The sequence below is a fragment of the Neodiprion fabricii genome, chromosome 5, assembly GCF_021155785.1.
Source record: "Neodiprion fabricii isolate iyNeoFabr1 chromosome 5, iyNeoFabr1.1, whole genome shotgun sequence".
Classification (NCBI taxonomy): domain Eukaryota; kingdom Metazoa; phylum Arthropoda; class Insecta; order Hymenoptera; family Diprionidae; genus Neodiprion; species Neodiprion fabricii.
In genome coordinates, this window is record NC_060243.1 from 16,021,683 (window position 1) to 16,123,816 (window position 102,134).

Here is a 102,134-nt window from a genome sequence, read left to right on the forward strand (position 1 = left end):
TACACAAAATTCTCAAGTGTTCAGTTGATCTCATGTTCTGTCAACGATCAAACCGATCATTCTGTACTGTTAGTAGTACAAAAGAATTGAAGTTTCACGGGACTGTTTTGCAGTAAAGTTCACTACTTCGTCGCTATCAGGAATCATGATACCCCGTTTCAATCCATGATTCCCGAGACTATTTTAAATAGAGTAATTTCTGGTTTTGCCCGTAACTTCGTGCTGGTGTATAAATGTGGAGTGCTATTGGATCAGGTGTCAACATTGTTGAAAATTGTTCTTCGCTCACAACTTTGCTGCGATAATGTGTTCTGCTCGTATAAGCCATTCACCGTCATCCAAAACATATTTCACTCTACGTTGACTTGGTTCATTTCCGACGTTATCGCCCCTGATCCATTGAATTGAATCCACCCATAAATCAGAATCGTAAGTCAGTGATAATTAATAATAAAAATATCAATAATAAAATATGAATTAATCATGATCACAAAAATGCAGGCGAACAGAGGGTATTTCGACAATTAGCAAAAAAAGCTTGTCAATGCGCAAACGCTTCGAGTAAATTCATTCAATTGACCTGTGTTAAATTCCATTATGTATCAAAAACTCATCAATTTTATTCGCCCGTAATTGGTTATAAGTACACATTGTTAATATTAAATCTCATCGGTAGGCAAAAATCATTTTTACTCAACAAAATAGCTATTGGTACTCACAGCATGTATGATTTCAGTAGAATGTGGATTGTGTGTAGCCGATCGTGATGTTTGCCATCATGGCATCGCACATCTCGGGAAATATTTCAATTGTAAGAGTTTTTGAAATAATCAAAACTGCCATTTTTAACTTTTCTTCTGTGTTGGGAACATCAATCGACAATATATCGACATATTTGCATTCACATCATGTGCTGTAAAGCTATGTAAGCCCTCATCCTGAAACCATACTCCGTTTTTTCGTACCTCACCAAAGGTAAACATGAGCCGTTTGCATTCGCGGCACATTAAACCACTTAAAACTTTATAATACCCAAAATACTGGAAAAATATCTTCTTGTTTCTTGAGGTCTTAACTATAAGTCACATTCATAATAATATCGAATAATCAATTTTACAACTATTTTGAATGTACAGCTAGATAGTATAAAAAAAGTAAATTTTTTTACTTCCAACCAAGTTGAGAACTTCCATTTCAGCACGAAAATACGTCTTTCAAAATTTTAGCTCTCAATCTTGACATTAAGAGGTTGCGCATCGCACTTTTCCATTTTTCATAAGGATTACATGGGAGAAAATTGTTTGTGGCTCATTCTGATTTTCATCACTAGCTAACGATGCGCCGTACAAAAAATTCATAGACATATTTTTGTACAGAATGGAACATAAGAAACTTGGAAAAATATCATCTTCCGCCTGGATTCCACGACACGCTTGTCGTCCACCCGCATAAGTGGTGGAATTTTGCGAATTTTACCAGTATATCTGAGTCTCGATTCTTACGGTAAAAGATCTATTACAACTATCCGCCAGAGTTTGAATTTATTCACTGAGTAAACGTATAACATGGAAAAAACAGCTTCACGATGGTCTTCCAATCATTCAGAACACCAACAATCGTCTTTAAGGCAGGTAGAGATGCAGCGTTCTAACCTCGTCGCTCATGTGCCGCATGCCCAACGCAGTTTCACAGTCCTGGACGACCGTCGTTGTATCTTATAGGTGAAACACTATTCTTTTCGTGTTTGTTATTATGAAAAAAAGCATCGCAATTAATTTCATCCTTGATAATACAAATTTTTTTAGATTTTTTTACGCCTGCTTATATGGGTGAAAGACGAGTTCAGTCGTGAAATTCAGGCGGAAAACGATATTTTGTGAAATTCTTATATTCCAATCAATGTGTAAGAACACTTGCGCTTATGCGTCTATGAATTTTTTTTGTTGATTTTTAATCGTCAATGAAGCTCTCCCGTAAGCCCTCGTCACGGTGGTGCGTTGGAGAATGTTCATATTACTATTATACGTTACACGGATGATTCATTAAATAAATTGATGTTGCCAAAATGACCCGGCTATCATTGACTCCCAGGCCATAAAAAAAATTGACAGCTTCTGAAGATTTGAAATTTGGAGTAGGAGTTTTCTTGTATAACGCACTCACTTTCTCAAGCCTGTAGCACAATTTAGACCATTGTGTCTATCTTTCTAGATAGCGTCTGAAAAGAGAAGAAAGGGCTAAGTTCCTGTGATGGTGACGTCGGTGGCGGTGACGAGTAATGTTTATAGTGTGGAGAGAGGTACATAAAAAATAATCTCCATCACTCACCTGCAATCCACACAAGTGAAATCAATAACTGCAAAAACAACGCTTCATTTGCGCTGGGATGACGTTCGTTGGTGACGATGCTGAAATCAAAGTACAAGACACAAAAATTGTAACGAATTCACGCGACACGAGCACTTTCACGCACTGAAAATCCTGGTTCCTGTTTCATCCACCTGCTACGTTGATTCGTAAAGTTCGTGTCTCAATCACACTCTTGTGGGTGGACTGTGAAGCATTTGATTTGTAGGGGCAGTGTATCAAGAGTCGTTGACTGAAGAGTGATTTCGACGCCTCTAGAAACCCTGTAACTTGTTCCGTCCAAGCGTGACACGGATTTTTCTAGTTTTTTGGTGGTTTCCACCCCTCGGGGGTGGAGCACTTAATTCGAGCGGGTGGTTTTCCGGGAGCCTTTAATTCTGGAGTCATTTTGACGTGCGTACGAACTCTGTAAGTTGTTGCGTCCGAGAGTCGAACCGATTTTTCGAGTTTTTTGGTGGTTTCCACCCCCGGGGGTGGAGCACTTAATTCGAGCGGGTGGTTTTCCGGGAGCCTTTAATTAGCCTTTAATTATGACCCTCACACTTTTTCGAAATTTGACCTCGTTCCCGTTTTTTTTCAAGTCTGGTTTATATCGAGCTGGCACCGCCACAGGTTTTTTTTAAAAAACACCGAGCAATTAATTTAAAGATGAGCAATTCCAAGAGCCTTTAATTAGCCTTTAATTATGACCCTAACACTTTTCCGAAATTTCACCTGTTTTCCGTTTTTTTTCGGTGTGGCGGTTTCAGGTTTATGTCAAGCTGGCACCGCCACAGGTTTCTTTTAAAAAACGCGGAGCATTTAATTCGAAAATAGAGCATTTAATTAGCCTCTAATTAGCCCTTAATTATTCCATAGGAAATTTTTCGATTCTCGAATGTGGCGGTTCCAGCTTGATATGGCTGCATCTCTATGTGTTTGGCTGTGTGATCTAGCCAGAAATATCTTTCATGATCCAGTCGATGTGTATCGTACTTGTCTATTTCGGGTAGAGTGGTGTCATATATCAGGTGTGTGCATTTTCTGTGATATGTGTATAGTTGGACGGGAGTTTCTTGTTTGCTGCATGTTTTTTCCAGTGCATTAGTATTGGTACGTTATTATGGTCTTGTATAATTCCGTCTCTGTCGTGTAATATGAAGGCCTGTGGTTGTATGTAGCCGGTGGATGCTGTAATGGCTGTGATTATTGGGTCGGGGCGGCTGAATGCATTTATTATTTCGTTATCTGAGTGTGTTATGTTGGCAAAGTAATCTCGTGTCAGTTTTAGTATGAAATTGTCGATTCTTGTGATTTCTGCTTCTTTATATATAATTTGGTTTTCAACTCTGTGTTGATAGAGGGATTCAGGGGATCTGTGTATAAATAGTGCTGTTCGAAGGCAGTTTCTCTCAAAAAGTCTTAGCTTTTCGGATTGGGCGGCTCCTAAATTCCATAGAACTGGGGCCGCATATGTCAGGATGGGGCGAATAAGGACCTGATAGACGATTATTTTTGTTTTCGGTGTTATGTGTTTATTGTGTAATAATCTGCCAAGCGAATGATATCTTGCCTTGGCTTTTTGGATTTGTACCTTTTGATGTTTAGTGCCTCTCATCAGATTGTCAATGTTAACATCTGAGTATTTGACAAGGTTTTTGGTTGGGATTTGTACGGGATCTCTGGTTTCCGGGTTGTGTGTGGTTATAACGAATTCGTGTATTTTTTATTTATTTGTTTTTGAAAGATAGTTACATACCCTTCTGAAGAGTATGGACTCGCATTTCGCTGGGTTGAATCTTAGGTTCCATATGGCATAGAGGTTATTAACTTTATTAACTAATGTTTGTAATTTTTCCTGTATTTCGGAGATTTTTTCACCTGCAGCGTATATAATAAGATCGTCGGCGTAGAATGTGTGCTATTGTTATTGTTGAGTTGGAAGGAGTTCAGAATATCGGGTGTGTATATGTTGAAAAGTAACGGGGAGGTGACAGTGCCTTGTTGTAGTCCGTTTGTTATGTTGAAGAATTTAGTTGAGGTGTTTTTCCCATTCCAGATATTGAATTTTCTGTCATGTACCATGTCCCATATTACATTTCGTAAATGTAGTGGGAATTCTCTTTTTAGCAGTTTATATGCGAGTCCTACTGGCCAGACGAAGTCGAATGCTTTTTCAAGATCAATTAGGGTTGCACCGACTAATTTTCCTGTGGGGAGGTATGAGTTTACATCTGAGAATAGTTTGTTGATTGCGTGAGTTGTAGAGTGGTTGTTTCGGAATCCGAACTGCTTGGTTGGTATGATATTTTGGTCTGCACAGTGTTGTAAGATAGGTTTCAGTATGGTTATTGCAAAGACTTTGCTAACTGCTGGTGTGAGGCTAATCGGTCGGTAGCTCGCTGGGTCGTGTGGGTTTTTTTGTTTTTTTAGTATTAAATAGATTTTTGATGTTTTCCAGGCTGTGGGGAAGTATTGATAGTTTAATGCGTTGTTGAAGATGACTGTGAAGTCTTTAACTATTTTTGTTGGTATGTGTTTTAGTACGATAGGGGGTATGTTGTCCGGACCAGAGGAGGATTTGTTTGGGAGTTTTTTTTGTATTTTTTGTACTTGTGTAGTATTGGTGAAGTAATCTTGGTTTTGCATCGGGCAGTGGGCCTTGTTGGTGGCGCTGAACGTAGTCAGGGTTTGCGAAATGTGTCTGTATGTTTCGAATTCTGTTTTAAATTCGTTGATTTTTGCGTCTATTAGTCGTGTATTATTATTAAGGTATCTTGGAGAATTTATTGTTTCATAGTGCGCTCCGAGCACGTTAAGTACATCCTGTGGGTTGGCTATTATGTGTTTGTTGTTGTCTGTAGGTACATTGTTTAAATTGATGTCGGCTCTTTGTATAATGTTATTATTAGTATGTATGCGCATTGGTTGAATTATGTTGGGTATCTTTGGGCGGAAAATGTTGTTTATAATTGGGAAGAATTTGTCTGGGTTCCGATGGTCTATGTTTTTGTATATTTTTGTCCAGTGTTTTTCTATGCTAATTCTGAATTGCTCTTGTAAGAGTTGTTTTGTGTTTTTGAATAGTGATTTGAGTGTTCTCGTTAGGGGGGATATTCCTTGGAGGTTAGTGCGATTGTTTTTCTGTAGGGCTGTGAGGAGTTTTCCTTTATGTTTTTGGAGTTTCCTGATGTTTCGGTTTAAGTAGATGTTTGTGTTGTTGATTGGTTTGTATCTTGGGACGTGTGTGATGATTGCGTCGTTTATGTGTTTTGTGATGTTATCAATGTAATGTTCTACCTCTGCTATTGTTAGGTTGTTATTGTCGGGTGGGGATATTGCGTAAGAGTTGTTTAGTTCGTTTCGGAATTTGGTCCAATCGGTATTTTTAAAGAGGAATTTGTGGGGCATTTGCGCAGCCTCTTTTGACGTTATGGGAGTGTCGAGTTCTATTCGCATTAATAGTGCTTTGTGGTCACTGTCGTATTGTAGGGTTTGTAGTTTTTGGTTGACCAGGTTGTCGAATTTGATTGAGCTGTCGGATATACAGAGGTCTATGGTGGTTTGGGCGGGTATGAAGGTATATGTTGTGGGGGCGATGATTTTTGTTCTGAGAAATAGTGAGTTGTCGGTCACCCAGTTGCGGAGGTATCTGCCTCTAACGATGGTTATCCGGTCTCCATAGTCTGTGTGTCTGGCATTAAGATCTCCTGCTATTATATATTTGTTTTTGTGATTGTGAAGTTTTAGCAGTCTGAAAATGTCGTTGAGCTCTCTGATAAAGATTTCTTTGGTATTGCAGATATTGGTTGCATATACTAATGATGAATAGCTCTATGCTATATTTAATATTATCGTTATTTTTTGTATTGAGTTTAATAATCGTGTATTCTATTATCGTGTTGTTTATGGGAGTGGGATAATATATGCGGGTTATGTCGAGTGTTTTTTTGTATATGATGGCTGTACCTCCTCCTTTCCGCTGTGGTGGTTTGTCATTCCTGATAATATTATATTCGGGGAACAATATTCTGTGTGTGTGGTTAAGGTTAGTTTCGGAGATAAGTGCTATGTCAATATTATTGTTCGTAATAAAATTATGTAAATTATACCTTCCTTGATGTGCTCTGATAGATTGCACGTTAATAGCAGTAATTGTTAGGTGTTTCGTGTTTTGATTTGGTGTGTTTGGTGTCTGGTCGGGTGTAGCGTTGGGTGTTGGGCATGTATCCATTGTTGTCTGTTGCTATTCGATGCCTAGATGTTCGTATAGGTTGTTAATTCTGTGACTATTGAAGTCAATTTTTGAGCTGAAGTTGCTGATGGCGATCGTCATTGCTGTGATAATATCCGTTTGTGCTGTTTGTTTCTGGTTAGTTGTATTATTGGCTCGGATTATCTTGATAATGAATTTGTAGTACGGACATCCTTTATAGCTGGATGGGTGTCCTGTGCTGCTGCAGTTTGCACAGCGTAGTTTTTGTTTGTCAGTTTCGGTTGTAATAGTGCATTCTCCGGGTGCATGGTTATCGCTGCGTTTTACGCATCTGTATGGCATGTGGCAGTTTATGTTGGCGTGTCCCAGGCGCTGGCAGTTCTGTATTGATGTATTGCACTTCGCTTGAGGTGTTCCGACCGGATTTTCTGATGCGCTGGGAATTTAATATTTTTAATGTGCGTGAGTTCGCTGTCGTGTGTCAGATGTACGATATATATTTTTCTTTGTTGGTTTCCATTGTTTGTTTTGAGTTGTGTGACTCTGTAGATTTTTGTGTTCGGTAGATTTAATTCTTTCAGTTCCTCTAGTATATCGTCTTTGTTGTAGTCTCCGGCTATTCCTTTGAGTACGATGGATTTGGTCTTAGCGACTTTGGTGTGTACGTAAAGTATTCGACCTTTGCGGCTTTTAGAGCTGTTGTTACTTGCGTGTGCGTGTTGATTGTGTCAGTTTGGACGGTTGCGTCGTTGGTATCTGTGGCTCTGATGAAGAACTTTTCTTTTTGGAGATTGGCTTTAATGAGTAGCGAGATTGTCTCTCGGATACTTCTTATATTCATTAATTCGATGGGGGGAGCTTTTGAGTTAGCTTGTGTTTGGGTGAGCTGCTGGCTTGTCGTTTTTTTTGTGTTGTCTGGGGTTTCGTGTCGATTGTGATTGGCGATTTCCATGTGTTCATTATCGAGCAGTGACTCGTAGCTTTGGTTAAAGGTATCAGTGTTTCGTTATGATTCGTGTGTTGTTTTTTACTTGTATTTTTGGGCGTTGTTCATCCGCTGTATTGTGGGTGCGACTCTGCATTCTCGGCGTTATCGACGCTTGGGTCACGACTGCGTGATAGTTGGATGTTGGGTTGGTGGCTGGTGATTCCAACGCGTCTTTTGTTCCCATATTCTCGGATGAATGTTTTGTATTCTTTGTTCATAGCTTGTATGGATATTTTTGGGGTTGATTTTCACTGCACTTTGTTCACTTTGTTATCTGTTTCCGGTTCAGATTTTCTTTTTTATGACGACATTTTTAGTTTATGCGTCGAGGTTTCCCACGCAGTGGGGCCTCTATGGTTTATTTCGTGTCTATTTATTATTTTTGTTTTTGCCTTGTTGAGAGGATGATAGTTGATAGTTTATTATCTGATTTGTGTACGATTTGTTGTGGTTAATGGGTATGAGTTGATAGTTTATGCGATTTATGTGCTGTATACGACCGAGCGTCCGTGCGTTCCGAACGCCGAGGTGATACTCCCTACCTACTACGCCAAACTACTTTATGAGAATCTATGACTTTATTTGATTCATAATACAATGTACGGTCCATACGGGCATGACGGGTACAGTTACTGAAAACTGATCAATAAGATTATTCCATTTATCAAGTGAATTCAGCAGAATGTTGAGTAAATTCCAAGTACCGTAAATGAAATTTACAAATACATATACCTGATACATTTACTGCACAATGAAGTAAATTCAAAATATCCTTTTGCGTATTTCCAACTAAGTTAAGCAAAATGACAAAATTATAATGCACATTTATTGAGAATTCTTAGTAATTCACTTTATAACATGAAATTTCTAATTCAACTATACTTTTGTGTTGTAAATGTGTCGTAGATTTTCCAATATTTTCAACAGTGTATGTATAGTTGTTGAAACTATGTTGGTATGATTTTGTCAGAATAATTACTTTATTAGCGTTAACCATATTTAAGTCGAGTCAAACTATGTATGGTGCATTCAACTGTGCCAAAAGTTGCGTGAATCATGTCGGGTGATCCAAATTCTTATCCATAAATAGTTGATTATAAATTAGTTGATTGAGCTATACCCTGTACTGTCGAAGACTATAGAACGAAGCTCACGGCACGATACCAAAATAATACTGATGAAAATCTATACATGGTGAACATTATAACAAAAAATATAGTTAATTGTACAATTATTATAGTCCTTTTGACGTTCTTGGATTAACTAGAAGTGTGTGGTAAAATTAACATTGTGTTTATAGTGCGCCAAACGATAATTTGAGCAAATTCTACTATAAAAATTATCTTCACGACTATAATATTTTGACTGTACAGATTTTTAACTATACGAGCAAATTTTTCTCTCAGTGTACCCTTAAAGGATTACATACAAAAAGGTTCTTATTCTAAACTACTACCTTTGACTGTCTACCCTGAAACTCTCATAAAGGATTTCGCAGTAATGTCGAAGTTATAGCGTTTTGTAACCGACCGGATGAGTAGCGACAAGGGCATCAAAAGAAGGAAGAATGAGGTTGACACAGCATAAAATGGATCGAATGGAAGCGTCGACATCTCAAGAAGATCCGTCATTTTGCCCAGGAATCGACGATTTCACATAAGTTTGAAATAAACCAGTTATTTCATTGTCAGTGTAAACCTTACTGAAAACTTCAAACGCGTTTTTCTCGAGCCAGTCTATCCCAAATTGGTACCAGAAATATCTCTGCAACTACTGGACCTGTTAAAATCTAGTTTTGCACAGTTATGTTTCACACAATAATCTAATACTTTTCGAGCCGTTTTTTTGATACCTGGCCTAGTTGATTTTATTATCATAATAAGTACTGAACAATTTTTTTATTGCCAAAAAAAATTATTTTTTTCGAAATATAGCTATGGGAATCTCTTCGTGAAGAATTAAACTTTCTAGATCCGGAAGCTCAGATCGAAAAAAAAAAATTTCAAAAAATTAGAAGCAAGAATGTGACGAGGTGGGTACCCGGGTAACCGGGTGCGCACGCAAGGGTTAACATTTTTGAACCAAATTTTCGTACCGTATAAATAAAATGTCATGTTTTAGAAAATACATAATGGTGGCTCAATAAAATTGAGTTTCATAAACGAAAAAATTTCTCAAACATAATTCTAGTGTTTGCCGTCCCCAATTGTACGTAACCCCTTAAGAGAGTGCCCTGATCGATCTCGACGTGGGCGTATGTATCTTGAAATATCGAAGTCCACGTATCTCAACCGCGAAAAAGGGCTTATCAGCCCCATTCTATACGCAATATTGAGCGAGATACGTCAATGCATTTTCAGCTGACGCAGAAATAAAGAAATGGCATTGATTCTACAAGATCGGAATAGTAGAAACGGAATTTTCAACTAAATATCTTTATTAAAGAGGTTGATATTTTTCCACAATCACACGGTGGTTCTTAATTTATAATTATTGTTACCCCCCTCCCGCTTGTGAATAATAAATTACTACGTGCGATCAAATATCAGGTGTGGTATTTTTATCTCAATTTACCTTGAATTTCAAGAAAATATCAATCGATTGCGTTGCTGTCACAGGCAAAGTTGTTTAGCAAGTTTCTGAAAGAAATAACCTACCATGTACGCATGTGTACCCAACGTCCCTAGATGAACTTAATCTGTAATTTGATTGGCTATAGGTTTATCAGCCACAACCAGTCCCCAAACACACATGTTTCAAATCATTCACCGTATTTTTTGAAAGAAAGAAAATAAACTTGCACGTGTTTGCATAGTTTTTATTCTGCATGGTATTTTAGCCTGAGAGCATCTTCCGTTGCTGTGAGCATTGTATCGACTGATCAATTGAGCAGGTTCTCAGACGGAGGGAGGTGATGTAGAATTTAAAGACTTCCATCGGATCAGAAGAAAATTGTGTTCGAAGGGAAATCTGTTTAAAGATCCACAATTCCCGGCAGTATCTGCTTCTTTATTTCCCAAATGAAATCCTACAGATCGTTTTATGTCCAAGAACATGAAATGGGTACAGCCAAAGATAAGGAATTATCTCGATCGATTCATAAAACAGACTGTTCACTGTGGAACAATGTAACTGTTCTTCTGTCACAATGAAATATCGAACAATTTAGGCTGCCCGTGGCACGAATAATATGAGGTGATTCGAATGCATTTGGAAATCGACACAATTTGTACAATTAACGGTGATTTCAATATTTATACTGACCGTAAGGAAACTGCTGAGGAACCGAAATTTTTCGCGGATAGAGTCTCTCGATTCGATATTGAGCAACAAGGGTTCTGCAATTGCTGGCTAATCGCGGCAATATCTGGTCAGGAACGTGTCTCTTCATACTTCTGTTATTTGTATCACCAAAAGAGACCAAAATGTTAGATTGTAAATTTTGGAGAACCGGCTCAATTTTATCAAAAATTAGTATTCTGTAATTTTTTTGGATCGCTGATACTAAATCATAGGCCAACATTTTGAATTCTAAACTGGTAGATGAATGACGAATTGACTATTTCAAAATTGCTACGGATTGCACAAAAGTCATACCCAATGTGTTTTTTTTGCGGTTGCTAGTTTTGATTTTATGTACAAACTCTTTCATTCCGAAATGGTGGACCAATTTTTTCTCAACTACCTCAAAATTGATATTCTCGAATTTTCCCAGTTGCTGTACGTTGCTTATTTCATTTTTGAATTTGAAGTTCCAGAATTCAATATGGCAGGTTTGAAACAGTAGGCAATCTATTTTTGAATTGGTGCGAACTCTATGAAAATTAATATTTGAGGGTTTGTGGGGTCTTTTATTAGTATCCATACTTTCCCTCACCAGCGAGGTAACTAAATAAAGAAATATGATCACGACGAATGGAACCAAATTTCAAAGTCATTTTCCGCATAATTCGTTATAAATTGGAACACGATTCTATGAAGCTCGGTTCCTGCAAAAGAAAACTGGAGTGGATGAAAAATGTTGCTAAAATTATTATTTTAAATCGTATCGGAAATAAAATAGTGCTTTCATCCCACAAGTGGTCATCGAATAATTTAATGTAATTATAAGCGATGAAGACTATACTCAATTCACCGAGAGAACGACACAGTGTCGCGCAGATTCGCGCGAAGTGAGAATCGCTAGGCATAGCGGAGCTCGCAACTCAGTATCGTACCTCTAAAATCGTACATTTGTGCCCTGCACCAAACGTCCGCGCTTTTTGAAAGGACTAACAGGTGAAATAATATAAACATCGCGGTCTCATTACATCTCGAATAATTTTATTCTATTTCCTGGTCTATATTTTCTGACATTGGATATATTAATCAACCAGAGTAAATACGCCATAATTAAAATTTAACAAGTCCGAACTCACTTGCAATTTCACAACAATTAATGCTAGACGGTTTAAAAGCAACCATTAGGTTTAAAATGACCCGTCAGGTTTAAAATTGACCATTAGGTTTGAGTATCTGGGTATACCTGGGTACCCTTGTCGGCTAGTGCCGGTTCTGGCCAACTGTGAGATCCGTTTGGTTACCTGGAGTGGGTAATGTGGGCGGCGTATTGGGCGGGATCTGACCAAACTTGACGCGTTTGGCTTCGTAAGCTTGTCGTTCTCTCAACGAACGGAGCATAGGATTAAAAAACGGACAAGTGCGAATAGTACAAGCGCCCTGAGGGTTCCGCACAAACTTAATTATTTATTTTTTATGCAATATAATTATAAATCAATTATTTTCGGACTTTTCTCTTTACGTATGCTGTGAGACCTTGCTTCGATACAAGTATTATGATTCGTGGTCAACGGGAAGTATGCTATAGATTTTGATTTTATCAAAAGATGTGACATAAATGGCCGTATCTTCTGATTGCGTTGCTGAGAAGCTTGAATTTTTTACACTTCCAAGGGATCGTAGACTGATATTAATTTCAACTTGATACCTCTACCAGTTCCTAAGAAAAAGGGTCTCGACGAACGGATGAACGGACAACAAAGCGATCCTACGAGGATTCCGTTTTCACCTTTTGAAGTGCGGAACCTTAAAAATAATTACAGACCAAGATTATTTCATTTTGTCACAACGAATTCCAAGTAAGTCGTTGGTGCAATAGAATAAGAGTCATCAAGCTATTCTTCCGTTTCTTTTTCAGGTGTGGCAGTGTAAAATTGCAAGTTACGCGATCTCCTCGTCAATACTTCGATGCATGCTGTGCAGAGTAGCAACAAAACGAACAGAGCAGCGGAAACGAGGTAAACTGGTGATGGATATATCGGAGGTAAATAATGGGAAAATATCAACGCGAATAACGGCGCTCCGCCCATTGGAGACAACGTTTCCAGAAGCCCCGTCAGCGACAGCACGGTACCTGAAAATCATTAAACGAGTCATCAGCTTAAACGTCGAGCCGGATTCACCAAAGAGACAAAAGAATTTACCAATATCATCGAGAGGCACTGATTTCGATAAAATGGATCGCATAACTGCTGGGACAATTGCGGAAAACATTCCGATTGACGTTGAGAGATACATGTGCCAACCTTTCAATACGAGAGCTTTCCCGAGTGCACAACTCAATCCTGACAAGAGGCCTAGAGTGGCCAACATTGTGTCCGAAGCGCCTGGAATTCGAATGACATCGGTTGATACGAGACGGTGGAAAATGAATTTTATATTCTGGCGTGTGGTGTAAATGTCACCTAAACTAGTTCCGAATAGAGATGCTCCACTCAAGGCAATGACGGTCAGCAAGAGACCAATACCAGCAGCGTAAGAGTATTGTGCAGCATCCCAATCTAGTCGCGCTTTTGCGAATAGAACTCCAATGCTCGTATCTCCTACCTGAAGCATCGAGCTAAAAGTGTAAACGAATATCGCAAGCCAGGCTACAAGCCGATGAAAACCGTCCCGTTTAACTACAATACTGGTAACAAGCTTCTTCAGGAGGGAGACGTCGAAGAGTCCACGTAAATGTGACTCCTGTGGAAAAATAATATTTTTGTCATATCGTCATTCAAAGTTCACAATGAATATGTTGTTGGTGCTTTTCAAGGTGTAATTTTATGGAAAGGTTTATTGGAAGTTCCGTCAAACATCGAATGAGCTGAATAAACATTCCTCGAGTCAGTCGAAGTACGAAATGTAGTCGAATAATTTTCGAAGTATTAAGTGTAGGCAATTCTATTTGTTGATTTGAAACTAATCAAATTTCCATTTCCTTCCGAAATGAGATAACGGAGCCACTGTCCAAGACTGCGAGACCGTACAAGACTAACGTGTAAAACATTTAGTGAACCTACCTTGATCGCAGACTTGACCGATTCAGGAATAGCAAAGTAAATTACAAGTGTCGACAATGCACTGCAAATCGCGCCTATGCTAAACACAGTTGTGTAGCCACAGTTTGTCGATATGATAGGCCCCCCAAATAAACCCAAGACCACTCCACTTAATATCGCGGTTTGCATCCAAGCCATTACCGCCGTTCTTTGTTCTTCTTCCGTTGAATCGGTTGCGTAACACATTGCACCCATTACTACCGTGATCGTTCCTCCGGTAATGAATCCCGGGATCGAGGGAATTATCAAGTACCAAGGATTTATATCCCAACTGCACATCAATGAGAGCATCGTTAACATCACCGTAAAACCTGAATTAAACATGTGATTCTACATACGATATCGTTGCATTTTTACGAAAATCAATTGACCGTGTGAATTCCAAGAAAATCAATCCAGAGGCTAACGTCTCGTCAGTTAATGTGTGTAGACCAGATTTCAAAAGATTTTAGTGCACGACGTCAGGGATTTCGTGTTATTTTCAAATATTCCAAAGATGTCAGAGGTTTCAGAAATCTCAAATTACGTTGCAGGATTTCATGGTGTTTCAAAATATTCCATACGACTTCAATGAATTTCAAAGGTCTTTGAAATATTTCATCCGCTTCCATAGGGTTTCAAGGATTTTATGTGATTTTACAAAATTTTCATAGATGGTATACAATGTTAAAGGATTACTCAAGATTCCTTAACATTTCATATCATTTCACAAGATTTCAATAGATTTTAATTGGTTTCAACAGATTTTATAGGATTTTGCGACTGTCGTGTAATTTTTGAGTCTGCATGATTTCAATGGATTTCACAAGATTTTATAAGATTCCATAGGATTTCAAATGATTTCGCCACGATGTCACAACATTTCAGAGTAAGATTTGAAAGGGTTACATAAGTTTTCAAAGAATTCTTAAGGCTTTCATAGTATTTCAGGGGTTCAAGGGTATCACGTGACTTCAAAGATATGAAAGATTTCTAATTATTTTATAAGATTCGAAGAGTGGTCAACTCTTGGAATTACCAATACATCATCGGATGTCATTGTGATTGGAAAGGCTTTTTTTGCCCGCGAAATTAATGTACATAGATCAACGTGATCGGCTGTTTCATACCAAATTTAATTCTTTAGTATCATAATATTATGCTGATCACTACCTGAAACGTCGAATCATCGAGCTTACTCAATACTGGTAGAAAAATACAACAACTCACCGATGGTTCCTCCCAATAAGACAGGTCTTCGTCCACCTTTGTCGCTCCAAGGACCGAGAAATAACGAAACCACGGTTGAGAGTAAGCTTTCGATCATAGCCTTTGCCATTACAATCATACTCGCATACTTTTCAGTTTCAGCTTCAAAATGCAATTCGTTTGCCGTGCTATCATTTTTCCCGTGAATATTGCACTTCGAAGTGTCATCTGTTCCTATCAGAATTTGGCACGTACGGTGCACAATCAGCTCCGTGAACATGAGACCTGTGAATAAACTACTATTCTTCAGTTTGATTTGCATCGTTGGTATTATGTGAAGCGGCCAAGCGGTTCTGGTCGATTTCAACAATATCACTGTATTTCAATGATTCGATACGGCGAAATTTCATTCTTAATTTTTTCGTAACTTTAGTACATACGTAACGATTATTGTACGAGTATTATTCTGAAGTGTACGAATCAAAGCGTTTCATTAAGAATAGACAATGACATGAATCAAAAGAAATTTTCAAAATACCATCCAGTCTAAAAACTTTAGAATATGCCTCAGAATGACACGAAAAAATAAAAACAATACATTTATTGGGTCTCCACATGATTACAGGACGCAAAATTAATCTTTTTTATACAAAGAAAACACAAATGCCATATTTTTTCGAGCTACAGGAAGTATGATAAAAGTGACAACATTTATCTTCGTGTTTCTCGTAAATTACAAAAAATTGTAAAATTTGCATAGCTCAGTGTCCACTTTTATATAGGTATGCAAATTTTATGTAGGCAAAATGTAAACCCACAAAAATTTGGATAAACCCATGTATTGTACATTGTATATTTTCAACACACAGAAAAATATTTAGTTTCAAGCTTTGACATCAATATAAAACCCATAGACGTTTTGTCGGAGCGACCAAACAATCGAATCGAACTACATTTTTGTACGAAACGAAAATATCTGATTGTAATTTATTCGATAAGCATTTTTTCGCAGTGTATATACACATAATTATATACTAGCTAATGATTTGCATGAAAAATATTTTTTAATGTTTGCCACAAAAGTTTGGCACACAAATATCTGATCATAATAACTCTGGATAATTATTTTTTTATAACAAATACAAACCTGTGGAAGTTTGCGCGTAGGTTAGGAGAACTATTGAACAGCCCAAAATAAAGAAGCGTATCGTTTTGTTCTCACTTGGTTCCCTAATTTCCTTAATTGTGATCATCTCGTGAAATTTTTCACAGTCCCGTCTTCAACCATCAGTTAATTGCAAGCAAACTGTTATTTATTATAAATAAACAATAAGTAATCGTAAAAGTGTTGTTCTTGTTATTACACCCTCTTTAGAAAAAAAACGCTTCAAGTTAATCTCTACTTGTCAGACTTGCTCCGTGTTGCGATGGACATTCGAATGGTGAAAACGAGTTAGACGCTTGTGTATGTACTTAACTTCGATGCATATGGAAATATTGTATACGTATTGACTGCGGAATATTCATAGAGCGTTGTTTGTTCAGGTAAAATAAACGGCTATAGACTGGCCATGAGCCAACCCTCGAACTTCCCGTGCTCACACTGCAGATTCGAAGTTTAGAGAGAAAAAAAAAGAACAATATCCAAATCGAATTTCGAACCACAAATTCAGATTTATGATTAACGCTTTTAAAGTCCTCGGATACCGGGTTACATGAAAATATGACGATGTTTTTTATTTTGAACCACTAGAACGGAGCCATCATTACAAATTTTGGAAGTCTGACCTTGGATTCGTTATCAGTGACCTGAAAAACCTTCGCATATTAATTTCCACGAAAATTCAAACATATGTAGATTGTTTTCCACAATATTGGAATTGCCATTTTGGATTTTGCAAATCTGACCTCAGATTCTCGATCAGCGACTCTGTATCCTTACGGTACCAATATTCATTCGAATACGTTCATTCATTCTCGAGATATCATCACTGTTATCTTATTTTTTGTAAATCTGTTATTTAAATGATTCAAAAAGTATTTGAAACTAAAATAACTGCAATTCGATAACTCGTTCTCGAGATATCGTCGGACAAAAAAATTGATCATACACGTGCATGCATACGTACATATAAGTTTATGCTATGTAGATGCTTTTAGAATGTTCCAAGAACACTAACAGAACCAAAAGTTTTAACTGCAAATATTTTTACAGCATTGAGAAAATATTTTTCTAAACATTTAAAAAATATTTATAGTACTGTGGAAAATTGTCTCGATACGTATGAATATTAAGAGAAAAAATACTATTATAAATATATTTGATAAGTTGAGGAAATATTTTAGAAAGTACGAAAATTTGCAATGCATAATGATTTGTATAAATATTTTTTAAAATCTTGCATGTGATGTGGGTTTTAGAATTAATTAATGTTTAGAATACGCAGCTGCAACATTTCTTGTTACTTTTCCTTCCTTTACTCAAAAACATTCAATCTTACTGATAATGCACATATTTATAATAGTGGATCTTAAATATTGTTTAACAAATTTTGAAGGATTTACAACAAGGAGGCAACGGTCTTTTTGCCAAGCGTATTTGCAAAATTCGTCTTCAAAATGAGCCACCTTTGTAGGGATGTATTCAAAGAAAATTTATAAATAAAAATCAGAAAAAAAACGGGGGGGAGCAATAGGAAGCGTGATTACTATGCCCGAAGCCAGCCTCGCCCGGCGGAGGGTTATAAAAGAGCCTGTAGCACTCCTACCTTACCGACCGAGCAAATTCACGATTTTCCGTCCTATATTGAATAAACAAAGAAACGGAATGGGTTCAAATTTCGACGGTGCGTTGCTCTTTCGTAGAGGAATTTAAGTAAGTTACTCGTATCCCGAAAATCATTTAAAAAAATGTCAGGTTCTTTGATGTATGTTACTATTCCCACATTTCCCGCGTTTCAGAGGCCAAAAAGTGCATAGCTCAGATACTTTCCGCCATTTCGAAAAGAAAAAGGAACAAAGTGAGCCAACGTGACATTCTTTTCATGCACTCTTGAGGTCGCAGAAACGAAAACTAAAAAATCTCGGCGACTTGGATCACGAATACTACGGGGTACTGGTCCTGGAACGCCGAAAATCACGAACCGCAGGATCTGGACAGACCTGGATTCGTCGAACTTCGCGGCGTAAGGTCTAGACGCTGGAGACCACGAAGCGTCGGTGGTCGTAAACAGTTAACTTCATGCGTCTTTACAAGATTTTTTTATAGATATAAAGAGATTAGGTGTTGAACTTAGGCAAATCGTAGCTTTTTTTATAGTCGGTGTCAGTTCCGTACGAATCTTAACGTGTCAGTGAAAAATAAAAAACAAAGCTAAGTTACGAGATCCAAGGAACCAACAATTTTTACAAACTTCTTTGCATTACGGAATCGCCGCGAAGAAAACTCAAGACGACCGTGGATTCAAAATTTTATCGAAAGATTCGCAAAGTCACATGGACAATTACACAACGAAGCTGTTGCCGAGTATTAAATCAAGGGATAATTGATTTTTAATATATTTATGACTGACCAACGTTTTACATCATCACTGGAGACAATTTTATATCCCGGTATGAATTCCGGCGTATTTTATCTTAATTTATTTGCGAATGTATGGAATGAATGTGTAATTTTTATTTATATTTTTTTTATTTATATTTTATACTTTTACTTATATTTTATTTATTTTTCATTCACGTTTTATTTATATGTTACTTATATTTCATTTATATTTGATTTATATTTAAATTTTCCCATTTATAGTCAATGTCATGTTTATTATCGTACTCGTAATTTTTTTTTTTTTTAAGCCTGTCCATTGATTTCATATTTTTTCTTTTATGTTGACAATAGACTCAAATTCTTCACTGTCCCCTTATTGCCAAGTTTTTGACCTCCCACATTAATCAGAATATAGGCAAAAACAAAAACAAAAACAATTATTTAGAAGACTGTGAAGAAATAAAAAAAAAAAAAAAATGCAATAAGTAAATATTCGTTACAGTATAAACGTGTTAAAAATTTTTTAAGAATCACATTCACTAACTGTATAATTCCAACATGAACAATTACAGTTTTCAACATCACGAAGGATCCAATCCTCGATTGTTATTATATCCGATAGTTATAATCGCCAAAAAATAGCTTATCGTACTTTTTCGTAGATTACAATCGTTTTTTTTACACAATTGTAGAATGGTTTGCATTTACGCGACCATTTTTTTTGTATTGAGTGTTGAAATGGGTATAATTTGTTGTAGAACCTCGTAGAATTTCTGGTTTAGAGAAATAACAGATGCTAATTTTTTTATCAGACTTACTTACTTGATACAAGGTTTTTTTTCTGACCACCAGGTACTGGTCTCCTGACCATGTCCCTAATACACTCTTCTATTTAACAAATTCTTTCTTCTTTATTCTGGGATTGAGAGTCGTAACCGAAGCTCTTCGCACTTTTCTCTTATTTTGGTCACTTTGCAGGGTCCCTGCGCTTATCTCTTCATCAATTTTCCTTAGTCAAATCCGAGTTATAGAATATCCAGCGTATAAGTGGGCTGGGTCTTGCAGACCTTACACACAGTAGTGATTCATTGTTTCATTTTGATAAAAAATGGTATAACAAGGAGTTACAGGTTTTGTGGTACACAAGTGCTCAATTTACGGGTACCTAATCATAAAAAACACGATCTACAAAGTTTATAAGATTGTTAACAAATTTTCGGTTCGGATTTTCAATTAGCTCAAAGATATATAATTCATTCTGTTCGAGTAGCGCAAACGCTAGAAATACTCTAGCTATCATAAAGTGAGCTCTCGATTAGAGCATGGACCAGACCGTTTGGTTCCGCGCATGAGTAGAAATAAGATTTGTTATGTAGTTTGAAGATCTGGGAGTCTATTACAATCGTGCAGTTGACATTGTTGAGGAGATTTATCTGTGCCAGTACCTGGTACTGCCTCTTTGGGAGTTTTAATTTCACGTACTGCTGAACTCCCCGTTGTAAATTCAGTTAAGGATAAATAATACTCAGTGTGCTACGTTTGAGACAGCCTTCGTCGCCTATCCTGTGTAAATAATTTGCGTAAGCATCATAAAGAGATTCCTTATTCTGAAGTAGTAATGTCGAAGAGAGACTGTCCCATATGCAGGCCTTGCCGATTGTCTTAAATAATGTTCCCTTAATCTGGAGGGCCCAGTTCCACTTCGGTAATGATTTTGTTCTTTCTGAGTCATGGGGAAGCAATGATGTTTGTTTTTATATTTTCTAGGCAGAACTTTGGTTATGTATAATACGCTCAGGCGTGTTACTTAGAGTCTTTAACCTTTTGACGGAGTACAAATTCACCTGCCTTAACAGAAACACCATGTAATAAACAGCTTAAGTACTAAGGAATGTCAAACAATGTAAGCTTGGAATATTTTAATTTTATACAATAGTTTATTAAGAATATTTAATAGAGGCATTTTTGTACATTAATGTAAGTGAAAATTCTATATGTAAAATCGGTTATTTATTTAAATTCAAGTAACCTGATGATGGCAGGCGGGGTCCTGCCGAAACGTCGAAATAAAGGCACAATCCATTGTGAATTGCATCTTTTCATCCTTGACTGTTTCACCCAACAAAAATTGAATCATAACAGCATACGGCAAGCGGTTTTCCCAGACATTTTCAAGCAAGCGGGTTTGGGCTGACCATGAGTCAGCTTTTGAAGTGTCTTTTTTCAAACTTTTTTCAAGCTAAAATAATAATAATATCAATGTTACTAACACAGTTGTCGGCGTTTGATGTTTCTGTTCAAACAATGACGTCGAGGCCTAAATTAAGTTCAGCTACGAGGTCTTATAGTTCATCGACATGCTTTTTGGACTCCTGATGTGAAGGTGCTGCAGATCGAAGTTAATGATTGTGGTTCCGTTGTTCCTCGAAGTTCATATGTCCTTGTGGACATGCGCTTCTAGTTACGTGTATCATAGATCAAAATGTTAGTTCCACTCTTCCATGAGCTCTTTGTGGAGGTTCTTATTACTGCGTTCGGCGTTCTTAGATTTTATTATTATGTTTCGTTGTAAGTTTTGGGTTTTAGTGAAGCTTTTATGCTATCGCTTCATCTTTCTGCAGTTCCTTTTATTGCTCGTACGTGAATTTGATCCTTTTTGATTCATACAAAATTGATACTTTTTTCTATTGCAAATTTGCTTGTCTCATGGAGTACTCTTTTTTTCGGTGTTGTACGGATCTGATTATTTGATTCAGGTATCATTATTCCAGTTATTCCATAAAATTTCTACATAGTAATCTTTGGGAGTCGGGGAGCGTTCGTTGCAGAGTTGACAAGATTGAAAAGCTTTGAAAGCATATAAACGGTGGTTTTCGTAGATCCAAAATTTTGAAAGTGCTGGAAGAAGATAAACAATATGCGCCACGGAGAAAGTAAGAACTGTGGAAAGATTTTCTGCATATCTGGCGACAGTGCCGGCGCTAGCCCACGGCTGGTCCCGGGCGAGCCTTGAAAATCGGGCCCCTTATCAGAAATTTTTGGACCACTGAAGTCTTAAAGTGGGACTTTGCGAGATTTTTTGTTCGCAAAAGATGCTATAATATCGCTGAAATTCAACTCGTTGCAAATTCCATGCTCAATTGACATCGCAGCTAAACCATTCAGTCGATCTTGGCACATAGTGGATCGCAGGTAAGTTTTGATGAGCTTTAGCTTTGAGAAGGTCCTTTCACCCGACGCGGAGGTTACTAGTAATGTTAAGAAAATTCTTAAGGTCACAGTGAAATTTGGATATATCTCATCCAGACCTTTATCAATAATGTGCGATATCATAACGAGTGCACTCAAGTCGGTCATTCCAGCGGCTACGAAGTAAGCTTTTAAAGATTCCAGTTCTTCGGCAAGCTCCCAACCATCAATGTCACTGTTCTCGTCTTCACCAGTCAGATAATTTTCTAAAGCCTTGGACTTAGTCAAAATTTGGGTTCTGTCCAATCTCATAAAATTATCCGAGTTTCGGATGATACTAAATGGTTCACAAACGTTTTGGGTCATTTCGAAACGTTCGCGTAGGCTTGATATCGCTATATCGCATAATTTGTTGAAAAATTCAATTTCTAACCTTTTCATCGGATCGCTAGGTCGTTCGTCGTGCTGAGACTCATAATCAAAGAATCGTCTTGTTCGTGGGGTACGTGATTCGGTTAAAGTTTGTGAAATATCTAACTTCTCAGCCATTTTTTTAGCGGTGGCTATGCAAGTTTCGAAACCGGATTCTCGAAAGGTTTGTAATTGAAGAAGAGCACCATCAATCATGTTCATCGCAGTATGCAAATCAACTTTCGGACATTGTAAAGCTTTACTGATTCTGTTGATCACTTGCAGTACATCATACCATACTACCAATCCAATCAGAAAAGACAATGACTCAATTTCGAAACATAGGCCTCTCAGTTCCGATCTCAGCTTTGCATCTTAACCTTGCGACATTCGACAAAGTTCCTGCAACGCATCTCTGATTTCTGCTATTTGGAACCTCACAGCTTTTACAGCATTTATTTTCCCTTCCCAGCGAGTTTCAGGCAATGATTTCACACTGATATTAACGTGCTCCTTTAATATTTGCCACCTCTGGGTTGAAGCAGCGAAGACTGCGAATAGCCTTTGAAGAACACCAAAGAATAGTTCAGCTGTGACGGACGAATGTCCGGCATCTGAAACTACTAGGTTGAGGTTGTGACAACTGCAGGAAACAAAAAACGCTCTTTTATTATCCTTCAAAATTCTGGCCTGAACACCACTATTTTTACCTTTCATATTACTGCCATTGTCATACCCTTGACCCCGACAGTTATTCAATTCAAGATTGTTTGATTTCAAGATATCTAACAACGTTTCATACAATCCCTTACCAGTTGTATCGTCTACAACAACGAAGCCAATGAAATGCTCGCAAATTTCCACGGTGTTTTTAGACACAGTGACAAATCGAACAACGGCAGTCATTTGTTCTTCATGACTAATATCGGAGGTGCAGTCTAAAATTATGGAGTAATATTTCGCGGCTACCGCTCGCCTGCTAATTTCTTTGAAAATTGCATTACCCAGGATGTCAATGAATTCGTTCTGAGTTTCCTTTCCCAAGTAGTGAACGCGCTGGAGGTCCCCACTTTGAACTCGACGTACATGTTCGCTTAAAATAGGATCGAATTTCGCCATCAGTTCAACTTGGCTCAAGAAATTACCGTTATTCGGCTCGTATAATCGATCGACAGTACCTCGAAATGCCATATTCCGCTTAGCTAAATGCTTAATTATTTCAACGATTCTTTCAAGTACTTGTTTCCAATAGGTTTCCTCTCTTTGGATTAAATTTTGATTCTCATCATCGATGGTTTTTCTACAATCTAAACGGACTTTGAGTTCTTTCCAGTCTGTCATGCATTCAATGTGCATTTTGGATTTTTCATGCGAGCTCAAACTGTCTTGCAAGTGCCGCCAGGATCTAAATCCGGTCGATTGCAATTGGGTTGGAATGTTGCGGAGGCCAAACAATTTGCAGCAAAAACAATAAACGGAATCCTTAGTCTCTTAATAAATTAACCAGGATCTCTCCATTTTTTCGCCATTCTTCAGGGTTCGATAACAATTTTCTATGGTGAAGCGCCGGCGATCTGTATCAAAAGGAAAAATTGTATTCCGATCTATTTTTGTAGGCCCTAGCTTTACCAATGCTACGCGTGAACTGTCGCTGATGTTATTCGGCCACTTAGCAGGATCTTGCCAATCAATATTTGATACTGTAGAATCTTTTTCTATAACTTTTTCTGCCAAGTTGTTTCTATCTGTAGCTATCGTCATATCTCCGGTATTCACTGACTGAGCGTCCAAATTTCCATCAGAATCTACGGCGTCCTTGGAAGGTGGACAAGCGGGGTCTAAATCATCCGTGGTTTGGCTACATTCACCACCCTCATTATCAGACCTCAACCGCTTAACATTGCCTTGAAAAAAAAACAGCACTTTTTTTGTCCGCTTCACATCGAGCTTTTTTTAATTTCCGCTTTTAGGACCCTGATAAGTCTTTGGGCTTGTTCATAATGACTATCGACTATGACTTGTGCAATCCAACAATTACAAAAATAAATTCAGAAAAATTCAATCAAATCGTAATTTATGCAATGTAAGTCAAGTTGAACGCGGTTAATTAATGTTAAGTAATATGAATATCCGTAGAAATGCCTATAATAAAGATTGTGCCCTAAACGTGATCGGCCGCTGCCTGACCGGAACGTCGGCAGCTTCTGAATAAATGTTTCGTCGATATCCGAGAGTTTGCAAATTACTAGTAATTTCAAAAGAGCATCGAGAATAAAAAATAAGAAACAACAATAGGTAGCGAGAAAATTTTCAAGAAATGTTCACGTTGTTGAAAGAGTTCCTATGGAATATGCGAATACAGTGGTTCAGCTAGACAGAGCGTAGCAGTGAATCCACAGTCCATACAAATTACAAGCAGCGTGGTCTGATAGTAGTCTCTGGGCACGCCGCGCCGCACGACGTAGCTTGACGTTTGAGCTATAAACTGGCGCATGCGCTGCAGCCGAACAAATTGTGGTGGGGGCCGTCGGTCCAGCCAACACCCCGCGCGGTCCGTGCTCGCCGGTAACCTAGTACAGCAGCGTGAGCCGTACAATGTTTCTACAAGGGCCCAATCGTTCAACCTCATTTTATAATTTTTTTTCATATTTTTTTTCTTACACCTATCATCTCGATGTTCACACACAGGATAATGTATTATCGCAGTTAACCTTATTCCGAAAAAAATTCTTATTTTCTTCAGTCTTTGGGCCCCCTCGGGAACAGGGCCCCGGGCGGTTGCCCGGTTAGCTCATACCTAGCGCCGGCGCTGTCTGGCGATCAGAGACGGTTTTCGATCGCGAAACAAATTTCAGCAAGACTATCACAAACGACAAAGAACGATTCGAATTCAAATCTTTGCTCATCTAAGTGGTAAAGATTGCGACCGTGATGAGTAAATGAGTGCCAATAGGAATTCACCACATTGACTTTGATCATAATTGTCACGAGAGCACCCAAACGATCCCGCTGAAATGGGGTGTGCAGTTGTGTTATCATGTGGTATAGGATTGAATGAAATACAAGTTCACTGTACACAAGTCCAGTGTAGACACAAGTTCGTTGTAGAATATCTCTGGATCTAAATTTGGTTAAACAAATCTCAAGATCCAGTAACGATGATTTACGTCTTAGGCTAGTTTTTGTTCATCGCACACATCGATTTTAAACAAATAAAAATGTGCAAGTCGGCGAAGAATCTCTCATAATATTTCCTTTTCTCCATGTCTGTCTTTTTACAACTACCGTTTTTTACAGCTAACTTTTGAGTGTCCAGGCCTCGCCTCGCTAGCCGAGGGCCAAGGGTTTGATCGCGCCGGGAATTTCCCTACATGTGGCATTTATGGTACGACGTGACTCTTGGCCTCGACTCAGGGGCGAGTCTGCACTTTTTCACATCATTACCCAGCTTTCGCCACGCTCTTGGCGCATACGCATCTACTAACTAGCTTCGCTTTGTCCCTGCCTTCGCATTTCTAGTAGACCATCCAATTTTTGTAAACCGATTTTTCTCATAATAAACAGTTTGTCAATACCATATCACTATCGATCATAATCTCCGGCGTCATCTGTTTACTAACCTCCCGACAGCACCATACAAAATAGTCAAGAATCCTCGAATTCGACTTTTTTCGCACATACTCGTGGTATGGGAGATATGTGACAATTCCCGATCAATTCATTTGAGCTTTATAAACTTTAATTTACGTAAAACTTGAATGACCTTGACCAATAACAGCAAGATATTGATGAATAAGTAAGTAACTTTCCAAGTGCAATCAGTCACTCGCCGTAAGGATCTCAGAGCAACTTTGATTTGGCTAAATTTCTGGGGAATGATTTTATTCGGAAGACTTGTTTCCACGGGAGTTTTTTTGTATTTGTTTTGTGAAATATTGTCAAAAACGTAAAAAAAAAATGATGTTCTTCGGCAGTCTGCTTATCACTTTAATAACTTGAAAACAAGGATCATTTCAAATATTAATTCATGTTGATAGAACGACAATGGCATATCTTCTGAACAAAATAATCCCCAAGGAAGTACAATCAGACCAAGGGTGCTCCGGAATCCCTATCACGTAAATGAATGATTTTGCTTGAAAACAGCTTCCATTATTTACCAATGCCTTGCTGTTGCTTGACTTTAAATGTTTACAAAATTATTGGCTATGAAGCTCAAAAGAATCGTCAATAAGCTTACGTTTCCACGAATCGCGAGGTCTCTGAGTATGGTGAAACAGAAGCCAAAATATGGTGACTTTGAATTCTACGAATTATTGAAAATCAAGCCTTATCTGAATAATCAGTGTCTTTGACAGTTGGTTCCAGCCGTACCCATTTTCCTTCGAACATCTTCTCTTCAAGGTCTTTTTTATCGGCGCCGAGGACAGGCAAGTAGCAAATTTGGACATCAGTGAAATGATGATGAACCTTTGCGAAAGGTATGAAAAACTCCCCGTCATCGTCCGCCTTAAAATCGAGTGCTCTTCTCATATCGTCATCAATTTTCCACACTTCATCCCCGTCGAATAATATTGATTAACAGAACCGTTCACTCACTCCGCTGACGATTGCCCACAGAATTACAGCTGCGAGGTATTTCAATCGTACAATGGAAATTCGTTAAGACTCGAGTGTTAACTAAAGAATTCGTAATGGCACTCGTACCACTTCAACAACTCTAATTTACTATCTTCTATATTACGTCACTGCAGAAGATTTGCTACATCAGCGGTCGTGATCACATGTTAAATACTTGTTGAAAAGTGCAGTCAAGCAAAATAATCTTCAATTACGAATGCAATACTTACAGGCTTTAAACCAATTGAACTAGGTATTTTTTGTCATTGCGATTAACTTTCTGCAAGTTGGTAATTACGAGCAGATATATACTTACTTATCTGAATAAAGTCCAGTCCATTCACGGCAGCCCCATGGGTTTCTCAGCCGCAGCAATTCTTGCTCCCCGTAATTGACGGCTTGAGTAATACTATAGCTATAATCGTCGACTATAACTCGACGTTTCATTGGTTCCGTTTTCTTGAACTGGAAAAACCGTTACATGTCAGGTGTCTGGTAACAGCTGATCTCTTCTTATTATCGAGAAAGGTCAAATGACAAAAAGATCAAGTTCTCGTACATCGTGTATGATAAATATTCTTCACAAGATCGCAGCTGAAACCTTTCATGTGCCGAATTTACTTTGAAGGCTGATGCAACAACCGAAGATCGAATCAAACGGAATGACTCAGCTTCGTGACTTCAGACTCGGCATTTCGTTTTTGAGCATATTGAATAGTATCAAACGAAACTCGTTCGGAATCAAATATTGGGTAATAAAACGCTAGCCCTCCAGTAAAATCTTCCAAAACTTCCCCAGGATCACCACCATCTATGGCCTTCCATGATCCGTAAAGTTTTACGTAAGCTTTCTCAACCAAGGGGGCCCAGAATTCATTACTTTCCGGCGATAGTGCAAGTATCAAATGTGATGCTGAATCCGTTGGGAGACGACCGTCAATCACGACATCGACCCACTTTCCAAACTGCCAAAATCTGAGATCAAGCAAATTGAATTTCTACATCCCTGATTGTAATCTCAGATACCTTTCGACTTTTTTAACTTTCCGCTTTGTTTTGCTTTTCAAGAGGGTAAGAGGGAAAGGCATTTTTCCTAATCTGTTGTAAGATCTCCTATTTCGAACCGCTGTAAACACGAGTATCAGTGATCCCCTCATTTTGGGAGGGATCACGGTTGACACCCATTTTGGAAATGGAGTGGGGAAGCCAGCGCCCCACTCCAAACTCAAAATCGAGATCCAGTGGTGGAGAAGTTAACCCGATCTCGCTCTCTTAACCCCGGGACGTCAATTCAACCGGTTGAAGGCAAATACTCCAGCGAGGCCCTGGAGGACTGACAGCCCCAAAACGAGACGATCATCGACTCGGCGGACTCCCGTCATCGCTAGAAACCTCCGGTCCCGGGGAGAAAGCCACCGAGGGACCGACCATTAATACGATAAGTCAAATCCACTTCAAAAATAGCTTGAATTGTTAACGCATAGGTGACGTCTCGTCAAAGTTGAGAAAAATCGACCGCCAATTCTTTACAATCTGTTTTGAGATGATACGAATGGATGGAATGTGTGTGTATGTGTGTCTGTGTGGTATTTATTGTTAATAAATGAGAAATTTCCGAAAGTAAAATTCTACAAATTGGTATTTATTGTTAATAAATAAAGAGAAAGAAAGTAAAGTCTTACACTGTCATGCGATCAAATTTAACCTGTTCATTTTCTAAAGCTCTGATCTGATCAACATCATAAAAACAGTCAAGAGAATTAGATTTACAACGTTTTATCGAATTTATTGTTTCCATGAAAAATATTTCCAATACAATGCAAGATGATGACGGACACGGTGAAACTTTATTCGACTTTAAATAATAAAAAGTCTTTGGGAGATTAACCTGCGCAAAAAAAAAACTTTCTACAGTTTTTATACTGAATAGAGTTTTGACCAAAAATATTTTTAAATAACTATATTTAGTTAGTGTCTAACGTTTGTCGATTTAGCATGGAACGCCGAACGTCCCGTACAGAAGGATCTGAAGTGAAATATTCCAGCATACTTCGCCTCCTCGAAGCCTTGATCCTGCGGTACAACTTGATACAATAATCTCGGGTGCATTGCAAGACTGCACAAACTAGCGACTGCCCAACAATCGTAGAGATGATTTTGCTGAACATCGAATCGTGGAAGTCCTTCGACAAAGAATTGCGGATCGGCAGCTAATTCCTGAAAACAGCAGTGTTTCAAAAATCTGTGTTTCAAGTGTCTAGAGCGAAATGAACTTTGAAAATATTGTTCATTTATCTTACACGTCAAAGAATTATGTCAAAACTGGTGTGATCGACAAAAAAAAAATTATGTGTATATAGTATCAGAATTATTTCTCACCCCTGGATGTTTCCATACGATGTCCATGAAATATTTCTTCTGATCATCCGGAATTCCGTTCTGAAATATGGAAGAGATATGCACTGGGAATGTTGGATCTTCGAACAAATATTTCGTATCATCCGCGTCAATTTTCTTGACCAAACATTCTCCTCTGAGTTGGTAAAAATCCCGATTGAATTTATTCCGATCGGCTGATGTACTTGACCGAGGTAAAAAGCAAGCTGTCAGTCTAGGTTTTACTATTACTAACAAGGAAACTACCTGAGGTGTCCCCCTCCGATTTCTACCATTTGAGGATATGTTATTCTTCATCAAAATCTAAGCGACACGTATTTTTTTCTTATCGGCGGAAAAACTGTTTAAAGGGGTGAAATCAGCCCCCGAAAGTTGGGCATCCTAAGTGGTTGTTTCATAGTTTCGCATACTTCCAGTTGAGATATTTGAATGAAACCAATTCGAGAATAATTCCTACGACGAATAATGAAAAATCTATTTTGGCCGATTACGACGGGGTTGAATAGTCGAAAATTATAGGGGTGGAAAGTTAAAAGAATTTTATAACTGAAAAACTATTTTTCGGATTTTAATGAAATTAATTGCAATAGAAAAAAGTAGGGCATACGTGTTTTTGCGTTTTTTGAAATAACGTCACTTAGGGGGTGAACTACCCTTATACACGTGCAGCCGAATTCACATTAGAATCGCACTATTTTGCTTCAATTCGTCTTATTTAACATTACAAAGCTTTTTCTAAGCAACAATTTAGGAGCTTCTTCGTTTCAATAAATTTCGGTTGTATTTATATCAAAAACCACTCCCACAAATTGCCGAACGGTTTCTGGCATAGTTTTTTTTACCATCGTGAAATCTTTCGGAGACCGGCATTTCAGTAGTTTGTGAGGTTACTGGAATCGATTGCGAGCTTACAATTTTGGAATCAATACGGCTAATGCTGTAAACATTTAGGACTTCGATTATTATTTTTTTCCAAAATATTGAAAGACATTGGAAAGTTAACATAGAATGGCTTGTGACGCTCAATTCGAAACCACTTTGATCTGAATTATACACATTCGATAAATTTACACCTTGTACAAATTGTTCAGCTTATTTTCTCAAACTCTCGGCATTTTCAATCGTTTTTTTGGTGATGAATTTATTAATTTTCCTCGACACAATACGATGAGCAATTTCGAATGAAGTCACCCAATGTTTAGATGCTTTAAACCGAAAGTCTTCATGGCCTATTTCTTTTTGGGCTTGTAGTCCCCACATGTGCTGTATGAGGTGGCTAATGCGAGGGGTAGTTTAGGGTCCCGAGTGTCAGCAATACGGGTTAGTCACACCAGGGTATCTTTGCAACCATGCGCGACGTCTGCAGTTTAACCTTTCCTAGTCAGAAACTTTATTTCAAAGAACAATAAATAAGTCTTCAGATTTATCGATGACTTGCCACAAATTACCTTTTTCTACTTTGGAGATTAATGTTGATTTAAAAACCTTGTCGCAGTACGCTCTCTACCAATAAAAAACATTTTTATCAAGCTTCAACAATCCAACTCACAATCATCCGCTTTTCTAATCTTCTTCAGAACCTAGATTCAAAATTCGACGACCTGACTGGATGGATCTCACGTAATCGCTGCATGGATGGAGCGAGATTATTTGGTCCGCTAGACTTTGACGCGGAAATACCCTGAAAATGCTAAGAATTTCAACGACTGTCAATAACGAATTGAGCATTTTCGTCTGTACGCGGCATAAAGTTATAGCTCCGCAGCAATGCGTCAAATTATCACAAGTTTTATACCGTCCCGAATTGAAAATAATATCCTTCACTGATTTCGGCTCGCCACAACGAATTCGGGAATTTGAAATTCGACAACTCCGGAACCTAAGATTTTGGGACAGTACGAGTGGAATGTAAGAAATCTGGTCAACTGTTTTGGATTCGAAAATCTCGTCTGAAAAATCAAAACCAGCAACCACATAAACTTTCGAATATAAATTATCATTCGATCCGCCGTTCTGACTTTTAATATTTTGACTCCCGATTTCGGTGCAGTGACCTCAAAAATCTTGGGCTTTGAAATCATCCGCGACACAATCTGCTCGATTCGAAAAAAATTTCCGTCCGCTGTTGAGGTCCACCATTTGGAATTGTATAGTCTGTACTTGAGACCTGGCATCGTCGAGTCCAAAGACCTCATAGTTGAATTTAAGCCTGACTCAAACGCATGTTCCTAAAACTGTAATTCTGCTACTAGTTGATAACCAGCACTGTGTTTTTAAGTCAGGCTCCCACATCGTGTGAATGCACCCGATATCGAAGGATATAGCAGAAATATTCGAAGGCGACTCGCACTTGTTGCCAACAGGCTACAAATTGTGGTATATATCCAAGTTTGTAGCCTTTCATAAAATATCAATCAGCAAAGTGATTTTGTTGTCATTGTATCTTAAAAGTAACTACAGAATCGGACAAATAACATGATTGACACAGTCATGATTTGCTTGTTGTTGCCGACGACGTTATGAATATATAGCGAATGCTCAGAATCGAATTCATCCATCGAAGTGAAATGTCAGTTTCTGCAAATAAAATGTTTCTGGTTGAGCAATGAGCAAGATTAGGAATCTTAAGTCGGTTCCTTCTAAGAAATTAGTCGAGTTCAGAATTTTATAAATTACCACGAAATTACAACTTCTGTCACCGTAGGTAATCGCTAATTGACGCATCTTACTTCATTTGAGTAGTATAACAAGGCCGGTTCTACACGCAGATTCCGGTTACCGACACTTACCGACCGAGCTGCTCCGCGCAGACCACCGAGCCGCTCCGCGCAGCTCAGACTCAAACCCTTTTCCGCTCCGCGCAGCCCAGACGCAAACCCTTTTCCGCGATGACGTCACAGTCTGCCGTACCGGCTTGAGGTCAAAACCGTGCAACCTTACCGACAGTTGTATCGATCGAGGGTCAAAATCGTGCTGTTTTACCGACAATCTTACCGACCGAAGGTCTGTAGTGCTCGCCTGCCAACGGCAGAAGGCGCAGCGGGGGCGAGAACTTTTTTATCGTCCCACATTCTTTTCCCACGATAGGACTGCTGATGTGTAACATTAACCACTCCGAATTCCTTTCCCACGGTAGGACTGCTGATGTGTAACATCAACCACCTCACATTCCTTTCCCACGTTATCAGCCACGCGACATTCCAAAATTAATAGTTCGAAGAATTGTTTTTTATCCACTCGGATATCGCTGACGTGTAACATCAACCACCTCACATTCCTTTCCCACGTTATCAACCACGTGACATTCCAAAATTAATGGTTCCGAGAATTGTTTTTCACTTACTCGGATGTCGGTTTGATATACAAAGTCGACCGATAGTCGCGGTACATTCAAAGCCATGGATCTGCGGTATTCGAAGTATACTTCGAGGTCCGAAAGCTTTTTCAAGGGCAGAAGTGTCTCCAGGCGAGCGACTTCGTTCAATTTTGAAAAGTCCATGATCGTTACTATCGAGTTGTATGTGCTCAAAATCTCTTGTGAGTTGATTGAGGCCAGATCTGATTTTCAGCAGATGTTTTACTTCTCCAATATTCTTGAGGAGCAGTTCTAGTCCTTTCTTCAATTCACGTTGTTGTTCCAGAGCACTTCTCATTTGCAAGAAGAACAGCTTCAGACTGGCGATGAAGTTTTCACTTTTCGCTTATATAACGTTCCCCCACAACATAATTTGAAATTTGGTGGAGGGTAAGGAATGTCACGTGGCTGATATCAAATACGTATGTTTGTGTATGCGCGCGCACCTTTTAGCATTCCAAGAGCGATAGTAACCCAACATCGCAGATCCATGGCTTTGAATGTACCGCGACTATCGGTCGACTTTGGATATCAAACCGACATCCGAGTAAGTGAAAAACAATTCTCGGAACCATTACTTTTGGAATGTCACGTGGTTGATAACGTGGGAAAGGAATGTGAGGTGGTTGGTGTTACACATCAGCGATATCCGAGTGGATAAAAAACAATTCTTCGAACTATTAATTTTGGAATGTCGCGTGGTTGATAACGTGGGAAAGGAATGTGAGGTGGTTGATGTTACACATCAGTAATCCTACCGTGGGAAAGGAATTCGGAATGGTTAATGTTACACATCAGCAGTCCTATCGTGGGAAAAGAATGCGGGACGATAAAAAAGTTCTCACCCCCGCTGCGCCATCTACCGTTGGCAGGCGAGCACTACAGACCTTCAGTCGGTAAGATTGTCGGTAAAACAGCACGATTTTGACCCTCGATCGATACAACTGTCGGTAAGGTTGCACGGTTTTGACCTCAAGCCGGTACGGCAGACTGTGACGTCATCGCGGAAAAGGGTTTGCATCTGGGCTGCGCGGAACGGAAAAGGGTTTGAGTCTGAGCTGCGCGGAGCGGCTGGGTGGGCTGCGCGGAGCGGCTCGGTCAGTAAGTGTCGGTAACCGGAATCTGCGTGTAGAACCGGCCTTGCTATACTACTACTATTATGCGTAGCTATATATCGTTGAAACATCAATGAGGTAACAACGCACCCATTTATCTGAGTTGCAAGTTCGTTTCTAGGTGTAACTAATTTTGACGACTCGTGTTACAATTCTTAATCCAAAACTCATCTATCGGAATGATTTAACATGCAACTTCAGGAAAGATATGCCCATTCATTTTTCGTCTGCTTTTGATTATTTCTCATCTTTCCAATTTTGTGAATGTTCAATTATTCTCACAGATTATGAAGAAACCTGAAGGCTTGTACGGTGATCATGTCTACTGTATTACGCAAGTCTGTAAGAACGAGGGGAAACATATGCACGCGCAAGGAATGGGAAGGCCATTTTTGCAATGGGTTAGTATTTGAGTCTGTATTTCTATTTATTTCAAACTTTTCACGGTTCAGAAAATAACAGTGCCAATCCCTGAACTTATCGATTTGTGTTCAATAGAAAGACCCATCAATTTCGGGGTGAAGAATTCGATTTGCATGGTTTCGATTTTCAAACGAAATGCAATAAGTCAGATGGAAATTGAACCAATTTTTCGACGGTGATCCTGTGCGGAAAGCCGATAGTAAGATGGCAAAGGCGCCGAACTTCGAGGCTGACGAAAACAGCGATTTTGGATGCCCTACGAACTGATATCGGCCTAATTAACTTTAAATTTGCGACTCGGCCAATATAGGCACAAAAGAATTCGAAATCAGTACTTTTGAAGAAGAATGGAAGTACAAGACTGCTGCGCCAAGTCACTTGAGTACTACCTTATGAAATTGATTATTTTTCTTTCGTAAACTATTATATTTTGCGTATTATATAAGAACGTATGAAGAAAATTTCAATTCGTTTCTGTAAATTTTCCCACATTTCAATCTGTTTTTGGCTCTTTAGTCTAGACAAGTCTATGATTCCGTGCCCAGTTCTCAGTAATAACTTTGTTCTGTTTCCAGGAACCTTGTGGTTAATCGTCACAGTATCGCATAACGTCGGAAAATTCGGAGCAAGTGAATGGAAAATCCACGATAATCGTTTACTTACTGCAAAAAATCCAAGAAATAAGAAGGAAGGAGACCGAGCTCCAAGCTGGCTAGTCATCAAAACCTCCGTTGATTTTGGTGTCCTTCTTCGTAGTGCAATATTCTGCCACTCACAATGCTGATGTACTATATAAGGTCCGCTAACGCCAAAAGAGTGGAGGTTTGTGTACCTGTCATTCAAATCACTCGTCTGATTCAAATATTGAGTGTCATTACGTTTTTTTGATTTTGAACCTGAAATTCCAGTAAGATGTATGTAAAATATATACATACATACAGTATACAAAAATTATGCCAACCTCATATATGTATAGAAGCATTTGTAAGGATGTACTATGCACAAGGTGTATATATAGAAAATACATAGAACAATGCGAACCTGTCATCATTCACTCTATTGCCGTTAGTCCACCATACATCGTACATCAGCATTGCGAGTGGCAGAAATTCGTCTCACTATAAAGAGGACCCCGAAATTAACTTAGGTTTTGCGGTACGGAGCTCGGTCTCCTTCATTCTTACTTTCTGGAAAAATCGAAGGACGAAACGACTAAAAATCTGAGAATCGGATTCGAAATTTATCGCGTACGGCTAGAACTTCGGTAATACAGATGTATTTTCTTGACTATACAACTATCAAGAAATTAACAGCATTTAATTTTTTTAAACAGTTGGACGATCTGTATGGTGATTTATATGGGGATTTAGTGCTCTTTAGTTACTAATTTTTTCCCCAAATTTTGATTTGTTTGCTCCAGTAGTTTCGCCGAAATTGAGGGCGATGACAAATTTAAAAAAAGTTGCCAAAGCCAGGCCAACGGATGACGGAATATTAACAAGAAAACGACGAGAATTTGCTGCTAATTAGTTGCTGGAACAATACACTCATTTCGAAATAAATTAATCAACCCCTGGTCCGGAAACTACCCCCAAATTGTCACTGTAATGCCCAAAACTCACCCCCATGCCAACGACGTTGCACAGAAATGACAGAACGCGCGATCTTGAAAATTTGCTCAAAATTTATAAAAAATCCGTGAGTTAGTTGCTCTTGATATACTGCATCTCCGACGTTTTTGAAGAAGAATTTATAATATAATGTAAAATCACGACAAGTATATGGTTCAAGTAGCATGCTGATCTGTAAAATTAGAATTTTATGCTCGTATGTTCATAGTGCTCCTGTCAATTTTTGGAACTACTGTTACTCATCACACGGGTGCAGGTAAAAAATCAGAATGATCAGAATTCCGAACATAACTATATCGAAAACTCACAACCACGAATGAACAAAGTGGTGAATCTTCATTAAGCGAAAAATAATGGAAATAGAATATAAAAGTATCGAAATTTGAAGTTGTAGAATTTAGAATTGTTGAAAATTCTGAAAGGCCGTTAGCAGAATGAGGTTAATGCGATTGCTCACAAACATAAATAAATAACCTTCAGATGGATTATAATGTAGAATTTTCACCCATTCGAATTCTTACATGCGAAGGATCAAGAATAAGAACGGTTAGAACTCCGAGTAGTAATCTCGGCTCTCACAGAAGGCTCAGAATATCGAATTGCAGTATATCAGAATCGTCAGAATGAAGAATCGCAATGTATCAGAAGAATCAATGACTCATATCATATTAGAAGCCAAGAAATATAAATTTATAAGTCAGCAAATAAAAACGGGCACATCGTTGGTCATACTCTCAAGGCCTAACCTAATAGCTTTAACAACTCAAAGTTGTCTATTTGCATTGCATTTTTTCTTCTTTATTAAGTACCGAGTAAAGAATTTGTTTGATTCTGTATGTAAAACATTTTACAAGTCAAACAGATTAGTTTGATAGACTCAGAGTGTGAAATTCTGGTGGTAAGCCATTTATCCTACAGTTACTTTCGGAATACTGATCTTTCGGAATTGTACGATTCTGAATAATGACCCTTCTACATTCTGGATATCTGTTTTCCGCCGTTTCTGGACGATGAAGTTCTAACTTTTATTTTTATAATATTTGGACATTTGAGAATATGACACTTTCTACAAATTCATTCTCTAGAATATTGACTCTATACATTGTTAAATTCTGCATCTCTGAATTCTAGGATTAACGTTCTCTGAAGTAAGTGGGTTCGGATAATAGAGCCCTCTACTAAATACATTTTAGATAAACTGCATCTTTTTATTGGGCCCCATTCCGGAGTTAAAATTTCTGATAGTATCTGTTCTCTCATATTATGTGTTATTCGAGTTTATTAAATTCGGAATTCTGGTTATTTTGATTTGCGGTTTTTCTGATTTCTTACCCCCACCCCTCGTGTGCTCATCACACGAGCTCGGTTGCTTACACTATCAGGTTTAATTGTTTATAACGAATTTATTAGAAAAAGAAAGAAATTGTATCCAGAAATATTTTCAACCTGTTTATACCAACGACGTGAATTTGAAAAACTATTGCGTATGATCGATTTTTCTCAAGATTCTAACACGTCTTAATTCTGAAATTCTCGAATTGAGGAAATATATGAGTTTTATCCACATTTGCAGTTATGAAAATCGTGGTGTTTACCGAAATATAAAAAACAGTCAGCAGCAACAGCTTGTTACATAATATAATATTATGGTTTCATGACGATTAAACGGACCAATTATGGCCGTAGCGATTAACTTGTTTATACTGCGTGGTAGATATTTACTTCCGTGTTTTAAACTTGTGGTTTCCTATCGGCATTGACGTAATGGTAGATTACTGATTTATACACGGAGAAGTAGAAAACTGCAGGAAAAGAGGGAGACATCGAGGTTTTTCGTGAAAAATACCAATGCCAACTATATTTTGAAGAATCACCAAACCCCCTGAACATCGAATTTTTCAAAGAAAATGATTCTATATCTGGATGCGGTGCGAATAAGATGAACCATGAAGTTCAGCGCAAATTCGAACTAGTTCCCGGAGTTTACTATACAATTCCCTGTGTCTATTGGGACAGTCTCTCGAATAAGGGATCCTAATTCGTCGCCATTTCTAACAAAGCAGGGGAAAATAACGGGAAAATGACGGGAAAATATCAACGCTAATAGCGGCGCTCCACCCATTGGACTCAAACGTTTCCAGAAGCCCCGTCAGCGACAGCACAATATCTGAAAATCATTAATCGTATGATCAGCTTTAACGTCGAACCTGATTCACCAAAGAGACAAAAAATTTATCACACAAATCTGGAAAGCATTCCGATTGACGTTAAGACATACGTGTGCCAACGTTTCGATACGAAAACTTTCGCGAAGGTACAACTCAAGCCTGACACGAGGCCTAGAGTGGCCAACATTGTATTTAAAGTACCTCGAATTTCAATGACATCGGTTGATGCCAGATGTTGGAAAATAACTCTTATATTCTGGTGTGAGGAATGATCGTTCACCTAAACGAGTTCCGGATAGAAATGCTTCGCTCCAGGCAGTGATGCTCAGCAGGAGACTATTCCCAGTAGCGTAAGTGTATTGTTAAGCACCCCAGTCCGGTCGCGATTCTGCAAATAGAAGTCCTATGCTCATATCTCCCCCCTAGAACATTACGCACAAAGCGGAAATGAAGATCACAAGCCAGTCTACAGACTGATGAAAACCGTCCCGTTTAACTACAATTCACGTTATCAGCGAGGAACTGTTTTCATTATTTAATTAGATGTGTATAGTTGATAATAATAATGTTATTTTATTGGTTCTCATAAATTGCAATTGCACTGTACACGATATTTAATTCTAATAAATGTGAGCACCGTTTTCTCGGATGATAAAATTCATTACTATGTATGTAAATTACCTGTGTACACGAAACTTTTTGAATAAATTACTTGTAACAACATAAGCCACATGTTTTTTGATGAGCCGTGAATAATGAATAACAGTTCAAAAAATTAAATACATTATTATTCATTGAAATTGGATGTATCATTCGAGTTTGGAATCAAAAAAATGTGATCGATAATGTCATTCATTTCAGATTATTGATTACTCAACTACCCCGATCAAAATCCACGGTTTGCGATCGTTTTTTCATGCCAAGTGGATAGCGTTCCAGTAAAATCCGCTAGAACTCGATTTTATTATTGATTTTCAACACCTGTTGCGCAATTTTTTCGTTGTGACACTTTGAATGAGCTTTTCACCTCATCCATACACGGACATATTAAAAGAGCAAATTTTACTCAAAACTGCAGGAAAACAGCGACACATCGCGTTTTTTGGTAAAATATCCTTCGTGAAATGCAGAATTTACCCTCGAAAAAGTGAAAACCAATGTATGTACAGTAAAATATGCTACATTTATGCAACAAAATATAGTTGGCATTGGTATTTTTCACCAAAAACCTCGATGTGTCCCTTTTTTCCTGCAGTTTTCTTTTCTCCGTATATAAATCAGTAATCGACCGTTGCGTCAATGTCGATAGGAAACCAGAAGTTTAAAATACAGAAGTATATATCTACCACGGATAGGAAAAAAAGCTAATTTTACTCAAAACTGCAGGAAAACAGGGACACATCGCGTTTTTTGGTAAAATATCCTTCGTGAAATGCAGAATTCACCCTCGAAACAGTGAAAACCAATGTATGTACAGTAAAATATGCTACATTTATGCAACAAAATATAGTTGGCATTGGTATTTTTCACCAACAACCTCGATGTGTCCCTTTTTTCCTGCAGTTTTCTTTTCTCCGTATATAAATCAGTAATCGACCGTTGCGTCAATGTCGATAGGAAACCAGAAGTTTAAAACACAGAAGTATATATCTACCACGTAGTATAAACAAGTTAATCGGTACTGCCATAATTGGTCCGTTTAATCGTCATGAAACCATAAGATATATTATGTAACAAGCTCTTGCTGCTGACTGTTTTTTATATTTCGGTAAACACCACGATTTTCGTAATTGCAAATTTGGATAAAACTCATATACTTCGTCAATTCGAGAATTTCAGAATCAAGACGTGTTGGAATCTTGAGAAAAATCGATCGTACGCAATAGTTTTTCAAATTCGCGTCGTTGGTACAAACAGGTTGAACATTTTCTAGCGAATCGCTCACACGAACTACGTAATTCGAACATGACCAATTACAATTTTCAACTTCACGGAGCATCTAATCCGAAGAATTCTAAAAATACCTTACACATATTCACTTTTACCCGATGACTGTGATGAGAACTTGGGGAAACAGGTTAAGGGGTTGAAAATTGGATGATAGTCGAGTTGTTTTGGATTGTTATTAAACTGATATTTACATTCGCCAAAAATCAGAATTTTTTGTAAATTATCGTCGTTTTTCGTAGGTCATCGTCGTTTTTTACAGATAACTGTAGAATAGCTCGCATTAACGCAATAATGTTTCTTATGTCAAATGTTGAAATGCATATACATAGTTTGTTGCCGAATATCATAGAATTCGTGGCTTGGAAAAATAATAAGTGCTAGTTGTTTCGTAAGACTCATCTTTGAGACTAGGTTTCTGGTCTCCTGACCTGATACACTGTTCCATTTAATAAATTTTTTCTTCTTCATGCTGGCTTCGAGAATTGTATTCGGAGCTCTTCACACTTTTCATGTCACTCTCAGGTACCTGGCTTGATTGACATTCCTGATTTTATTAAGCCCGATTTTCATTGATACTGAATTTGACCTGAACGGTGTTTTCTCATAGTTATAGAGCAGGAGCTTCGTTTTGGGAGACGATGTATGAAGAGATTCCTCACTCAGTTTTTTTTTTTTTTTTTCAATATGATGTAGATATTTTAATGTTATCTGCAAATATGATTGGTTTGCATTGCTGGACGAGTTTCTTTGTAAATCTATCATACATAACATATTGTAACGTGTGCGATTCTCGAGCAGAGCTTTTATAGCTCGCCTGAAAATTCGTGTGTTATGATGAGTGCTTTACCGCTAATAATAAGCTGGAAAGGTCAATTGACAATTAAACTGTGGCCTTCTTTTTATTAGGTGACAGTACCTAAGGACTGATTTTGTCGATCCGAATCACTCTATTCTAAATAGTTATTTCGTTTTTACAGACTCGGGTTCATCAAGCCGGAGTTGTTGAAAATTCGGGTCTCTGGATCAGAGCTGCATCATGCGAGTCTAGGGATTATCTTCACGGTCCCGGGCTGCAATTTGTGAGACTCGGATTCTGATTCCAGATCTTCTAGTCGAAGACGCGGGTGTCTTATGCCAGCGTTTCTTCTAACATGTAGTTGTATTCCCGAATTGTTGGGAACAGAGGTACGTCCCTCATTCGATTTTGTAATCGGATTTCCAGTAGTTATTCCAAAGCAAAAATTACCGTCAGACCAAGGGTTTTTGAGGCGTGGCTGTCTGTCAGATTTGGGATGCCCGAAATCGTTCACGGGCTCGGGTATGTAGCCAGAGCCGTTTCCTCTCAAAGTTTTATCGATCTGTAGCCATCCTGATTGAAAAAACGATAGCCAAATAAAGGAACAGAATCTCAGACTTTTTTAATTGTAAGTTTTAACGATCAAAGGTATCGACTTAACAAAAATAAAATAAATCCAAGATTCGATATAAGCCAGATGAAAATGACTAACATAAAATTTTACAAAGCGATAAATAACGAAACTAAAAATCTGCAAGTATTCTTTGGTACTACTCCTAGGTTTAATTACTTGAGCGCTGTGCGGAAGTTTTTCACATTTGACTCTAACCTGTTAAATTTTGCGTTTTGCCGAAATTTAAGCTATCACCCTGAAATGCGAGATTTTGAAGAGGCGCTATGCCATGTTACAAATAAAATCTAACACAATGACTTTACATTAGAGAGTAGTCAGTCAGTCTGGGTTGACCTCGGGGTTGACCGAACGTAAGGATCTCGTTTCGCGTGGTTCTCGGTCCGGATTATCGGTCCGACCCTTTACTTAGAGAATCGGTCCACGCGGACCCGAACTAGGACAAAAGCTTCACGTTGGGCGGAGTGAAGTAAGCAGGCGATGGTGGCGCCAATCGCCAATACCCTCCACTCACCAAGCCCCAAGTCCTCCACACCAGCTAGCTTTATCCCGCCCGATTGAAGATTTTATAGATTAGACATTTTTTACTTGTCTTATTGCAATTTGCAATATTGCAAAGCAAATTAGTTTTACAGTTTTTCGACGAATATTAAAATATTAAAACAAGCACCCGGAGAAGACAAGAAAGAATAAAGAATGGTTGGAAGGTAAGTAAAGTATTTCAAGCCCGTTCCAACCTATAAAGGACATATCATAACCTCTACTCGCGGCTATTGTCTTTTCATTGATCTACGAAGTAAGTAAAGTTTCGATCGTTTTTATTTAATTATAAGAAGAAACCCCATGTTTTATTATCCGTGCTAATTTTTTCATGAAATTTCAGCTGGTGGCGTCGTGTATGTGAATATACGTGTCACTACCCCTCCAAGAAAAATTGATGGAGATAAGAGTATCGACGAAGCATTCATGGATGCTTCTTTAGGCGAGTCGGAAATTAATACTAGCACAAGGTTTATTTATCATTTCCAACGATTGCATTGATTAATTCAGTTTTACAGTCACGGATAACGAGGATTCAGAAATTCAACATCAAATAACAAAAAGCGATCATTCAAGAACAAAGCAATTATTCAAGAACATAAAGGTATGTGTGGGTAATGTGACGCCATTTTGATTGCTCATTTCTGTTGCTATTGTCTATTTATCATGAATATGTTTATGTCAAGTCAAATAAGTTAATGTGGACGTATTAAAGATTAATTATTTTCATTTTCCTCCAGACAGTCATGGCTTCCAAAAAAACGGAATGGAGAGGTATGTAGTCATTTTGAGGATACGTAATTGCATAAAAGAGCTAAATGTGGACATTGCTCTGAAGTTTTGTCATACACTGCAGGCTCCATAGGTAATTTTTTGCGACATGTAAAATGAAAGTACCCTCACGTCATTATTGCCACACCGCAATTAAATTCTTTCGCCATTGATATTGACAAATCTTCACTGCCTGTCATCCTTGTCGTCAATCAACCCAGGAAACTCTCAAGTGGCAATGACAAAATCAATAACAAATTACTTCCAAAGTAACAAACCCGTTTCTTCTATGCGATCAAAGCAACTGGATCAACAATTGGTTAAAATAATTGCTGAAGAATATCAGCCTTTGAGTTCAGTTGAAGATGCGGAGTTTAAAAAGTTTGTCAGTATGTTATGTCCGGGATATTTATTGCCAACACGGAAAACCTTGTCTACTTCGTTGATTCCAATATATCATAAACTAGTCAAAAAAAAAAGTCAAAGAATTAATACCACTTTCAAAGTTTTTGTGGTGTTACTGCACACTTTATGAATGAAAATTCGCAGCTACAATCTATATTTTTAGGCAGTATAGCTTTCGATCAACGACAATAAATGCGTCATGGTAGATGTTTTGCTCATACTTTCAAGGCAGTTCAATCTGGTTTGAAATAAATTAATGAAATACTTGGAAAAGTCGAAACTATTGTTGAATATTTTAAGACAAGTTCACATGCGGCTGCAGTTTTGAAAAAAAATCAAGAAACTCTTGAATTACAGAGCTTAAAGCTAAAACAATACTGTATAACGAGATGGAACTCTACGTATCTAACTACTCTCACTATAGAAGAACCATCTCATAATACCATAACTCATTACAAATGGAATGTGATAAATCAAAGTATTGTAGTATTGAAAATTTTTCAAAATGCAACAGAAATAATGAGCTCTTAGAAGAAACTGACTATTTTACAGATAATTGTATTCGTAGAATAAACGTTGAGACATTTGAAGCAATTCATAGTCGATGTCGAAGGAATTTATTCGCCTGAAACTGAATCTTTGAGCAACACCATAAAACATCAATTAGAAACGAGTCTTAGAGATATGGAAAGCAATGATTTGTTTGTACAAGCAGCTTTTCGGGACCCAAGAATAAAAATCGATTGTTTTTTAAATGCAAAACGAATCGAAGCTATTACGACGGGAATGAAAAGTCTTTGTTCTAAGATCACATTAGATGTCAGTCATGATGAAAATAAGCCAGAAAGCAATTCTGGTGACAAACGTCAAAAATTAACTTCTGAGGCCATAAATACAATTTGGAAGAGATTTCTAGTATTATAATCGAAGTTGATCGATATTTAAACGAATCATTACTACAACGAGTAGGAGATCCTTTTCAATGGTGGGAGAAAAGAAAATTTACATACCCCCGGTTGTACAAATGTATGAAAAACGTTGATGCATTCCCGCAACATATCTGTCCCTGCAAGAGCTTATTTTCTAAAATGGGTCAGATTTTTACGGAGCGCAGAAGTTGCCTAAAACCAAATAAAATGTCTGAGATAATATTTTTGAACCTGAATATCAATTTACTCAATTAAAATTGATATTACTATATACATATATATATTAATGGTTCTATGTATGTAACAAGCTGAAGTGAAATTCATTCAATCGTTAATTATTATCGATTCACTCAATTAAAATGTAATATTACCAAGTATTAATGGTTCTATGTTCTACGTATGTTGTAATATAGAATGTAATTTATTCAATTGTCAATAAATAATTGCCTGATAACTTTTTATTTATTCTTCCGAAGTTTATTTGATTTATGACTCGAAACCCATAATCCGGATACGTATCCGCTAAAAAGCCGGACCGACTCATCTCTATTAGAGGGCAGGTTACAGACGAGGGTGCCTTTTTATCGCTGGTGTCTTCGTGACTCGTCGGTTCCGATCGGCTCTCATCGTAACGCGACCCCTCATGACGCGCTCAGATGAACGCGCGAGTGTGCCGGTCAGCTGGTCGTTACAATATATATATATCAAGCTGCACTTTGGAGGGAATTTTTTTTATACCTAAAAGAAGGTTTTGAGACAATAGGACTTGAGAGATAAAAAAAATGTTTTTTTTGAACCACCCTAATATATGTATATATATGGTCCAAAAAAAACATTTTTTTTTTCTCAAGTCCTATTGTCTCAAAACCTTCTTTTAGGTATAAAAAAAATTCCCTCCAAAGTGCAGCTTGATATCTCAATTCTCCACCGAGCTCAATGAACTTTTATTTTCCCATTCAAATAACACGTACAAACATTTTTTTTTCGTTTTTGTCCGGTAAATTTTTTTAATAACATCCATTCGTTATAAAGTCTCACAATTTTTGAAATTGCATTACATGGTTTAATTACTGGTATACCAGTAACACTCCAAATGTCATTAACCTCATCCAATACATTCCGCGCGCTTTCACGAACAGCTTGCTTGAGGAAATTCAAATTATAAAAAAAAACACTTAATACTTGTCTCTGAGATGGCAATTTTCGTTTGTTTAATGCACTGCATTGAAAGCCTACTAAATATACATATTGATTTTTAGATCCGCTTGACATGTTGTCAGTGTTATGATTACAAATGTCATGATCAATAACATTGTTAACATGTTATGCAGAAATCAACCACTAGATGGTGGGATAAGGTAAAGCAAATGATATTACCGACAGAAAATACATAGTAGTGATTTTTGATATTCAAATTTGAACTTCATTACGAAATAAAGAAAAAAGTATCCAAGTTGTAATAGGAAAAATTATTCATAATTATATGACGAAATATTAAATTATTCAAATATTGTGAACAGTCTAAAGTTTGATAAATTTTAGAATAAATACATGCAGTTACCAACAAAATTTTCAAAAATTTGAAAATTATTTCAAATTTATAAAAATTAAATAAATTATCTATATTAAATAAGGCCAATATCTCTAAGTATTGTTACTTGTAAGTATTTGAAGCTTGGTAACTTTTTACCCGTTAGGATTACGAAAAAACTATATCAGGACTTTTTTGTAGAAAATTAAATTTCCTACAAGAATCATTGAAGAAAAATTAAAAAAAAATTTTTTTACGTGTTATTTAAATGGGAAAATAAAAATTCATTGAGCTCAGTGGAGAATTGAGATATCAAGCTGCTCTTTGGGGAGAATTTTTTTTATACCTAAAAGAAGGTTTTGAGATGATAGGAAAAAAAATTTTTTTTTTTGGACCACTCTAATATTATATTGAACAATAAAGGACTAAGGATTGATCTTTGTGGGAGTCCCTTACTTGTATTCCTTAACCGTATTTGTCTTCCATCCGAGAGGCCATGAATCATCTTATTTTTTAACGATCCGTCAAGAAACCTCACCAAAACTGGAGAAATCTAATATTTTTTGAAATCGCTCCAAGTTTATCCAGATCGAAATCATGATCGATCCCTTCTATGTCCACAAAGACTACTTTTTTCTTGCGGCTTTGGATCCTGCAATGTCCAACTCTAACCGCAGATTCATTAGACTATTGTAGCAGGATTTCCCCCTCTGAAAGCTATTGAAATTTGGAGGAAGTAGATTCCTGAGATAAGCCCCTTGCTCTGCGGCACAATTCGAAAAGGAATAGTGCTGTACAGAACTACTCGTCAAAATAAAACCAATCAAAATGAAGCGAAGCGAGCGAAACGCCAATTACAATGATACAAAAGAGATTAGGTGCTAAGCACAGTGCTAAGTGTACAAAGCATACATAATATAATTAATTACCCCTTTCGTGGGATTGATACTCAATATACATAAGTATACACCCACGCACACACACATGATAAGAGAGCAAAGGTAGACAGGCAACGCTGCGTGTCGTTAAAAAGCTTTGCTTCAATACTTCGTTCGGTTCAGAGATCGTTTCGCCTAGATCTACCTGCGAAGTGTAATTCGAATACGGCAAGAGCCCGTGTTAATATATTTAAATACTTACTTAAGAGATACATCGATCCACTACAAAGTGCTGAATAAAGTGCGAATGAATCTGAGTTTTTCTATCAGTTTGTTACGTTCGGCTTACCACCTCTCGTCTATTTTTCGGACTCGCTAACTCCCCCACAGTTCTTATAATAATATCATGGTCTCTGTCCTTTCCTCTTAACTCTACCTAGCCTCACGCTACTCACTATTGCTCTTACTCAGCTAATTGCATTCCCTTCCTTCTGCATTCTCACACCTTTCCTGCACCCGAACGTTCTGTCTCTAAAGATACTTCTATTCAAACTCTCAACAATGTCACATCAAGACTTCTTATACATCATTCGCACAGCACACTTCATTCCTACCGCTATCTCAACGTCTTCGCAATAAACATATAATTGATATATTAAATATACTCAAGGTTATTCGACCATCCTCCTAACTTCCGGTTGTCCTGGTACGTAAAAGCGAAGCCGAACCTGTTTATTCCTACCGCTCGGGAGTAAACCCCTTTCACGGACGTAACAAGTTGATTCGAAATCATTTAAGGTGAATACTTTTCTGGAACTGGTTTACAGTGGCTGACCGTTGAAAGCTAACATGTCAAGCAGTGATTAGTGGATCGACTTCAATGGCAGTCTTAACTGATTCTGGAATAGCGAAGTAAGGACGACGCACAGCGAATCGCGCCTACGCTGAATAGCGTCGTGCACCCACAGTCAGTGAAAAATGATAAGCCCCTCCGAATATGCCGGAGACCATTTCGCCGAAAAATGAGGCCTGAATCCAACCGATTGGCATCATTTGACTCACACGAAGCAATTATTGATTGATCAAATCGAATATTATTTCAAGCAACAAAATGGTAATGAATTTTCTTCAACAACGTTGGTTTATGCTAATATTTTCATTTTGTTTTTTAATCATACTTAATTATCATTTGTAGTTGAATAAGTTTAGGGTCAGTCTGACCCCAGTGTGGCAACAGTGTGGTTTCCAGTGTGATGTGGAAGCTAAGAGCCAAGTTTCAATCATGCTTTTATTATGTATCAACAAACACGTATTTAACAGTAGTATGTGATTTGCATCTTTTTTGTTAAAGAATGAGAACAGATTTGTAATGGGCTTTGTGAAAGGTTTTAGCACCGGAGATGCTTTTTGGGGGAATATTCTTTCCGTCTATTCATTTGCATTATAAAATATGTCACGCAACTGACGGATTGTTTACGAAATTTAACTGTATACCGCATTACCACATTACGTTACTATCGACTGAGATGCAAGCGATCGACACGCATTCTCTTGTGCTATCCACGTAAGATTCTTGGAGCCGTGCTCGGATCTATTTTCAGCCTAATACGGCATATATATACAGTTGAAGCGTATATCATATATCTAGTCTTACGAAGATCGAAAATTCTTGATCGAATTAACTGACGATTTCGTCGATGTTGGAACTCTTACAACTGGTATACTCGCATTTCGGCACTCCGTGCATAGATCGTACTGATACACGTCTCAAATGAAAGCTCTAAAAATATATGACCGTATGAAATTGTCGAATATCGAATTTCATCGTGAGAGGGGAGCAATATGAGATAATATATTCGCCAAGTAGGCTTTGAGGATTCTGTTCGCGGTATAAGATAGTGCGGCAGGAAAGGCATCGAAGTCATTTTCGCTAACTTATTCTTACGTTCACTCGGTCACGTACTTTTAATGCAGATGGTTCAGACGATGCAGGCGCTCATGTTTGTCGTCTTCACTTGAATCTATATGGAAATATCGGAGTTTGATTGACCGTGATTTATTTCCGAAATGTATTTTTCTCAGGTAAGAAAAGGCGATCATAAGAAAGTTTTTATAACTACGTATCAAATGTATCGGCTGTTCGTGGTTTGGGCATATTTTTAGATTAGATCGTACATCCTGAACAAAACTCAGCTAAATAAAAATCTGTGGGACAATTGGATAACCAAGAAGAAAAAAAAGTTTCGAGTTCAACTCGAATTCCGATCGAACCTAATGAAATTTTTTCGCTTGCTCTAAGCAAATTATTTTATATAGGATCATATATTGAATAAAATTTTTACATTTCAAACGAATTGAGGAGAGTTTCTTTCTGAGTGTATATATACCTACAGCGTTGTTTAACAAGATAATGACTATTCTGATTCACAGATGTCGATAAGATCAGTCGTAGAGAAATTTATCCAGTCAAGAAGAAAGGTAGTTTGCAATGCAATGTCAATATACAGTCAATTATCGGGCGGCAACGCGTATCCTCAACTCAACCATTACAATCAACGAGAAAATTGTTAGAACGTGTTGTTTCACATTATGCGAATATTTGAATGTGGCGATATGCTACAATCGCGAAATAAGAATGTAAGAATTCTGATACACACAATTAAATTCACCCTAATTGCCGCACTCATAATTCGGTTACTTTATCGAAATACCGCAAAGTGTAAAGTGCGTGATTTGCTATTTCTTATCGAATCGACAGCGGAAAAACAAGGACGACGATATCAGCCTGTAAACATGTTAACATTAGTAACAACGAAATTAATTACCGCATAATCATCTGGAATAATGACAATGTGACGTGTGTTGCAAAAACGAGAGAAAGCTGATACGCAAACCACAATTAATTCTTATTCGTGGTCTTATCGATTCCCCTGCCTCCCTCGAGATTTGGTGTTTAATTGTTTTTCCGACATGCTGTGCAATCAGTCCTGTTTCCGCTTACAAACTCTTTATAAGCCTTTGGTCTACTCGAAGTTTCTACAGTTCTGTACCTCAGTTTGCCAAATTAAATTCAAATCACTTTCTAAGTCTGGAAATATGAGCACCAAGGATCTCTCTGCGGAAGTTTCGAAGGTATGATCGAAAGTTCAATTATCATCGTTTTACGACGGTATTGCACGATGTTATAATCAGCGGAGTCAATTGTTTGCCATTATCTTGTCTAACAGCTGGTAGTATGTGATGCCATCTAAATGAAAGATTCCTTCACACGATTATATACATAAGAAATTGGGATAATTACACCGTGTGACACCACATCGGTACCCATGAAACGGATGACTATAATATAATAGATTGATATTAGTTATCTTATGTTTCTATCACGTCTGTGACGATATTATGAGTTCAAAAGGGCCCACAAAATTTTGCTAAGCACAGCCATCTCGACTTAGGCGTCAGGCGGGAGAAACGGCTTAGCATTTGAAAGAGTCTACGGGAAGACACCCAACCAAACGGTTTATAATTCCCCGTAGTGATTGTTTAATCATTGTTATGTCACGAACGCCGCATATACACATATATAACTATATAATTATGTACTCATATCATTACTTATTCATATTTGCTTTTAAAGTAGACGAGGAAGCATAATCTTGATTTCACTATTAAATTCATGATATAACTTTCTTATATTTCTGTTCGTGGCACGACCAAAGCGCAGCGACGCAGTCGACCGCTGCAACGTCAGCGTTCCCGCGCCCGCCAGATCCCGGGTGTAATCAACACCGGGATGAGGCGAGCGCGAGATCACGCGCTTCGAGGATGGGCGTCGCGAGGCGAGCCTTTGTCTTAAATTCTAAAGTCAGCAAAAACCTTGCTCGCTGTCCGACGCTCCAAGGGGTGTCGGACGAGCGAGCGAAGGCAGTCCCGTTAGAGACAGCTTAAAAACCATATCTCCGGAATCCGGCTCGTTCAAAGCTGTCGTGTGTAGAGTCATCGGTCTGAGAGTCACCGATGATTAGAGGGAACCCTCTAATTTTACACGCGGTCACCGAAAGCCCCTCGTGTCGCGCCGTTAGTGTTTTGAAATTAGTTAATAAGTGTTGAACCTCGAGCCACGAACTCTTTAGAGCCGTGTAGTGATAAGTGTAGCCGTAATTGTGTGAGAGAGCGAGTATTCGGATTTGTAATCACCGAAGAGTGAGTAGGGAATGAATGAAAACATTAGGTTAAGAACATTTTTGTAAGCTTCCTCATCACCTATTTTCTCTTGCAATTTCCTTGCTATCAATTTCATTAAAAATTTGGTTCCATCATAAACATTTCTTAAAACATAAATATTAAATCCCCCAACCCTATTCCCCAGGATCGCCCTGTAGAGGACGATCACCACGTATCCACGAAAAAAATAAATATAAACCTCTACGGTTATCTCAGAGAGTGAAGTCAGTCGCGTGCGAGACTACTCCGCACGTGACAGACTAAACTGGTGTCAGAAGTGGAATACTAGGTGATTTTTCCTTTGGAAATTGGAATTGGAATTATAATTTTTGGAATTTTTACTCATGTGCCATAACGAGGGAGTCGAACCATAGGTAACGGAACCATTTATCCTTGTCGATCTCCCTTCCCCCGGACTTGTCAAAAATGCCTGACCACGCTTCGGCCAGTGTGGCCGCCGATGTGACGGCCGAATTGATCGCCAGCGTCACGAAGGTGGTCGAAAATCTAAACATACAACATAATTTCGCAAATATTCCCGAGTTCGACGGTAAAAATATGCCGTTGAGAGACTTTTTGAAAGATATTCAAAACGCGTCCACGTTCGTGCCGGCCGCAGCAGAAGCACGATACATAAGAGCAATAATATCGCGATTACGCGGCGACGCGCTAAACTGCGTTTATGGCGAGAGAGTTGAAACTGTGGCCGGGTTGGTGAAATTGTTAGAGAATCGTCTCGCCCGCGGAAAAACTTACGGGTATTACGCGGAGGCACTATCGACGATTAGAATGAAGCGCGATCAATCCGTTGGGCAATTTTACGACAAAGTACGAATTTTGCTTGGCGAGGGAAGAAGCGCGTTCAGATGTCATTTTGGCGTCGATCCGCCAGAGTTAAAACGGGACCCGCTACATTACATCGCGTTGAGTTCATTCACAAACGGTTTGCCTTTCCACATCGGAACCGAGGTAGATTTGCGGGAGCCAGAAACTCTCGAAGCAGCCTTTAAAATCGCTGAAAAACTCGCGCTTCGAGACAGCCGACGGAAAGCTAATGAATCGAGTCAGGGTGAGTCGGCGCGTGTTCTTAACGCTCGCTATGACTCTCGACCTCCGTCGCCGACGGCTTGGGAAAATAGACAATCGTCTACGTATCGAAGCCAGTCGCCACAACCGGCTCGCGGAATTTTAAAACCCGCGCGAACGCCTGATAACCGCGAGGGTGGCCAAGGAATGTCATATTCTCGACCGGCAACGGCTTGCGGATATAAATATTGTTGTAATGAAAATAGAGGTTGCCCGTGCTGCCCGTTAAAGCGTCGGTCTTCGCCGGGGCGCTCCCCGCAATAGTCCAGACGAATAAGCTATAAAATCGACTGACTTCTATTCTGGAATAACGTAGGTTAGCCGATTTTTTTATAGGTTCATTAGAGACGGACGAATATATTTTCACCTATGCCCCAAAAAATTAGGTCCGGATTTGTCCGTAACGATTGTTTAAGCTTTTGAGACCCCACATTTTGTTAAATAACGTTTTTGTTATGGGTCATACACGAAAACTGTTCAAACAAAAGTTGTTCGTCTCATCATTCTCGATAAAAAAAAGTTGTCGTGAGATCAATTTCCGCTATTTGTTTAGTTGGAAAATGAAAAATGCCGCGGAAAAAAAAATTTACATTTCTTGTAATAAATTGATGAATAAACAACGCGTGGCTTTGAAACTCGTGGTACAGGTAATATGAAGTGTCTTCAAAATTATCGTGCAAGGCTTTTTTGGCTGTGTTACACAGTTGAGCGACAATCCGCGACAAGCCAAAATCCGTATATCGTCTGCCCTTTCTTATGTGATTGGCCCACGGGTTGCCATAAAATCATGGAGTCAGTTCGTTACTAGTACTTTCCATAAATGAAAAAAAAAATTCTTATACTCGAAAATCACAATTTTTGGGCGACTTGAAATGTATTGCTTTTAAACAAATAGAGATATCTCCGAGAATATTCATATTATTGTAAATATTATGATGCATTGTACTTGCCCTTTATTTTACGAGTAATTTAAAAAAAAAAACATGAATATCTTGATTAGAACCGGAGACAACGGTGTTTAAGTGTTATTTTGTTTATTGTTGTTGTAATTAATATTGAGGGGGAAAAAAATATCAGCTATCTCTCAACACCCCAAGGCATCACCGTTAATTTTTTCAGATATTTAGGTGCGTTGTATCTAGTAAAAAAAAATTGCTCAACGTTCGTCGAGCGGCGTTGGTCGAAGGAATGAAGCCGGGCAACGTGATGGGGGGGTCGAAGCTTCGCGCGCCCGGCTGTTCTCACCGCTTAATTAACAACTCAATAACTCCGTTAATAATTATCGCACATTTTTTTTTCAAACTGTGCTATTTTTTTCTCAACGATTCGAATCTGTAATTAGATTTTTAATATTTATAATATTTTTTTTTCTTTCGGATTTTAGCCATATTCTTAGGAAATATTACTATAAATAACTTCAGATATATAATATCTGTGAATTTTAAGATAAAATGAATTTAAAAAAAAACTCAATTACGGTGGTGTGAGTATGTATATATACATATATACATATGTAATGGAAGAGCGAGAGAGAGATTCCAAGCGTTATAACGGGTTTTTTTGAAATTTGAAATATGTATTTTCCTCACATGTATATATATATATTTCTATACATTAGACTCGTCCAAAATTAACAAACAAAATTAAAAATACGTTGGGTGATGGTAGAAAAAATGAAACAGATTCAAGCGACAATTATATTTAATGTTACTATACATAAAATAATGGTGAACATGTGACCATAAATATCCATACATATTTTTTCTGCTCGAAATCGTGTATACATATTATTTTATATGATAAAATTATTTATTACATTATTATGTTATATTAACCCGTTATAACGCTTGGAATCTCTCGCTCTTCCATTATATGTGTATATATGTATGTATACATACTCACACCACCGTAATTAAGTTTTTTTTAATTTCATTTTATATTAAAATTCACAGATATTATATATCTAAAGTTATTTATAGCAATATTTCCTAACAATATGACTAAAATCCAAAAGAAAAAAAAATATTATAAATATTAAAAATCTAATCACAGATTCGAATTGTTGAGAAAAAAATAGCACAGTAATAAAAAAGAAATGTACGATAATTGCGATGATTTGTTAATTGAGCAGTGAGAACAGCCGGGCGCTCCAAGCCTCGAACCCCCCACCACGTCGCCCAGCTTCATTCCTTCATATTTCCTTCCTTCCTTCCATTCCTTCGTGTATGACCCATAACAAAGACGTTATTTAACAAAATGTGGGGTCTCAAAAGTTTAAACAATCGTTACGGACAAACCCGGACCTAACTTTTTGGGTCATAGGTGAAAATATGTTCGTCCGTCTCTAATGAACCTATAAAAAAATTGGCTAACCTACGTTAATCCAGAATAGAACTTAATTTTATTCTCCTGGACTACAAAGGGAGCCTTTAAACTGCCCTGGGGCTCGCCCGGCGGAATCCCCTGCGGACCCGACGGGAGCAAGCGAGTCGAGTCGACCCCGAGAACACCAACAATCACATATCCAAGGGACTTGAGAATCTCAAATCGCCCTTCAACGAGCGGCTGCGAAGTCGTTTCGTATTTCACGCTCGGGAGATTATACAGACGTATTGCCGCACACGAACTTTCTTGATTGTTTGGACAGACTCTTCGGTAGGTCCAACATAGTCACAACGGTATGTTATGGTACAATTCGACGGCTACCGATTGAGCAACACTCGCAAATATTCGAAGAATTTCATGCGAGTCTTGTCGGAGGCCATCGAGGGGTAACCAAGACTTATCGGAATATCCGAGAACGTTTTTATTGGCCTTCGCTAAGAAACGAAGTGCAAAATTTTATTCGTCGTTGCAAAGGCTGTCAGGACCGTAAATTGGTTCGAGCAAAGACGCGCGAGCCGATGCTCATTACTGATATGCCGGCGGACGTCTTTGACAAAGTATCGCTTGATACGGTGGGTCAGTTACTTACAACGCCTCATGGCAATAAACACATACTTACAATGCAAGACCACCTATCGAAGTATTGTTTAGCAGAACCGATACCCGATTTAAAAGCGACCACGATCGCCGAAGCTATGGCAAGGCGACTAATCGCGTAATTTGGGGCTCCCCGTGCGATCCCTTACTGATCGCGGAGCAGCTTTTACCGGTAATCTATTACACGAAACATCCAAAATCTTTCATATAAAACAAGTAACGACTTCCGGCTATCGACCGCAGATGAACGGAGCGCTCGAACGGAGTCACATACTGTTAGTGGAATATATAAAACGGTATGCAGACACGTACGATGATTGGGATCGCCTGTTGCCTTACGCGGAATTATCATACAACCAGGGTTGGGCAGCAGAAATTACTTTCGTCATTTCATTACCCGTAAATTACAATTACTGTGAATAACTGTAATATTTAGTAACTAATTACAATTGCGGGAAATAATTATAAATTTTGATTCACCAATTACAGTTAGTATAAACAATTGTAATTTTATGATTATAAATTACAATTACTCGAAATAATTGTAATTTTTTTGCTGTCAATTAAAATTACTTGAAAAAATTGTAATTTTTTTGCTACTAATTACAATTACTTGGAACAATTGTAATTTTTCTGTTATCCATTACAATTAATGGAAATAATTATGTTTTTTTTTCAAATTTCAATTGTTTTTCATAATTTAATTAAACAAATTACCTTCGGAAACGTAATGTCGAATTCTCAATATAATTTCTCCAAAAATATCGGGAACTTCATGGAGCTTACATATTCACATTGACTGGTCAAGCAAATTATTTAAACAAATTAATTTTTCAAAGTAATGTGAAATCCTTGATCAGCTACCCAAAAAACTTTGGTAACCATAGCCCATTCACATATTGACTGTAAAAGACTCGTTCCGATCACACCATTTGAATACTCCAAAAACGGAGTAAATTTATTTGTCTATTTGTTATTATTTCACAGGAATAACGTTAGAGAAAAAAATTCAATTGGACCACATCGTGTGGTTTACAATTACTCAAAAGAATTTTAATAATGTCTGATTTAATTACAATCACTGAGGATAATTGAAATGATTTCTGATTAAATTCCAATCACTGAAAGTAATTTTGATAAACTTTGATTAAATTCAAATTACTCAATGTAATTTTAATGAAATCCAATTCAATTACAATTACTGGAAATAATTTCGATGGACTCTGAGTCAATTACAATTATCAAAAGTAATTTCACTGAACTCCGATTCAATTATTATTACTGAAAATAATTTTAATGGAATTCGATGTCATTAAAAATTATCCTTAGTGATTTGTAATTGTTAATTTTTTATTACAATTTTGCCCAACACTGCATACAACACTAGCCTGCACGAGGCAACGAATTTTACCCCCTACGAAATCGTGTACGGGAGGCTGCCTCGGCTCCCGAGTCAGTTACCCGTGGACGATAAATTATCGACGTATAATTTATGTACCATCGAGTTAATAAAACGTCTCTCTGAGATACGCGAAATGACCGGTGAAAATGAGAATCACGCGAAAGAAACAACAAAAAAATATTATGACAAGAAAGTCCGTCCTTTCCTAGGTAAAGCGAACGACCTTGCCTATGTCATTAAGGAACCTCGTAGGGTAAGTTCGACTCCCAATATCATGGCCCCTATAAAATTGCCCAGGTAACTGACCATAGAAATGTAATTTTGGAACCAGAAAATGGGAAAGGATGAGGAAGCATGCCGATAAAGTAAAACTGGCGGTGGTATAATTCGCTAGCCAGTTTACTGTATTTGTGTAATATATATATATTGTGATATACAGCCGAGCTACGCGGCAATTACCGTTAAGCAAAAGCGAATATGTGTATGAGTGTGCGCATGCATGGGTATATATATATATATATATATATAAATTATGTGTGTCTCTGCATGTGTTCAAAGAATGTGTGCGGTAATAGGATTAAGAGGCTTCTAGAAGACGAGTGCGGGAGTGTGACTCATCAACACCGACACGAACAATGCTGTGCGTTGGGTGCTTCTGGCTTCCATGGCTCTGGCCGACGAAGAACTCGACAACACCAAGGCATATCACGTAACACCGATATAGGACCAGCCCGGGATTTACTATGAGCGGGTGGCCCCCCTCTGTCTGCAACACGTGGACTGGAGGGTCACCGTGTTTGGGGATTTGGAAACTTTCGTTAAGGACCTCTGCTCCGGCCCTCTCTGCTGGTTCAACTTGATAAGCGATGACCGGCCGAGGCACGCCGCCCTGTGCCAGAAAAGGTACGAAGAAGTGGTGAAGAACGCGGAAGAAGCATAACCATCTGCGGGAGAGGAAGAAGGAGCGCCAGGGTCAGCATCACCGCCAAAATCAGCTGAGGCGGCGGTCCCAGCCGCCCCACCAAAATTGATGGAAGCGCCCCTGCCTGCGACGATGACACCCGCGGGAATGACACTCGCGGGGGAAAAGCTGAGACGCGGGGTCTGCCCGACCTGAGGGAAGAAGCCGAGCGGCCAACATTGGGAGGAGTGCTACCTCGAGCGCTTCCTCTCACACCGGAGGCCGGGGGGCAGTAATTGCACCCTCTGTGGCCTGAGCGTGGGCAGCCGACTGGGTCTCCACGCGGGTCACTGCGTGGAAGCTTTCTGTTGTCTCCTCGAAATGAAGGAAGCCCCCGGCCATCCCAGCCGCTCTGCTATCCATCCGTGAGGCCGGACCGACGACGTTCCGACGCCGTCCGGCGGTTCCCGGCAAGGAGAAGGGTGTCCAGACGAGTAGGGACACCAAGGAGAAGGGGGTGCAGACTGACCCCATAATTATTCAGGAAGGTGAAGAAGCTCCCTTCTTAATCAACTTTCGGAGGCTGAGCAAGGCCATGGTCCCCGCGGTTCGATCACGAATCATGGGGCGCTGGATCTTGCTCCAGCGAGAAATGGAGATGCTCCTCGGAACCAAGGACGAGGAACCAGCGGAGGCCGAGGGGAACCTCATTAGATGGGAAGAGCCGTCCGGCGAATCTCCGCCCGCAACATCTCACTCTGCGGTGAACCTTGCAGATGTCCTGCAAGGTGAACCGGAGGTCGAGGGAGACCTGATTCGGTGGGAAGTATCGCCAGGCGGGACTCCACCTGCGACCCCCTGGAAGACGAACCTGCGGAGGAAAGAGACCCCAGGGATGCAGCGTCCAACTAGGAGCGAAGGAGGGTGACGATGCCGTTAGCGAGATGCGAGGCCAACCAAGCGACGAGCCAACGGTGCAGTGACAAGTGAAAGTGAAGTGGAAGGAAATGTGTCGCACAAGTATGGGTATGAGAATATAAAGAGCGCATGTGCGATGTATGAAACCTGTAATTATCAAATAATCAAAAAACATGCGGTCAGGGGTGAGCCGTCGTCCCTCCAGTGCCGGTGTTACCGTCGGCCCGGCGCACCGAGTCGATGAGAGCATCGACACCTAAGGGGGGAGGGATGTCACGAACGCCGCATATACACATATATAACTATATCATTATGTACTCATATCATTACTTATTCATATTTGCTTTTAAAGTAGACGAGGAAGCATAATCTTGATTTCACTATTAAATTCATGATATAACTTTCTTATATTTCTGTTCGTGGCACGACCAAAGCGCAGCGCTGCAGTTGACCGCTGCAAAGTCAGCGTTCCCGCGCCCGCCAGATCCCGGGTGTAACCAACACCGGGATGAGGCGAGCGCGAGATCACGCGCTTCGAGGATGGGCGTCGCGAGGCGAGCCTTTGCCTTAATTTCTAAAGTCAGCAAAAACTTTGCTCGCTGGCGACGCTCCAAGGGGTGTCGGACGAGCGAGCGAAGGCAGTCCCGTTAGAGACAGCTTAAAAACCATATTCCCGAAACCCGGCTCTTTCAAAGCTGTCGTGTGTAGAGTCATCAGTCTTAGAGTCACCAACGATTAGAGGAAACCCTCTAATTTTACACGCGGTCACCGAAAGCCCCTCGTGTCGCGCCGTTAGTGTTTTGAAGTTAGTTAATAAGTGTTGAACCTCGAGCCACGAACTCTTTAGAGCCGTGTAGTGCTAAGTGTAGTGGTAATTGTGTGAGAGAGCGAGTATTCGGATTTGTAATCACCAAAGAGTGAGTAGCGAATGAATGAAAACATTAGGTTAAGAACATTTTTGTAAGCTTCCTCGTCACCTATTTTCTCTTGCTATTCTCTTGCTATCAATTTCATTAAAAATTTGGTTCCATCATAAACATTTCTTAAAACATAAATATTAAATCCCCCAACCCTATTCACAAGGATCGCCCTGTAGAGGACGATCACCACGTATCCACGAAAAAAAAAAATATAAACCTCTACGGTTATCTCAGAGGGTGAAGTCAGTCGCGTGCGAAACCGCTCCGCACGTGACAGTTAACACAAATTGAAATTAAATTAACACATTGACATCGCCAGTAAATATCCGTACGCATCCTAACGTGTGAGTCAAGAATAAAAAACAAAACCAAGTCACGAGATCCAAGAAATCATCAATTTTTACAAACTTCTTCGCATGACGGAATCGCCGCGAAGAAAACTTAAGAAGACCGTGGATTCCAAATTTTATCGAAAGATTCTCAAAATCACGTGACAATTACACGACGGAGCTGCTGCCTAGTATAAAGCAAAGGGATGAGTGATTTTCAATTTATTCATAACTTATCAACTTTTTTCATTATCATCATAAACAATTTTATATCCCAGTGTGTGTTAATTCCGGCGTATTTTATTTTAACTTATCTGTGAATGTTTGAATGAATGTGTAATTTCAATTATTTTGACGATGGACAGGATTTAAAGAGTTTTTATATGTTATTTATATTTTATTTATATTCCCTTTACATTTTATTTATATTTTATTTATATTCCCTTTACATTTTATTTATATTTTAGTTATATTCCATTTACATTTTATTTATATGTTATTTATATTTCATTTATATTTCATTTATTCAATTGATAGTCGAAGTCGTATTTATTATCGTTCTCGTCATTTTTTTTTGTAAACCTGTCCATTTATTTCATTCATTTTTTTTATTTTACCAACGACTCAAATTCTTACCCATCCCCTTATTTACATTTGTTTTTGACCTCCCAGACTAATTTCAATATATGCAAAAACAACAACAAGAAACAATTATTTACACGTCTTGTTTTTGAGGCACCTTCAAATAATGTTTTTAACGATCCGCATTTTACGCACACAGTAAAACCCCGATTAACCGGGCTGCTCGGGATCCGGGAATTGCATCTCATATTCGACAATCGCTAGTCGATCGATCGGAAATGTTTTATAATTCAGATTAACCGTGATTTCACTTGTCCGTGGATTCTTCGGTCCTAAGCAGCTCGGTTATTCAGGGTTCTACTGTATACGTAAAATGAGGGTCGTTAAAAAAATTATTTGCAGGTACCTTAAAAACAAGACGTGATAGAAACATAAGATAACTAATTGCGATCTATTAAAGTTGTAATGAATTTTGTTTATTGATTATAAGTCAAATATAAAAGAAAGGGAAACAAATAGACAATTGCGAGAAATAGTTGTTGACGATCAAAGAGAGAATTATGCATTTATTTGGGTCATTTTGGTTTAATAAGTCAATTATAATTTAATAGTACATAATTCCAAATTTATAGTCCCTGCACGTCGCAACCCAACAAACTTGGTTTGATAGTTTAAAAAATATAAGTGGACGACAGAGGTGCATAAGTTAAAAGATATAAGAGACAATAGTCGAGTAAGAATAAAACAAAATAGTAACAATAACATAAAAGCGGACGGTAAAAGGGTATACATATAGATAAAATCGAGCGGAACAACTATTCGAAGAATTTGAAGGGAGAGTGTTTGATGAGTCGTGTTTATAATTTTAGAATGGTGTGCTTTCTTTATTGTTTCATTTCGTCGTTATTTATTTCATTTGTTACCTGATCAGGATTTGGGTTAATTTCACACACTTTATTATTTACTGACACCTCCATACACAACTCTCTCCTTCTAAAGTCTTAGGCCTACTAATTTGCTGATCCGCTGATCCGCTGATCCGTCCGAATTTCGGTTCTTACTATCGTCTATGCAAATATATACATCGTCACACAGATATCTGTTTTACAGATATCGATATCGTGTCACATGGTGTATAATTTCAATTATTAGTAGCCGTACCTAAAAACTAGTACGTGTTAGAAAAAAATACGTATATGTTCTTCTTAAACGTTATATGAATGAATAAACAAAAAATTTTTAAGAGGGTACTCAATATTAGTTTTTTATGTCACGTAGTGTTATCCGTCTCAATTCTACGCACCAGATAATTGATTTTACTATGCAAGATCGACTGTTTCTTGTGTATTTCAAGTACAACCATCAATTTATTTTCGAATTAAAACGATACTTTATCTACGTTTCGAAAACGAAATTTTCAACCAAATATCTTTATTGAAAAGTTTGAAATTTTTGCACGACAATTTGATGGTTCATAATTTTTGTCCCCCCCCGCCGCCATTAGTGAATTAAGGTAATTCGTACGATAAAATCAGATTGGCAAAAAAATGGACGAGATTTTACAAGCACGAATCAAATATCAGGTGTGATATTTTTACCTCAATTTCTCTCGAATTTCAGGAAAATATATATATAATAGGAAGAAGTTTCTGGAAGGCAATTTGAACACTTCCCTTGTATACCAAACGTCCCTAGATAAAATTAATCTGTAATTCAATTCGTTACCGATTTACTAGGCATAATGATTTCCCAAAACGCACATGTTTCAAATTAATCGCCGTATTTTTCGTAAGAGAGAAAATAGCATACTCACAAGTATTTGCATAATTTTCGATGTTTTTAATGTGCGTGGTATTTTAGTCCGAGAGCATCTTTCGTTACTGTAACGTGAGCGTTGCATCGACTGACAAATTGACCATATTGTTCTCAGATCGAGGATGGTGATGGGAAAGTTCAAGACTTCTATCAAATCAGAAGAGAATTGTGTTCGAAGGGAAAACTGTTTGAAGATCCACAATTCCCGGCAGTATCTGCGTCTTTATTTCCCAAAGGGATTCCTAAGGAGCGTTTTATGTTAAATTACTTGAAATGGGTACGGCCAAAGGTAAGGAATAATCTCGATCGATTGATAAAACGGACTGTTTACTGTGGACCATGTCACTGTTTTTCTATCGTAATGAAATATCGAACATCTCAGGCTGTCCGCGGTATGGATAAGGAGAGATGATTCGGAGTGATTTTCAAATCGAAACAATTTATTCAATTAAAATTAATGTAATTATTTCTACTGACTGTAAGGAAATCACCGCTGAACCGAAATTTTTCGTGGATGGAGTCTCTCGATTCGATATTGAGCAACAAAGATTCGGCAATTGTTGGCTAATCGCAGCAATATCTCGTCTAGCGATGGATCCAAACCTGTTGTTCCAAGTCGTACCTCAGGATCAGAATTTCAACGAAAACTACGCCGGAATATTCCATTTCAGGTACGTGCGCATCGATGTCAGTTACGATACAAGATCTCAAGGATAATTATCATTTGAGAAATTAATCATTCGACCTTTATTCCACGAGTTTCTTGAAATTCCTGCACCGTTTGAACCTGTTGCGCAGATTTTGGCGGTATGGAAAATGGGTCGAAGTCGTGGTTGATGACCGTCTCCCTTGTTATGGGACTGCTCGTTCAAGTGAAAGAACTGAATTCTGGAGCGCTCTGCTTGTCAAAGCGTACGCCAAGTTTTACGGTTCCTGGGAGGCCACAGAAGACGGCCAGTCAACCGAAGCCTGGCAGGATTTTACCGGTGGTCTGACTTCGATTTACGATTTGGACGTTGCACAGTCAATACCTTTTGAAGTTTTACTGGAAGCTTGGGAGAAAAAATTGCTCATGGGATGCGGTACTCCTAAGGTACGGAATCAGCAGACAAAAAACCCTTAAATCCGACTTCGAGCAACAAATGTTTCTTCGAAATGGTGTCATGTCAAAATACCCCCAACTAAATATCCCCTTACGAAATGTCCATGTAATAAATATCCCACTGGAGTATTTGGTATCGGTACACACGGATAGACAAGAAAAATAAATATTTATTGCCCCCACAATATGATATGGAAATAATGATCAATAATCATTATATCTTACTATCTCACGAAAAAAATAAACACGAGCTCACGCTACTGTCCTGGGATAACTGTTATGCAGCCATTGGAAATCACCTCAAAATTGAATAGCGTTCGCCTTTCAATGTTTCTCCTTTACTTTCATAAAATTATTTTTAATGAAAGACCATTCCGTCAGAATGATTTAACATGCAATTTTAAGAAAGATATTTTCACTCATATTTCGTCTGGTTTCGATTATTTCTCTTCTTTTCAACTTTGTGAATGTTTCATTATTCTCACAGATGAAGAAACTTGACGGCTTGTATGGTGATCATGCCTACTGTATTACGGAAGTCCGTAAGTACAAGGGGAAAAATATGGTGAGACTGAGGAATCCATGGGGTATGATGGAATGGCAAGGCCAATTTGGCGATGCGTGAGTATTTAAGTCTGTATTTCTATTTTTTACACTTTTCACAGTTCAGAAAATAACAGCACCGATCCCTAAAATTGCCGTTTTGTGTTTAGCAGACAATTTTATTTATATATAAGCAGACAGACTCAATAATTTTATTCTGAAGCATTTCATTTTCATGGTTTCGATTTTCAAATGAGATGAGAATAAGTCGGTTCGAAAGAGGGCCAATTTTTTTACAGAGATCCTCTGTGGAAAACCGATAGTAAGATGGCAGAGGCGCTGAATTTCAAGCCTGACGCAGATGGCGAATTTTGGATGCCCTACGAACTGGTTTCGGATTATTTTACTGAACTTGAAATTTGTGAACCGCTCGATACAAGCACAAGAAAATTGGAAGTCACTACTTTCGAAGGAGAATGGCAGTACACTACTACTGTGTCCAAAGGTCACTTGAGTACGTATCTTTGGAAATTGATTATCTTTATTACGCAATCTGTAATATTTTGCGTATTGTGTAAGGATGTATAAAGAAAATTTCATTTGGTTTCTGTACATTTTCCCACATCTCGGTCTGGTTTTTGGCTCTTTGGTCTCAATGAGTCTATGATTCCATTCCCAATTCTCTGGAATAGCTTTGCACTATTTCTAGGAACCTTGTGTCAAAATGCTCAATATCGCATAACGTTGGGAAATTCGGAACAAGTAAACGGAAAGTGCACGATAATCGTGGCATTACTGCAGAAAAATCGAAGGTCGAAACGACTAAAAAATTTGAAAATTGGATTTGAAATTTATCAAGTACGTCCGGATTTTCAAGAATACAAACATATTTTTTTTTTTTTTTTAATGTCTGTCAAGAAATTATCACCATGCAATTTTTTTGAACAGCTGGACAATCCTGAAAAATCACCAAACCCCCTAGACATCGATTTCTTCAAAAAAAATGAGTCCGTATCTGGATCCGGTGCGGTTGGGGAGCAACGGGAAGTTCAACGCAAATTTGAACTAGTTCCCGGAGTTTACTGTGTAATTCCTTGTGTCTATCGGGACAGTCACTCGAATAAGGGATCCGAATTCGTGGCCATTTCTGACGAAGCAGAAGAATTCTTGCTCAGAGTCTTCTTTGGGAATTCAAATAACTTGATGTAAATGGCGTAATTTGTGGTAATTCGTGATTGCCGCCGACAGAGAAGAGTAATAATTTTACAGCGACTAACGGAATTCTAAGAAATCATATCTTATTCGGCAAAAACTACCTCACAGCATCCTATCAATCTTAATTGTAACGGGACAACCATGAACCATTTATAACCACAATCTAATAGTTTACTTATTTACAACACGCTTGAATTCTGTAATTATGAATTCAAGTGAAGATTACGAGCATACGTTTCCACGTAGCGTGATTACAGAAACAATTGTCACAGTTGCCATCAGAATAGAACAGCGCCTCCAACTTTAAATGTCTACACCACATCCAAAGCAACTCATGGTTTTCGTCAGCCGACGTTTGCATGGAGTTACCTCGTTTAAGTAGCCAGTTATTCTTGACGAACAATGACAGCGAAAATATGTATTATTTTCTAACCTCTCTTTAGTCGTAAATAAACATGTGTATTTTATTTCTGATCTGTTGGTGTAAAGAACGTTTCTCTTCATACTTGTGTTATTTTTTTTTTTTTTTTAAGAGAATTTTTAACACGCGTTTGGGATGGAAATCTAAATGAGTAAAAGTGAAACGTCACGAAAGTACAATTGCTCCTCATTGTCTGGGCAGCGTGGATTGTTACCAATTTACGTTTTGTCGAGGTGACCAAAAAATGGAATCCAACTATACTTTTGTAAGAATCGAAAATATCTTGTTGTTATTTATCCGATAACCATTTTCTCGCAGTGCATTCGAACTAGGGTAGTTCTTATTTTGGTCATGTCGGAATTTCTTCGCGCTCATTTCCCAAAAGTACTCAACATATACATATAGAAAAAAATTGGCCGCAACCCCGAATTCGTCCGATAACTCCAACACGTCCCGCCAAGCAGTCGAATCTTGAATACGGAAAAATGCATTCATTTGATATTTTGTGGGAAATTTAATGCTATACAATTTTCGCAAATCTAATATTTATCACGTTATCAGCGAAAAACTGCTTTCATTTGCTGGTTATATATAATTAATAATGATAATTTCATTTTATTGGTTCGCATAATCGCACTAATCACGGTAATTAATTCTAATAAATGTGAGCGCCATTTTCTCGGATGACATCATTCATAACTATGTATGTAAATCACCTGTGTATACGAAGCTTTTTGAATAAATTACTTGTAACAACATAAGCCATATGTTTGTTGATAAGCCGTGAATCATGAATAACAGTTCAAAGAATGAAACACATTATTATTCATTGAAATTGGATGTATCAGTCGAATTTGGAATCAAAAAAATGTGCTCGATAATGTGACTCATCTCAGATTATTAATTACTCAACTATCCCGATCAAAATTCACGGTTTTCGATCGTTTTCATGCCAAGTGAATAGTGTTATGGTAAAATGCGCTGAACTCTATTTCGTTATTGATTTTCAACACCTGTTTTTCAATTTTTTCGTTGTGATACGTCTTTGAATGGGCTTTCCACCTCATACGTAAACAGAGAGAATGATAGAGCAAATTTTAAAAAAATGTACCTAATTCTACGTTAAGAAACAAAATTTTTGAGCCATAATAGAAGATGGGCTTTCAATAACTTCTAGTGAAAATAATTCATAAACAAATTTTTTTTTTGGTAATTTTGATTTATTTTTCGAAAAAAAATTAGTGTTCTAATTTTTTTTTAGTTATTTTGATTTATTTTCCGAAAAAAAAATTAGTTTTTAAATTATTTTCACTAGAAGGTATTGAAAGCCCATCTTCTATTATGGCTCAAAATTTTGTTTCTTAACGTAGAATTTGGTACATTTTTTGGATAAAACCAAAAGTGTCCCATTGAACGAAAATTTAATTTTTCGATTAAAAATGGCCAAAGAAGCATCAAGACATTTTTTTTTTTCAATTTTTGTATTTTTTTCAGAAGAAGAATCAAAAAATACTTAAAAATTTTTGTATTTAATTAGGTTAAACAAATTTTTTTCACTAGAGGTTATTGAAAGCTCATCTTCTATTATGGCTCAAAAATGTTGTTTTTTGACGTAGAATTTGGTAAATTTTTTGGATAAAATCAAAAGTGTCCCATTGAACAAAAATCCAATTTTTTGATTAAAAATGGCCAAAAAAGCATCAAGAAATTTTTTTTTTTCAATTTTCGTACTTTTTTTCAGAATGAGCATCAAAAAATACTTAAAAATTTTTGTATTTAATTAGGTTACTTCAATTGTTGTTAGAAACATGAATTTTTTTCGTTAATTTATTCAAAAATCGACAACTCCGGAATAAGAAGAGATAAGGAGCTAAAAATTTAGCTGAGGACTTCTTTCTATATGTATAATAACATACTAAAAAATCATAAAAATCTAAGAGGGTCACCGTCGCAACGTCTTTGAATTGACATGGAATGAGCCATATAGTTTGTTGCCGAGTATCGTAAAATTCATGGCTTGAAAAAATAATAAATGCTAGTTGTTTCGTAAGACTCATCTTTGAGACTAGGTTTCTGGTCTCCTGACCTGATACACTGTTCCATTTAATAAATTTTTTCTTCTTTATGCTGGCTTCGAGAATTGTATTCGGAGCTCTTCACACTTTTTCCTTATCTTGGTCACTTTGCAGGGTCTTCGCACTTATCTCCCCATCAATTTTCCTTGCAATAAGACAGCCTTTTCGTTAGCCTCTTTCGCTAATTAATCCGTCCTTTCATCTCTTTCTATACCTTAATGGGCTGGTTCCCAAAGTATTGTGATATCCGTTCGATTCTTAGCTTCTCGTGAATCATATTTGTGACTCCTGCTGGATGAGATTCTACTCATCCTGCTGTGTCATCAGTCCTTACTTAAGTTCCTTGCCACGCTCATCGAATCCGTACATGTCATGGTATTCCTTGGGATCGCATTGGCCCTTGAAAGCTTAACTGGTTGATAAATTCCCTGAATGCAGTAAATATTGTACTTTCGGGATTTGAGACCAGTTCCTTTGATAATTGAGGAAAATCTTCCGAAAACATTCCGAACTCGCATCCTAATTGCTTAGACCGCACTGAGCCATCCGAATACGAAGTATGACTTCATGATCCGGGTACACTTTATTTATAATTGTTTTGAAATGTCGTGCATTCTCCTTGGGAGGCTTGAAACTATGTCCTGTATTGAACTCGATATTTTGATTATTAAATAGTGCCTGGTAATCCAGTTGACAAGTGGCTAAACCGTCTTCCTTCTCCATCCCCTCCGTTATCAATTTGATTTCCTGCCATGAGTCTTGTATCCATAAAGCTAGTGCTTGCTCTCTTGGAACGTGTCTTTGATTTTTGTTAGCTTGAATTTTTTTTTCCCTTCTAAATGTGGTTATACTTTAGAGCTAGATTCTCTATAAGAAACCCTAAGGTAAGTTCTTTAAATCTATCTCAGACTGTTATAAGGACGCTGAAGTGCAGTAGAGTATTTATCGGCGTAAGTAAGGACTAAGTAGTCCCTTACTTGTATTCCCAACCACTATTTGCCTTTCCTCCGCAAAGCTATGAATCATTTTATTTTTTAACAATCCGTGAATAAGCCTCGAAAACTGGAGAAATTTTAAGTCTTATTAAAAACTCTATAAGCTTATCCAAGTTGACATCATAATAACCCCCTTCTTTCTGTATAAAGATGACTCCTGCCTTGAGGCTTTGGATCTCTGCAATATCCAACTCTAACCGCGGATCCATTACACCATCACAGATCGACTCTCCCCTCCGAAGGCCACTGAAATTTGGGTGAAGTAGGTTCCTGGTCTCTACCCACCAAATTTACCTATGGCCAATCTTGCGCGAATCCTGGAGCATTTCCCAGGTCGTGCTCATACCTACGTCGTTTCTTGATAGGAATATTTCCGGGCGCTCCTTCGTTCCAGTTCTGAGTGTATTCTCGTAGCTTCACCTGTATCAAGTATTCTAAGATTTAGATTTAATATGATATCGGGAATGCAATCGCCCCCCCCCTGGTGTTCCTGCGATTGCTACCCGACAGCAAATGGCGTGCGTTCAAATTTCCGAAAATGATGGTATTTTTTGGTCCTTCTACTTCTTGAAAGAAGTTTCTGAGTGCTTCTTTTGCGATTTTTAACTGTGTTTGTAATATTTAATATTTAATCATTGCTCCTAATACTTCGACACCTGGCGGTGTATTGCGTAGAGTAATCTCATTAAACACGAAATTCTCAAGAATAAACATCAACAATCCTTCTCCATTACCCATCTCTCTGTCTTTTCTGATATAGTAAATGTATTTGAAGTACAGTCTGTACTTGGAGAAACTTTTTGACCTATTTTTAGACAATCATACAACATTACATTCATTTAGCAAGCTATGTAAGTCTAGATATTTCGACGAGACTCCATTTATATTCCAACTAACGATTTCCATTGTTGATTGAGTTGTTTTTTCTTTTAATCTGCCTTAAATCTATTCGAAAACTCCAGAGAACCTTCTGTAACTTTCATCCCCTTCCTTATCTTTTATGTTTGTGGCCTTTCTAATCCTAACCGGCATCCTCTGAGTTTCTTCCATTTCTGGAGGAGATCGAGCATTCTGCTTAGCTATTCGCCTCTTTATTCTCTTTTTTTTAATTCTTCTTTTTCCCTTCACGAATCTATAGTGGCCACGATAGTTTAGCTGGGATTCTTCTATATTAGGATTCTTGAATTCGGGATATGGTGAATTTGTGCGTGCTGCTTTTTAAGACCTTATTTAGAGCTAATGCCTTATTGTTGCTTGGGACTCTTACCCCTTCAGATTTTTCACTGTATTTAACCGCGAGTCTTTGTTTAATGCGCCCCAGAATCTCCTAGCTTACTTTAACCATGTTTCTACTAATAACTTCTTCCTCGAACGTGGATTCCAACTCTAGGAAGGGATGGTTGTCGCTTTCTCTCAGGGCGTGTCGACGAGGAACGTTAGATGAGGTGAACCTTGTTTCCTCTGGTTGCTATTCCTTGTCTGAATTCAATCTGATCACGCCGTCCCGGTCCTCTCCTTCCTTATCTGCTGAGTCCCAGACTTCCAAGTCTGAAATATTTATTCCATGTATTTTGGTAAATGTTTCTTGACTCCAAACTTCAACTTCTTTGAAACTGAAACCTATTGTCTCCGTAAGCTTGGCTATTTCTATCGTATTTGTAAATAATACAGACGGAGTCAGAAGCTGTATGGTTTTGGGTGCAATTCGCACATTTGATCTTCTTCGTGCATTCGTCCTCTTCGTGGATTTTCCCAAATCTATTACACCTTGTTATATGGCTGTAATTGGCAACTATATGTCCGAATCTTTGGCAGTTGAAACATCTTTTGGTCTTAGGAAGAAATTCTGGTACTATCCTGACATTGTTGTAGATCTTAGTCGCATCCGGAAGTGTTGAACGGGTAAACATTTTGGCCGTACCAGTATTTTTTAACTCAAAACCCTGTTCCGATTCTTCAGACTCTACCTTTCTTCTCATTAGTTCTATTTTTTCAATAGTACTTTTTGACTCAACATCAAGCCCCTCCCAAACGACCTTCGCATGAAAGTCTACCGGAATCTGATGCATAATCCTTACATTATAAATCGCCAACGTTTGAAATTACGGCTACTCAATTTGTTCCTATCTGGTTGATGCTCGGACCTCTACAATGTTATTTGCTTCTACCGCAGTATCGAACTGTATCGCAAATTTTTCTTGACCTGCCTTATTCATTCCTTTTATTACGCCATTATTATCCTGCAGCTACTTCTGAAGGTGCAATGGAGGAAAATTGCCCAGGTTTTTTTAACGAGTCCTTGTAATAATCGTGAACCACGAAAGGAGGATTTCCAGAATCATCGTCTCTGTTGATTGTTTGCTTTCTAGTATGTATTGAACTTCAAGTGGTGGTTTGGAGTCCCCATCCTTTGTTAGCCTAGAGTTCATGAATTCTTCTGATTTTCCGAACTGTACCTAGGAATTTCCTGACTCACTTCGGCCAAGTATAGTGCCCTCACTACTATTCTGGACAGAATTTCTCTATATAATTCTGAACTAACCCGATTATATTCTGAATGTCCTTTCGGGAGATATTGAAACAACATCAATCCCTGCTTAGGATTTTTGGCCTTTATTTAAAAACTGTCTGCCCTGCCAAGTGATCTGTTATGTCTGCCTCTTTTTTTGTTCCCTCTGTCTGTAGACATTGTTCCCTGCTCCCCCAGTTTTGCCTATATCTCTCTAAACGATTTGCTTCGAACGGCTTGTGCCTAACAGTGACTTTATTACTACTTATTGCCTTGGAGGTAACTAAACCGAATTGTTGTTAATCCCAACAAAAAGAAATTTAGTAGGACTATGGAAAAATCTTACTGTTGGCTGCTCGGTGTATAAATCGACTATTAAGATCTTACTGTGATAGACATCGGTAATCGGCTTGTGCCTATGTTCATTGCACACTTGTCTTTACCTTAATTCTCTTTGTTTTTACCTGTCATGTACGCGTACAACTTTACTCTAACCTCTTCATCGTTAGACCACGACTTCTCATCTCTCCTTGCTCTTCGCCCCACTTTTCACTGTTGAGCTCTATGTTGGCTACCTGACAGCCCAGCCTCGTGCTTCTGCGATTTTGCCAGTGTAATTTCCTTACACGAATGGAGCCTCTTGTTACGTGGGGGTGCGTATGCAGTGCGGGTATTAGTTAATGATTATACATGATCAAAGATGCTCCCACGCAACGACAATGGATAAAATTAAAACTAAGAAAGACTTACCTCTCGATAAGCCGGTAATGTGGATACAAAGTTTAACCTTATACTAGGGATCGTTGTTGGTCTCTACGTAACTTTCGCCAGGAGGGGTGATACTCGCCAGTTTAGGGCAATACGATATTTTAATATTATTTATGGTGGTAGTTTTCGCTCCGGCATTGAAAAGACACTTCGAAGAACACTTCACATGTTGAGGGTCTTAGTTATATTACGATTTTGAAAAAGGTACGCCGAGGCGATTCGCCGGACGTAACACTCTTTTTTTTTCGAATTTTATATTTTACCCACAGAGAACTTCTTTGACTTCTCTAGAAGTTAGATTGATAAATTGAGTAACAATTAGATTTCATGCTACACTTTATTATTTATTATTTACATGATCAACGTAACTCTCGTTCAAATGATGTCTCCGCCATATTAGATCTTTGGGACAAGGTGAGTTCCGAAATACACGACAGGTTCTCTAACCCGTCTAAATTATATTCAGAAGATCAGTCTTGAAATGTGGTGTCGAATGTGGTCCCAAATTTTGCCACGTATTTAACTTGCCTTCAATAAGTTTTCTTTGTGGGGGCGGTGCGACATCTAGTGGTGGTTCAATAAAATTATTTCACACTTTTTCGTAGATATTCTTAAACTTGTCGATCTAATTCGAATTCTAAAATTGTCAATCAACTCAATTTTTCATAGAAATTAATACTTTTTTATGAGAATTCATGGAGAAAAAAAATCATCTTGTCTGGATCCAAAAATGTAATCATCTTTCGATAAAAATTGTAGATTTTTATAATTCTTCGTAAAACTCATAATTTTCTATGCAGAATATTATCATTTTCGACTACTTTTCATAATGTTTTACAGTTATTGACGATTTCTTATGATTTTCGAACAATTCTTACAAGTTTTAACGAACTGCAATTTACGTTTGGCGTGAAAATTATTTTCATCTTAGCGATTGCGATTTTCTTTTACAATGATTATACGTTTAATCTCCAGTCCCTTTTCCGGTCTGGTGTTACTTATAATCTTGTGATAAGCTTTGCAGTTCCGCAGCCTCGCTGAATTTCTTCGCAGAGTCCATCCCGGAGTCGAGAATTAGAGTAGAGGAACAGAAAGCTCAATAAAATACATTAAAGAGGTTGGTGAGTAGTGAAACGATACTTTATAGCTTATTTTATTGGGACATAATTGCATGTTGGAAATTTATGTCATTCACATTATTCTAAACGACAATGATTTTCCCGAAAATTTAGAAAAAACGAATACGAAAATTAGAAATTAGAGTTTATAGTTAGATGTTCACTTTTCATTTCAAATCACGTTGAATTGTTAAAAATCTAATAGATTCATTCAATTTCATGTCAGCAAATAAGTATTTCACTGGATATCTTGAGATTTTGACGAATTTTTAAGAATGTGGAATAATTTCAAAATATTTCTTACTAGTTCAGGAATTTCATAATATTTTCTTAAGGTACGATATTTACAAAAAAAAATAAAGTGGAAATTGTGAGTAAGTGACTATAGATATCGACTGTACATTTCAAACAATTTTAAAATTATTAAAAATCAAATAGAATCGTTCGATTTCATTCTAAAATGGTTTGTTTTATTGAGAAGATAACCATTTTTTAAAATTTTGATTGAGGTACTTTTTTTATCTTAGCATTATCAGTAAATATTCAATTTTCCAAGATTGCATGCATATTGACTTTAGTTTTTGAAAAATCCAACTAATTTAAATATACCTATGGCAGTAAAAAAAAACATGAAAGCCATTTCGTATGAAATATCAATTTATTACAGCTATTATTTATTATTGTATTATTTGTCTTTCTGGAATTTTAAGAAAAATTATCGTAGCTCAGGAATATTAATAAATTTGATAAAATCTCAATGTTCGGCCATCTCGCTATTAAATTGTTAAAAAGGTATCAAAACTCAACTCAATAAATGAAATTCCACCTCACCTTAATTTTTCATCAACTTGATGTTCGCTCGGTGTCAAATCTTGAAGCTTCACCTGAAGATTACACAAGGTCACAAAAAAAGTGTTTGAACTTGCCATGCGAAACATGTTTTCTTACGAACTTGTTATCGCTCAATCCGAATCTGAAATCAGAATGGGGGTCTTCCGGGCCAATTTTAAATAAATGGCTGTTGAAAGTGAGCAAATTCCGAAATTCAGATGTAGACATCTAATCTATAATTTAAATTTAAATTCCCCAGATTCGAATTCAGCAACCCCAAAAACGTATAGTTATGGTGATTGTCCCTGCTTTAACAGTTATTTCTCGATTTGACCTTGACATGACCTTGATTTTGACCTAATAGTGTCAAACCGACCCTAGATTCGGATCCAGCGATCCCAAGAACGTCTAGTTATACAAATGATTGTAATTTCGAAGACTCATACGACTGTGTTTCACTATCTTCTTACTTTCAACAGCCATTTACTGACAATCGGCCAGAAAGACCGCCCATTCTGACTTCAGATTCGGATTCAGCGATAAAAAATACGTAAGAAAACCTGTTTTTTTTTTTGTGGGCCTGTGTATTATTCGGGATGTGCCGAATACCATCAATATCTGGGCGGGTAATCGGACAGCAGTAATCTGCTGTATGACAAAATTACTTTATCTGTAGAGGTCGAAGCAATAAAAAAAAAGGAATAGTTGAACGACGGGAAATGAAATTCTCTAGTTTTATCAGTATGATTAGAACGAATGTTTAATGTACAAAGTTTACAATTTTCATATGTTTCATAATAAACAGTATCATTTCTGCATTTTGTGACGACAAACGGTTTTTCTGTTTTCTGTATAAATTCTTCCTGTCGCACCGAAGAGTCTTTCCGAATTTACAGAGAATGGCAACGCGTCGCGCGGGACGAAGCACAGCCAATAGGATGGCTGAGTATGAATTTTTGCTGCTGGATATACAATATTGTTTTATCTAGAAGATTTGCGATCTGGCACATTCCTCATTATTATTATTAATAAGTTGCAACAATCGTACTTGTGAAGCTTAATTTAAACTAGAAGATACAATCTGTATATTTGTGAATGCACTGCAAATAAGGTTAGAAAATCTGTTAGACAATTGGTTTCAAATTTTTGGTATTTACTTGTAGAGAAATTTTGTCTGATCTTCAATGTCTAAATATTTATGTATATGTATAGTATATTATGTATATGTTAGTTTCATGATGTACCCCGTAGGGATCCCTAATTGTAGGCAAATCAAGGTACAAGTCCACGCTGAGCAGCTGCAGGGCTCTTTTGTTAACACGCGGCTGATGTCGCTACACAGATACTCGGAGCTGCTCAGAGTCGATATGTATCCTGATTTGCCTATAATTATGGGCCCCTATGGGGCGCATCGCGGAAATAACCTGGTATTGATTCTTTCATATCTCACACAATTTACCTGGATATGCCAGAAAGTCACCACCAAATTTTTCGCCACTGGTTACGTAAAATTCTTTTTCTCACAGATCTTTGTACACTTTGTATCAAACAACTTCTGTGGGTGTAGAAGGATGCTTCCACTTTGAGTTTTTTACTTCTACATCAGCTGTCCAAGGACAAGCTGCCAGCAAAAAATGAAATATAAAACAAGTAAACACCTATCGATATCAAAAAAGATGTAAATCATGTTAAAACTTACATTCCAGCTACATCAAAATCATAGCGAGACAGTTTAATATGACACTGATATTTATCATTATTACCAGTATGAGTTTGAACCAACCATTTTGTTCGAGTTTTGGTAGTTTAGCCATTTCCTCATTCAACAAAACATCGCGATCGATGGTAATTTTCATCATAGAAGCATGAGCATCAACATCGACTTCCTGCTTATATAATTTTTTTTTACTTGTAATAACACCTAGATTTTTTTCTTCTTTCCCTCAATTATTTTATTCAGCACTAATATCACCTGAATAGGTTTTAAATTTGGAAAAAATCAATAATTCATATTAGAAAAGGAGAAATTGCTAGTTTTTACTGACACTCAATGGTCAAATGTTCACTGATTGACCTGCTTCCTCTCTCATCTCTCAAGCAAACTTCCTGCTCTTTGTACAATTTAACTCTATGTTCTTGAAAAATTTTCTTGAAAGATTCGCTGGGCTGCTTACGAATCGACGGGTAGTCAACCAGACGTGCAATATTTTTCTTTACCATCAAGACAACTTCTTCTGGCATGAAAAGTAGCGGCAAACCGAGTAAAACTTCTTACCGAAGCAATTTTGGAAGGCAGCCAATCAGCTCCCCTATTATTCTAACCTCAGTCCTACACTTGAGCCAATCTAGATTCAATGATTATTCATTCTATTACATCGCCAAATGTATAAATAGGAAATTAAGATTCAGTAGAAAAGCTTGATTTTCTAAAGTTTTCAGAATTTCAGAATAATAGATTCTATAGCAAATCGAAAAACAAGTAGAGAAGGAACGAAAAGTATATAATTATCTTCTCTCTTTCACATTTCCGCATATTCACCAAGTGGAAAAGTTCTGATTAGTTGAATAATGATTCTAATTGATCAAAGTATTGTCATATATGTGAATAGCAAACAGTGTTTCAGCATGACAAATCGTTAAAATGAAATTCCGTATTTTGCAGCTTTCAAAAACTTTTAAGAAAAAGTTTTAAACAAACCCAAAGTTGCAAAATGACAAATTTTTTTAAAAAATGCATTGTTATATCATGAATTGTGAATTCATAGAATTTTCGGCTTCCATCAGCAGTTTTATCAGAGTAATTTCAATAAAACCTGACTGTAAAAATTTATTCAATTTCTTTATACAAATTACAACAATTGGAAAGAACAATTCAACTATAAATTGAATGTCTAATACCCCTTAACACCGCATAAGAGAATATTTATCCTATCCGAACCAATCTCCTATTTCAAACAGTTTCCAAACAATTAAATCAACTCTGGGGTGTCTCAAAGAAAGATCCTGTCTGTGAGAAAAAGCGTCAAAAATATATGAGGTTGAAGTCAGTAATGTCACCCTACCGAACATACAAACAAAAATCACTGATCAATAATTTTACAATGACTTTGAAGGTGTCGAGTTTGTACAATGTAAGATATCTTTTGGCTTTATTATGGTTCAATGAATTTTAAACGATCCTAATATTGCGAGATGACAATCTTTCTGATAAACGCATCGTTACGTTAATCTTACAAACTTCAAACTGATAAGAAAATTTTCATTGCTTCAATTTACATGACCTGTGACAGCAACGGAATACGCACCAATGCATCCCGATAGTCATAATTACATCAGTGAGCTCGAAAGCAATAATCGATATTTGGCGCACAGGTTGAGTGATAATGAATAAAGTTGTAGACACAAGTTGTATCAATATTTTTATCCCAGAGCAAAAACTTACCTTCCGCACTCCATACATAAGCACGTTCATTTGACCAAGCCAAATCAATGAGCTCCGACATAACTTAACCTCAATATAATCACGGATATTCCGGCTTATAAACTCAACCCAACTCATTCGACTCGCAAGCAACTTATAGGCGTGACTCAAAAATATACTTCAGTCAACGTGCCAAAGCATCAGGCCCAAGGATTCAAAAAGTGACAGCGCCGTTTCTACCAATCAGATAACAGTTTAGGCACTTGTCACAGCCTATGCTTCTTCACTGGTCACGGAGGATAAATGTGTGAACGAACCCCTAGAGCGCGCCGTCCCGCGCTAATAGAAAGAGAGAATCACATATAGGTATATATATGGGGCATTCCAGGTCAATTCGACAAGGGTCTGACCCTCACCCTATCCAATCTTTGTCTTAATGACCGGAGGTGTTTCGTTAGCCTAAAATAACATTTCCAAATTTTTCTCAGATTTTTACCCACCCCCCTGACGCCCTCCCGACCCCTTAAGGGATGATATTTTCGAAAACTGTTAATCAGACATTTTTGAAAATTATGAAAAAAATTACATAAATTCTGTAGCCAAAAAGAAAAACATCCCAACCAAAATCGAAGTGGGCAGGTAAAACGGTAATTTTTTATCAATTTTTTTTTAGTAATTTTGATTTTTTTCGCATTTTTCAGGATTTAATTTTTCAGGAAGTAATATTTATATTACTCTTATATAAGTAATATAAATAAGTATATATATATTAGGGTGCTTTTTTTTTAGACTATTTTTTTTTTTTCGGTCCCATCGTGAAATTTTGTTGGAAGTACAACAAAAAAAATTCCCTGAAAGATTGAGCCCTTAATATTAATATTAAGTGCTCGCCCAAGGCATGTAAAGATTTCCCGATTAAAATACACGTAAACTTCAATTTTTTTCTTCAAAACATCTACAGTTCAGAGGCATTCTATGGTGTAGTCTAGGACGTCAGTAGGTTTTCTTCGGAATGAAATGCTCTACAAAAGTGCTCATTGCGGTGAAGTCGTAACTCACACCGGCGAAGTCGTACGGGCCACCCAAGCCCAATTTTTTTATGAAATTCTTGTCTTTTTGCCCGTATCTCGTGAATAACAAGAGCTACAAAAAAAAAAATATTCAACAAATTTGTAGGAAATTTAATTTCCTACAAAAAAATTTAAGAAAACCAAATTGCCAACATCGATATTTATTGAGATATTGGGCTTTTAAGGTGAGGAAGTATGGAATTTTCATGAATTATTGAGTTCAATTGTCGAATTATTGATTGTCGAATATTTTTTTGTTTTGTAGCTCTTGTAATTGTAATGACAAGAATTGTAATTGTAATGACAAGAGCTACAAAACAAAAAAATATTCGACAATCAATAATTCGACAATTTGACTCAATAATTCATGAAAATTCCATACTTCCTCACCTTAAAAGCCCAATATCTCAATAAATATCGATGTTAGCAATTTGGTTTTCTGGAACTTTTTTGTAGGAAATTAGATTTCCTACAAATTTGTTGAATATTTTTTTTGTAGCTCTTGTTATTTACGAGATACGGGCAAAACGACAAGAATTTCATGAAAAAATTGGGTTTGGGTGGCCCATACGACTTCGCCGGTGTGAGTTACGACTTCACCGCAATGAGCACTTTTGTAGAGCATTTCATTCCGAAGAAAACCTACTGACGTCCTAGACTACACCATAGAATGCCTCTGAACTGTAGATGTTTTAAAGAAAAAAATTGAAGTTTACGTGTATTTTAAGCGGGAAATCTTTACATGCCTTGGGCGAGCACTTAATATTAATATTAAGGGCTCAATCTTTCAGGGAATTTTTTTTGTTGTACTTCCAACAAAATTTCACGATGGGACCGAAAAAAAAAAATAGTCCAAAAAAAAAAGCACCCTAATATATATATACTTATTTATATTACTTATATAAGAGTAATATAAATATTACTTCCTGAAAAATTAAATCCTGAAAAATGCGAAAAAAATCAAAATTACTAAAAAAAAAATTGATAAAAAATTACCGTTTTACCTGCCCACTTCGATTTTGGTTGGGATGTTTTTCTTTTTGGCTACAGAATTTATGTAATTTTTTTCATAATTTTCAAAAATGTCCGATTAACCGTTTTCGAAAATATCTATCCCTTAAGGGGTCGGGGGGACGGCAGGGGGTTGGTAAAAATCTGAGAAAAATGTGGAGATATTATTTTAGGCTAGCGAAACACCTCCGGTCATTAAGATTCAGATTGGAGAGGGTGAGGGTCAGACCCTTGTCAAATTGACCTGGAATGCCCCATATACAGATATGATATAGTCTACACATATAGCACAAATAGCACGGACAGAGAGGGAAACTTAAATGAGATATCGGCAAATTTTAAGATGTCCGTTGAATGTTTGTAAAATAGACAATGATTATACTCAAAATTACGTGGAAGTCGTATATTTCTTCTTTCTAACTTGGTAAATTGACACAAAGTTAACATAGTTGTTATTCAAAAAGCCCGCGCTCCTAATTGTCAACGGAAAACCTGAAGTTGCTCGCTCTTGAATTTAAATCTCAGAAGGATGAGTATTTCGCATGTTTACATACATGCGTTGGGCACCTTATCTGATATAGAAGAATGATTGTGTGTTGCTAGAACGAACGGACAAGATGGTATTATTGTTTTTGCCTGATTACTTGTCACAAATGTTGAAGAATTAACAAAAATTACGCAGTGCCTTTATTTAGAAGACTGTATGAATACATGTACACGTTGCAGCAAATCGCCACGGAGTAAAGGTAAATGTTGAAAAAATTTTAAACCATCGACGCCGATATTTTATGTGCAACATATTCCCGGCTTGCAACGGCATTCGGCGCGTATGTAGACTTAGTTTTTACCAGTTTTTAGACATAATTTCACTTGTTTTTTCGGGAAAAGAAATAATAGATTTACGTATCTATGAGTAATGGATAATTTATTTGCATTTAGAATGGACCGTAGAGAGAAATAATTTCGACGAAATTGGAACTACACAAGTTAAGGTATCAGCAATTCGAGAAAAAGTTTAGCAACTAGAACTTTGAATATGGTTAAACTCTAGTATTTCTCATGTGATTCCTATGCTTTCGGGTTTATTTTCTCACGATAGAAATCTCCAGAGATTTCCGGAAAAGTATTTCACAAACGGTTGTCCTCAGTGTAGATGCAAATAGATTTGTGTGAATACAGTACAAGTGTTTGTCAACAATCACATGTGCGTGTTACAACCGTGCTATGATTAAAAATTTCGGAATGTTGTTGAAAAAATTTGTGGAGATCTAGTCAGCGGTCAAAAGAATCCCAAACTAATTAAAATCTGATCAAAATATCAAGAGTTGAACCATTTTGAACTCTGCTCTTGATATTGAATTTTGGTCAAATTCATTTTTATCGCGTAGAAAATATGCTGTTTCAGTTGTACACACTATCATTTGCATAAATAACATGACTATACGTTTTTTAACCGGTTCTTCCTCCTACCTAAAATTTTGATTCGATGGGTACAACCCATTCATGTAACGATGCATGTTAAGGAAAGATCATTACGTCGCATCTTGAAGAATCTCTGAAATTTAATAAACTATAATAAACAAAACACTCATATTTTAAAAAGTTGACTCTTTCAAAGTCATTCGAAAATTGCACAGTAATGATATTTTCCCTAATGTTTTGTTACGTTAACGTTACTAACTTCAGCTTCATCTCATATTGTGAACTCATTTTTGTTTGGTCTTTAGAACAAATGGCACAGTTCTCATTTGACCGATTAATTATAGTTGAAGGACATTATTTTCGTCAGTTATAATTCTCACATCAGCTTTACAAAATCATGTAATCAATCAAACCTTTGATGAATTATTCTGTGATTCTAAGACTTGAGATCAGGGTAAAACACGAATCACAATGTATCGATACTAATGAATAAACTATCTATCTCGAGAATACTGTAATTTTTTATTATTCCTGATCCAGATTAAGATGGCAGACTTCGATCCAGACAACTGTGTCAAATTATTCAAATTCAATGACAGCCGAACCTCAGATTCAACAGACCCCAAGAGTGTCGTCATCATTCCTATCAGGGATCAAAATATTTTGCAAACGACTGTCGACGTGGATAGCAGAGATTGTGAAGTTAAAACAGACAGCTGTGCTTTTCCCGAAGATTGTGTCAACATTTTGCTTAAGTTCCGAATGCAGTTGGAAGAATTGTTCAACGATTGCGGTGATACTATGAGCACAGCTGCAGTTCTATGGAAAGATATTTCATGTCGGGTTCGCGACAGGGGTTTCCCAGTTACGGACCAACAATGCTTGGCCATATGGAATACTCTTTACTCAGAGTACATAAACCTTACTCAAATTGACGATGAAAACGAGCTATCGAAATCAGCGTTCTTCGCCATATTTGAAGATTTCTATAAACTCAGGTCGAAGTACGTGGATTCAAAAATACTGCAAGATGTGACTGAGTACTCGAGCATGAGATCCAATTCTAGTCCAACTTCTAGTAATACTGTTGCCCCAGCGGAGAATAATTCCGACAATGAGGCAGCGGTAAAAGTTAAGACTGGAAAGACAAGCCTTGAATTTGGAGAAGATTTATCAGTTACAACTAGTGAGGATGATCCTAATCACCAAATGTTGACCGAGTCGATGAATGTAGCTGAGAAAATTCTGGACAAAAACATCAAAGATTCAGAGACACAGAGGAAAAAAGCAAAACCTGATGAGAGACGATCCAAAGCTCATAGTAATGTGAGAAAACGGAAGTTGAGTTCGCAAAATCCATCGTGGAGGTATGGTGACAATTCGAATCACATGAGAAGTGAAGCTAACGAAGCTAAGGCTGAAAACACAGACTCAGATGTTGGAAGTACATTCATATCGTCTTTGCATGAAAAGAATAATTGCAAGAAGGCCAAAATCTCAACCGAAGACGAGAGTTTATGTAGTAATCAAGCAACTTTGCGCTATCCCTGGAACGTTGATTCGACACAGTGTTTGGTCGACCTGAGATTGCTCATCGAAAGTGACAAACAGAAAAAACAGATTATACTACGAGTGTACAGAGGCATATACAAGTTTATCAGCCAGAAGATGTTTCTGCATGGTTACCAAGTATCGGCGATACAATGTAGACGAAGATGGGGCCACGTGATGAGTCAGTACAGCGAAGAAGCAAAAACCGCACTAAAAAAGATCTCCGATAATCAAAAGCTCGACACGGTGGGCAGATACTTTTGGCAAATGGATAGAGTTTTGAAAAAATCAGGGATCGATAAATTGAAAAGAAGGCCTGATGAAGCGGCGGAATTTTTCTGGAACGATGAATCGGTCAGAACTCTGATCGGCATAAGAATTCCTATGGAAGACGCCTTTGCCATGTTCAAGAGATACGTTATCTTGTGGCAATACGTCGCATCACAGATGCAGAAGAACAATTTTTCACCGACTTACAGCGAGTGCTCGGTCAAATGGATGGAACTCCGCGAATGCTATGAAATTTATCTCTTGTCTATAAGCCGCGGATACATTAAAAAAGACGAAGTCGATTGGGACTATTTTCAAGACATGCACAGCGGATTCGAAAGGAACACTCGGAGCATCAAAACGATAATAAACTACCCGACGATGAACGACAGTACGGAAAATCAGCAGTCAATGCCGAATGAATTCAAAGAGAAACTCGTTGATAATTCAACTTCTTCTAGACTGCATGACTGTCCGGCTAAAATTGAAACTGACAATGGTTTTCAAGAGTTCGAAGCTGCAGAGGATGATCGAAAAATTATAGGCAGGAACGAAACTATCTGCATTGAAGACATGGCATCGTCAAAACAAGAAAGAGAAGGAAGTCAAGATTTGTCTGTAATTTTTGTTGCGAATAAAATTCCGGAACATGAATTGCATGTTCAACAGTTATCGGGAAAAATTTTCTCGTTACTTCGGGAAATTCCATAATATTTTCTTAAGATACAATGGTTTCCAGTAGTTTTAAAAATAAAAAAATTTAAATTGTAAACAAGAGTCTATAAATATCGACTGTTCATTTCAAAATGTTTAAAAATCCAATAGGTTCGTTCAATATCATTCCAATATAGTATATTTTACTGAGACGATGCCTATTTCTCTAAATTTTGATTAAGGCACTTTTTTTATGTTACCATTATCGTTAAATGTTCGATTTTCCAAAATTGCATGAATATTGACTTTAATTTTAAAAAAAACGAGTTAATTTAAATATACCTATGGCAGCAAAAAATAATGTGAAAGCCATTTCGTATGAAAAATCGAAGTATCTAAGCTCCTGTTTACAATTTTATTATTTGTCTTTCTGGAATTTGAAGCAAATCATGGTAGCTCGAGAATATTAATAAATTTTATAAAATCTCAATGTTCGGCAATTTCAATCCTTAATTGATGGCAAGCTATCGAAACTGAACACAACAAATGAAATTCTTCCTCAACTTAATTTTTCATCAACTTGATGTTTGCTCTGTGTCGAATCCCGAAGTTTATCGAAAAGATTATTATTCGAGATGTGCCGAATACCATCAATATCTGGGCGGATAATCGGACAGCAGTAATCTGCTGTACGACGAAATTACTCTATCTGTAGAGGTCGAAGCAATAAAAAAATGAAATAGTTGAACGACGGGAAATGAAATTCCCTAGTTTTATCAGTATGACTAGAATGAATGTTTAATGTACAAAGTTTACAATTTTCATATTTTTTATAATAAACAGTATCATTTCTGCATTTTGTGACGACAAACGGTTTTTCTGTTTTCTGTATAAATTCTTCCTTCTTCCTGGAGAATGAATCATGCCCCTAATCTCAGAATTGGGTTTGAACTATATCAGGTATACCATTTCCAATTGACATAAGAGGATTCGAAGATTCAGACAGTGAAGAAACCTATGTAAGAAAATGAATCGCTTTTTGATAATTTTGGCTAGGTGGAATACGCTGATCAATCATCTGCGCCACTGGGCATAGATTTGTTTAAAAGAAACAAACCGGTACCTGGATCCGGATCAGAACCACGATTGCGCGAAATCTACTGCTCGTTCATATTGGAACCCAGAGTTTACTGGATCATTCCAAGTATCTACACCATAATTGACGGGGAAGAAACACTCATTTGCCACGAAGAAAAGTTCTTACTCGAAATAAAGTTCAAGGATTATCATTAAGACGACAATTCAAATGACTGGCGATGCAGTCGACGTCAGAGAATGACAGTCACTGTCACATAATTTATATAGGAATCGAACACGCATTTTGTCAAGGACCCAAAACAAGGTAGCTGCAAAGGGTAGGCATTAATGAATATTACTGTACATGCCAAAAATGAGGTACCATGTTTGAAGACAATGACTCCCATTCTCTGACGTCAGCTGCATCGCCAATCATTGTCACATAATTGAATGATAATATAATATTATAATGAATATTACTGTATATTACTGAACTCGGCTTGCATTTAGGCAATTTAGTGTACGCTCTACCAATCGACATTTGTTACAAGGTCACCGATTAGAGATCTTGATGCGGAGATGGCCAATCAATCGTGAACAGTCGACGAGCAAATCTCAATCGGTAAAATGCATTCTCATTATCAGTTGACAAAATGCAGGCGGATCACAGCAAGATGTATCCTAAATTGCATAAATGTGGGTGCATTAAAAAGGGAGAATTTTGCGAATCTAACGTTTCTGATGACTTAAAAGAATGGAAATCAAACTTAATTTACACATTATTCTCATTAGAATCGATTAATACATTAAGGCATTGTTTTTGACGTTAACGTCAACTATTTCGCTCGGTAACATGTTTTGTGGTTCCCACGGTATCTCACTTTACTTTCCATTTGAACTTCCACATCAGCACTGAATATTCTTATAATAATTTAGCGAAATTTTTTTACACTGTACACAGCGATGAGGTAAAATACATCTAACATGCTAAATTGATTCATAAATTGTTACAAATAAGGCTTATAAATAAAATGCAGTAAAAAAAATGATCACAATTTGTCTTGAATGGGTGATTTTATATTATTTCAACTTAGATCCAAATTTATATATACACAAAATCTAAGACGGTTCGTTTTAGAGTATGCACGATTCTGACCATTGGAATGATTGATATTTAACATTATCACCGTTTTCCGATAGGGTAGCAAACACTTGAGTCTTTCGTACATGACATCCAACTCGGCAATGAGCTATCAATTCTGAAATCGGTATCTCCTCTGTTCGATCCCTGCATGTTATTATCATTTGTGAATGGAACATTATAGGATCACCTGAGAATAAAAATACCGATCAAGCAACATATATCACATTTTACTATAAGCAGACAACGAAATTTTTGTTGAATCTAGCAAATAGATTTAGCTGTAAAGAAATCGTTTGTCCCAAACTTCTGAATCCCAGAAAAATTTCAATGTCAACGTTAATAACATTATCGTAACGACACATTGGGGAAAAATCACTATTTTCCTATTTGTACAATAATTTTAAAGAAACTAAGATTACAAAATATGAGTATATCTCGTTTTAATACGGCATACTGAATTTCAAACAGTTCCAAAATCACGCAGTTACTGCAACGTTATTAACTTCAAGGTGATGTAAAATTACTTTGATGAATCAGTTAAGATCTAGTTGAAAGATTAATAATCAGTATTTGTTGTAAATATATTAGGAAATGTTCCAAATAATATTACCACCTTTGGTTACAAACTGGCAAATACTGGAACTAGGTATAGTACATTGTTTAACGAGCGAGAAAACGACCGTTTTCTTCGAGGTGGTTTCAAATTTCTGGTATTTACTTGTACAGAAATTTTATCTGGTCTTCAATGTCTAAATATTTATGTATATGGGGCATTCCAGCTGAATTCGACCCGGTTTGGACCTCATGGATTCGGATTCAGTTCTCAATTTTTTTCAAAATTCTATTAGCCCACAAAAAGACTCTCAATTTTTTCAGATTTTTAAAATCAAACCATTTCGAGTTATGATTTTTTGTTCAAATCACCTTTTTTCAAAAATGACATTTTTCAAGAGGACGTAATGCAAAAACGTGAGGTCTGACAATAAAATTTCATGAAAATGAAATACTCATTTTCGACCCAAAGTTTCATAAAAAAAATGTTGAATAAATCTACAACCTCCCCAAAGGTGATTTTTTTCTTCCTAAAATAAAAAAATTGATTTTTCGTCAAGTACGTCACAATTAATTTAGTTCGATTTTTTTTCACGAAAAGGTGCATTTATTACAAACATTTTAATACCAGGATCAAGATACCTGGACTTTTCGTTAAAAAGTTACAACGATTTCAATTCAAGAAAATCATTGAAATCCGAGATTCGACAATATGTACATCGCAAAATACCGAATAACTTGTCTCGGATAACGTAGTAAAAGTTACTCATTTATTTTTTTTTTTTTAGAATACAACATGTTTCGTATTCTACGGAGGTGGAGTACGTTTTCACGGTCACTGCCCCATCTGCGCCTGGGATTACACAGTGTTGTTTTTGTATGCTTTTCAGGGGCCATCAAAGTTTGGTGGTTATAAGTGACTGCATGCATCACAATGCAATAGCGGTATATGTGTACTTAAAGATCATATTTCATATTTTATTTTACTGATGGCACCCCGCAGCAATTTAATAATTTTAAGAATATCGTAAATCTCTACTATCACGAGGCAGGTTTCGGGATTCTTGCAGAGTGGCATTTCTTTGCCACAGCGCACGGCAAAGGGCCTTGCGACGGTCTAGGCGGCACTTAAACGACTCGCGGCGCGAGTTTGCAGCTTCCGCCGGAGCAACAAATTATCACTCCCGAAGGATTGTTTATGTGGGCCTCACAAGAAGCTAATTTTCCTGATATTTCCATTAAATACGTAACCACTACTGATTACGACTCTTCGAGAGACTTCTTGACCGAAAGATTTGCGAATACGAAGCCCCTGAAAAGCATACAAAAACAACACTGTGTAATCCCAGGCGCAGATGGGGTAGTGACCGTGAAAACGTACTCCACCTCCGTAGAATACGAAACATGTATTCTAAAAAAAAAAATAACTGAGTAACTTTTACTACTTTATCCGAGACAAGTTATTCGGTATTTTGCGATGTACATATTGTCGAATCTCGGATTTCAATGATTTTCTTCAATTGAAACCGTTTTAACTTTTTAATGAAAAGTCCAGGCATCTTGATCCTGGTTTTAAAATGTTTGTTATAAATGCACCTTTTCATGAAAAAAAATCGAGCCAAATTAATTGTGACGTACTTGACGAAAAATCAATTTTTTTATTTTAGGAAGAAAAAAATCACCTTTGGGGAGGTTGTAGATTTTTTCAACATTTTTTTTATGAAACTTTGGGTCGAAAATGAGTATTTCATTTCTATGAAATTTTATTGTCAGACCTCACGTTTTTGCGTTACGTCCTCTTGAAAAATGTCATTTTTGAAAAAAGGTGATTTGAACAAAAAATCATAACTCGAAATGGTTTGATTTTAAAAATCTGAAAAAATTGAGGTTCTTTTTGTGTGCTAATAGAATTTCGAAAAAAATTGAGAACTGAATCCGAATCCATGAGGTCCAAACCGGGTCGAGTTCAGCTGAAATGCCCCATATGTGATAGTGTTTGAAAAAAAAAAATTTTGACCTAAAAAACCTAAAAAATAACCTCTTAAAATTTGAGCCATGTAGCTTATGCGTAAGAACTGGCGCAATTGATTTTTCCTGTTTTTTTTCACTTTTTCCTAAAAATCTCCCAAAATATATCATATATATGACAAAAAGTCCGAGATTTTTTTTATGAAATTCAATTTACCGTCAAAAAAGTCTCTTGCATAAAATGCAAAATTACAACTTCAAATATTGACTTCTTTTCCAAAACAATTTTTTTTTTTTTTTTAATCTTCTTCAGATCTCTTATATTAATTTTCAATTCTCAATAAAAAAAGAAATTTCATATCGAATCCCAAATTATGTTGATCGACTCTGAATTGACAAAAAAAAAATTGTTTTGGAAAAGAAAAGTCAATATTTGAAGATGTAATTTTGCATTTTGTAAATATCTTGATAAATACGCAATATATGAAAAAATCACAAGAGACTTTTTTCATGGTAAATTGATTTTCATAAAAAAGATCTCAGACTTGTTGTCATATATATTATATTTTGGGACATTATTAGGAAAAAGTGAAAAAAAAAAACGAAAAATCAATTGCGCCAGTTCTTACACATAAGCTATGTGGCTCAAATTTGAAGAGGTTATTTTTTAGGTCCCAAACAAGCATTTTGTCGGGTAGCGTTAAGAAAAATCCAAATTTTTTTTTTTCAAAAACTCTAATATGTATAGTATATTATGTATATGTTAGTTCCATGATGTACACTGTGGAGATCCCCAATTGTAGGTAAATCAAGGTACAAGTCCACGCTGAGCAGCTGCAGGGCTCTTTTGTTAACACGCGGCTGATGTCGCTACACAGATACTCGGAGCTGCTCAGAGTCGATATGTATCCCGATTTGTCTATAATTATGGATCCCTATGGGGCGCATCGCGGAAATAACCTGGTATAGATTCTTTCATATCTCACACAATTTACCTGGATATGCCAGAAAGTCACCACCAAATTTTTCGCCACTGGTTATGTAAAATTCTTTTTCCCACAGGTCTTTGTACACTTTGTATCGAACAACTTCTTCGGGTGTAGAAGGATGCTTCCACTCCGAATTTTTTACTTCTACATCAGCTGTCCAAGGATAAGCTACCAGCAAAAAATGAAACATAAAACAAGTAAACACCTATCGTTATCAAAACAGATGTGAATCATGTTAAAAGTTGCATTCCAGCTACATCAAAAACATAGCGAGACAGATTAATATTACACTGATATTACTATCATTACCAGTGTGAGTTTGAACCAAGGCATCACTCTGTTCGAGTTTTGGTAGTTTAGCCATTTCCTCATTCAACAAAACATCGCGATCGATGTTAATTTTCATCATCGCAGCATGAGTATCAACATCGACTTCCTGTTTACGTAATTTTTTTTTACTTGTACTAACACCAAGAGTTTTTCTCTTCTTTCCCTCAATTATTTTATCCATCATCAACGTCACCTGAATAGATTTTAAATTTGAAAAAAAATCAATAATTCATATTAGAAAATGAAAAATTGCGAGTCTTTACTGACACTCAATGGTCAAATGTACACTGATTGACTACCTGCTTCCTTCTCTCATCTCTCAAGCAAACTTCCTGCTCTTTGTACAATTTATCTCTATGTTCTTGAAAAATTTTCTTGAAAGATTCGCTGGGTTGCTTGCGAATCCACGGATAGTCAACCAGACGTGCAATATTTTTCTCTATCATCAAGGAAACTTCTTCTGGCATCAAAAGTAGCGGCAAACCGAGTAAAACTTCTTGTCGAGGCAATTTTGGAAGGCAGCCAATCAGCTCCCCTATTATTCTATGCTCAGTCCTCAACTTTAACCAATCTAGATTCAATGATTAGTCATTATATTACATCGCCAAATGGATAAATAGGAATTTAAGATTCAGCAGAAAAGCTTGATTTTCTAAAGTTTTCAGAAGTTCAGAATAATAGATTCTATGGCTACTACCGTAAATAGAAAAAACAAGTAAAGAAGGAACGAAAAGTATTTAATTATCTTCTCCCTTTCACATTTCCGCATTTTCACCAAGTTGAAAAATTCTGATTGGTTGAATAATGATTCTGATTGATCACAGGATTGTTATACGTGTCAATAGCAGTGTTTCAGCATGACAAATCGTTGAAATGAAATTCCGTATTTTGCAACTTTCACAAACTTTTAAGAAAAAATTTTAAACAAACCCAAAGTTGCAAAATAACAATTTTTTTATAAAAATGCATTGTTATATCATGAATTGCGAATTCATGGAATTTTCAGCTTCCATCAGTAGTTTTATCAGAGTAATTTCAATAAAACCTGACTGTAAAAATTTATTCAATTTCTTTATACAAATCACAACAATTGTCTCAGAACAATTCAAATATAAATTGAATGCTCAAATACCCCTTAACACCGCATAAGAGAACATTTATTAAACTAATTCAGATGTGTAATCCAAAAAGAAAATGAAAAATGATCAGCTCTCAAGATGCTATTTGGATATGATTTCTTACAGAGAGTTATGTTTACGTTTGTACATTAAAAGTTGGAAAACATAAATTTTTTAAAACTTTTAAGACTGCAACAATCGCATACCGATGTATATATTGTTCTTTTTTTTTATTCGTGAATTGTAATGTACGATTGTTTCCAAACAATAAGATCAACTCTGGGGTGTCTCAAAGAAAGATCCTGTCTGTGAGACGAAGCGTCAAAAATATATAAGATTGAAGTTAGTAATGTCACCCTACCGAAACATTCAAACAAAAATCATTAATCAATAATTTTACAACGACTTTGAAGGTGTCGAGTTTGTACAATGTAAGATATCTTTTGTCTATATTATGGATCTATGAATTTTAAACGATCCTAATATTGTGAAATGACAATCTTTCTGGTAAGCGCATCGTTACGTTAACCCTACAAACTTCAAACTCATAAGAAAATTTTAATTGCTTCAATTTACATGACCTGTGACAGCAACGGATTACGCACCAATGCATCCCGATAGTCATAATTACGTCAGTGAACTCGAAAGCTATAATCGATCTTTGGCGCATAGGATGAGTGATAATGAATAAAGTTGTCGACACAAGTTTTATCAATATTTTTATCCCATAGCAAAAACTTACCTTCCGCACTCCATACGTAAGCACATTCATTTGACCAAGCCAAATCAATGAGCTCCGACATAACTTAACCTCAATGTGATCACAGATATTCCCGCGTATAAACACAGCCCAACTCACTCGACTCGCAAGCAACTTACAGGTAAAACCACGGTCTCACATAGAGGTCTTGCAACGAACGTGGTGGGGGGTGGTCAGTTCACGTCCGAAACAAAAGTACAACTTATGGCCACAGGAGCAGCGCTACGAGTTATTCATAAGCTTATTATTATTATTTGGTGGAACCCTAACCAATCTCTTTGATACTCATGACAGATAACCTTACGTGTAATGTCACTCAGCCCCCTGACACAAGCTGCTAAAAGTGGTTCGCAAAATGTCCCTCGATTCTACCGCCAATCTCCACCACTACTGGCGCTAGTAGTTGTCTGGCGAGCTTGCGTGCGGTCAGTGAGGGCAGCGAGCGTATCAGAAGTCTACTAGCGCCACGTAGAGGAACTAAAAAACGGAGACAAAACGCGTACAATTTTTTAGTATACGAGCACTGGTGAGTGTCAGGGGGCTAATGTCACTCATATGCCTATGAATAACTGACAGCGCTGCGTAGTGGCCAGTAGTGGCAAAAAAAATTTGGACAATAACGCGGCTACCCTAGCCACTCAAATTTCAGTTCGCTGCAAGACCTGTACCTATATATGGGGCATTCCATGCCAAATCACTGAGGTTTCGGCCCGACCCCCTTCGATTTCGCTGAAAATTTTTTATCATTTTCTACCCTACCAAAGACATTTTTCTGAATTTTTTCAGATTTTTTTAACCAACCCAAAAAAATCACGAATTTTTGGAAAAAACCGCTTTTTTTTTTTAAATGCTAGAACTTTTTCAAAAATTGACCGTTTGGGACCTTTTTTTTAAAAAAATTTTGTTTTCAAATGCAGTTTTCAGAAAAAAATATAAAAAAGTTTGCAGATGTCAGGATCTATGAAATATTTCAATATTTAAAAAAAAAACGTTTTTTTCTCGAAGTCCGAAACCTTTGATTCTCAATTTTTTTGTCTCAAAACAAACTTCAACTAAGACAGTATTTAACCCCCCTATTTATATTTTGTGCCGACTTTTCGTTCTATTTTTTTTTTTTGATTGAAGAAAAAAAAATTCTAAAATTAGGTTATTTTACATAACTTTGCGTTAAAATTTTTCGGGATTGTTTTTAAAATCTTAGAAATTGAAAAAAATTGTACAAAAACAATCGTTTAGTGTATCTGCGCAAGTATTGAATTATTTTTAACAGCTTAAAATATTTTATTAACGTATAGTGTTATTAATTTTTCTCTATCTATTCAGTTTTGTTTTCCCCGCGTGATGATGAGTAAAATTTCAAATTTTCAAATAAGAAATTTTTTACCAACTGCTCATATCGCCAATAAACAATTCACCACCGATAATGAAGGTAACTTCTAATTTTTTCTTAATCATTTTAAGGCTATGTTTTCTGAACGATGTCAGTGTTTTTCTTGCAACTCGTTGACAAATTCGTTCTCTAATGTGTATCAAGTATTAATAAGCTAATTGTCATTCAATAAAAATTATTTTAAGTTAATTTCTTGATTATCAATAATTCAAATGCCGAAATTTTTTAATCGTTGCTGTAATCCAATGAATTGTGATAAACATAGTAAGACAAAATCTCTACAAAGTCTGCCTGAGTATTTGGCTATTCATTTCCATCTATCAACTGATGACCGCGTATGCAGTTCATGTCATAAGGAATTACTAAAGCAAATTTACAAAATTTCAATCGAAAAAAAAAATAGAAAGAAAAGTCGGCACAAAATCTAAATAGAGGGGTTCAATACTGTCTTAGTTGAAGTTTTTTTTGAGACAAAAAAATTGAGAATCAATTGTTTCGGACTTCGAAAAAAAAAACGTTTTTTTTTTAAATATTGAAATATTTCATAGATTCTGACATCTGCAAACTTTTTTGTATTTTTTTCTGAAAACTGCATTTAAAAACAAAATTTAAAAAAAAAAAGGTCCCAAACGGTCAATTTTTGAAAAAGTTCTAGCATTTTAAAAAAAAAAGAGCGGTTTTTTCCAAAAATTCGTATTTTTTTTGGGTTGGGTAAAAAAATCTGAAAAAATTCACGAAAATGTCTTTGGTAGGGTAGAAAATGATAAAAAATTTTCAGCGAAATCGAAGGGGGTCGGGCCGAAACCTCGGTGATTTGGCATGGGATGCCCCATATACAGAGATATAATATAGTCTATAGATATATCACGAATAGCACGGCAGACAGCGAAACTTAAATGAGATATCGGCAAATTTTGAGGTGTCCGTTAATTGTTTGTAAAATTAACAATGATTATATTCAAAATTACGTGGAAGTAGTATATTTCTTCTTTCTAACTTGGTAAATTTTTACGAAGTTAAAATAATTGTTATTCAAGAAGCCCGCGCTCCTAATTGTCAACGGAAAACCTGAAGTTGCTCGCTCTTGAATTTAAATCTCAGAAAGATGAGTATTTCGCATGTTTACATACATGTATTGGGCATCTTATATGGTACAGAAGAATGATTGTGTGTTGCTAGAACGAACCGACAAGATGGTATTATTGTTTTGCCTGATTACTTGTCACCGATGTTGAAGAATTAACAAAAATTACGCAGTGTCTTTATTTAGAAGACTGTATGAATACATGTACACGTTGCAGCAAATCGCCACAGAGTAAAGGTAAATGTTGAAAAAATTTTAAACCATCGACGCCGATATTTTATGTGCAACATATTCCCGGCTTGCAATGGCATTCGGCGCGTATGTAGACTTAGTTTTTACCAGTTTTTAGACATAATTTCACTTGTTTTTTCGGGAAAAGAAATAATAGATTTACGTATCTACGAGTAATGGATAATTTATCCGCATTTAGAATGGACCGTAGAGAGAAATAATTTCGACCAAATTGGAACTACTCAAGCTAAGATATCAGCAATTCGAGAAAAAGTTTAACAACTAGAACCTTGAATATGATTAAACTCTAGTATTTCTCATCCGATTCCTATACTTTCGGGTTTATTTTCTTCACCGTAGAGATCTCCAGAGATTTCCGGAAAAGTATTTCACAAACGATTATCCTCAGTGTAAATGCAAATAGATTTGTGTGAACTGTATTCACATGTGAAGTGTTTGTCAACAATCACATGTGCATGTTATAACCGTCCTATGATGTAAAATTTCGGAATGTTTTTGAAAAAATTTGTGGAGATCTAGTCAGCGGTCAAAAGAATCCCAAAAACAATAAAACCTGATCAAAATCGCAAGAGTTCAGTCATTTTGAACTTACTAATTTTACAATCGTTTTTCAAATCGTTGATATCTCTGCTCGTGATATTGAATTTTGGTCAAATTCATTTCCATCACGTAGAAAAGATGCTGTTTCAGCTATATACAATATCATTTGCATAAATAACATAACTAGACGTTTTTTAACCGGTTCTTCCTCCCACCTAAAATTTTGATCCGATCGGTACAACTCATTCATGTAACGATGTATGTTAACGAAAGATTATTACGTTGCACCTTAGGGAATGTCTGAAATTTAGTAAACCATAATAAACAAAACATACACACATTTTAAAGAGTTGACTCTTTCAAAGTCATTTTAAAATTGCACAGTAATGATATTTTCCCTGATGTTTTGTTATATTAGCGTTACTAACTTCAGCCTCATCTCATATTGTGAACCCGTTTTTGTTAAGTCTTTAGAAGAATTGACATATTTCTTACTTCATCCATTAACTGTAGTTGAAGGAGAATATTGTTGTCAGTTATAATTCTCACACGAGTGTTCCAAAATCATGTAATCTATCAAACCTTTGAAATAATGAGTGATCTTTTAAGATTAGGTTGAAACGCTTATTACAATGTATCGACACTAGTGAATAAACTGTCAGTCTCGAAAATACAATAATTTTTTATTATTCCTCTCCTGATCTAGATCAAGATGGCAGACTTCGATCCAGACAACTGTGTCAAATTATTCAAACTCGATGACAGCCAAACCTCAGATTCAACAGACCCAGAGAGTGTCGTCATCATTCCTCTCAGGGATCAGAATATTTTTTCAACAAGTGTCGACGCGCATAGCAGAGATTGTGAAGTTAAAACAGACAGCTGCGCTTTTCCCGAAGATTGTGTCAGTATTTTACTCAAGTTCCGAATGGAATTAGAAGAATTATTCAACGATTGTGGCGATATTTTGGGCATAGCCGCTGTTCTATGGGAAGATATTTCATGCCGACTTTTCGACAGGGGTTTCCCGGTTACGGGCAAACAATGCTCGGCCAAATGGGATGCTCTTTACTCAGAGTATGTAAACCTTACTCAAATCGACGATGAAAACGAGCTGTCGAAATCAGCGTTCTTCGCCACATTTGAGGATTTCTATAAACTTAGGTCCAAATACGTGGATTCAAAAATATTGGAAGATGTGACTGAGTACTTGAGCACGAGATCCAATTCTAGTCCAACTTCTAGTAATACTGTTACCCCAGCAAAGAATAATTCTGATAACGAGGCAGCGGTGAAAGTTAAGACTAAAAAGACAAGTCTTGAATTTGAAGAAGATTTTTCAGTTACGAGTTGTGAGGATGATCCTAATTACCAAATGTTGACCGAGTCGATCGATGTAGCTGAGAAAATTCTGGATAAAAACATCAAAGACTCAGAGATACAAAGGAAAATGGCAAAACCTGATGAGAGACCATCCAAAGCTCACAGTAATGTGAGGAAACGGAAGTTGAGTTCGGAAGATTCATCATGGAGGTATGGTGACAATTTGAACCACATGAGTAGCGAAGCTAACGAAGCTAAGGCTGAAAACACAGACTCAGATGTTGGAAGTACATTCATATCGTCTTTGCATGAAAAGAATAATTGCAAGAAGGCCAAAATCCCAACCGGAGACGAGTGTTTATGTAGTAATCAAGCGACTTTGCGCTATCCCTGGAACATTGATTCGACACAGTGTTTGGTCGACCTGAGATTGCTCATCGAAAGTGACAAGCAGAAAAAACAGAGTATACTAAAACTCTACAGAGGCATAAACAAGTTTATCAGCCAGAAGATGTTTCGGCATGGATACCAAGTCTCGGGCACAGATTGTAAACGAAAATGGGACCAGTTGATGAGACAGTACAGCAAAGAAGCAAAAACCGCATTAAAAAAGATCTTAGATAATCAAAAGCTCGACACGGTGGGCGAATACTTTTGGCAAATGGATAGAGTTTTGAAAAAATCAGGGCTCGATAAATCGAAAAAAAGGCCTGATGAAGCGGCGGAATTTTTCTGGAACGATGAATCGGTCAGAACTCTGATCGGCATAAGAATTCCTATGGAAGATGCCTTTGCCATGTTCAAGAGATACGTTATCTTGTGGCAATACGTCGCATCACAGATGCAGAAGTACAACTTTTCACCGACTTACAGCGAGTGTTCACTCAAATGGATGGAACTCTGCGAATGCTACGAAATTTGTCTGAAGTCTATAAGCGGCGGATATGTTAAAAAAGACAAAGTCGATTGGGACTATTTTGAAGACATGCACAACGGATTCGAAATGAACACTCAGAGTACCAAAACGATAATAAAATACCCGATGATGAACGTCAGTGTGGAAAATCAGAAATCGACGCCGAATGAATTCAAAGAGAAACTCGTCGATAATTTAACTCCTTCTAGACTGCATGACAGTCCAGCTAAAATTGAAACTGACAGTGGTTTTCAAGAGTTGGAAGGTGCAGAGGATGGTCGAGAAATTATAGGCAGGAACGAAACTATATGCACAGAAAACACAACATTGTCAAAACAGGAAAGAGAAGGAGATCAAGATTTGTCTGTAATTTGTGTTGCGGGTAAAATTCCGGAACATGAGTTTCAGCTATATACGACAGTTATCAAGGAGAACTTGAAAAGACAAGAAATCCCAACAGAAATTCAAGAGACGGAATTTTTGAGCCCGTTCAGTGAGCACGAAAAGCAATTTGAGAACAATTGGAGAGCCTCTACAGCCCCAGATTCCAGGACACAGAAGATGCTTACTGGTTTTGCCGCTGAGAGGTCGAAATCGTGTAACGAATGCACAAGTCTTGTCGACGGAGAAGAGAGAATAATGCTGTGGTCAAAAGAGGCCACATTGTCGCTGCTGAAGTTGAAGCTCGACAAGGCAATGCAATTCCATTGTCTGCCCATCGATGACCTAATTTTGTGGAAGGATATCGCCTTTGCGATGCAGAGACGCGGTTACAATTTTTGTTATGAAGCTTGTGCGTCTCACTGGGGTCACTTGAAGGCCGTTTACAATAAGGATCGTCAGAAGATTGGCCACATGATCTGCTCAGAGGACGGAGAATTGACTAAACCGAACAAATCGGAGAACGTTTGTGACCACAGAACGAGGATTAAATTCGTGTGGAATGAAGAGATGACTAAAATGCTGGTCAAACTACGATTCTCTAAAGAAATTAGAGTTCTGAGAAAATATGGCAAGCTGATCGCCGACGAGATGAATGCTGCTGGTTATCAAGTCACGCCGGCGGAGTGCAGTAGGAAATTTGCCAGCCTGTGTCACACGTACAAGAAATTACTGCGTCGAAAAGAGTCTGGAGAAATTGTCAAGTGGCAGCATTTCCAGCTGATGGATAAGTACTTCAACACTTCAGGAGGTTCGAATTCTGAAACAAAAAACAGAGATTCGTCATTTTTGTGGACGCCTGACAGCGTTGAAAGGCTGATCAAACTCAAAGCGTTGATCAAGGATTCTGCTCAACAATCGATCGACGATCGATCGCTGCCGATTTGGAGAAAATTAGCGGAAACAATGAAGGTGGAAGGATTCAAGGTGACACAGAAAGAATGCGCTGAGCAATGGAACTTCTTGACCAAAATCTACTGGAAAATCAAGAAAGGAATCGAGAATGATAGCCACCTGGTCGTCGGCGAATATTTCAAACTGATGGACAGATACATGAACAAACTTGATGCGGCAAATGGCGAAAGATATTTTGGGAGCAACGAAATTAACGATGACATAGAACAGCCTGTCGACTTCAGTATTGCAAAGAAGAAAGAGATACGGGATGAAGAATGTGAACACATTGAGATGATAAACGTCGACAGAGAAATTTTGAAGGATGAGAGGGAAACTTGTTTTGAAGTAGAGCGGGTCTCTCCAAATTCACAACCTATCGATCAATCAGCTGTGATGAATTTAAGCCTGACATCAATCGTTTCGCCATCTTTGAACTGCGATTCAAGTTCTTCTTTGGATAAAAGTGACAGTTTGGCTGGAAAAGATGGGTCGGGAAATTCCGGCATTGATTCTTTTCACGTCGCCAGCAATTGCAAGGAGAGAGAATATACGCTGGACTCTAAGATATCCAAGGAATGTGAACAACTAGCGTACCCCGAATGTCTGGCGGCAAAAATTCAGAATCCTTGTGCTTACGAAAGTGGAAATTCTTTACACAATGAAAATTCTGTTATTCAGGGGACTTCAGTAAACCTCAGCTGCCTTGAAAGAAGCAGGAAAAATCTTTCTTACTGCGTACAAAATATGACGGAAAACAATTCGAACAGAGAAAACGCGGAGGTGGAAATTTTGTGCAACCAAGAAGTGTGTAGCAAAATACTTCATGCCACAAAACCTTGGAACAATCAGCCAAAACCTTCTATAGTATTGGATGAGCTGTGCTTTTCAGCTTCTTTTGAAAAGAATTTTATACCTATGGAAAACGAGTGTGTTGGTTCGATCGAAAATAATAAAGGGGTACAGGACGAAGTAATTAAAAAATCGAGCGATGCTGATGCAGAGATATTGCACAATAGTTTTAGAAAGATGTTGCCGATAAAAAGATCACACACCGATCAGGTGGATGAGACTGATTCGTTACCGACTAAGAAATTCATCTTCAGTCACTCCGATATGTAGTCTGAAAACAAAGGACTGAGTAATATTTAAGTTTTGGGCCAAAGAAAACAGTGGGTGAAATCTAAGTACAAGGTATTGATCATAACGGAAATACTGAACCGATTTTAATCAGATCAGCAAATTGTTCGTTTGACGATCGATTCTGTGTCACAATAACAAAAAAAAGAAAGGAAAAAGTGAGTTCTTCTCACTTCTGCATTGATTTAAAATCTTTTGGAAATAAGAACTGATTATTAAGTTTCAGTCAACGTTTCATTCCGTGATCGATACCGTATTATTAATATTAAATATATCTAAGTAATATGATGATACTTAAAGATATCAATATTTTTATACTGTAACAATACCATGTAAACATATCAGTTATATTCGTACTGAAGTTCCTAATCTTGATATAAACATGCCAAAGATTATCAAGAAGAAATTATGTATTGAATTTTTTTTTTTTTTTTTCTCTTACAATGGTAATCTGATTTTTTGTTACACTGCTTCTCTCTTCTCATTCTTCTTCGGGTAATCTTGACGGTAATTATTTTTATATCATATAAGCTACCCGCATACGATAAGTATATGCGTACATTATTTAAAATGATTGCATTGGTTTAATTGCTCTGTTATTAGTTATGGTTATCATTTTTTTAAATATTTTCTCAATGTGAATGCAATTGTATTACCAAAGTGGGTATTTCCGAAACAGGTATTATCAGATGATAAAATGTGTGTTTTTAAGTTTTGTGTTTTTTTTATTTACAAAGCAGTAATTCAGCTGCGTAATAACAAATTACATACAATGTGTTTCGTTTGAGTTGATCGGTTAATCGTACATTCACCAAATTAGAGATTCATATTCTTTATAATTGCAAAGTATGCATTTCGATTAACATTTTTTCAACGAATTATACAGCGCACAATCTCAAAGATAAATATCGTAACAAATGTAACCTAAGACCAAACTGTGGGGTGAAGAGTTTTTTTTTTCTTAATGTTCTTGTCACAGGCTAATTAAAATCTGTATTTGTATTTAAGTGTGGTAAATGTACGATTAATACACATATATAAAGATAAATGATATTAATTGCCGTATTGTTTTCAAAATAAATAATATAATATTATATAATATAAATCTATCAAAAAACAATTCATTTTTGTACTAAGATGTATATGTTATCTACAATAAATTATCTCTATAGCCACCTTAATTCTTTGCCTCACATTTATACAATACGTTTTATTTAATATTTTTTTTTTTCTTCAACAAACAGTGTCCCATCCTTAATCAATTACTGACTAACTCAACATAATTATTATTATTATTATTATTATTACTATACTATTATTTATATCATTATTACACAGATATTGAGCTCCAAGTCTCGGAATATAAATAATATACTGATTTAATAAGGATTAAGTATCCTCTGAAAGAATTTCAGAAGTATTACAGTATCATACAATTGAATTATAGGTACCGTTTTTCAAAACTAGATCAAATCTGGAAAATTAACAATTGATCTTTAATTGGAAGTGATTCTGCTTGATTTATATAAAATCGACTTAAGTAATTTTCACCAGTTATGAAATTGCTTCAGACACAATCACCTATTGAAAAAAAGTATTGAAAATTTAATTTATCGTCTGATATTTCAAGATTTTTACTGAGAATTTACTGCAAATAGAAGTATTGATTTCTGGATTTGTCTTTATTAGCTTTCGTTTGCAAAAATATAATCTAATATTGAATTATCTATGTTAGACAGCTAATTCATTTTTAAGGAACAACCAAAGGAACCGTTATTTAATTAACAAGCTCTGCAACTATATCATTGAGCATGCGAAAACAAAGAAAGCTAATTCTGCTTATTTTAATTCATTATATTCGCAGAATGTAGAAAACAATGTCTTCCATTTGCAAAAATTGTCTATAAAAATTAAAAAATAGATTAGCCGGCTGATTGCATTCAATGTTGAAAATTATAAATAAATATACTATAGTATATAGTGATTATTGAAATAAATTTTAGAAAATTTATGCTTCGTAGTATAATAATACTAGGTGTGTGTATATATTTATACGTGGACAAGATTATTGTCTATATATATGTATATATGTATGTATGTATATTTTTACCTATATACGTTTTGCTTAAAAGTATTTTTAATGCTTTTCTATCACTTGATTATTATTGTTATTAATATTATATATTAATATTATCGTCTAGAAAAACGTTCCAGTGAAAACTGTTTGCAACTTCAAGTGGACAGAAAATTGCTTGTATTTATAGTCCGGAGACGACTTTACAGTTAAATTAATCACGATTTGTTATTAAATAACCTCGTGCCGGGTATTGCATTGAAAATATTCATGGGGAAAAGAATTCAAAGGCATTAATGTGAATAATGTCGGCAGATAAATTTGGGGGGACTCGATGAAAACAGGAGAAACATTGATCAATCTACTGAGATAAGTTCAAATTTGAGGAGAAAATTTTCCTCAACCATTAGTGCAATTGGTGATGAATCAGCCAATGACGATATGTTCACAAAATTTAGGACTGGTTTCAATTTCCATATTTTTAATCGAAAAAAAGGCAAATAAAAATGATAAAACTGTTGTGCATCATTAATTTCCTCAAAAGCCTTTAGGAGTCACTTGATTTTGCGAATGCAATCGTATGTAATAATCGAAATCGCTCAAAACGTCAATATTTCAATTTGCATTACGGCTTTTCCAAGTGAAATGAAAGTCCAAGTGAATATTTCTTTTAATTTAGAATGCCGATAGTTCGCGAAAAGTTTAATTTTCATACCAAAGCACAGATCCGATATTGTAAAACTCATCAAGATATTTTCAGTTAGAAATTGAAGCAAGGTATTATTAAGAAAGTAATATTTCTGTACAAATTAAAGTTGGGGTAAAAAAACCCCGTGGATTTGGAGAAAATATGGTAAGTTTCAAAAGATGTTTTGTTGACAATTGATTTTTAAAAATTTTCAAACATTGAACTAGACGTTCGAATAATTCAACAAAACACTGAAACATACCTTGAGGGATATTAAAATTTGGTATGGGAAACAAATGCCTTGAGAATTAGCTTAAAAATTTTTTTAAATATCAGATAATACAACTTGTGATTAAAAAGCAAATAGTTTAATTTTTCTTATTACGAGTTTGTGTAAAAATGATTGCACTTCTTGCCATTCGCATAATTTACAATTGAACGGTTATTGATTAAACGTTAAATTTCAGTTGGAAGATTAATTTTGATACCATTTGAACCGAGTAAAACCAACGGTTTGAAGGTAATTTTAATTTATGATTACGAAGCGATCATAAACGAAGAATCAAGGAACATCGAAGTGATAATAATGATAATATGTGATCCCAATCAGGTGGTGTTTGCAAATGAAAATAGATCACGTGTGTAAAAATAAGTTCTCTGTGCTTGATTTGCGGGTAAAAAAAAACAGGAAACAACTTCTAATAATAGTAACTGCTACATAGTTATACAGCATCTCGGTTTATACAGCGTATTTGATAATCAAGCAAATCCCCAATTACTTTTTTCTATGCATATAGTATTTACTATATATTTATAAGTTATAATGGTATTGCGTAATACTTGGTGTCAGCTGTTTATTCATTATCATGAATTAGCAAACGTCACGTTCACATTATAGTATGTGTATAATACTAATT

At 37.0% G+C, this 102,134-nt stretch overlaps 6 protein-coding genes and 1 long non-coding RNA gene across 14 annotated transcripts; 3 read left to right on the forward strand and 4 right to left on the reverse strand.

The window, feature by feature from the left end:
• Nucleotides 1-789: 789 nt before the first annotated feature.
• Nucleotides 790-2,454, reverse strand: LOC124182159. Its single transcript, XR_006870705.1, has 3 exons — nt 2,329-2,454; nt 2,164-2,218; nt 790-938 (listed from the first exon to the last, which is right to left on the reverse strand). It is a non-coding gene; the product is annotated as an uncharacterized LOC124182159 (long non-coding RNA).
• A 9,402-nt stretch (nt 2,455-11,856) lies between these two features.
• LOC124182841 (tetracycline resistance protein, class D-like) lies at nt 11,857-16,542 on the reverse strand. 2 transcript variants are annotated; one of them, XM_046570591.1, is made up of 6 exons: nt 16,269-16,542; nt 15,143-15,406; nt 13,895-14,244; nt 13,295-13,574; nt 13,034-13,216; nt 11,857-12,963 (listed from the first exon to the last, which is right to left on the reverse strand). In XM_046570591.1, exons 1-6 carry the CDS (start codon nt 16,372-16,374, stop codon nt 12,725-12,727), a joined length of 1,422 nt encoding a protein of 473 aa, XP_046426547.1. In that variant the 5' UTR covers nt 16,375-16,542; the 3' UTR covers nt 11,857-12,724. The 2 variants fall into 2 exon arrangements, with proteins under 2 accessions (XP_046426547.1, XP_046426548.1); XM_046570592.1 differs by having other exon boundaries at nt 15,143-15,417.
• Nucleotides 16,543-27,538: 10,996 nt separating this feature from the next.
• Nucleotides 27,539-76,980, reverse strand: LOC124181984 (calpain-A-like). Its single transcript, XM_046568758.1, has 5 exons — nt 76,581-76,980; nt 29,265-29,324; nt 28,866-29,102; nt 28,568-28,773; nt 27,539-27,860 (listed from the first exon to the last, which is right to left on the reverse strand). The coding sequence occupies exons 1-5, from the start codon at nt 76,695-76,697 to the stop codon at nt 27,539-27,541; spliced, it is 942 nt and encodes a 313-aa protein (XP_046424714.1). The 5' UTR covers nt 76,698-76,980.
• LOC124182700 (calpain-A-like) lies at nt 49,410-65,321 on the forward strand. Of its 4 annotated transcripts, none has more exons than XM_046570283.1 (8): nt 49,410-49,537; nt 61,677-61,850; nt 62,045-62,232; nt 62,360-62,654; nt 63,151-63,284; nt 63,506-63,720; nt 63,916-64,064; nt 64,155-65,321. In XM_046570283.1, exons 1-8 carry the CDS (start codon nt 49,502-49,504, stop codon nt 64,413-64,415), a joined length of 1,452 nt encoding a protein of 483 aa, XP_046426239.1. In that variant the 5' UTR covers nt 49,410-49,501; the 3' UTR covers nt 64,416-65,321. The 4 variants fall into 4 exon arrangements, with proteins under 4 accessions (XP_046426239.1, XP_046426242.1, XP_046426241.1 ...); XM_046570284.1 differs by lacking the exon at nt 49,410-49,537 and adding an exon at nt 58,646-58,832; XM_046570286.1 differs by lacking the exon at nt 63,916-64,064 and having other exon boundaries at nt 64,155-64,314.
• A 2,212-nt stretch (nt 76,981-79,192) lies between the features above and the next one.
• LOC124182685 lies at nt 79,193-98,530 on the forward strand. 3 transcript variants are annotated; one of them, XM_046570248.1, is made up of 2 exons: nt 79,193-79,386; nt 94,448-98,530. In XM_046570248.1, the coding sequence occupies exon 2, from the start codon at nt 94,454-94,456 to the stop codon at nt 98,435-98,437; it is 3,984 nt and encodes a 1,327-aa protein (XP_046426204.1). In that variant the 5' UTR covers nt 79,193-79,386; nt 94,448-94,453; the 3' UTR covers nt 98,438-98,530. The 3 variants fall into 3 exon arrangements, with proteins under 3 accessions (XP_046426204.1, XP_046426205.1, XP_046426203.1); XM_046570249.1 differs by lacking the exon at nt 79,193-79,386 and adding an exon at nt 92,992-93,186; XM_046570247.1 differs by lacking the exon at nt 79,193-79,386 and adding an exon at nt 93,219-93,267.
• LOC124182695 lies at nt 79,419-84,312 on the forward strand. The gene is made up of 2 exons (XM_046570268.1): nt 79,419-79,467; nt 80,603-84,312. The coding sequence occupies exons 1-2, from the start codon at nt 79,429-79,431 to the stop codon at nt 82,592-82,594; spliced, it is 2,031 nt and encodes a 676-aa protein (XP_046426224.1). The 5' UTR covers nt 79,419-79,428; the 3' UTR covers nt 82,595-84,312.
• On the reverse strand, nt 84,670-90,629 carry LOC124182711 (tRNA-splicing endonuclease subunit Sen34). Of its 2 annotated transcripts, none has more exons than XM_046570301.1 (5): nt 90,458-90,629; nt 88,897-89,168; nt 88,577-88,790; nt 88,274-88,435; nt 84,670-84,945 (listed from the first exon to the last, which is right to left on the reverse strand). In XM_046570301.1, the coding sequence occupies exons 1-5, from the start codon at nt 90,516-90,518 to the stop codon at nt 84,749-84,751; spliced, it is 906 nt and encodes a 301-aa protein (XP_046426257.1). In that variant the 5' UTR covers nt 90,519-90,629; the 3' UTR covers nt 84,670-84,748. The 2 variants fall into 2 exon arrangements, with proteins under 2 accessions (XP_046426257.1, XP_046426258.1); XM_046570302.1 differs by lacking the exon at nt 90,458-90,629 and adding an exon at nt 89,922-90,405.
• Nucleotides 98,531-102,134: the final 3,604 nt, after the last annotated feature.

Coding starts and splice junctions, on each gene's coding strand:
- LOC124182695 (XM_046570268.1), top strand. CDS start 79,429: ATGTGCAACATATTCCCGGCTTGCAACGGCATTCGGCGC. Junction 79,468..80,602: donor CTTGCAACGGCATTCGGCGC/GTATGTAGACTT, acceptor TTCCTGATCCAG/ATTAAGATGGCAGACTTCGA.
- LOC124182700 (XM_046570283.1), top strand. CDS start 49,502: ATGAGCACCAAGGATCTCTCTGCGGAAGTTTCGAAG. Junction 62,233..62,359: donor GCCGGAATATTCCATTTCAG/GTACGTGCGCAT, acceptor CCTGTTGCGCAG/ATTTTGGCGGTATGGAAAAT. Junction 64,065..64,154: donor TTGGATTTGAAATTTATCAA/GTACGTCCGGAT, acceptor TTTTTTGAACAG/CTGGACAATCCTGAAAAATC.
- LOC124182841 (XM_046570591.1), bottom strand. CDS start 16,374: ATGATCACAATTAAGGAAATTAGGGAACCAAGTGAGAACAAAACGATA. Junction 15,407..16,268: donor CTACGCGCAAACTTCCACAG/GTTTGTATTTGT, acceptor GTTTATTCACAG/GTCTCATGTTCACGGAGCTG. Junction 13,575..13,894: donor CGGTCAAGTCTGCGATCAAG/GTAGGTTCACTA, acceptor ATTTTTCCACAG/GAGTCACATTTACGTGGACT.
- LOC124182685 (XM_046570247.1), top strand. CDS start 93,229: ATGTGCAACATATTCCCGGCTTGCAATGGCATTCGGCGC. Junction 93,268..94,447: donor CTTGCAATGGCATTCGGCGC/GTATGTAGACTT, acceptor CTCCTGATCTAG/ATCAAGATGGCAGACTTCGA.
- LOC124181984 (XM_046568758.1), bottom strand. CDS start 76,697: ATGAGTTGGGTTGAGTTTATAAGCCGGAATATCCGTGATTATATTGAG. Junction 29,103..29,264: donor TCGTATGGAAACATCCAGGG/GTGAGAAATAAT, acceptor TGCTGTTTTCAG/GAATTAGCTGCCGATCCGCA. Junction 27,861..28,567: donor AAATTTGATCGCATGACAGT/GTAAGACTTTAC, acceptor GCTTGATCTCAG/ATTTTGGCAGTTTGGAAAGT.
- LOC124182711 (XM_046570301.1), bottom strand. CDS start 90,518: ATGTCGGAGCTCATTGATTTGGCTTGGTCAAATGAATGTGCTTACGTA. Junction 89,169..90,457: donor TTACGTATGGAGTGCGGAAG/GTAAGTTTTTGC, acceptor CATTGAATCTAG/ATTGGTTAAAGTTGAGGACT. Junction 88,436..88,576: donor CTTGGTTCAAACTCACACTG/GTAATGATAGTA, acceptor TTTTGCTGGTAG/CTTATCCTTGGACAGCTGAT.